Genomic DNA, 127,922 nt, shown 5'->3' with positions numbered 1-127,922 from the left:
TGTTTTATTGTTTCAATATTGCGGAACCCCCCCCCCCCTTCCCACTGTTACAAGACAATATCATCAAAAGAAAGCCATGTTTATCCTTAAGACCCCGATTGTGACTTGCAAATTGCATGCCAAGTCTCACCCTAATGTCCACAATTACAGCGATCATATCGATACGGTTCCGACTTGGCAGGAGTCGCACTGATTTCTAAAGTAGTGCATGCAATACATTTGGTGCAATTTGCATAGGCATCTGTGTCAGATACCTTGCAAATCGCACCTCAAATCGCAGTGACATCCCGACTTTGAAATTGTGCAGCATACAGTGAAGTCGCGATTTCAAAGTCAGGATCGATGTGACCGGGGTGTAAAAAAACTATACATGTATTACTTTGTTATCTTTTGTAATGACAAAGTTATTACCGAATAAACAGGTCCATAGCAACAAATTAATAATTGCTCTGGGCCATAGGGAGTGAACAGGAATGTGAGGTGAAGTGACTGATTATGTAAGGACTTTATCCCAAAAGGAAAAAAAACTGTTTGCTGTAATGGGTTATAGAGTGTGAGCTGGAGTTTGGCATCAATTTGTTAGTGTATGTAAATCTGCTAGTACATTCAACACTCTCCCCAGACTGACAATGCTGCTGTTCAAAGATACCCTTGTGCTCCTTCATCCAGACTGAGGGCACTCTAACACAGAAGGTGTGCTAGTTGCTGAACACCAGGTGAAAATGGAGGGGGGAAAAGCCTAAAAGAAGAAAACTAATGCAGACACCTCATCTAATGATGCTGTTAAACTCTAATTTTAAAGTCTTGCCTGCAGGTAAGCTTATAATAGGTGTTACCTGTAGATATCTTGGAAACAGCCTAAACTTGCACCATTTATTAAATATTCACATTGGCTCCAGTCGATGACAGCACTGGTGCATGCATAGTATGCTCTGCATTCACAGCACAATGAGTGGAAGGAAAGAAGACCGGACGAAGGTGGGAGCACCGGAAGCAATGACAGCTCAGTGCTGGAGGGCTTTATTTGAAAGTTACATCTGTCATTATGTACTAGTATACATCATATTGGCACATTATGGCATAAACCTATAGGGGGGCACAGAAAAAGGATTGTAAAGTTAATTATCGCTTTAATAGTAGGAGACAAATCATTCATATAACCCTAGGTTCGAGGAAGGAAAAACGAAAAGTAAATACATTATGAAAGCAGAATAATAACAGGTGGTTGGCTACATTTTTACTGAGGAAGAACACTATCAAGACATTCAAGCATTTGATGTTTGTCCTGTTTGGGGAAGACTGGAACACAAATGAGGAAGATATAAAGAAATAGATGAACCTTGGAAAAGTAATACCATTGTAAGTGCAGAGATGGCGGTACTTACTTTTATGCAGCATGAAAGTAAGCAGAGATTCATTGATCACTACACATACACTATATTGCCAAAAGTATTGGGACACCCCTCCAAATCATTGGATTCAGGTGTTCCAATCACCTCCATGGCCACAGATGTATAAAATCAAGCACCTAGGGTTGAAGACTGCTTCTACAAACATTTGTGAAAGAATATGTCTCTTTTAGAAGCTCAGTGAATTCAAGCGTGGTACCGTGATAGGTTGCCACCTGTGCAATAAGTCCATTCTTAAAATGTCCTTGTTCTTAAATATTCCACGGTCAATTGTTAGTGGTATTATAACAAAGTGAACTAAAAGCCAAACAGACAGTGCATCAATATAATCATGTGCATAAATATACAGCATAAAATGCCATTAATAAAAAAGTCCCAAATTAGTGAAACAAGTGCATGTGCTTGTGCTCGACTTAATTGCAGTGTCTTGATTCATCAATCATCTCAAAGTGCTCCACTGTGCTTGACAAAGTGCCCCTCATGGACTAGAACTCACCCTTAGCCAATGACCATCTTTCTCTAGAGTGGTCTGTAACGCTTTAGGCACAGTCCCCAATGAACCAGTTGTCTCCAGATCTCCGCAAGTTTGTGATAAACATGTCAGCTTAAAAAAAGCAAAGAAAGAGGATCTTCCATAGTGTAAAACTGATTGGTAATTTTATTGGGGGTAAACGTATAAAAATCTTGCTCACAAGTAAAGTGCCTATGCCCGGCACTTGGTGTACTCAGCCTTGTTACTCCTACTACATGGAAGCCACTCTACTAGATGCTCCTTGGAGCTACGTGCATTTCACAGGGCAGATGTGACGTCAGTGGAAGTTGCGTCATCAAATTTCGACGTATTTTGATCAAAGATTGACTTCAGGATGTTGGTAATGGTATGTATACCCTTCGGCCAGATGATTTGGTATATGCAAAACTGCAACATTGCTAAGTACATTCGGTGTTACACATTAATTGGCTTCATACAACTTATACTAACACTACTATGCCTTACCCATACGTTCAGACTAATATACATTAATAACAGACTACAGTTCATAAACTGTTCCATCATGTCCCGCAGGAACCGTTCCCTTAAAAGAGAAACAACTCTAAATAAAAATTAAATTAAAACTAAAAAATTTAAAAATGTAAAAAATAATTATATAGTCCTAATATTTGCTGAAAGCCGCTTAGCATATATTTTCACACATACAATGTGATCCTGATGTTGTCCCTAGAAAGCTGTGTGGGAGCTGTGCTGATGTCATACCCCATAGCCAAGGTCCCGCTGAGCCCCGTGAGCCTGATGTTGTCCCTAGGAAGCTGTGTGGGAGCTGTGCTGAGGTCAGACCCCATAGCCAAGGTCCCATTGAGTCCCCGTGAGCCCGCTTACCGTGAGTGTCCCTACAAGCCGCATGTTGCGGAGCGCGAAGAGCTGCCCCGATTGAGTGCCTCCTATAGTTCAATAAAGCTTTGTGTGTTCACCATCTTCTTTGTGTGTTCTGTCCTGCCTAGGCTTCCGTTACAAGAACATAGAGGGGAGTTTGCATTTTGTATTTTGAGGATCTAGTCAGCACAGTCACAATTTGTTGTTTTAGACTATGAAGTGAAGCTCTTATCCTGAATAGGCAAAGGCACAATTACATTTATAGCACTTTTACACCCATGTATATGTATTAACTTACATTTATAACCTACAGTGTGTTGTTTTGTGTACATCATACACTTTTGTGCATCATTTATACTTGATGTAAATGCAAATGCTGTTTTTTGTGTTTACCGATCACTTTTCCAAAATGTGTTACTGTACCAAACATGCAGTATGCAGCAATTTTTGCAAGACAACACAATTAAGTGAGCAGGTTCTAAAGAATTGAGTGAATTGTTTTTTTTACAGATTATCTATATGCAAAATATGAATTTTACAGAAATGTGTAAATGGATCCTAACAATACTTTTCCAAATGTTTGCCTCTGATCCATCATATTTTCACTAGTCTCATTCTGTAGCCCTGTTGTCATATTTTTTCTTTTTTCTCCATACTCAGCAGCTGTTTACACTTTACCTTATCCTGTGTCATGCTGTCTGCTACCTGAAGTACACTGCAAGAAGGAATGTTATCTGTCCCTGTGATGTCAACCAAGTAGGCTGTTTAATGAAAATTAGTCAGAAGAGTGACTCATCCCCTCCTCCCTTATTCTGTATATCATCGTGTTGAGTAGGAGGCCATCTATTGGGTGTTCATGGCAATTGCACCTGTTTTTATTATTCCTTTCAACAAGAATAGGGAGTTTTTTGTCAATAAAGATTTTCCCATAAACCACTGCAGAATCAGTTTAGCTAATTGAAGAACACCATTGAAGGTCTCCCCTATTCCCCCTTTGATAAACATATGCTTGAAAGTTTATCGCTTGTTAAAGTTATGGTATATCTAGATTGCATTTCAATGTATTTAATGTGATTTGTAGGTTGGTGTTTGCAAGAAATGTGTTCATTGTATGCATTTGGAAAAGATGTTTACAAGCATACTGTTACTTCAGTTTCTGTAATTGTATTGCAGGTTTACAGAACTAATTACAGAAGAAAATTTGGAATGAAACAATGCTGCTTCTGTCAATTTTGTTACAGTAGCTAGCTGTTGGCTAACCGTTAGTAGGACAGCATATCCAGGGGCGGACTGACAACTCATGGGGCCCCCGGGCAATAGGTGATCATGGGGCCCCTGTGTCCTTGCCCAAACTCAAAAAAGCCTATGAAAAAGGTACCAGGGGCATCTCATGGGGCCCCCTACTGACCCCGGGCCCTCGGGCAGTGCCCGAGTTTCCAAATGGTCAGTCCGCCCCTGAGCATATCCCTTCTGACTGTTAATACATCCCCATGCAATGTTTCATTCAGAGTATCAATAGTAATAGTGGAGAGGAATACTTACCCAGAATCAGCAGTCGCCGCTGTTCCTGCATTGTACATAATGATGATGAAGGTTGCCCACAGGGAACAAAATGACGGAAGCACCAGTTGCTATAAGACTAGGGATTAATGTAAGTATATGGCCCATGCACACTGACCTTAAAAAATGCTGCTTCTGCAGGACTTTTGTGTTTTGCCTGTAGAAGCAGCTCAATGGTATCCTGTTATGTGTCCATGCACATTTACATGCTTAAAGGCATATTTTAAGCTCAGCGCTTAGAGGCAAAAAAAGAAACTTTCTGGATTGCATTTTTGAGAGGAGTTTTCTGGCAGAAAAAGACTCTAAATGTTTTAAAACGCCCGTACAAAAAAGCTCTATATGAGCGTTTTTTTCCTGCCAAAAGAACTACCTTTTTTAAATTCAGCGTGCATGAAGTGTCACAGTATGTTACTGTATGTAACCCTAAACATTTAATATTTTTATGCAGACTGGAGTTCAGCTTTAAGATTTCCCAATAATGTTTTTTTTTGTTAATTGGAAAGCTTTCAAAGATATAATACAATAATAAGGCATTTGCATTAGTCTTTCCACATGAGAACAGGAAAACAAAAGATCAGGTAATCTGCAATCTGAAAAAAATGATTCACCATAGATAAAGGTCAAAAGTAACAGGTCTAACAATGGGTAAGAAAAAGAATGAAAAACCTCTGCCAGGTAACTGGTCAACAATTTTTCTGGAGCAATAATCTTCAAGATCACCTGTAATAGACGCCTATAGCTACAAGGTAATGAATGACCTACTGGGCAAAAGCCCCTGTAATTTTCCTAAACGTCTAGCAGGTTTACATTAAAGGAAAACATTTAAATTTAGATACCAAACACCATCTAAATTATGGAAACGAACCTTTCCATTTAAGTTTGCAGCCAGCAATGATTATAGCCTGGCAAAAAAAAGGAAATTACATACCATATGGCACAATTACACGTTTGCCAGTCCAATGCCACTTAGGGAACTAGAAGCATATTCTTGAAGTTGGTTTAGATGTTGCACATCTAAAGGAATGCCTGGGATGCTGTTTTTTTTACAGTGATGACTCTGGTCAAGGGATGTAGCAACCAATGTTTTGTGGAATTCTAGGGTTCCTCCAGGGGTGGCTAGGGGCTCCTTGAGCTGCGGTTGATTGACCTCCCATTTGATGGTGCCAGCATAGTTCCAGAACCAATGCCACTTAGCAAGGCCAGTAGCATGACACCTATTATCCCTTTAGCTGTCTGTAAGGATTGCTTTCTTGCTATTAACAAGTGATGAGCTGAACACCCCCATGTTCAGTTTGCGGTCGAATGTTCGAATCTAATGAAAGTTCGACCGCGAACATCAAACTCAATGCAAGTCTATGGGACTCGAATTCGTAAATTCAAAAGTGCCCATTTTGCAAATTATAGGCCATAAAAGGGGAATGGAGACTCGGGTACTGCCCTGAGGGACATGAGACAGGGACATTTTTTTTCAAAAAGTACCGTTTTTAAAGGGGCAGTCATTTTTCATTTAAATATCATGCCTGGGGGTCCCCATAAACTACCTGCTACAGCAGGACTGACATTTTTTTTATTACATTTTTATAGAAAAAACAAAAACAGCATGGGGTCCCCCCTAATCCATACCAGACCCTTTAGGTCTTTTAGGAAGGTTAGGAGGGACCCCACAGTAAAAAATTCAAACCACACTATATAAGGTTGCTTACACTACAGCTTTATCACTGTGTTTCTGGACACTGCCAAAGACAGAGGAGAGAATACCCCCCCCCCAAAAAAAAAAACCAAACAAACGTACAAATAAATAATAATAATAATAAAATTAAAAAAACAAAAATACAACAAAAAAGAAAAAAAGAAACAGCATGGGCTCCCCTCCCTCAGATATACCAGGCCCTTTAGGTCTAGCAGGAAGGTTAGGAGGGACCCCACAGCAGAAAATAAAAAAAAAGGCCTTTAGGCCTGGTAGAACTTTTAAGGGGAACCCCACCCCCCAAAAATGGGGGGAAGCGTGAGGTCCCCTCTGTATTCCTACCAGACCCTTGATCCGAGCACAGGCCTGGCAGGGCAGGAAGGGGGGTGGCAATTGAGCGTCTCTCCCCCCTGTGGCTTACCAGACCATGTTTCCTTGGCATGCGGATGGTGTCCCCATTCTGATGGGGACAAGGGCCTCTTCCCCACAACCCTGGCACAGTTGCTGTGGAGGTCTGCGGCCAGGGCTGGCTGATTAGCATCAGGGTACTCCTTTAAATAAGGGAGCAGCCTGATGCTGCCCCCCCCCCCTTGTGATTGAGTAAGGGGTACTTGTATCCCTACCCATTCACTAAAGGGTTAAATTTAGAAAAAAAATAAAGATGCCAGCCTTTTGAAAAATGCCTTTATTGAACAAAAAACAAAACAACAGCTTTTGACAAGTCCTTTATTTAAAAAAATCCCAAAAAAATGGTTCCATTGTTGTAAGCCATCATCAATCACGGCAGCCAGCATTATCATGATGATGCCAACTCGCCGAAATAAAAAAAAGCCTGATGCCCCCACCAAGCACTAGCCGTAATATGACAGGTGTGACAGTTGCCAGTCACATGTAAACAATTGGGCGGAGCTAGCGGTGATGCCACCTCTGTTGTCACCGTTAGCTCCGCCCAATTGTTTACATCAGACCTGTAATCAAAAATTGGGCAGAGCTAGCGGTGATGTCACTGCTAGTTCCACCCAATTGTTTACATCTGACCGGCAAATGCCAGATTGTGGCGAGTGCTCAGCGGGTGCGGACAGGTCAGCGGGCATTGATTTTTTTTGTAATTTCCTCTGTGCCCCCAACCTATTTTGAGGAGATAATAACATTTCTATCCGAAATGTTTGTATACCAGCTACTATTTAGAGGTAAAATTTATTTTTAAATAAATTCCTCCTCCTTCTGCTGCTAATGTCTCTCTTCAGGTAATAGGTGTATAGAACTAAGAAAATCTTTTGTTGTATTTTGGATCCCCTTTGGCCCATAAAACTAGTATATTATACATAGTTATACTGCTGTATTTGAAGTATTGTTTTCCTCCCTTGCCCATGGTGTGCTTGTGATATGTAATTTTATGATGTTATACTGGGATGAAGAATAACTAATGATTATGTGTTTTTGTTTAGATTAGTAGTTAAGAAAACATATATGGTGATGGCTCCTGAAGAAGTGGATCAAGTCCATGAAATGTGTTGAGCCAAGTGTGTTGGATCACCTGTGAAGCAATGTGTTTTTCTATGATGCTGTAACCTTTTAATCTTTATATGATACAGTATTTTGGATGTCAATATGAGTATTACATATGTTGGATTTTGATGTGAAATAAATAGTGATTTTATATAGATGCTGTGCATCAAAAGTCCCCATTTCCCCATTCTCCCTCTTCATTCCCCTTTCTTTTGGTTTATGAGTACAAGTAATTAGGGATGTGGCACTATCATAATTTTTTTTTCTCTGTTGGTTGCACTGGATGTGTCTTTTTCAACCAGATGAACTATGTAACTTGCCAGTAATGGTGGGACTCACCTGCCTTGTGGGCTGCAGTACCAGGGCTGGCCAGCGGGTGCTCCCAGCAATCAGAGACTCAACCCTGCAGCCAGCCAAACACCTGAAACTGCTTAGGCAGGTGTATTTAAGTGATGGCCAGACCTGCAGTCTTTGCCTTGGTGTGTGTTTTTCCTGGGCCCTGTATCTTGTTCCTGCATCCCTGTTCCTGTCTCTGTCTGATTCGTTGCTGACCCTGCCTGATCCGGACCTCTGCTGACTTCTCTTGCTTTATCCCTGGCCTGTGACCCCGACCACTCTCTGCCTGACCCCCCTGTACCTACCTGCCCGATTGTTATTGACCCGGCCTGCCTGACGACGCTTGCATTGTATGTATTATCTGTGGGTGGTTTGGTTTGGTTCGTTTGCACTGTGTTATGTTTTAGTATTGTACTGCGTTTATGTTTGTATTGTTAGTCTTTAATAAATTATATTGTTTATAACTTATCTGAAGCCTGCGTTTCCCTGCGTCAGTCACATACCTCTGGTCATACCCTGGAGCCCTGACATTACACCAAGGCCAATCCTGACCAGAAGTGGCTGCACAGGGAAGCCATCTTGGCTTGTTGATGGGAAGGATGGATCTTGATGAGGTTGTGTATTTATATCTGCTAGTGTTTGATGACAGAGAATATGCTTATCAGACTCTGAAGGAGTATCCCCGGGATGAACTGCTAGAATGTATACGGCTCGCTCATGTTCTAGTAGATCAGGGCACAGAATTCTCTGAGGTGCAGCCATTGATTCAGGTTTGTGCGGAGTTGGTTTCATCTGGTACCCCCGAATGCAGGGATGAATTTTTGCCGCCATTTAGTGCCGACCAGGTAGAGTCCCTGGTGTGGTTATTAGAGGATGATGTGGATTACTTTCTGGAGCGTTATTCTGCATGTTCACCACAGATACTAAGAGATTGTATAAACGCAGTGCAGTCATTGACCAGACAGGCTTTGTGTAAACTGAGCTTCGTTCAACCCATACTGCAGACATGGTCAGACTTGTTGCACCCAGCCTCAGTCAGCTTACAACATCATTCCTCCACTCAAGGCACTCTTCCTGCATCCCCGACAGCACCCCCAGTGACTGCCCAGTATACTCTAACTACCACATACCAGTCCTCTGCTCCCACTCGCTGCACCTATCCTTTCTTTAACCCTGTAAAGAAGTCCTCTGTAGGTGAGCCTGCCGTCTGAGAACCTGCTTCCGTGGTTCAGCCTGGTGCCTCGGCACCCGCACTTCAGCCTGATGTCTGTACCCAGCCTGATGTCTGTACCCAGCCTGATGAACTGATCCAGCCTGATGATCCTATCACGCCTGATGACCCAGTGCCCGCTGTCGAGCCAGACGATCCGGTACCTGATGACCCGGTGCCCACTGTCATGCCTGGTGACCCGATGCCTGCTGTCGAGCCAGACGATCCAATGCCTGATGACCCAGTGCCCGCGGTCATACCTGGTGACCCGATGCCTGCTGTCGAGCCAGATGATCCAATGCCTGATGACCCAGTGCCCGCTGTCATACCTGGCGACCCGATGCCCGCTGTCGAGCCAGACGATCCAATGCCTGATGACCCAGTGCCCGCTATCATGCCTGGTGACCCGATGCCCGCTGTCAAGCCAGACGATCCAGCGCCAGATGACCCGGTGCCCGCTGTCGATCCAGACGATCCGGTACCTGATGACCCAGTGCCTGCTGTCATGCCTGGTGACCCGATGCCCGCTGTCGAGCCAGACGATCCAATGCCAGATGACCCAGTGCCCGCTGTCGATCCAGACGATTCGGTACCTAAGGACCCGATGCCCGCTGTCGAGCCAGACGATCCAATGCCTGATGACCCGCTGTCATGCCTGGTGACCCAATGCCCGCTGTCGAGCCAGACGATCCAGCGCCACATTGCCCTGGTGCCTGCTGTCGAGCCAGACGATCCGGTACCTGATGACACCGGTGCCCGCTGTCGTGCCAATTGACTCAGAGCCCACTGTCGTGCCTGGTGACTCGGTGCCCACTGCCTTGCCAGATGACGCGGTGCCTGCTGGCGACCCAAATGACCTGATGCCTGGTGACCCAGTGACCGCTGTCATACCTGGTGACCCGATGCCCGCTGTCGAGCCAGACAATCCAATGCCTGATGACCCAGTGCCCGCGGTCATGCCTGGTGATCCGATGCCCGCTGTCGAGCCAGACGATCCAATGCCTGATGACCCAGTGCCCGCGGTCATACCTGGTGACCCGATGCCTGCTGTCGAGCCAGATGATCCAATGCCTGATGACCCAGTGCCCGCTGTCATACCTGGTGACCCGATGCCCGCTGTCGAGCCAGACAATCCAATGCCTGATGACCCAGTGCCCGCGGTCATGCCTGGTGATCCGATGCCCGCTGTCGAGCCAGACGATCCAGCGCCAGATGACCCGGTGCCTGCTGTCGAGTCAGACGATCCGGTACCTGATGACCCGGTGCCCGCTGTCGTGCCAATTGACTCAGAGCCCACTGTCGTGCCTGGTGACTTGGTGCCCACTGCCTTGCCAGATGACGCGGTGCCCGCTGTCGAGCCAAATGACCTGATGCCTGCTGACCCGATGCCCGCTGTCCAGCCAGACGATCCAATGTCTGACCCAGTGCCAGCGGTCATGCCAGTTGACTCGGAGCCCACTGTCGTGCCTGGTGACTCGGTACCTGTCGCCCTGCCTGGGGGTCCGGCGCCCGCCGCTCCGCCTGGGGGCCCGAGACCTGTCGCTCCGCCTGGGGGTCCGGCGCCCGCCGCTCCGCCTGGGGGCCCGAGACCTGTCACTCCGCCTGGGGGTCCGGCGCCCGCCGCTCCTCCTGGGGGCCCGAGACCTGTCGCTCCGCCTGGGGGCCCGAGACCTGTCGCTCCGCCTGGGGGCCCAAGACCTGTCGCTCCGCCTGGGCGTCCGGCGCCCGCCGCTCCGCCTGGGGGCCCGAGACCTGTCTCTCCGCCTGGGGGTCCGGCGCCCGCCGCACCGCCTGGGGGCCCGAGACCTGTCGCCCCGCCTGGGGGTCCGGCGCCCACTGCTCCGCCTGGGGGCCCGAGACCTGTCGCTCCGCCTGGGGGCCCGAGACCTGACGCTCCGCCTGGGCGTCCGGCGCCCGCCGCTCCGCCTGGGGGCCCGAGACCTGTCGCTCCGCCTGGGGGTCCGGCGCCCGCCGCTCCGCCTGGGGGCCCGAGACCTGTCGCTCCGCCTGGGGGTCCGGCGCCCGCCGCTCCGCCTGGGGGCCCGAGACCTGTCGCTCCGCCTGGGGGTCCGGCGCCCGCCGCTCCGCCTGGGGGCCCGAGACCTGTCGCTCCGCCTGGGGGTCCGGCGCCCGCCGCTCCGCCTGGGGGCCCGAGACCTGTCGCTCCGCCTGGGGGCCCGAGAACTGTCGCTCCGCCTGGGGGTCTGGCGCCCGCCGCTCCGCCTGGGGGCCCGAGACCTGTCGCTCCGCCTGGGGGTCCGGCGCCCACCGCTCCGCCTGGGGGCCCGAGACCTGTCGCTCCGCCTGGGGGTCCGGCGCCCGCCGCTCCGCCTGGGGGCCCGAGACCTGTCGCTCCGCCTGGGGGTCCGGCGCCCGCCGCTCCGCCTGGGGGCCCGAGACCTGTCGCTCCGCCTGGGGGTCCGGCGCCCGCCGCTCCGCCTGGGGGCCCGAGACCTGTCGCTCCACCTGGGGGTCCGGCGCCCGCCGCTCCGCCTGGGGGCCCGAGACCTGTCGCTCCGCCTGGGGGCCCGAGACCTGTCACTCCGCCTGGGCGTCCGGCACCCGCCGCTCCGCCTGGGGGCCCGAGACCTGGTGCCTGCTGTCGAGCCAGACGATCCGGTACCTGATGACCCGGTGCCCGCTGTCGTGCCAATTGACTCAGAGCCCACTGTCGTGCCTGGTGACTCGGTGCCCACTGCCTTGCCAGATGACGCGGTGCCCGCTGGCGAGCCAAATGACCTGATGCCTGGTGACCCAGTGACCGCTGTCATACCTGGTGACCCGATGCCCGCTGTCGAGCCAGACAATCCAATGCCTGATGACCCAGTGCCCGCGGTCATGCCTGGTGATCCGATGCCCGCTGTCGAGCCAGACGATCCAATGCCTGATGACCCAGTGCCCGCGGTCATACCTGGTGACCCGATGCCTGCTGTCGAGCCAGATGATCCAATGCCTGATGACCGAGTGCCCGCTGTCATACCTGGTGACCCGATGCCCGCTGTCGAGCCAGACAATCCAATGCCTGATGACCCAGTGCCCGCGGTCATGCCTGGTGATCCGATGCCCGCTGTCGAGCCAGATGATCCAGCGCCAGATGACCCGGTGCCTGCTGTCGAGTCAGACGATCCGGTATCTGATGACCCGGTGCCTGCTGTCGTGCCAATTGACTCAGAGCCCACTGTCGTGCCTGGTGACTTGGTGCCCACTGCCTTGCCAGATGACGCGGTGCCCGCTGTCGAGCCAAATGACCTGATGCCTGGTGACCCGATGCCCGCTGTCCAGCCAGACGATCCAATGTCTGACCCAGTGCCAGTGGTCATGCCAGTTGACTCGGAGCCCACTGTCGTGCCTGGTGACTCGGTACCTGTCGCTCCGCCTGGGGGTCCGGCGCCCGCCGCTCCGCCTGGGGGCCCGAGACCTGTCGCTCCGCCTGGGGGTCCGGCGCCCACCGCTCCGCCTGGGGGCCCGAGACCTGTCACTCCGCCTGGGGGTCCGGCGCCCACAGCTCCGCCTGGGGGCCCGAGACCTGTCGCTCCGCCTGGGGGTCCGGCGCCCGCCGCTCCGCCTGGGGGCCCGAGACCTGTCGCTCTGCCTGGGGGTCCGGCGCCCGTTGCTCCGCCTGGGGGCCCGAGACCTGTCGCTCCGCCTGGGGGTCCGGCGCCCGCCGCTCCGCCTGGGGGCCCGAGACCTGTCGCTCCGCCTGGGGGCCCGAGACCTGTCGCTCCGCCGGGGGGTCTGGCGCCCGCCGGTCCGCCTGGAGGCCCGAGACCTGTTGCTCCGCCTGGGGGTCCGGCACCTGTCGCTCCGCCTGGGGGTCCGGCGCCCGCCGCTCCGCCTGGGGGCCCGAGACCTGTCGCTCCGCCTGGGGGTGCGGCGCCCGCCGCTCCGCCTGGGTGCCCGAGACCTGTCGCTCCGCCTGGGGGCCCGAGACCTGTCGCTCCGCCTGGGCGTCCGGCGCCCGCCGCTCCGCCTGGGGGCCCGAGATCTGTCACTCCGCCTGGGGGTCCGGCGCCCGCTGCTCCGCCTGGGGGCCCGAGACCTGTCGCTTCGCCTGGGGGTCCGGCGCCCGCCGCTCCGCCTGGGGGCCCGAGACCTGTCGCTCCGCCTGGGGGTCCGGCGCCCGCCGCTCCTCCTGGGGGCCCGAGACCTGTCGCTCCGCCTGGGGGCCCGAGACCTGTCGCTCCGCCTGGGCGTCCGGCGCCCGCCGCTCCGCCTGGGGGAGCGAGACCTGTCGCTCCGCCTGGGGGTCCGGCGCCCGCCGCTCCGCCTGGGGGCCCGAGACCTGTCGCTCCGCCTGGGGGTCCGGCGCCCGCTGCTCCGCCTGGGGGCCCGAGACCTGTCGCTCTGCCTGGGGGCCCGAGACCTGTCGCTCCGCCTGGGCGTCCGGCGCCCGCCGCTCCGCCTGGGCGTCCGGCGCCCGCCGCTCCGCCTGGGGGCCCGAGACCTGTCGCTCCACCTGGGGGTCCGGCGCCCGCCGCTCCGCCTGGGGGCCTGAGACCTGTCGCTCCGCCTGGGGGTCCGGCGCCCGCCGCTCCGCCTGGGGGCCCGAGACCTGTCGCTCCGCCTGGGGGTCCGGCGCCCGCCGCTCCGCCTGGGGGCCCGAGACCTGTCGCTCCGCCTGGGGGCCCGAGACCTGTCGCTCCGCCTGGGCGTCCGGTGCCCGCCGCTCCGCCTGGGGGCCCGAGACCTGTCGCTCCGCCTGGGGGTCCGGCGCCCGCCGCTCCGCCTGGGGGCCCGAGACCTGTCGCTCCGCCTGGGCGTCCGGTGCCCGCCGCTCCGCCTGGGGGCCCGAGACCTGTCGCTCCGCCTGGGGGTCCGGCGCCCGCCGCTCCGCCTGGGGGCCCGAGACCTGCCGCTCCGCCTGGGGGCCCGAGACCTGTCGCTCCGCCTGGGGGTCCGGCGCCCGCCGCTCCGCCTGGGGGCCCGAGACCTGTCGCTCCGCCTGGGGGCCCGAGACCTGTCGCTCCGCCTGGGGGTTCGGCGCCCGCCGCTCCGCCTGGGGGCCCGAGACCTGTCGCTCCGCCTGGGGGTCCGGCGCCCGCCGCTCTGCCTGGGGGCCTGAGGCCTCTCGCCCCGCCTGGGGGCCCGGTGCCTGTCGCCCCGCCTGGGGGCCCGGTGCCTGTCGCCCCGCCTGGGGGCCCGAAGCCTGTCGCTCCGCCTGGGGGTCCGGCGCCCGCCGCTCCGCCTGGGGGCCTGAGGCCTGTCGTCCCGCCTGGGGGCCCGGTGCCTGTCGCCCCGCCTGGGGGCCCGGTGCCTGTCGCCCCGCCGGGGGGCCCGATGCCTGTCGCTCCGCCTGGTGGCCCGGTGCCTGTCGCTCCGCCTGGTGGCCCGGTGCCTGTCGCCCCGCCTGGGGGCCCGGTGCCTGTCGCCCCGCCTGGTGGCCCGATGCATGCCGCTCCGCCTGGGGACCCGATGCCTGCCGCTCCGCCTGGGGGCCCGGTGCCTGTCGCCCCGCCTGGTGGCCCGATGCCTGTCGCCCCGCCTGGGGGCCCGGTGCCTGTCGCCCCGCCTGGGGGCCCGAGACCTGTCGCTCCGCCTGGGGGCCCGAGACCTGTCGCTCCGCCTGGGGGTCCGAGGCCTGTCGCTCCGCCTGGGGGCCCGAGACCTGTCGCTCCGCCTGGGGGTCCGGCGCCCGCCGCTCCGCCTGGGGGCCTGAGGCCTGTCGCCCCGCCTGGGGGCCCGATGCCTGTCGCCCCGCCTGGGGGCCCGATGCCTGTCGCTCCGCCTGGTGGCCCGGTGCCTGTCGCCCCGCCTGGGGGCCCGATGCCTGTCGCCCCGCCTGGGGGCCCGGTGCCTGTCGCCCCGCTTGGTGGCCCGATGCCTGTCGCCCCGCCTGGGGGCCCGGTGCCTGCCGCTCCGCCTGGTGGCCTGGTGCCTGTCGCCCCGCCTGGGGGCCCGGTGCCTGTCGCCCCGCCTGGGGGCCCGGTGCCTGTCGCCCTGCCTGGTGGCCCGATGCCTGTCGCCCCGCCTGTGGGCCCGGTGCCTGTCGCCCCGCCTGGGGGCCCGAGACCTGTCGCTCCGCCTGGGGGTCCAGCGCCCGCCGCTCCGCCTGGGGGCCCGAGGCCTGTCGCTCCGCCTGGGGGCCCGAGACCTGTCGCTCCGCCTGGGGGCCCGAGACCTGTCGCTCCACCTGGGGGTCCGGCGCCCGCCGCTCCGCCTGGGGGCCCGAGACCTGTCGCTCCGCCTGGGGGCCCGAGACCTGTCACTCCGCCTGGGCGTCCGGCACCCGCCGCTCCGCCTGGGGGCCCGAGACCTGGTGCCTGCTGTCGAGCCAGACGATCCGGTACCTGATGACCCGGTGCCCGCTGTCGTGCCAATTGACTCAGAGCCCACTGTCGTGCCTGGTGACTCGGTGCCCACTGCCTTGCCAGATGACGCGGTGCCCGCTGGCGAGCCAAATGACCTGATGCCTGGTGACCCAGTGACCGCTGTCATACCTGGTGACCCGATGCCCGCTGTCGAGCCAGACAATCCAATGCCTGATGACCCAGTGCCCGCGGTCATGCCTGGTGATCCGATGCCCGCTGTCGAGCCAGACGATCCAATGCCTGATGACCCAGTGCCCGCGGTCATACCTGGTGACCCGATGCCTGCTGTCGAGCCAGATGATCCAATGCCTGATGACCGAGTGCCCGCTGTCATACCTGGTGACCCGATGCCCGCTGTCGAGCCAGACAATCCAATGCCTGATGACCCAGTGCCCGCGGTCATGCCTGGTGATCCGATGCCCGCTGTCGAGCCAGATGATCCAGCGCCAGATGACCCGGTGCCTGCTGTCGAGTCAGACGATCCGGTATCTGATGACCCGGTGCCTGCTGTCGTGCCAATTGACTCAGAGCCCACTGTCGTGCCTGGTGACTTGGTGCCCACTGCCTTGCCAGATGACGCGGTGCCCGCTGTCGAGCCAAATGACCTGATGCCTGGTGACCCGATGCCCGCTGTCCAGCCAGACGATCCAATGTCTGACCCAGTGCCAGTGGTCATGCCAGTTGACTCGGAGCCCACTGTCGTGCCTGGTGACTCGGTACCTGTCGCTCCGCCTGGGGGTCCGGCGCCCGCCGCTCCGCCTGGGGGCCCGAGACCTGTCGCTCCGCCTGGGGGTCCGGCGCCCACCGCTCCGCCTGGGGGCCCGAGACCTGTCACTCCGCCTGGGGGTCCGGCGCCCACAGCTCCGCCTGGGGGCCCGAGACCTGTCGCTCCGCCTGGGGGTCCGGCGCCCGCCGCTCCGCCTGGGGGCCCGAGACCTGTCGCTCTGCCTGGGGGTCCGGCGCCCGTTGCTCCGCCTGGGGGCCCGAGACCTGTCGCTCCGCCTGGGGGTCCGGCGCCCGCCGCTCCGCCTGGGGGCCCGAGACCTGTCGCTCCGCCTGGGGGCCCGAGACCTGTCGCTCCGCCGGGGGGTCTGGCGCCCGCCGGTCCGCCTGGAGGCCCGAGACCTGTTGCTCCGCCTGGGGGTCCGGCACCTGTCGCTCCGCCTGGGGGTCCGGCGCCTGCCGCTCCGCCTGGGTGCCCGAGACCTGTCGCTCCGCCTGGGGGTGCGGCGCCCGCCGCTCCGCCTGGGTGCCCGAGACCTGTCGCTCCGCCTGGGGGCCCGAGACCTGTCGCTCCGCCTGGGCGTCCGGCGCCCGCCGCTCCGCCTGGGGGCCCGAGATCTGTCACTCCGCCTGGGGGTCCGGCGCCCGCTGCTCCGCCTGGGGGCCCGAGACCTGTCGCTTCGCCTGGGGGTCCGGCGCCCGCCGCTCCGCCTGGGGGCCCGAGACCTGTCGCTCCGCCTGGGGGTCCGGCGCCCGCCGCTCCTCCTGGGGGCCCGAGACCTGTTGCTCCGCCTGGGGGCCCGAGACCTGTCGCTCCGCCTGGGCGTCCGGCGCCCGCCGCTCCGCCTGGGGGAGCGAGACCTGTCGCTCCGCCTGGGGGTCCGGCGCCCGCCGCTCCGCCTGGGGGCCCGAGACCTGTCGCTCCGCCTGGGGGTCCGGCGCCCGCTGCTCCGCCTGGGGGCCCGAGACCTGTCGCTCTGCCTGGGGGCCCGAGACCTGTCGCTCCGCCTGGGCGTCCGGCGCCCGCCGCTCCGCCTGGGCGTCCGGCGCCCGCCGCTCCGCCTGGGGGCCCGAGACCTGTCGCTCCACCTGGGGGTCCGGCGCCCGCCGCTCCGCCTGGGGGCCTGAGACCTGTCGCTCCGCCTGGGGGTCCGGCGCCCGCCGCTCCGCCTGGGGGCCCGAGACCTGTCGCTCCGCCTGGGGGTCCGGCGCCCGCCGCTCCGCCTGGGGGCCCGAGACCTGTCGCTCCGCCTGGGGGCCCGAGACCTGTCGCTCCGCCTGGGCGTCCGGTGCCCGCCGCTCCGCCTGGGGGCCCGAGACCTGTCGCTCCGCCTGGGGGTCCGGCGCCCGCCGCTCCGCCTGGGGGCCCGAGACCTGTCGCTCCGCCTGGGCGTCCGGTGCCCGCCGCTCCGCCTGGGGGCCCGAGACCTGTCGCTCCGCCTGGGGGTCCGGCGCCCGCCGCTCTGCCTGGGGGCCCGAGACCTGCCGCTCCGCCTGGGGGCCCGAGACCTGTCGCTCCGCCTGGGGGTCCGGCGCCCGCCGCTCCGCCTGGGGGCCCGAGACCTGTCGCTCCGCCTGGGGGCCCGAGACCTGTCGCTCCGCCTGGGGGTTCGGCGCCCGCCGCTCCGCCTGGGGGCCCGAGACCTGTCGCTCCGCCTGGGGGTCCGGCGCCCGCCGCTCTGCCTGGGGGCCTGAGGCCTGTCGCCCCGCCTGGGGGCCCGGTGCCTGTCGCCCCGCCTGGGGGCCCGGTGCCTGTCGCCCCGCCTGGGGGCCCGAAGCCTGTCGCTCCGCCTGGGGGTCCGGCGCCCGCCGCTCCGCCTGGGGGCCTGAGGCCTGTCGTCCCGCCTGGGGGCCCGGTGCCTGTCGCCCCGCCTGGGGGCCCGGTGCCTGTCGCCCCGCCGGGGGGCCCGATGCCTGTCGCTCCGCCTGGTGGCCCGGTGCCTGTCGCTCCGCCTGGTGGCCCGGTGCCTGTCGCCCCGCCTGGGGGCCCGGTGCCTGTCGCCCCGCCTGGTGGCCCGATCCATGCCGCTCCGCCTGGGGACCCGATGCCTGCCGCTCCGCCTGGGGGCCCGGTGCCTGTCGCCCCGCCTGGTGGCCCGATGCCTGTCGCCCCGCCTGGGGGCCCGGTGCCTGTCGCCCCGCCTGGGGGCCCGAGACCTGTCGCTCCGCCTGGGGGCCCGAGACCTGTCGCTCCGCCTGGGGGTCCGAGGCCTGTCGCTCCGCCTGGGGGCCCGAGACCTGTCGCTCCGCCTGGGGGTCCGGCGCCCGCCGCTCCGCCTGGGGGCCTGAGGCCTGTCGCCCCGCCTGGGGGCCCGATGCCTGTCGCCCCGCCTGGGGGCCCGATGCCTGTCGCTCCGCCTGGTGGCCCGGTGCCTGTCGCCCCGCCTGGGGGCCCGATGCCTGTCGCCCCGCCTGGGGGCCCGGTGCCTGTCGCCCCGCTTGGTGGCCCGATGCCTGTCGCCCCGCCTGGGGGCCCGGTGCCTGCCGCTCCGCCTGGTGGCCTGGTGCCTGTCGCCCCGCCTGGGGGCCCGGTGCCTGTCGCCCCGCCTGGGGGCCCGGTGCCTGTCGCCCCGCCTGGTGGCCCGATGCCTGTCGCCCCGCCTGTGGGCCCGGTGCCTGTCGCCCCGCCTGGGGGCCCGAGACCTGTCGCTCCGCCTGGGGGTCCAGCGCCCGCCGCTCCGCCTGGGGGCCCGAGGCCTGTCGCTCCGCCTGGGGGTCCGGCTCCCGCCGCTCCACCTGGGGGCCTGAGACCTGTCTCTCCGCCTGGGGGTCCGGCGCCCGCCGCTCCGCCTGGGGGCCCGAGACCTGACGCTCTGCCTGGGGGTCCGGCGCCCGCCGCTCCGCCTGGGGGCCTGAGACCTGTCGCTCCGCCTGGGGGTCCGGCGCCCGCCGCTCCGCCTGGGGGCCTGAGGCCTGTCGCCCCGCCTGGGGGCCCGATGCCTGTCGCCCCGCCTGGGGGCCCGGTGCCTGTCGCCCCGCCTGGTGGCCCGATGCCTGTCGCCCCGCCTGTGGGCCCGGTGCCTGTCGCCCCGCCTGGGGGCCCGAGACCTGTCGCTCCGCCTGGGGGTCCAGCGCCCGCCGCTCCGCCTGGGGGCCCAAGGCCTGTCGCTCCGCCTGGGGGTCCGGCTCCCGCCGCTCCACCTGGGGGCCTGAGACCTGTCTCTCCGCCTGGGGGTCCGGCGCCCGCCGCTCCGCCTGGGGGCCCGAGACCTGACGCTCTGCCTGGGGGTCCGGCGCCCGCCGCTCCGCTTGGGGGCCCGAGACCTGTCGCTCCGCCTGGGGGTCCGGCGCCCGCCGCTCCGCCTGGGGGCCTGAGGCCTGTCGCCCCGCCTGGGGGCCCGATGCCTGTCGCCCCGCCTGGGGGCCCGATGCCTGTCGCTCCGCCTGGTGGCCCAGTGCCTGTCGCCCCACCTGGGGGCCCGATGCCTGTCGCCCCGCCTGGGGGCCCGATGCCTGTCGCCCCGCCTGGTGGCCCGGTGCCTGTCGCCCCACCTGGGGGCCCGATGCCTGTCGCCCCGCCTGGGGGCCCGGTGCCTTCCAATCATATATCATAGGTACCACCCACTTTAATTTAGACACTTATATTCTAATTGGTAATCTACATGTAGCACCCTCCTAGATAGGTGCTAGGTTTAGATTAGATAGATTTAGTATGTGTTTTGTGGCAAATACAGTTGTCACACTGTAGTTGGTGTGGGTGCAATTGTTAGGTAAAACCATAGTTTGCACACTGTAACCAGTGTTGCTGTGTTCTGCTAGATATGTCTGCTCAGCGTGCTGCCACCCTGATAGCTCCCTCTGCCTCCAGGAAGCTTGAGATAGTTCTGGATGGTAGTTGTGGAGCTATGCAGATGGCAGCATGAATACTGATACAACTCTGGCCTATCCCAGAGAGGCAGTGTCTGATGACATTCTAGGATACTATATATATTCAGTGAGCACATGGAGCTCTGAGTCTTTTCCTGTATAGGATTGGTCAAGCCTGCAGGGAGCATGCTGACCTCCTAGGCAGTGCTGCTGCATCTGCTGTCGTAGGCCTCAGGTGGGCGACCTGAGGACCTGAACACTGTGACCTGGGTACTGCCAATAGCTGACTGAGGCACCGTCAACTGAAGATCTGGTCTGGCATAATGGAGGAAGGCAACCAGCTGTCCTTGGACCTTGTGAGTACAGACACCTCTGAAAGGATCTTGGAGACTTTGTGCTGCTAAAACCCCTCTGGTGCTAAGGAGTCAGCTGTGGGTCCTTTTAAAGGGGATTTCAGCTGGTGTACCGAAGATCTTTGTACATTCAAATGCCTGTTAAAAAAAGGGACTCTGAAGAACTCTGAAGTTCTCAAGTGTACATAGTTCTTGTTTTTGGAGTATCCCACCTGTGACAGACCACCTGGCACCCCGCCTGGGAACTGTTTCCTCACCACTGGGACACAGGACCATGGTATTATAGCTGGGCATTGCACCTAAGGACTAGATAACTCTAGCTTAGATGCAACTGGAACTGTTTATAGAATGGAAATAGAGGTTTTTATACACTTCAGAAATAGGGGCAACCCCCACATGAACAAAAAAAAAAAAACATTACACATAAGGAAAAACATCCCACACTGATAAAGGAAGGATGTCAGATTGACACAAGACTAATCCCATCAAGTAGGAGCCTCCAGGAGGACTAGCCAATGGACAACGGTGATCTAATTACCAGGAAGCTAATCAACAGCCAGGTACACAGACCAGCCATAAGCCAAGCCTTGCTCTCAGTGTTCATCAGGTTATTATCCATCATCACAGACTGATCCGTCCTCTCCATGTAATCAGAGGCTGAACTGAGCTCTTTTCCTTGCTCTTATCGGAAGAAGCAGATAAAATCCCCGGTCTCCTCCATGGGCCATAATCAGTGGGTAGAAGGCTAGCCCCGTAGACCCCTCCAAAAGCCCCTGCCCTGGTTGGGTCTGTCACACCAGCTAATTCCCTCAATCCTATACAAGTTCTCCAAAAATAAAAAATAAAAACTCCCCTAGACTGGTTGAAGAAATGTGTGAATGAGCCTATGTACCTGGCTGTGGAGCAAAGCTTTTGGGAAAGACCTGGACAGTATTCCTGTGGCTCCTAAGGGAGAAATGCTACATACATACAAATCTATATATAAATGTATTAATTCTTGTTATGAGACTTGTCATTTGCCATTGATAGATACAGTATTTAGGCAATTTATTAGTTGCAAATTGTTGCAGCAATCTGGCCAATGTGCCGAAGCTAAAACAACTCAAATATTTCTGTAATATATTTATTTCTAAGCCATAAGGCTAGGTTCACATCTGTGCGGGTGCAGCTGCACCACCCGCACAGAGAAATGCGGACCCGCCGGTGGGTGCCATTAGTTCTAATGGCACGCCGTCTGCACTGGAAAATGCCACCATACTGGGAACCGAGGTTCTCGTGTGGGCTGAGTTTTCGGAAGAAGTTCAGGGACTTCTTCCCTGCATGTCACGGGCACTGGAGTCCATTCAAATGAATGTGCTCTTGTGCCCGTGCAAAACGTGGCCCGCATGGCCGCATATATGTGAACCGGGGCTAAAGGACAAGAGGAAGTCTCATTGGATTGTACATTCTAATGAACAAGGATTTCCCTGGTTAGATTAGTCCTAGGGAAAATAATTGTGTACTGGAATACCCATGCTATGTTAAATCTGTGTAGACATAATTCCTTTGCTTGAGGTGTGATGGTCGCTCATGGTCCGTCAAGTATACGTGTTTTTTATTATAAATACATCTGAAGAAAATAAAAAAATCTATTTTGTCAATAACAAATCAGATAATGGTTTTAATTGTTTAATCTGTAATCCAGTTGCTAGCTATGGATAATACCTATGCCGCCATTCGCTCCAGTTTTGTATAGGCTTGTATAGGTGGATAAATGAAGCATGATTTCAAATGGATTCAGCTGACATTTAAGACTTTTTGGAGCTTTTCAAAGGTGCCTCCAACTATGTGGCCCAAAATTTTATAAAGAGTAAGTAGTGGGGGCTTTAATTTCCACTTGTCAGTGTACTTTTTGCCTCTTAGTGCCAAGCATCCCACTCACGGGACCCCCGGCCACATCATTCTTATCAATGATCAGTTAGTGCATAGCAAATTGATTAAAGTGTTACTAAACCCAGGATCCTGCATTCACTATATCCAGTCTTCCACAGTACACAATACATGGAAATGAAATTATTTTAGTTAATATCAACTGCTAAATACTGTACCTTTTCTCGTCAACAGTACATAGCAGTTTTGTGACTTCTATCAGTGTCCAGCTGAGCACTGGTTAATCGTGTAGGAGGAGTTCATTCTCTTGTCCTATGAGGCTGTATAACCCCTGACTCTCTGTCTGGACAGTGCTGATTGGCCCTATGCCGATCACATGCACCTTCCCCCTGAAAAAACTCTCTAGCAATACACACCAAATAAAGCATATGCAGACTTGCTACTTCTACTCTAACTATGACAGATGGATTGGGGACAGCAAAAGAAGAGGAGGAATAGAGGAGACAAGATCAAACAGCCTTTTTACACATTGCAGAGGATTAACCCCTTTGGTTCCACAGTAAGTATAACAAGCATGATTTACTGCATATACAGACTGATTTTACTGTTTTGAGTTTAGTAACACTTTAAGTGTTACATCACGAATATCAGATGACAGCTGCAAACCACCTCCTGGGGCACAGTAAGAATAACATTTATTTGGAGGTAATTTTTTTTCAAATTTATTTGGGTGGCTAATATCTTTATTGAGAAAACCAAAAAAGCCAAAAGTAATCTAATACCGTATTTTTCGCCGTATAAGACGCACTTTTTCTTTCCCAAAACTGGGGGGGAAATGTCAGTGCGTCTTATGGAGCGAATATGGAGCGGCCGGTCCGGTATTTGCACTGCGGCCGTGTCAGAATACCGGGCCGGCCGCTCAGCTCTGCAGCGGGACCTTACCTGTTCCTCTATCCAGCGGCGTGCTGTCTTCCCGGCTTCTGTAGTGTGGGCACTGGGCATGACAGCCGGGTGCCAAGTGCGCATGCGCAAGAAGCGGTGCTTTTTGTGAATGGTAAGGCGGTACCTGGGACACATGACAGATCCCAGAAGCCGCTGGACCAATCACAAAGCGCAAGTGCTTCTCGCTCATGCGCACTGGGCACCCGGCTGTCATGCCGAGCGCCATTACAGAAGCCGGGAAGACAGCGCGCGGCTGGATTGAGGAACAGGTAAGATCAAACAAAAACTCTGCGGAAGTAAGAGCGGGTACCTGTCAAATTCAGGTACCTGCTCCCCACCTCCCCAAAGGTCAGCAGTCATCTGTACTGTCCGCAGTCTCTGGTCATCCCTGTGCTGTCCGCAGTCTCTGGTCATCCCTGTGCTGTCCGCAGTCTCTGGTCATCCCTGTGCTGTCCGCAGTCTCTGGTCATCTCCTGTACTGTGTCTGCAGTCCATTAGTTCAGAATTTTTTTTTCCTGTTTTCTGCTTCTAAAACCTAGGTGCGTCTTATAGTCAGGTGCGTCTTATACGGCGAAAAATACGGTAATTAACGGACTAATGATTAAACAAACACATCCAGTGTCATGATAAAAATGGTATAATTTATTTTGGGGTCACTCACTGCTGGCATAGGTATTTGTGGGATGCAATAATATACTCACAAAAAATGAACTGTTTGGACAGTCCGATAACTGGATCATTAATTTGGGGGTCATTGACTTGCACTTCATAGAAAGTTCTAGATAGTTTAGCAAAGATTAACTGAGAGCTCCACCTGCTGGCTGAATATGTAATTTACAATTCACAGGCAGAAATGGAATCTTCTATAGCAGTGGTTCTCAAACACCAGAAAGTGGCCTTATAGCAGGGCACAGTCTTCTTCCTGACAGCTAGACTATACCTGTTGGAGCATATAGGGACCTGTTTCAGCTGCTGCAATGAGAGCCATACAGGGGATCGGATCCAGTAATTGCCCCCCAGCCTTGCCAATCATCCTCCCTGCCCACATCCGATTCACCCAGCTGCCTGGGCCCAACTGCTGGCTTGGGCCCCATACGAGGAGGACTGGTGGTACCCCGTTATCCACTGCCCTGTGTGCGGCTCTGGGGGGTGGCCAGCTTGGGGTATGCACTCACTTTCACATTTTAAACTATGCTCCTTTTATTTATTGCTGGCCACCTTTGTTATCAAGTTTGAAATTGCTTGTTGCAAGTTTTTATTCATTCGATTGGTGTGTGCATTCATTTGAGAAGTCACTGTGCAAAAATATCTACTCCAGATTTAACTGTACATTTAAAATGAAAGTACGCAGGAAATTGAGTTGTAGCTAATAGGAACCAATCTGAGTTCACTGTTTATTTTTAGGGAAACATAAAACGAACTTTTGGTTGCTGTGGGATACAACTGTACTTGTGAGTTATTCTCTTCAGTTTTAATGGATCAGCCCTATAGCTTCTTATTATAAGAAGTTATGGATTTAAAGTACATTTATAGCCCAAACATTTTTTGCCTGTTGTGGATAGAATATAGAAGGTTTATTATTATTATTATTATACAGTATTTATATAGCGCTAAAAGGTTTGCTCAGCGCTTTACATTATAGTGGGGGACAGAACATGAGACAATACAGTAACAAAACAAAACACGAGGGGGTCAAGGGCCCTGCTCTTTCGAGCTTACAATCTAGGTGGGAGGGGATAGTGGTACAGGAGGAAGTGGCTGTGGGGGATGGAGTGGTAGGAGGAGTGGAGAAGATAGGCTGTTAGGTGAGGGCGGGGTATGCTTCCCTGAAGAGATGGGTTTTCAGGGTGCACCTAAAGGTGAGGAGGGTAGGTGACAGTCTAATGGATTGGGATAGTGAGTTCAAGAGGATGGGGGAAGTCCTGAAGAAGTCCTGCAGTCGGGCGTGGGAGGTGGAGACCAGGGAGCTAGAAATTAGGAGGTATTGTGAGGAGCGAAGAGTACGGGTTGGGTGGTATTTGGGTATCATTTCGGTGAGGTAGTTTGGGGCAGCGTTATGAATGGCTTTGTATGTCTGTGTTAGTAGTTTGAATTTAATGCGTTGGGCAATCGGGAGCCAGTGGAGGGAATGAAAGAGGGGGGTGGCAGAAGCGGAGTGGTTGGTAAGGTGGATGAGTCTGGCCGCTGAGTTCAGGATAGACTGAAGCGGGGATAATCTGTGATGAGGTAGGCCAGTGAGAAGGGAGTTGCAGTAGTCCAGACATGAGATAATAAGGGAGTGAACGAGTTGTTTAGTAGTGTCTGGGGTTAGGAACGTACGTGTTTTGGAGATGTTGCGGAGGTGGAGCCTGCATGAGTTTGCCAGCGATTGGACATGGGGTTGGAAGGACAAGTTTGAGTCTAGAGTGACACCTAGGACTGTGTCTTGCGGGGTGAAACTGATGGTGGCGTTGTTGGTCGTGATGGAGGGGGGGGGGGTGCGGGCTGGGGGGAAAATCAGGAGCTCGGTTTTGGAAAGGTTCAATTTGAGGAAATGGAGCGACATCCAGTCTGTTATGTCGTTCAGTAGGTGGGTAATACGGGCGGAGACTGAAGGGGTGAGGCGAGGGGTGGAGAGGTAAATTTGCGTGTCATCAGCGTAGAGGTGATAGTTGAAGCCGTGGGAGTGTACCAGTTTGCCAAAAGAAGGAGGTGTAGATGGAGAAGAGAAGGGGCCCGATGACAGAGCCTTGGGGGACCCCATCAGAGAGGGGGAGAGAGGGGGAGGTGGTAGCGTTATAGGTAACGCTGAAGGAGCGTTGGGATAGATAGGAGGAGAACCAGGAGAGAGCGGAGTCTCTGATGCCAAGGGAGTGTAGTTTATTAAGGAGGAGGGGTGGTCAACTGTGTCGAAGGCCGCCGAAAGATCGAGGAGTAGGAGGACTGAGTAATGGCCATTAGCTTTGGCGTTTAGCAGGTCATTAGTGATTTTGAGTAGGGCGGTTTCGGTGGAGTGTAGGGGACAGAAGCCAGACTGTAGTGGACCGAGGAGGTTGTTGTCAGTGAGGTGGGCGCTTAGGCGATTGTAGACTAAGCGCTCAAGGAGCTTGGAAGTAAATGGCAGCAGGGAGATGGGTCTAAGGTTGTTCAGGTCGGTGAAGTCCAGGGAGGGTTTTTTGAGTATGGGGGTGATGTGCGCGTGCTTTAGGGGGGAGGGGAATGTGCCAGTAGAGAGGGAGAGATTGAAGATGTGGGTGAGGGAGCGTAGGATGGAGGAGGAGAGTGACCGGATATCAGTGCCTGACCTCACAAATGAGCTTTTGGAAGAATGGTCAAACATTCCCGTTGACACACTCCTAAACCTTGTGGACAGCCTTCCCAGAAGAGTTGAAGCTGTTAAAGCTGCAAAGGGTGGGCCAACTTAATATTGAATCCTACAGACTAATGCAGGCCATAGACGGGTCGAAAATCGGCCGATTTTTCTTTAAAAAAATGAAAAATCGGTCATTCAAGTGGCCGACTTTACCAGCAACGGTAAAATAAATCGGCCGATTTTCATCCCGTCTACAGCCGGCAAAAAGTGTCCCTGCAGAGAGCTCCGCTATTTCTTTGACAGTTCCTTGACATTTATAGTGGTTGCAACAATGTATCTATTTGTATCCATTTAGGATACAGATGTTTTTATTTGGAAACAAATAGATACATTGTTGCAACCGCTATAAATGTCAAGAAACTGTCAAAGAAATAGCGGAGCTCTCTGCAGGGACACTTTTTGCCGGACTGGAATTCCTCTTCTTCTTCATCCTCTTCTTGTTCTTCATCCTCTTCTCTTCTTCATCCTCTTCTTCATCTTCCTCTTCTTCATCCTCTTCTTCTTCATCCTCTTCTTCATCATCCTCTTCTTCTTCTTTTTCATCCTCTTCTTCTTCATCCTCTTCTTCTTCATCCTCTTCTTCATCTTCCTCTTCTTCATCCTCTTCTTCTTCATCCTCTTCTTCTTCCTCTTCTTCTGCTTCCTCTTCTTCATCTTCTTCATCCTCTTCTCCTTCTTCCTCTTCTTCTTCTTCCTCTTCTTTTTCATCCTCTTCTTCATCCTCTTCCTCTCCTTCTTCATCCTCTTCTTCTTAATCCTCTTCTTCTGCTTCTTCATCCTCATCTTCTTCTTCATCCTCTTCTTCTTCATCCTCTTCTTCTTCTTCTTCATCCTCTTCTTTTTCATCCTCTTCTTCTTCTTCCTCTTCTTCTTCTTCATCCTCTTCTTCTCCAGCCTCTTCTTCTTCTGCATCCTCTACCCCTTCTCCTTCTTCCTCTTCTTCTTCATCCTCTTCTTCATCCTCTTCTTCTTCATCCTCTTCTTCTTTTTCCTCTTCTTTTTGTCTTCCTCTTGCAGGTACCTGCTCATGCGCAGATTTTTTTTATCGGTAAAAGATCGGCCGATTTGCCCATCATTGCCGCGAAAATCGGCCGATCGGCAAAATCGGCCGATTTTTTCCAACTTTACCAATAAAAAAAATCTGCCAAAATACCGAAAAACGGCCGAACATTTAGCCCACTAACGATCCGAAAATCGACCGATTTTCGACCCATCTATGGCCTGCATAAGACTGGGATGCCATTAAAGTTCAAGGCGTGTAAAGGCAGGCGTCCCAATACTTTTGGCAATATAGTGTATGTATTATTAAACCATCTTCTATACTAAGAGAGATTGTGCTCCAAGCTTTCTGGTCTTTCTGTGTGGATTCATCTGAAGGGTGTAGAGCTTGACTTCATTTATACATTTCCATGTACCTTCTCTTATTAGCATTATTTTCATCTTGAATTTCCAAGACTGGCAGTTCTGGTTTGTCAGGTTTGCAAGTGAAAGATTTGTTGCAGCTGTGATACTGGCCACTTTTCCTCTATCCTTTTGCAGTGTTCTTTCTATTGCTGTATCTTGCAGTTCTTTTGCTGTAGCTGGCTATGCCTGGGTGATCTATTTTGCATGGTGGTCTACTGTTGCTGGGAATGTCTGTTGTTGCTGGTGGGGGATCTATTGTTGCTGGAAGGGATCTACTGTTGAGGGAGGGGTCTGTTGTTGTTGGCTGCTGGAGAGTCTACTGATGCTGGCTGCTGGTGGATCTTTTGTTGCTGCTGGGGGTCTATTGTTGCTGGGGTAGTATTTTGTTGCCAGGGTCAATTGTTGCTAGTTATCTAGGAGGGTGCTACAGTTGCATGTAAGAGGCTCAGTACAGAGAGCATATGGGTCAGTATGGTAAGATTGAGAGAGCATATGGATCAGTAGTGTGGACAGGGGAGAGCATAGAGGACAGTATGGTGAGGGTGAGAGAGCAAGTGAGTCAGTACTGTGAGAATGGGAAAACATTTGAGACAAAACTGTGAGAGAACATCTGGGGCAGTATGGTATGAGTGAGAGAACATATGGGTCAATATTGTGAGATTAGGGGGGCATAAAATATGGGTCAGTATAGTGATATTGAGCGAACATATGGGCCAGTTATGTGGGAGTGAGAAAACATACGGGTCAGTACTGTGAGAGAGAGGGAGCATATGGGTCAGTATTCTGAAACTGAGAGAACCTATGGGTCAGTATAGTGACAATGAGAGAGTAAACGGGTCAGTAACCTTAAGAATGAGAGAAAATATGGGGAAGTACTGTAATAGTGAGAGAACATATTTGGCAGTACTGTTAGACTGGGAAAACATATGGGACAGTACTGTGAGAGTGAGAAATCATATGGGTCAGTGTGGTGAGGCTGAGAGAACATATGGCTCAGTATAGTGAAATTGAGAGATCATATGGGGCAGCACTGTGAATGTGAGAAAACCCATGAGTCAGTACCATGAAAGTGAGAAAACATATGGGTCAGAACTGTGAAAGAAGAACATATGGAACAGTATTGTGAGATTGAAAGAGCATATGGGTCAGTATGGTGAGAGTGAGAGAGCAAACGGGTCAGTATCTTGAGAGTGGGAGAAAATAAGAGGCATTACTTTAATAGTGAGAGAACATACTGGGCTGTACTGAGAGAACATATGGGTCAGTAATATGAGAAAGAAAGCACTAATAGTCATTATTTTAGTGAAAGATGCTCTTAAAAATTACCTTTGAAATTATATGTTCATGTTTAAGTTTACATGAGATTTTAGAGATTGCTGTATTTAACTGCTTCCCGCCTGGCCTATAGTCAAATGACAGCTGAGGAGGAGTGCTGCCATCCTGGGTGGACGTCGTATGATGCCTTCCCAGGATCGCGTCTTGTGTGTACCCCAAAGCATTTGCTGTGGTGCAATCTGTCACCCGCTGTGTCCCTGCAAATGACAGATCAGGCCGCTACTGGTACCATGTGATCGCTGTGACCAATCACAGCAGGTCACATGACAATTGTACACAATGAATGGCTTTCATTCATAGCTGTTCATTGTGTACTATTGTGTTGCTTGCTGTGATTAGTACAGGCAAGGCCTATCACAGCCCATCTGTACCATGTGATTAGCTGTGGACAATCACAGGTAATCACAACAATACACATGTATTGAAAAGATTAATTCACACCAAATGGTTGCTTTATATCACTGATTATCACTGTTATAAGCAATCATAGTGTGTAAAAAAAAAATCCTGATCACCTCCCCAGAGTAGTACAGTGTTACTATGGTAACACAGTACTGCCCTGGTCATAGTATGTAAAACAGATCATTAAAAATTGTAAATAATAATAAAAAAAAAGTAAAAAAGAAATTGAAAAACAAATTTTGAAAAGGGATTTTTCTTTTTACATACAGTACTGTCACCAATGTCCCTGATCACTTACACACCAGGTACATGATGACGCTTTACTGCATTGGTGATGGTATGTAAAATAATGTGTGAAAACATTTTTTTTTTTTTAATTTCTTGATTTTCCCAAAAAATTGTGAAAAAAAAAATTACAACTTCAAAAACTTGCCTTTTACTAAATACAAGGGACTTTCCAAAAAGCAGTCATTTGTGTGGGTATTTGTAATGTCCTGGCACTTTTGGGCCTAAGAAAATGTAACCTCTTCACGCCGACGTCACACAAATATGCGACCTTACAGAACTGCTTTTTTTCTGTGGGGCCGCATATTTGCGTACCTGTCTTTGTGCTCGGAGCACGCCGCACAGCGCACTCCCAGCACAAAGACCAGGGTGTCATGGAGAGCCCCGGGTCCCGTTCTAACGATCCGGGTCACATGATTGCTGTGATAGCCTCTGATTCATCTTCCCAGTGTTCTCAGGAGCCATGCCGACGCGGCGTTTTGTCTTCCTGACGTTCTCAAGAGGCATGCCTCTTAAGAACGTCAGGAAGACGAAATGCCGCGTTGGGTTGTAGCAGGGACATCATCCCACACAGCGATACCGAAAGTGGTTAATACAGGAGAAGGTGGCGGTGAGAGAGCCTAGAGCCAGATCTGTGCTATCCTTATGCTTTGATGTAATATGCGGTTTTATCCTGGTGCAAGGGTATGCAAATAACAATGTGAGTGGGCATTGTCGAAGTGCAAGTACTCAAGAAATGAGAATACATCAGGATTGATCGATTTTCCAATATATAGTTTGTAGACTCTATAACTTTCTCACAGACTAACTAATATACGCTGATTTGAGTTTTTTTTTACCAAAGAAAGGTAGCAAAATACATTTTGGCCCACGTTTATGAAGGAAGATTATGTATTAACATTTGCCAATTAATACAAAGAAGCAAAGAAAAATGCATTTTTTTCCCAAAATGTATAGTCTTTTTAATTTATTTAGCAAGAAATAAAAGACCCAGTGGTGATCAGGTACCACCAAAAGAAAATGTGTAAACAACATTTAAAAAATTTAATTTGGGTACAGTTTTGCATGACTGAGTAATTGTCATTCAGAGTGTGACAGCGCTGAAAGCTGAAAATCAGCCTGGGCAGTGAAAGTGTCAGTATTGAAGTGGTTAAATAGTCAATCACTATCTACAAAAAACAAGAAATTAGAAAGGACTCCAATTACTTTCTAGACTGTGAATTTCTATCTAGCCATGCAATACTTCAAGAGATATGAAAGTCCTGTTTTCTTTTTTTTTTTTCTTAAATAACCAACAAGTTATACCTGCTCTGTGCAGTGGTTTTGCCCAAATTCTCCTCTTCTTGGGCCCCTCGCTGGGGTTCCTGGCCCCTCCCTCCTGCTGAGTGCCCCCGGAGCAAGCAGCTTGCTCCGGGGGCACCCAAGCAGGCGTGCTCCCGAACAGTGGCTCTGTGTGTCCATTCACACACAGAGCCACGGCTCGGCCCTGCCCCCTCCCTTTCCTGATTGGCTCACTGGCTTTGATTGCCAGCAGTGGGAGCCAATGGCTCCTGCTGCTGCCTCAGTCAATCAGGAGTGGGAGTTTCCTGAGAGTCGAAGCTCTCGCGGACATCGCTGGATCGAAAGGGGGCTCAGGTAAATATTAGGGGGGGGGGGGGCTGGGGGGCATTTCTGCACACAGAAGGTTTTATACCTTCATGCATAGAATACATGAAGGCAAGGCTGCTGTTATAAACCCCATACAGCCAATCTGACAGGGCCCCCGCCAAAAAAGCCACAGTTTACTATGCTTCAGTTATGAATGAACACAGTGGGGAAGATTTACTAAAGCTGCTGCAGTCAGAATTTGGTACAGCTGTGTATTGGTAGCCAATCAGCTTCTAACCTTAGCTTGTTCAAATCAAGTTTTGGCAATAAAACCTCGAAGCTGTTGGATTCTTTGCAGAAGTGCACCTGATTTTTCACTCTCCAGCTTTAGTAAATAAACCCCAGTGAGTGTTTGGCACTGATCACTCATTGTGTTCATTCAGGAAAGGAAGGGGCTGGTAAATGTGGCATATTTACCGGACCCTTCCACCACTCTCCATCCTGAAGGATCCTATTGTGTGCTTGCAGCTGCTGGTTGGAAGGAGAGGATGGAACCGGCAGCGCTGTGTGGGCACAGAGGGAGAAGCATATGGTGCACAGGAAGGTTGATGGGTGCTGCGAGGGGGGGGGGGGGGGCAAATACTGGAACCGATCCCCTTTATGGCTCTGTCTGAAACAGCTGAAAGCCAGCAGGAGGGAGAAGAGAAGACAGCTTTCAGCTGCTGCCGAGAGAGCCATACAAGGGATGGGTTCCAGTAATCACTCCTCCCCCCGTTGTGCCAATCACCCTCCCTGCCCACATCCAATTCACCCAGCTGCCTGGGTCCCCCTGCTGGCCTGGGCCCCATACAGGAGGAATGGTGGTACCCCCTTATCCACAGCCCTGCATGAAGGGAAAAGACCTTGAGCCTTTAGAACCACTTTCAGTCGATCTTGTGTTCAGGTGTGTACTCTTGTCTCTTGTTGTTTCTCGTTAAGTCATTCAGCACTTAGTTGCTTCTCAGAATTAGTTAAATAATATATTGATAGTAAATACTGGGCTCCATTCACAAAGCGGTATTTTCCTCTTTAACCACTAGCCTACAGGGCACTTATACCCCCTGCCCAGGCCAATTTCCAGCTTTTAGCGCTGTTGCACTTTCAATGACAATTGCGCGGTCATGCAACACTGTACCCATATGAAATCATTTTTATAATTTTTTTTTGTAACAGATAGAGCTTTATTTTGGTGGTATTTAATCACCTCTGGGTTTTTTACACAGTACAGCCATCCCGAGCAGTGTACTTACAGTGAAGAACACACCCCTCGCCTCCTAGTAAAACACTCCCAGCACACAGTTAACCCTTTGATCGCCCACACATGAACCCCTTCCTGCCCAGTGCGCAGGAAGGAAAAAAAAATCAAATTTCGTCATAAATTTAAGCCATAATGTATTCTTCTACATGTCTTTGGTTAAAAAAAATCCCAATGCGTGTAAATTAATTGGTTTATGTGAAAGTTAGTTCCCCCCCAGCGTCAGAATGTCCACCGCAGTCCTGCTAAAAGTTGCTGATTGCCGCCATTACTAGTAGAAAAACAAAATCCCATTATCTATACCACCATTTGTAAATGCTATAATTTTCACGTAAACCAATTAATTTACACGTATTGGGATTTTGTTTAGCAAAGACATGTAAAAGAATACATTATGGCTTAAATTTATGACGAAATTTGATTTTTTCCTTTTTTTACTGGACATGTTTAATAGCAAAAAGTCCAAAAAGTTGTTTTTTTCTCAAAATTGTTGGTCTTTTTTTGCTTATAGCACAAAAAATGAAAACCACACAGGCGATCAAATACCTCTGAAAGAAAGCTCAATTTGTGGGAAAAAAGGACGCAAATTTAATTTGGGTGCAGCATTGCATGACTGCCCAATTGCTGATTAAAGTAACGCAGCGCCGTAACACAAAAAATGGCTTGTTCATGAAGGGGGGTAAATCCTCAGGAGGGCAAGTGGTTAAAGAGAAAGGTTTCAGGGATCGTCTAAAGGTGGACGGATTAGGAGATAGTCTGACAGATTGAGGTAGGGAGTTCCATAGAATGGGAGAAGCTTGGAAGAAGTCCTGGAGATGGGCATCGGAGGAGGTTACAAGGGAACTAGAGAGCAGAAGGTCTTTGGAGGATTGAAGAGAGCGGTTTAATTGATATTTTGAGACCAGGTTGGTGATGTAGCTGGGGGCATAGTTGTGGATGGCTTTGTAAGTTGTTAGTATTTTGAATTTTATTTGTTGGGCAAGTGGAAGCCAGTGGAGGGATTGACAGAGAGAGTTAGCAGACACTAAACGGTTGGTAAGGTAGATAAGTCTGGCAGCAGCATTCATGATGGACTGAAGGGGGGATAGCCTATGTAAAGGTAAGCCAATGAAGAGGGAGTTGCAGTAGTCAAGCCGACAGATAAACAGGGAGTGAATTAGAAGCTTTGTGATATCATTGGTTAAAAAGGAGCATATTCTGGAGATGTTGCAGCGGTTGAGGCAGCATGATTTGGACAGGGATTGAATGTGGGCCTCAAAGGATAGTTCAGAATCCAAGGCTACCCCTAGCACCCTCGCATGCGGGGATGGGTTGAGAGTTGTGCTATTGATCTTGATGGAGAAATCAGGGGAAGAGGCACATGGGGGAGGAAATATTATGAGCTCAGTTTTGAATGGATTGAGTTTTAGGAAGTGGTGTGACATCCAGTCTGATATGTCTGTTAGTAAATCGCTGATATGGGAGGAAACTGATGGGGCGAACTGAGGAGTAGAGATAGGTTTGTGTGTCATCAGTATAGAAATGGTATTGAAAACCATGGGAAGCTATCAGCTGACCCAAGGAAGAAGTGAAGACTGAGAATAGGAGAGGTCCAAGGACAAAACCTTGGGGGATCCCGATAGTAAAAGGAGTAGGAAAGGAGGAAGTAGAGTTGTAAGCGACACTGAAGGTGCAGTGAGATAGGCAAGACTCGAACCAACGGAGAGTACAGTCATGGAGGCCAAGTAAATAGAGTTTTTTCAGGAGGATGGGGTAGTAAACTGTGTCAAAGGCAGTGGAGAGGTCCAAGAGTAAGAGTACGGAATAATGACCGTTGGTTTTAGCTGTTAGCAAGTAGTTTGTGAGTTTTAGGAGAGAATTTTCTGTGGAGTGATGTGGACAAAATCCAGACTGAAGGGGATCGAGAAGGTTATTCTCAATGAGGTGGCAGCTCAGCTGGTTGTAGACTAGACGTTCAAGGAGTTTGAAGGCAAAAGGGAGTAAGGAGATGGGTCTTAGGTTGCTAAGATTGGTGGGGTCCAGTGAGGCCTTTTTAAGTATGGGGGTGACTAGCGCATGTTTCAGTGAGTTGGGGAAGATGCTAGTAGAAAGAGAGAGATTGAAGATATGAGTTAAAGAGTGAAGGATAGAGCCAGAGGGTGACCGTAGTATTTGCACGGGAACAGGGTCCAGGGGACAGGTGGGCTTTAGAAAACATTTTACTAACTTTCTCTATAGTAGCTGGGTTAAACACGGAAAGTATTGATTGTAACATAGTTAGTCTGGGTGAAAAAGACGAAAGTCCATCCAGTTCAACCATTAAAAAAAAAATTATAATCATATACCCACAGTTGATCCAGAGGAAGTCAAAAAACCCCAGCAAAGCATGATCCCAAAATTCCTTCCTATCCCCCAAGAGGCAATCGAATATTCTCTGGATCAACTTTACCTATAAATGTTAGTATCCAGTTATTCTGTGTATCTAGGAAAGAATCCAGGCCTTTTTTAAAGCAATCGACTGAGTTGGCCAGAACCAACTCTTGAGGGAGTCTATTCCACATCTCTTACTCTGAAGAAACCTTTCCGTGTTTGGAGAATAAATTTCTTTTCCTCCAGACGTAAAGAGTGCCCCCTTGTCCTCTGTGATGACCTCAGGGTGAATAGCTCTACACCGAGTTCACTATATGAACCACTGATGTATTTATACATGTTGATCATATCCCCCCTTGATATCCTCTTCTCAAGACAAAATAAATTCAGTTCCTCTAATCTTTCCTCGTAGCTGATCTCCTCCATGCCTCGTACCAGTTTAGTTGCCCTTCTCTGCACTTTCTCCAGTTCCCCAATGTTCTTTTTGTGAATTGGTGCCCAAAATTGAACTGCATATTCCAGATGTGGTCTTACTAATGATTTGTACAGGGGTAATATGATATCTCTCTCTGGAGTCTATACCTATTTTAATACAAGAGAGGATTTTGCTCGCTTTAGAAACCACAGCTTGGCATTGCATGCCATTATTAAGCCTGTGATCTACCAGAACTCCCAGATCCTTCTCCACCATTGACTCCCCCAGTTGTACTCCCCCTAGTATGTATAATGTATGCATATTCTTAGCCCCCCAAGTGCATAACCTTACATTTATGAACATTAAACTTCATTTTCCACATAGTTGCCCAATTAAACAGTACACTGAGGTCGGCTTGTAAATTGGAGACATCCTGTAAGGACGTTATTCTACTGCATACATCAACATGTATAAATACATCAGTGGTTCATATAATGAACTCGGTGAGTTATTCACCCTGAGGTCATCACAGAGGACAAGGGGGCACTCTTTACGTCTGGAGGAAAAGAAATGTAATCTCCAAACACGGAAAGGTTTCTTCAGAGTAAGAGCTGTGAAAATGTGGAATAGACTCCCTCAAGAGTTGGTTCTGGCCAGCTCAGTGGATTGCTTTAAAAAAGGCCTGGATTCTTTCTTGGATACACAGAATATAACTGGATACTAACATTTATAGGTAAAGACAAGATCAAGGATATTACCGTCGGAGTGGGTGGTGGATTGTATGCACTGTGCAAGTGCAAAGGAGGAGGTTAAGTGGAGGAGATGGGATGTGGCCGGGTTGTCGAGGTTGACAGGGATGTTGAAATCCCCAAGGATGATGGTGGGTAGCTCAGAGGAGAGGAAGAAGGGTAGCCAGGAGGAAAGTCATCCAGGAAGCAGGGTATGGATCCAGGAGGCCGGTATATCACAGCAATTGATCCAGGGAATATCCAGTTGCCTCTCAGGGGATCAGGAAGGAATTTTTTCCCCTGCAGGAGCAAATTGAATCATGCTTTGTTGGGGTTTTTGCCTTCCTGTGGATCAACTGTGGGTGTAGAATTATAGCTTTTTTTTTTTTTAATGGTTGAACTGGATGGACTTTTTGTCTTTTTTCAGCCAGACTACGTAACTATGAGACGCTGCAGAAATGCATGTAGTGCGTTTTGATGTTTTAATCTGCCCGGCAACAAGTTGAACCCCCCCCCCACAAAACGCATCAAAAACGCACGTTCAAAAACACAATACGCTCTGCAAAAACAGATCACACGCAAATTGCATGGTGTGAACCTAGCCTAAATGGAGGCCACATACTAATTTACATTATTTGGTTTTAGCTCCTCTTCGGATACTTTTATATCTTAATAAAATTGTGCATTTTATGAAAAGTTGTATGATGGCACCTCAAAAGTCCAACTTGTTTCTTTCCCAGTTTTTACTCCTAGCTATCCAACTAATATATATCCTAGAAATCAGAAGGTCAAAGTTTGGAGCTGCATCATCTTCATTAATCATAACTTTAAAATGGCTGCGAGGATAACAATCCTACCTGCAGGGAACGTGTTAACTAGGACAAAACAAACTTTTGTATTTTTCGGTTTCGCTGACATGTGTTATTTGTGTGCCATCCCTAAAGGCCTCTCCAGCCGCTCACCAGTTGCTTTGAGCAGCCACAGGAGACAATGTTACAATGTAGCCAGCGATTGGCTAAGACACTTGTGCACTGACAAACTTGGAGAGTGCGCATGCGTAGTGGGTAGGGCGTTCCGCTGCTGATGTCATTTGGGTATTTCCGCAGTGCTTGTAAGGGATTGTCTGTCAATGTTTGTAAGGGGGCGTGGGCACAAGGAAGGAAGGAAGAGTGCATTTGGGAAAACTAAACAGCGAACGGGAAGGCTGGCTCGGGAGCTATTACCGGGAGAAGGAGAGTGCGCGGCCTTCGGCTGGTCTAGTCAGGGGGAGTGACTGACTCCGGGAGCCGAAATGGACGGTGAGTGGCGGAGGAAGTATAAGTGTGGGAAAGCTGGGGACGGGCCCGGGACTCTGAAGTTGTCATGTGCGGGGCTCCGGAGGTGTCAGCGGGCAGGTGTTGTGTGTAGTCCCGGGTGTGTCATCTATAATAGGGCTTCAACGTGAATGTCAACACCGTCATAGTGTGTACGGAGGGAGCGGAGCACACTGACCGGGATGGACATCCTCCACATAGGCGGACAAGGCTCCTCTTCCTGGGAGATGTCCTTCCTGTGATGGCTGGCAGTACCAGGCCTGAGGAGGAGCATGCACTCCCAAAGGGAACAGGTGTCATGCTGTATATAAACAGACACGCCTCTGTCTGCCCACCTGATACTGAGCAGGTCCCCATTCCACCAACAGCCCTGACCTGTCAAGGTATGCTGTGGTGTCTGGTACCCAGCCGTCAGTAGCAGGACCTTCATGGGGTCCTTCATGGATTGGACTCGTTTATCCGGGACATCCCACAGACACGATTGGACTGAGATCTGGGGAATTTGGAGGCCAAGTCAACACGTCATACTCGTGTTCCTCTCTTTTTTTCAGTGTGGCAGGGCTCATTATTCTGCTGAAAGAGGCCACTGTCATCAGGGAATACAGTTTCCATGAAGGGGTGTACTTTATTATTTATTATTATTTTCAGGTACTTGTATAGCGCTGCCAGTTTACGCAGCGCTACACACACACACACACACACACACACATATATTGAACATTCACATCAGTCCCTAACCCTCAAGGGGTGTACAATCTAAGGTCCCTAACTCACATTCATACATATACATATTAGGGCCAATTTAGACAGGAGCCAATTAACCTACCAGCATGTCTTTGGTCAGCAGTAATGTTTAGGTAGGTAGCACTTGTCAAAGTATCATCCACATCAGTGGCAGGACACAAGGTTTCCCAGCAGGACATTGCCCAAAGCATCGCATTGCCTCTGCTGACTTGCCTTCTTCCTATACTCCATCCTGGTGTCCTCTCTTCCCAGGAAGCCTCGCACACACTCCCAGCCATCCACAGGATGTAAACGAAAACATGATCCATCAGACCAGGCCACCTTCTTCCATTGTTCCTTGATCCAGTTCTGATGCTCCTGTGTCCATTATAGACGCTTTTGGCTGGGGGCATCCTGACCATAGCCCTGTATATAACAAACTGTGATGCCTGTTTTTCCTGCTTTCAACATGCAAAAATGAACAATATGGTAAAATGGCCCACCATTTGGACTGTGTTTGCCAACATATAAAGACTAAGAAAAATAGTACTAATCCCCTGGGACTTTATATGGCAAAAACCACAATGAGTATACAAAGATATAAAACAGTAATGTTTATTATAATAGTGAGATAAAGCGAATCAAAAGATTCAGTATAATTAATTACAATACAATGAGTCATAGTTCACCTACCGAGCATACACTGTGTGCATAAAACCTGACAGTCTGTGATCAACTGGCTAAGGGTTAGCAGCCCAAAAAACTTATACAGCAATGTTGTCCAGACAAATCCAATGCCTTTCGGAACTCATGTTTCCTTCTTCAGGGACTAAATATGTCAGGTCTAGAACATAATGTATCAAATAAGGGTTTATGTACACGGGGCGTTTGGAAAACTCTTCTGAACGTTGGAAACTGAGTGCTGGAAAACGTAGGTTAAATACATCAGTTTAGCCGCGTATGCCTAACTTAAAAGATAACCTCAGGAGACCTTCCCAAATGCCCAGAATGCACTGAAAAATAGTAAATTCACTAAAAAAGGCTACTAAAATACTGCACGAGTTATTTTATCAAGTCATGCGGTATTTTAGTAGTGAAAAGCATGCATTAATGTTTCAGCTGTCAGCAGGATTCCCACTGACAGCTGAATGTAAAAGAACGAAGTGCTGGCAATTAAAAAAAATAATGAAAAAAACGACCTGGGGTTCCCCCCCTCCCATCCATACCAAGCCCTTTGGGTCTGGTATGGATTTTGAGAGGAAGCTCCACGGCAAAATTAAAAAAAAAAAAAAAAAAAAAAAGCCGTGGGGTTCCCCCCAAAATCCATACTAGACCCTTATACGAGCATGCAGCCTGGCAGGTCCGTAGGGGGAAGCTCCCCCCCCCTTCAAAGCACCTTGTCCCCAAGGGCCTTTTCCTCATAACCCTGGGCTGTGGTTGTGTGGGTCTGAGGGTGGGGGGGGGGGCTTATCGGAATCTGGAAACCCCCCGTGAATGAGTATGGGGTACATGGTACTGCTACCCATTCACTAAAAAAAAGCTGTAGTGTGGAAAAATACAGGAGTCATTCTTTGACAAGTCCTTTTAATGAAAGAATGTCCCCTGAAGTAAATCCAATGTCAATCATGATGTCCACCGCCGCCTTTCCGAAGAAAGGAAAAAAAAAAAAAAAGGCTCTGCTACTGACGCTGGCCCCAGGCGTCTGCTCAGAAGCTGGCTTGGCAGTTCTTAAATATGTAAAGGGTGGGACCACCGGTGACATCACCAGTGTGACCCTGCCCATGTGACATCATCGACCGGGGCATGCTGGTCACTGGAGTCACATACATGATGGCCCTGCCCCTTACATATTTAAGAACTGTCAAAGCACCTTCTGAGCAGAGGGCCAGAGACCAGCATCAGTAGTGGAGCGTTTTTTTTTCTTCCTTTGGGATGGTGGCGGACATTGTGATTGACGTTGGATCTACTTCGATGGGCATTCTTTTATTAAAGGACTTGTCAAAAAATGACTCCTGTCATTTTTACTCTACAGCTTTTTCTCTTTTTTTTTTTTTTTAACTTGTGAAATGGTAGTGCTATCATGTACCCCATACTCATTCACGTGGGGGGGTGGGATCTGGGGGCTTCCAGATTCCGATAAGCCCCCACCCCGCCCGCAGACCCCCACAACCACCGGACAGGGTTGTGGGGAAGAGGTCCTTGTCCCTATCAACATGGAGACAAGGTGCTTTGAGGGGGGGAGGAGCTCCCCCTACCCCAAAGTGCCCCCCCATGTTGAGGGCATGTGGCCTGGTATGGTTCGGGGGGGGGGGTGCTCGTTCGGTTCAGGGACTGGTATGGATTTTGGGGGAACCCCACACCTATATATCTTTTTTTTTTTTTTTTTTTTTGGTGTGGGGGTTCCCCTCAAAATCCATACTAGACCCGAAGGGCTTGGTATGGATGGGAGGGGGAACCCCATGCCATTTTTAAAATTATTTTTTAATTGCAATTCTTTCTTTTACATTCAGCTGTTAGTGGGAACCCCGCTGACAGCTGAAACATTAATGCATGCTTTTCACTACTAAAATTCTGCATGACTTGATAAAATCATGCGGTATTTTAGTAGCCTTTTTTAGTGGATTCAAATGGGCTTTTTTTTTTTTTTTTAAATGCTATACGGTATCCTACCGCATACTCTGAAGCGGTAGGATACCGCTTAGTGAATTGTACCCTGGATAGGGACCAGTCAAAAAACGCTTCTAAACGCAAACGCTTTTAAACATGGTTAGCCGTATTTACAAGTGTTTAGCATTTGAAACGCTGATAAAATCTACTCCTGAACGCAAGTTTGGTGCGTTAAAAAAAACGACTGTAAACTCAACTGCCTGTAAATGACATAGTATACATGAACACATAGGAAAACATTAGGGAAAGTTCAGGGGCTGCTGAAAAAAATGCAGAAAAGCTCCTGAGCGTGAGTTTATCACCTGCAGTGTACATGAACCCTAAGTGTAAACAGCATAATCACTTTAAAAGTACAGTGAGGAAAATAATTATTCCCCTGCAGATTTTGTAAGTTTTCCCACTTCCAAAGAAATGAAGGATCTATAAATTGTTTTTATCATAGGTGTATTTTAAATGATAGAGACAGAATGTCAACCATAAAATCTAGAAAAAACACATGATACAAATGTTATACATTGTGTTGCAGTTCAGTGAGTAAAAAAAGTATTTGATTCCCAAGCAAAACATGACTTGGTACTTGGTGGAGAAACCCTTGTTGGCAAGCACAGAGGTAAGACGTTTCTTGTAGTTGGTTACCAGGTTTGCACACATCTCAGGAGGGATTTTGGTCCACTCTTTACAGATTTTCTCTAAATCCTTAAGGTTTCTTAGCTTGGCAACTCGAAGTTTCAGCTCCGTCCATATCTTTTCTATAAGATTACGTTCTGGAGATTGGCAAGGCCACTCCATGACCCTAATGTACTTCATCTTTAGCCACTCCTTAGTTGCCTTGGCAGTATGTTTTGGGTCATTGTCATGCTGGAAGACCCATCTCCAGTGTTCTGGCTGAGGAAATAAGCCTCTTATCCAAGATATTACAATACGTTCATTGGCCTCTCAATGCAGCAAAAATCGGCCTATACTTTTAGCAGAGAAAAAAGCCCCAAAGTATAATGTTTCCACCTCCGTGCTTGACTCTAGGGATGGTTTTGTTAGACCTAGTCAGCATTTTTCTTCCTCCAAACACAGCGAGTCGAGTTAATGCTAAAGAGCTCAATTTTGGTCTCATCTGATTACAACACTTTCTCCTAATCCTTCTCTGACTTATTTAGATCATTGTCAAACTTCAGATGGGCTTGTACATGTGCCTTCTTGAGAAGGGGGACCTTGCAGGCACTACAGGATTTCAATTCATGAGGGCGTATTGTGTTACCAATGTTTGCTGACTATGGTCCCAACTGCCTTGAGATCATTCACAATTACCTCCTGTGTAGTTCTGGGCTGATCCCTCACTTTTCTCTTGATCGCTTTTACCTCATGAGGCGAAATCTTGCATGGAGCTCCAGACTGAAGGCGATTGATGGTTATTTTGTATTTCTTCCATTTGTGAATAATTGCACCAACTTTTGTATCATGTGTTTTTCTGGATTTTTGGTTGATATTCTGTCTCTATCATTTTAAAATACACCTGTGATAAAAATTATAGGCCGTTCATTTCTTTGTAAATGGGCAAACATACAAAATCTGAAGGGGATCAAATAATTAATTATTTTCCCCTCTAAATATGAGAGAGAGCTGATTGCTCAAACACTTACAGGTTACACCACATTGGATAGCAAGTAACAGATATTCATTAAAAAAAATGAAATGATGATGCTCTCCAAATGACACATCAGGGATAGATGACAGGCAGGGACGCCTCGATGAACCGTCCACTGGCAAGACCACATTAGAGCAGCCAATAAGGGGATCTATCAAGTGTAATAGAAACCATAAATGAAGATCTCATTTATTATTTAACATTTATGACAAAAAAATTGCTTGATTTCCTCCCTAAGCCTATTCTCTATTTCGGGGTCTTGTAAAAGTGCCTCATTTAATCTCCACGTAGCCCTCCTTTTCTGCTCCCCACCTACCCAAAGTTTCGCCGTGACAGGAGCATGTTCTGAGATGGACATCACCTCAATCTCAGATTTTATATCAGATTCCAATTGTCTGTGCTGTATTAAAATATATAGTCCAGTCGTGAATGCGACCTGTGCACTGGAGAGAAGGTACAATCTTTCTCTAGGATGTTTCACCCTCCACGTATCTACTAATATTTAGGCATCCCAATTGGGGTCTCATGGGGGAAAAGTCAAGGCTGGCAGCGGGGCAGGTGGAGGACCAAGGAGAGTGAGAGAAGGGAAAAAAACAAACAAACTGGGGGGAACCCCAAACCACCCCCACAGGGGATCTCTATTACCATGCAATTACCGGATATTGAGTCCCTCACTCACATTTCCTCTCTAACACCACCTTCCACCCCCCCCCCTACATTTTTCCCTCTCTCCACCTTCCCCCCTGCCATCTCCCCCTTTTATTCACTTGCTGCCAACTTATTTCCAGTCTCTCATTAAACCCCACCATGTCCACCACCTGTAGATCTAATTTATCACAGAAGTCTCTTAATTCTTCTGGATATCTTAGCCTGGCCGATTTCCCATCTTTCTACTCAATCAGACAAGCCGGAACCCCCAAGTTATATCGGACTCTCTTCTTTCTCATCTGATCTAATAATGGTTTCAAAGTTGTTCTTCTGATCAGTCTCAGCAGCTATATCCACAAAAACTTGCAACTTCACCTCCCTGAATGTAATTTCGGGAATGTCTCTCAACCTTTTCGATTATTTCTCTTTATCTTCGTGGTAATGGAAGTGGACAGTTACATCTCTTGGAAAGTCTGACGTAGTTCTTCGTATACGTCCAATTCTGTGTACTCTATCATTAGGGATTCAGAGTCTGGTCTTCCAATTAAAGGTTTAAATACACTCCATATTTTTTCCCTTAGTCCTCGTATCCTCACATTTGTTTCTTCTCTCTCTATTCTCCTGATCCTCTAGTTATATGATAGGTTCCTCTGTTCCCTTCTCATCTCTTCCACCTGCATTTCCAATTTAGTGATCTGGGCCTGGGTTTCCATCTTTCCTTCATCTTCCTCCACCCTAGTGTTAACATTTGACCCAGATCACTATGAATTGCTGCCAATTCATATTTCATGGATAGTTCCAATTTTGCGATCATTTCTGCCATCTCTAATTTTGTGGGAATTTGTGATATTGCTCCTTGTTGATCTGCCAGATTTTGCTCTATTGTATTATCTATTCTTAGATTGGTTCATCAAATTTCCCTCTCACATGCCAAATGACAATATGGTTTGCTCACCTTTAAAAATTAGTGAAGCGCTAAATTGATCAAATATCATAAATAAATAAATCTATGCCAAATCGTATAAAAGTGCTCAGTGATATCACACACAATCCATATCAATAACACCTCCCTACATGGGAGATTAAATTAGTGAAATCCCAATATATAATAATGAATCGTGAACTGACACACAGTGAACAAACTGATGATAATATAACTGAACTCAAAATTAAGATCCACAAAAATAGGATATCAAGTGGAAAAACATACCAGTGACTTCCTCCCCAATGTATACAGTTGCAAGAAAAAGTATGTGAACCCCTTGGGATTACGTGGAGTTTTGCATGAATTGGGCATAAAATGTGCTCTGAACGTCATCTAAGTCACAACAATAGAAGAGCACAGTCTGCTGAACATAATACTACACAAACATTAGATGTTGCCATGGTTTAATTGCACATAACATGTAAACATTCACAGTGCAGGGAGGAAAAAGTATGTGAGGCCCTAGCTTAATGACTTCTCCCAGAGCTAATTGGAGCCAGGAGTGAGCCAACCTTGACTCCAATCAGTGTGATGATATTGGATGTATTGCTGACAGCTGTCCTGCCCTTTAAACACACACCTCTTTTGGGTTTACTGGTTTCAAGAAGCACTGTCTGATGTGAACCATGTCTCGCAGAAAAGAGCTCTCTGAAGACCTACGATCAAGAATTGTTGACTTGCATGAAGCTGGAAAGGGTTACAAAAGTATCTCCAAAAGCCTTGATGTTCATGTGTCCACGGTAAGACAGACTGTCTACAAATGGAGAAAGTTTAGCACTGTTGCTACTCTCCCTAGGCGTGGTCGTCCTGTAAAAATGAATGCAAGATCACAGCGCAGAATGCTGCATGAGATCAAGACGAATCCCAGAGTGTCAGCTAAAGACCTACAGAAATCTCTGGCACATGCTAACATTTTTGTTGACCCATCTACAATAAGGAAAACATTAAACAAGAATGGAGTACATGGGAGGACACCACGGAGGAAGCCATTGCTGTCCAAAGAATATTTCAGCACACTTGAAGTTTGCAAAAGAGCACCTGGATGTTCCACAGCACTACTGGCAAAATATACTGTGGACAGATGAAACCAAGATTGAGTTGTTTGGGAAGAACACACAACACTATGTGTGGAGAGAAAAAAAGGCAAAGCACGCCAACATAAAAACCTCATCCCCACTGTAAAACATGGCAAAGGGAGCATCATGGTTTGGGGCTGCTTTGCTGCCTCAGGGCCTGGACGGATTGTTGTCATTGATGGGAAAATGAATTCCAGAGTTTATCAAGACATTTTGCAGGAAAACGTACGACCATCTGTCCGCCAACTGAAGCTCCGCAGAGGATGGGTGATGCAACAGGACAATGACCCAAAGCATACAAGTAATTCAACAAAACAATGGCTGCAACAGCACAGAATACGCCTTCTGGAGTGGCCCAGTCAGAGTCCTGACCTCAACCCGATTGAAATGCTGTGGCATGATCTTAAGAGAGCGATTCACACCAGACATACCAAGAATATTGCTATACTGAAACAGTTTTGTGAAGAGGAGTGGTCCAAAATTACTCCAGATCATTGTGCAGGTCTGATCTGCAACTACAGGAAACATTTGGTTGAGGTTATTGCTGCCAAAGGAGGGTCAACCAGTTAAGTCCAAAGATTCACATACTTTTTCCTCCCTGCACTGTGAATGTTTACATGTTATGTGCAATTAAACCATGGCAACATCTAATGTTTGTGTAGCATTATGTTCAGCAGGCTGTGTTCTTCTATTGTTGTGACTTTAGATGACGTTCAGAGCACATTTTATGCCCAATTCATGCAAAACTCCACGAAATCCCAAGGGGTTCACATACTTTTTCTTGCAACTGTAAATAAACTAATTAACATTCATTAGTGCCATAAACAGATAAACAATGCATAAATTAGTGACAAAAGCCCATGCATGTGATTCTGTGTTTCAAACAAACGTGTTCTCCACTCTAGTGTGAAAAGTGAATCCTCCAAACGGCAGCAATGCCTGCTCACCTCCTCACGCTGACCCACACAGGGCCACAAAGCAGTTATCACCTTAATGCTATATCCTCCTCCAGGTGCACTTAGATGGCTCCTCCTTAATATATCTCCTCACTTGCATCTCCACTCCAGGGCACATAAGTGAATACAAAAAACCTGGTTTAGGCTTTGTTTTTTACATTTCTTCAGTTGCTTCCTGGTTTCTGGCCTAGACCAAAAATGATGCCATACATCCCAGGAGTCTTCTTGGGAGGAGAGCAAGGAAAGCACACTCTTCTGTCTGCATGCCTATATATTTACCGCTGTGCAAGGTAGAGAGGCACCCAATCTCCAAGCACAACTCCTCCTGTAGGTGATAGCCCAGCTCGTGTGCTAATTCAAATGGGAATGGCAGTAGTCCATGTAGCAGGCTCTAATGGCACTTGCAGATAGGCAGCAGCCTCCAACTGAACTGACACACACCTGGTGTGTGTCAGTTCAGTTGGCGGCTGCTGCCCATCTGCAACCTTGATTATGCTTCTTACGGAGCCATTCCTTGGTTATCTTGACTGTGCTTTGGGTCGTTGTCATGTTGGAAGACCCAGCCACAACCCATCTTCAATGCTCTGACTGAGAGAAGGAGGTTGTTGCTCAAAATCTCACAATAAATGGCCCCATTTCATCCTCTCCTTAATACAGTGCAGTCGTCCTGTCCCCTTCGCAGAAAAGCACCCCCAAAGCATGATGTTACCACCCCCATGCTTCACAGTAGGGATGGTGTTCTTGGGATGCAACTCATCCTTCTTTTTCCTCCAAACACGACAAGTGAAGTTCAGACCAAAAAGTTCTACTTTGGTCTCATCTGACCACATGACTTTCTCCCATGCCTCCTCTGGATCATCCAGATGGTCATTGGCAAACTTCAGACGGGCCTGGACATGTGATGACTTGAGCAGGGGAACCTTCCGTGCAATGCATGATTTGAAACCATGGCGGTGTAGTGTTCTACCAACAGTGACCTTTGAAACTGTGGTCCCAGCTCTCTTCATGTCATTGACCAGCTCCTCCCTTGTAGTTCTGGGCTGATTCCTCACCTTTCTTATCAGTGATACCCCACGAGGTGAGATCTTGCATGGAGCCCCAGTCCGAGGGAGACTGACAGTCGTCTTTAGCCTCTTCCATTTTCTAACAATTGCTCCAACAGTTGATCTATTTTCACCAAGCTGCTTGGCAATTGCCATGTAGCCCTCTTCAGCCTTGTGGAGGTCCACAATTTTGTCTCTGGTGTCTTTTGACCACTCTTTGGTCTTGCCCATGGTAGTAGTTGGCGTCTAACTGACTTTGGGGTGGACAGGTGTCTTTTTAAAGAGCTCAGACAGGTGCTACTAAGTTAGATTGAGTGGAGTAGAGGTGGACTTTTTGAAGGCACAGTAACTAACAGGTCTTTGAGAGCCAGAATTCTTGCTGTTTCTTAGGTGTTCAAATACATATGTTCAGCAGTACAAGACAAATTCTTTAAAAATCATACAATGTGATTTCCTGAATTTTTTTTTTTTTTTTTTTTAATTCTGTCTCTCAGAGTGGGAATGCACCTACAATGTGAATTTCAGACCCCTCCATGATTTCTAAGTGGGAGAACTTGCAGAATCGCAGGGCGTTCAAATACTTCTGTTCCTCACTGTATTTCCTGATTTGTACTTGGATTTGATTGCGGGGTTTTAACTCTCATTGCTTTAAATGGAGCTGCCTTCTTCAGTTAATTGTGGGAACCCTTGCTGGGGTTCTCACATCTAATCAAAGCAGGCGCATTCTCATGTGTGAATGCACCCTAAAGCTCAACTCCAGGAAATTATAAAATTCTCCCTTGTAGTGGAGTTGTGCCTGCACTGCAAGAGTTGATTGCTTGTTTTGCCTAAGGCAGGGGGCTCCAAACTTTCTAAGCAAAGGGCCAGTTTACTTTTCTTCACATTTTAAGGGGCCAGAATGTGCCCACTGGGAGTAAACCCTCTTTAGTATTAGGGGTAGAAATCGTTGGTGTCAGTGGGAGGAATAGTGCCCCATCGTTGGTGTCTGTGGCAGAAATAATGTCTCAAGGGCCGGATAAAGGCAAGCAGAGGGCCACATCCGGCCCCTGGGCTGCAGTTTGGAGACCACTGGTCTAGGGGATACAGAAAACAAGATTTGCTTACCCACCCCTCCATGCTTCTAGACTGGACCCTGCAGCGTCTTCTTCCCCATGCTCCAGCAGTTAGTCCTGAAGTCAAAACAGATGCAAAGCCCATAGCTGTACATTGAACCTGAGGAGGGACAACCCAACACGGTAAAGAAAACTGTACAGTACATCATACACCAGTAATTAAGACATTTAAAATTATGTCTCTGATGTTCCTGCTATTGTTATCACAGCCTATGAGCAATATGTCCATAACTTTTTTTTTTTTTTTTTTTTTTAATTATAATTTTGTTTATTATCTTTACAGATCTAATACATACTTTGATGACAAAAGACTGGATTGTATCAAGTAAGAGGATATCAACACCTATAACTATTTTGTGTATATTTTTGCTTAAAGCATATCTAAACCCAGATGCAAATATGTAATACATTGCTGCTTATCAGTCCTTAGATGTGGTAGCTTCATTAGATTTTTTTTTTTTTTTTTTTTTGTTTCAGCATTTTTTTTTTTTCCTTTTTATTACTTGCTGATTCTGCCTATATTACACTTCCTGCCCTAGAGTGATAACATTTACTATACTATTTCTGTGGGGGAGCTGCACTTTCACCAAAAAAAAAAAAAAAAAAAAATCTGGTATTGCAGAAGATTCCAAATTTCACGAAGAGACCTGCACAGTGCTGTGGTGTCTTCTCAGGAGACTTTAGGTCCTCAGCATTTCCAAGATATCTCTCCAGTAGGTCCATCAGGTTACTCAAGCATAAGCCAAAATACAAAGTAAAATATGGCACAGGAAGTTGTTAGGTTGCACTGCCTACAGGTGGCTTGGACGCTTGCAAACAACAAAAAATGTAGAGCAGCCCAGAATAACCCCTCATGATACCAGCCTGCCTCAATTTTCTTGCTTGAGTCCTAAGACTTTTTTTTTTTCTTCAGCTCTGCTGGGAAAAGTATTATGTTTTTTACCAGCTTAATTATACAAGCTGAAGTTAGAGCTGGCTACCATGCACAGCTGCACCAGATTTTGCACTATCTAGTTTTAGTAAATCAACCTCAACATGTCTCTCTAGACAAGATGGGGTCAGACTCTGTAATGGGTGATCCCAGCTCACATTCCCCTTACAGTTTTGAGGATGTTTGCTTTCTGAGGGCCCTGGCATCTGCAGTCTGGAATTGTTTAATCTTTTTTTTGAACCTATGGTTATAGGGTCTAATTTATTCTCCCCCCCCCCCCCCCCCTTAGCATTGCTGGGTGAGGCTGGGTCTACTGCCTTTTGGTGATGGGCCTCTACTTCAGTTACACAGGACTCTGGCCAGTTTCACCCATTTTTCATTGGTGCTGAGTCTCTAGGCAAGCTCTCGTACCTGACCCTGCAGAGCTGATTTCTGATCTGCCCATTGCCTTAAAAGGGGCTGGACCACTGGTGGCAGACATCATTCCAGATTTAGATTCAAGATTCCTTCAGTCTCTCTGGTGAGATTGATTTCAAGACACTGTTTTGGCCCTTTTTGTGTTAGTACGTATCGCAGCATCTGAAATATCAGCCTTATGTCTCTGATCGTGAGTCTTTCAAAGCTCCTGCAGCTGCAATTTCCTTCCCATTGAACCCACTCTTAGATACTTCAATGATCGTAGTTCCCTACCTCAGTCCCCAAGTAACCCTAACAGGTCATGTTTACAATATTTCCTTCACAGTTGCTTTAAATCAATCTCAGTGGTTTGGTATATAACCGCTATTTTATCCCAAAACATGGCCTGTTGGGAGTACAGAGGACTGAGGTTGTGAACCACTGCTCTGAGGATTGGAAGCATCCCAGTGGGGGAGTCCCAGACCTCCCCTGAGCACTTACTGGAGATCTATTCCCATTTTGAAAAGAAATTGTTAAAAAGTGATTACCAAATTCGGATCCTGCCATTGGCACACATTAACAAAGAATCCATTAGGTCAGTAGAGGGCATACCTACTTTCAAGGATTCTACTGACCAACAGCTAGAATCCCTCTTTAAAACCTTGTTCTCGCTGACAGGCCCTGCCCTTTGCCCTGTTCTTTCTATGACCTTAATCCATTAAGCTATGTCAGAATTAGTTAAATTTCTTAAAGAGTTTTCTTCCCTTCAGCAGTGGAACCTAGAGCATGTGGAACAGATTTCTGAACCTTGTGGTTGAGCTGTGACGGTCTGCTAAAAGCATATTGGATTGTCTCTTAGATGGGTCTGTTGTCCATACAAATGTGCAGGGTACTCTAGTTAAGGTGCTAGGAGGCAGATGCAGTATCTGAAGAGTTCTTCACTTGTTTGATCTTGGGCAGATTACGGCTCTTCGGACCTTCCCTTTTTGAGCAGATCATCCTAGGTCACACTGTTCACTTCACTACATAAAAAGTCCAAGAAAAGTTGGCTGATTTCACATCCCTTACCTACTCCAGAATTGGGCCAGACCCTCTACGCCTGGTTCTCTGGCTAACAAATGTTTCGCCTCCAGCTGCCTCTACAGCTGCTTGCCCTCTATTGTCTTTGTGCCACTGCTCAGATATCAGACCTGCACCTGCTTTCTTGGGGTCTCATCAAACCAGAGATCCTTGCTCCAGAGCAATCTATTGTCTCCCTCCGGGACCACCTGCGTGGTCAGCTGTGACCTGAACTTGCTGATCCCTGTCCCACTGGGCATTTGGCTTATCAGTTCCACCCCTTTACATGTTTTTCAAGTTGCTGGCTCCAGTGTCTGCTCTAGTGTCGTCTCATGGCATACCCATTCTGGGACACAGGTAATCCCCGATGGAGAGCCCAGTTGCCATGGGCTTTAGTGGATAATACCTTCCTGATGGACCTATTGCTTCCAAAATTCAGCTCCATCTTGCTTAATAAGTTCTGGAAAATGCTGTTTGCCCACAGATATTTTTAACCAGTATGGCTCTTTTAGTTGAGGGTCGCCACCTGTCTATAGCAGGTAGGTGATGGGTAGATTGTTCCTTTTTTGCTGATCTGCAGAACCAGCTTCCCCTCCTCTCTTCTCCCACCGGCTGCTGCAGGGATCTTTTCAGGATGGAGAGCAGGAGTGGGGCCAGTAAATTTTTAAAAATGAAACTGTAAAAAAAAAAAAAAAAAAAAAAATGACAGCAACCTCCACTGCTCTGACTGAAGCTGTCAACTTTTTTAAGTTGGTCTTGGTTTATATTTTTACACTGACATTTTGTTATAATTTTTCTAAGTTTTCCTTTTAGTTAGGACTTGCTGGTTAATTGCTAAAATAAAAGCGCCAAAGCCCAGTGATATTTAATTTTTACGTGTTGCTCAGGTAGATCTCAACCTCTCAGAGGTTGCCTACCCCTGTTCTAAAGCATGTTTGCCTTTATGCCCCCTCTCTATCATGGAGTTACTCATCTCTCAGTTGTTGCAGGTGAGTCTGGTGTATTTCTTCTTTGCCTACTTCAGTTTTCCCCACTGTGGTTCAATTGGCTCCTGAGAAGACTAACTTGTCTGCCTCTGAGGATCAAATAGTCTTTAACTTGATAAACCAGTCCACCAGTTTTGGGACTAGTAAGAACTCCTCTTCCTACTTTTGGGAAGATCCTGTCATTGTAGAATATGGGAATAGATTCTGGATTCCAAGAACAAATGGTTTCTTCTAGAAAGTGGGATCATTCCCTTGTTGGTTCTCCTGAGATGGAGGCACTATTGGACAACAATGTATTCTTGTTATGATAGGTGGTTTGGACACTTATGCTCTAGTCCTGTCTCTGTTCTAGTCCTGTCCGTCCTGCTGCTCAGAAGGAAATGGTTTTCAAAAAACATACTTGACTAACTGGTTAATTATGGTCATGGGGGGTCCACTCATCTCAGTGTGTTTTGGATTCAGCACTGCAGGTAAAGGATGTGGAAGAAGGGCCCACTGAAATCCTGGTCTTGTATGCTTGCTGAACAAGCTAGTTTCCAAATTGGGAAACCTCTCACAGTAAAAGGATGGCTTAAAGCCTAAATTTTATCAAAACATTTAAAAAATATATCCACAAAAGCGGTGGTACTTACAATCAATGTGAAAGGTCTCTTGTGCTGATGACTTAAAGCGGAGTTCCACCCAAAAGTGGAAGCTCTGCTTGTTTGACTGCTCCCCCCTCCACTGCCATATTTGGCACCATATGGATTTGAGCGGGTACCTGATTTTGACAAGTACCTGCTCCCACTTCCGGCTCAGTTCGCCGCAGCGAAGTGAGCTGGAAGTTCAGCCCCCTTTTTCATCCCGCAGTATCCTGGGAACTTTCACAGATCCCAGAGGACTGCCGGACCAGTCAAGATGCACAGCACGACTCACGCATGCACAATGGGCACCGAGTCACAGCCTGGTGTCTACAGTTGAGATGCTGGCGACATGGAGAGAAGAGGCAGAGAAGGGATGGCGTGGGTGAGCACATCGCTGGACCCTGGGACAGGTAAGTGTGTTTTATTAAACACCGTTTTTATAGCTGCTGACTTTTAATGAACACACACGTCTGGAACTCCACTTTCAGTTGAAATCTTCCATCCTCTGATTTCTCTCCCACCAACAGGTGAGCTCAGACTTCATTAGCCTAGGGATACTCTGTTTTTCCTTTGCCAGGACATCTTCTTGGCTCCTCTGTTTGATTTCAGTCCTTGGAGAGGTGTCCCTTCTTAGTGTTGCCTGCACTTATGCTGTGCGCCTTTCCTGCTAATAACTTTATTTTCTGTTCAGTCTCATGGTTGGATCAGATAGATCAGTTCCATGTTACTGTTTGTTTAGAGTTTCCCCCATACATTTTTATCTGCACCAGTATGAACACTCCTGCTTCCCAGTTTTTGTTAGTGGATGTACAGTCAGGTCCATAAATATTGGGACATTGACACAATTCTAACATTTTTGGCTCTATACACCACCACAATGGATTTGAAATGAAACGAACAAGATGTGCTTTAACTGCAGACTGTCAGCTTTAATTTGAGGGTATTTACATCCAAATCAGGTGAACAGTGTAGGAATTACAACAGTTTGCATATGTGCCTCCCACTTGTTAACCACTTGCCGCCCAGCCACTGTAGATATACGGCAGCAGGGCGGCACTCGCAGGCAAAACCACGTTTTAAAACAGTTTGCATATTTGCCTCCCACTTGTTAAGGGACCAAAAGTAATGGGACAGAATAATAATCCTAAATCAAACTTTCACTTTTTAATACTTGGTTGCAAATCCTTTGCAGTCAATTACAGCCTGAAGTCTGGAACGCATAGACATCACCAGACGCTGGGTTTCATCCTGGTGATGCTCTGCCAGGCCTCTACTGCAACTGTCTTCAGTTCCTGCTTGTTCTTGGGGCATTTTCCCTTCAGTTTTTTGTCTTCAGCAAGTGAAATGCATGCTCAATCGGATTCAGGTCAGGTGATTGACTTGGCCATTGCATAACATTCCACTTCTTTCCCTTAAACTCTTTGGTTGCTTTTGAAGTATGCTTTGGGTCATTGTCCATCTGCACTGTGAAGCGGCGTCCAATGAGTTCTGAAGCATTTGGCTGAATTTGAACAGATAATATTGCCCGAAACCCTTCAGAATTCATCCTGCTGCTTTTGTCAGCAGTCACATAATCAATAAATACAAGAGAACCAGTTCCATTGGCAGCCATACATGCCCACGCCATGACACTACCACCACCATGCTTCACTGATGAGGTGGTATGCTTCAGATCATGAGCAGTTCCTTTCCTTCTCCATACTCTTCTCTTCCCATCACTCTGGTACAAGTTGATCTTGGTCTCATCTGTCCATAGGATGTTGTTCCAGAACTGTGAAGGCTTTTTTAGATGTCTTTTGGCAAACTCTAATCTGGCCTTCCTGTTTTTGAGGCTCAACAATGGTTTACATCTTGTGGTGAACCCTCTGTATTCACTCTGAAGTCTTCTCTTGATTGTTCACTTTGACACACATACACCTACCTCCTGGAGAGTGTTCTTGATCTGGCCAACTGTTGTGAAGGGTGTTTTCTTAACCAGGGAAGAAATTCTTCGGTCATCCACCACAGTTGTTTTCCGTGGTCTTCCGGGTCTTTTGGTATTGCTGAGCTCACCGGTGCGTTCCTTCTTTTTAAGAATGTTCCAAACAGTTGTTTTGACCACGCCTAATGTTTTTGCTATCTCTGATGGGTTTGTTTTTTGTTTTTTCAACCTAATGATGGCTTGCTTCACTGATAGTGACAGCTCTTTGGATCTCATCTTGAGAGTTGACCGCAACAGATTCCAAATGCAAATGGCACACTTGAAATGAACTCTGGACCTTTTATCTGCTCATTGTAATTGGGATAATGAGGGAATAACACACACCTGGCCATGGAACAGCTGAGAAGCCAATTGTCCCATTACTTTTGGTCCCTTAACCACTTGAGCTCCAGAGGATTTACCCCCCCCCCCCCTTAATAACCAGGCCTCTTTTTGCTACTCAGCGCTGCACTAATTCAACTGATAATTGCGCGGTCATGCAATGCTGCACCCAAACAAAAATTGCGTCTCTTTTTTCACACAAATAGAGCTTTCTTTCGATGTAATTTGATCACCTGTGCGCTTTTTATTTTTCACGCTATAAACAAAAAAAAGACCAAAAATTTTGAAGAAAAACAATATTTTTTTACTTTCAGCTATAAAAAATATATAGTAAACTCAAAGTTAGTTATAAATTTAGGCCAAAATGTATTCTGCTACATGTTTTTGGTAAAAAAAATCCCAATAAGTGTATATTGATTGCTTTGTGTGAAAGTTATAGCGTCTACAAACTATGGTATAGATACTGCAATTTACGCCCTTTTTTTGCTATACAGCGCTGCGCTAGTTTAACGGACAATTGCGCGGTCATGCAATACGGTACATAAATGAAATTTACATCCTTTTTTTTTTTTTTTTTTTTTTTTTTCCCCACATTGAGCTTTACCCAATATGTGTAAATTAATTGGTTTTCGTGAAAGTTATAGCGTTTACAAATGGCGGGAAAGATACTGGGATTTTTAGGGTTTTTTTATACTAATAATGGCGGCGATCAGCAAATTATGGCGGCGATCAGGGACTTATGGCGGGACTGCGGCAGACATTGACATTGGGGGGTACTGACTTGGGGTCACTGACATCCCCAAAAACACTAATACAGTGATCAGTGCAAAAAAAAAACCACACTTTACTAATGGCAATGGGGAGGAAGGGGTTAACTTTATTTTGCAGGGAAGGGTTATAGGAGTGAGGGGAGTGTTTTACTAGGGGACGGGGGTGTGTACTGGACGGGACAAGGCTGATCGAGAAAGAGAAACTGTTCTTTCTCGATCAGCCCATCCTCGAGCTGACAGGGAAGTGACAGACAGCACAGCTACTGCAGCTGTGCTGTCTGTCACTGTTTGCCGCCGATCGCTGGGAAACAGCCGCTAAGGACCGCCTGTGACCCGGCGACTCACATCTGCGGCGGTGATCGGCGGGACAGATAGGTCGGCCGCGCGCCCCCTATTTGTTTACAAAACACACGTTTTAAAACGTGGTTTTGCCTGCGAGTGCCGCCCTGCCGCCGTATATCTACAGTGGCTGGGCGGCAAGTGGTTAACAAGTGGGAGGCACATATGCAAACTGTTGTAATTCCTACACTGTTCACCTGATTTGGATGTAAATACCTTCAAATTGAAGCTGACAGTCTGCAGTTAAAGCACATCTTGTTTGTTTCATTTCAAATCCATTGTGGTGGTGTATAGAGCCAAAAATGTTAGAATTGTGTCGATGTCCCAATATTTATGGACCTGACTGTATCTGATTTTCAGATGACCTGAAAGTATGGTGCCCCTCGATGGACAAATAAAAGAAATTGGCTTTTACAGTGAGCACAAAAAACAATTTTTTTTAAGTGGCGAAGGGGGATGGCTACAAGATAAGGACATTTGCTATTTGTTGCATGAGCCTCTTAATTTGCAGTTGGGTGAAATCTTTTTAAAACTTGAGCCAGCATATGCAGTTGTTGCGTTCACGTGTATGTGCATATGTATTGTTTTTGATTAAAAGAAAAGTATGGCTTTTGTTTTTTTGGGTTTTTTTTACCCCCATTTATACTTACCTAGGTGGATGCAGCATCGATCCGATGCTTCATCTGTCCCCCACCGGCTCTAAGGGTGAGAACTCCGCAATCACATGACATGAGTTCTCACAGCCGCTCTGAGCAGAGAGCGGGGACTGTCAGGCACCTCTTTTTGCTCTGCCTCCCCACCGCTCACTGGAGTGCTGGGCTGTGGAGGGAGAGGGAGTGACTGGTCAGGTGCCACTTCAGACTTGGGGGTGGATCCCGACTTTAATGTGGGCTGAATATAACAGAGTTAATTTATCACAGCTCTCCCTTTACCCAGTCCTACTTGTTGGATATTCAGTCATTACACATAGCTGTGTAGTAGGATTTTTGTGACAGGAAGTTGACTATAACTCGCCTGAGACAGGACAGGAAATGCCAAGCTCTGCTTTCCAGCAGTGCATATCATTGTCCATCTGCAAGCCAGGTCTCGGTAGGCTACCTGATGGTCAGGTCTCAGGTCCTGGTTTCCTAGGGACATATTGCCAGCTGCTGTGGGGATCTGGTGACTGGGATTTGTTTTTTTTTGTTTTTTTTTTGGTGGATTGATCTGTTTTGTTTACTCTTCCTATTCTCTTATTTTTTCAAACAGGTCCAACTATGCCGCCTTCTGTGCCTTATGTGGAGATAATTGAGCAGCCAAAGCAGCGAGGCATGCGGTTTCGCTATAAGTGCGAGGGGCGTTCTGCTGGAAGCATTCCAGGAGAGCGGAGTACGGATACTACTAAGACTCATCCCACTATAAAGGTCTGTATAAATATCTGCTTTAAGTGTTTTTATATAAGTGGTTGATTAAAGCCGAATATATTATCTAGAATTTGTAACCTTTTAATACTGCTTGAGCTTGGGGCTAATTCATGCTATGTGCAGTGACCAGCGTTTTTTACTGCACTGTCAAATGCCGGTCGCTGCTAGGACAGTCCGAAAACAATTGTTTTTGCAGCGCACCGTACATGATCACGTCACTGTGCAGCAGTGCAGTGAATTGTTCTGCTGTACAGTGACATGCATGAAGTGTTACATTTGTGCACTTACAGTTGCTACAAAAAAAAAAAGGGCACTATGATGCATGGAATTGGGCAGCACACTTACCTCCTAATACAGTCAGAATGGACAGCTGCTGGAGAGAAAACTGCTTCAGTTCAGCTCTCCGGCAGCTGTGCAGTCAGTGTGATTTCAGCTTTAAAAAGCTTTAAAAAGCACCAGAATTGTCTTTGCAATCCAGGCCAATTGCTTCCAAACAGTTCAGCCTCTCAGCACCCCCACCGTGAGGTCACCCAGGCACCGCTTGGCCATCTGCGGGCCCGGCTCGCCGTTGGCCAGTGGGGAGGGAGAAGAGCAGACAAGTCCCCTCTTCTTGTGCTGACCCGGAAGTGACGTTATGATGTCACTGCTGGGTCCCCGTTGAGAGATTGTAATGCAATCCCCGGGAAAAAAAGAATGTAATGCTGTGCAATGCATTATGTTCATTGGAACAGAGGGGAGACATCCAGGGTCTTTTAGACCTTGGATGTCTCAAAGAGAACCTGTCGCCAAAAATCATCACATAGGGGACTTTGTCCCCTATGTGATGGAGAGAAAAAAAAACAAGTTTTTTTTTTTTCTTTTTTTTGTTTTGTTTTTTTAATTGTAAAAAGTGATAGTTACACCCAAGCATATACCATCCCCCTCCCAAAAAAATATTGAGGCCCCCACATACGCATGTATAAACATAAAAGCACAGGCTGGGGCGCCTACACATGAAACCTTTGATTGCGACACACATGTCGCATATCACTGCGCATGCCAGAATGAGAGCAATAATTCTAGCACCAGACCTCCTCTGTAACGCTAATCTGGTGACCTATAAGGAGCTTTAAAAGTGTTGACCTATAGAACATATAGGATACTGAAGTTCGTTGCCATTTCACGAGCGCGCACAAATTTAAGGTTTGACAAGTTGGATATCTATTTACTCTATTCAACCTCATCTTTTATATTTAACAAAAAAATAGGGTAATTTATTGCTTTTTTTGTGCCCTAAAATTAACTTAGTAAAAAAATAACGTTTTGTGGTAAAATCATGCGACATAAAAAATTTAAACTAGCACTATTTTATTCTCTAGGGTCTCTGCTTTCAGAAAATATATAATGTTTTGAGGTTTTATGTAATCTTCAGGCCTAAAATGATTTTTTAAATGTGTGCAAAAAAAAGCACAAACGGCTCTAGCAGCGAAAGGGATAAAGTATAAAGCCTGACCCACCCTTTCATGATGAGCAGCCAATCGTTCATCACACTGCAAGGTCTCTCTCCTCCCTGCTAGTCCCCAGGTGTGGTGCTGGAGGCAGGCATGGAGGGGAGGAGGAGATAAACAGCGCAATGTTAACAATATTACACATTTAAGTCACCATAAAGCCTCTTGTTTTTAAAAGCCCCAGACATTCCTAAAATCACCTACGATTTAAATACGGTTTTGGTTAAATTATTTATTTACTTTTTTTTTTTCAGTCTGGACAAGCAGATTGTCATGAGGGACAAGTAGATTGGGGTCCCAATTTAGTCCCTGGACAAGTAGCTTTTTTTTTTTTTTTTTTTTTTTTTTTTTTTTTTTTTTTTTTTGTTTTGTTTTTTTTAATTTCCACACCCCTGACTGACAAAGTGAAAACTGAATTTAGATCAGTTTTTTTTTTATTTTTAATAGATTGGCAAACATAATTATCACATTGGACAAAGTATTCAGACCCTTTGCAACAACACTTGAATTTTTAGCTCAGGTGGCTCCCATTTCTCTTGATCATAGCTGAGATGTTTCTACACCTTGATTTCAGTCTACCTGCAGTAAAAGCCAAAACTCAGAGCAAAAGCCATGAGGTCAAAAGGAAGTTCCTGCAGAGCTCAGAGACCATATTATTGCAAGGCACAGATATGGGGAAGGCTACAAAAAAATATATTGTTGGCTGTGAAGCCTTTTATAGAGAGGTGTGTGTGTGTCTTTCCAAATTATGTCCAATCATAATTAATTTACTACAGGTGGACTCCAATCAAGGTGTAGAAACATCTCAAACGATCAAGAGAAATGGGAGTCACCTGAGCTAAAATTTCTTAATGCAGGCCATAGATGGGGAGAAAACCGGCCGATTTTTCTTTAAAAAAACGAAAAATCGGTCGTTAAATCGGCCGACGTTACCAGGAACGGTAAAAAAAAATCTGCTGATTTTCATCCCGTTTACAGCCGGCAAAAAGTGTCTCTGCAGAGAGCTCTGCTATTTCTTTGACGGTTCTTTGACATTTATATCGGCTGCAACATTGTATCTATTTGTATCCATTTCGGATACAGATGTTTTTATTTGGAAACATAGATACATTGTTGCAGCCGCTATAAATGTCAAAGAAATAGCGGAGCTCTCTGCAGGGACACTTTTTGTCGGACTAGAATTCTTCCTCCTCGTCCTCCGCAGATTTTTTATCGGTAAAAAGATCGGCCGATTTTTGCCCATCAGTGCCGCGAAAATCAGCCAATTTTTTTTCAACCTTTACCGATAAAAATCCGCCAGAAAAACGGCCGACCTATTAACCCACTAACGATCCACAAATCGGCCGATTTTATTTTTGCCCGAAAAATCAGCCGATTTTCGCCCCATCTATGGCCTGCATAAGTCTAGGTTCAGACCTATGCGTTTTCCGTTGTTCTGCAGAAACGCACGGTAGTCCAGTTAATATGATTTCCTATGGGACAGGTTCACATCTCCGCGTTTTTTTTTTCACCCGGTTCGTTTTTAAATAGCGTCAGGGACTTTTTTAAACGCAAAACGTTGCATTTTTGATTCAGTAGACTTCAATGAAGACGCTGCAGAAATGCATGTAGTGCGATTTTGATACGTTTTAATCTGCCCAGCAACAAATTGGGGGGGGAATGCAAAACGCATCAAACGCATGTGCAAAAAGATCAAAAAGCACTGCAGAAACGGAACAAACGCAAACTGCATAGGTGCGAACTTAGCCTTCGTGTTATTGCAAAGAGTCTAAATACTTTGTCCAATGTGATATTTCAGCTTTTTATTTTTAATCTGCAAACTTATCTAAAATCTGTTTTCACTTTGTCTTTATGGGCTACTGAATGTAGATTAATGAGAGAAAAAAAATGAAATCAAATAACTGTACTATCAGGCTCCAACATAACAAAATTGGGAAAAAAAGTGAAGGGAGTCTGAATGCACTGTACATCAGGGAATCTACTCTAATCCAAAGCCTCCACTATATGTGTAATGGTCCCCTCCTGTCCACAGCCGTGGAAACATAGAGGACATTACCCAGGGACGTATTATGGAAATTCAGAGAGGGGGTCCATTTAAAATCAGTTTATTTTACAAATGTTTGGTGTCCTGTAAATAGTCGGCCAGTTGTCACCAAAGGATGTAGCTGGTAGTCTAGCTATTGACTGAATTTCTCTTTTAAAGTGACATTAAACTCTCTTGTTTTAAACCGAAAATAAATCTATTCAAATATGTATTCTTAACTCAAAGTACCTATGCTCTTCGCCTCCTTCCAAATTCCATTTTTTTTTGTTTGTTTTTGCTGATGGTCCCACTCCTATGTAGCCACCCTCTCTTGCTTGCGCCTGAGATGGACTAGGGGGTATGGTCTATGGAATTTGTAGTCTAAGAATAGTGCACAAGACCTCTGTGGATGTGTCTGGATTATTTTTGAAGAATATATTTTTTTTAGTTTCAATCTAAAATCTGTTTTCAAGGAGTCCCTCTCTGATTAACTGCCTGTGTGTATAAAATGCCTAAGATTTGGTGTCCTAGTGTACCGTTTATGGAGTTAAAGTTGTTACTAAACCCACAACAGTAAAATCAGTCTGTATATGCAGTAAAGCATGCTTGTTATACTTGCTGTGGGACCTAAGGGGTTAATCCTTTTGTATTGTGTCAAAAGGCCATTTGACCTTGTCTTCTCTGCTCCTCCTCTTGTCCAGATGTCCACATCTTATCTCCTGATAAGACAGACTGAACCTAGCAATTCTGCACATGCTCAGTTTAGTGTGCATTGCTAGAGAGGTTTTTTTTTTCTTGGGATAGTGCAAGTGAACAGCACAGGGCCAGTCAGCACTGTCCAGACAGAGGTCAGGGATTTTGCATCCTACTAGAGCAGAAAGAAAACTCCTACAAGCTTCAACCTGTGCTCTGCTGAACACTGATAGAAGTCACAAGACTGCTCTAACTGCTGATAAGAAAAGGTATTTTGCAATTTATTTACTATAATAATGGCACTTCCATGTTCTGTGTACTGTGGGAGACTAGCTATAGTCTATAGCTTTAATATCCTTTATTAAAGGAGTTGCATCAATGTGCTGATCTGACGTGTGTCCATTACTCTGCAATACAACAGTCAATGGCAAACTGAGTGTGTACCTGACTTTCTTGGGCGAGCATGGACCAATGTGGGGCAGAATTCTTATCACTATATATTGTGGATGGCCATCTTAAGCCTGGAAGGCTTCAACATCAGTTTCAAGATTATAACGGTTGGTAGATCCTTGAAATACAAGCTGCTTGCACTCCATTACTATTGCAAACTGAAGAAAAAAAAAAGTTTATATTTGCCAAAGTGAGCAAAATCATTTCTTGTATTAACCGGTTCACGCTGGTCATACGTAAATATGTGGCCTCTTGGCGGCTGGGCCTTGATGCCGAGCTGCCGCATATTTGCGTACTAAAAGTAAACTTGCTTAGAGCGCACCCCCTGTGCGCTCCTGGCACCGCTGTGACTTCCAATCATGGCAGTCACATGACCCTAAACCCTGCCTCGCTTCAGTGTCACAAACCACTTAAAGGGCCAGGAGATTCTGGAATCAAGGAGATAATATAGGTATAGGCTCCTGAGAGAGATCATTTTACCCCTGTACAGATCATTATTAACACCTCATCTGGAATATGCAGTTCAGTTTTGAGCAACGATTCACAAAAAGGAACTGGAGAAAGTGCAGAGAAGGGCAACTAAACTGATGAGGGGCATGGAGGAGCTCGGCTATTAGGAAAGATTAGAGGAACTGAATTTATTCTCTCTTGAGAAGAGGAGCTTAAGGGGGGATATGATCACCATGTATAATTATATAGGTGATCCATATAGTGAACGTGGTGCAGAGTTATTCACTTTAAGGTGTTTAAGGTTAAAGATCAGGAGGGAATTTTTACCCGCTGGAGCAATATGACCCATGCTTTGCTGGGTTTTTTTTTTTTTTTTTTGCCTTCCTCTGGATCAACTGTGGGTATAGGATTGTGTATATGGGCTTGTATCCTCTTCTTTTTTTTTTTTTTTTTTTTTTTTTTTTTCCCCTTTTATTATTGGTTGAACTAGATGGACTTGTGGCTTTTTTCAACTAATTATGTTAGTATTTCAGACTATGTAACTAAGCAAAAAAAAAATTTGTCAGATTTTTTGCCTTGAAGTAAGACTTTGACAGAACTAAGTAGTTCTAAGTAGGCAGAAGTAAGTGTGAAATAAAGAATTGTATTTGTGACCATATACAAGATATAGTTAGTGAAAATATGAAAATACAGCTTGGTGGTCAAACTGTATTTTCCTACACAGTTGGTTGGACTTGAAGTGACAGGAATTTTTATTTTGTGGCTCTTCATTTCGGAGCAATTTTAGCAGTGTATTTTCAGACCTTTTAGCACTTCAAAGGTTAATTAGCCTGGTCTAAAATATTTGACAATATTTATGTGTGATTGCTAAACCACCAGAGAGCTGATATGAAGTTTTATATGCCGTGACAGCAAACGTTCTCTCCTAAAGGAAACCGTACTGAGGCAAATATATAGCTACCACTGCTGAGCCCCTGTTAATACTACATCCCCAATTCCAGAAAAGTTGGAACACTGTGTAAAATCTACATAAGAATAGGATGCAATGATTTGCATCTCATTAACCATATTTTATTCACAATATAAAATAGAAAACATATCAAATGAGCTATGAGGAAAGAAGAGGAGATTAAGGGGGGATATGATCAACGTGTATAAATACATCAGTGGTTCATATAGTAAACTGTGTAGAGTTATTCACCCTGAGGTCATCATAGAGGACAAGGGGGCACCCTTTTCATCTGGAGGAAAATAAATTTAATCTCCAAACACGGAAAGGATTCTTCACAGTAAGAGCTGTGAAAATGTGGAATAGACTCCCTCAAGAGTTGGTTCTGGCCAGCTCAGTATATTGCTTTAAAAAAGGCCTGGATACTTTCTTCGATACACAGAATATAACTAGATACTAACATTTATAGGTAAAGTTGATCCAGGGAATATCCGATTTGCCTTTCGGGGGATCAGGAAGGATTTCTTTCCCTGCAGGAGCAAATTTAATCAGGCTTTGCTGGGGTTTTTTTTTTTGCCTTCCTCTGTATCAACTGTGGGTATAGGATTATAAATTTATTTATTTATTTTTTTGTTCAGCCAGACTATGTAACCGAGAAAATGTACCTTTTTTTTTTTTTTTAAGAAAAAAATAAGAACTTTGAGTTGATGGCAGCCACAATCTCAAAAAAGTTGGGACGGGGCTATGTTTACCATCTCCTCTTTTAACTACACTCTGTAAATGTCTGGGAACTGAGGAGACCAGTTGCTGGATTTTTAGTAGAATCTTGTCTCATCCTTGCCTGATATAGGATTCTAGCTGCTCAGCAGTTCTGAGTTGTCTGTCATATTTTTCTTTTCAAGATTGACTTTTATACAACTGGCCTGCTGAATCAGTTGTATTTCAGTCCGTGTGTGGTTGCCTTGAATTTGTTTCCACTGTCTGCTTCTTTTTAGAAGCTTTTATCCCTTCTGTAACCTAAGGGGGTGACCAGAAGCAAGCACTCCTCTACCCCTTCCCCTTTCCTGACTATGCTCATGGGATAAAACTGGAATTCCTTGGCTCAGGTATGTCAGTTTGGGAGCAGTGGCTGTGTTTGTGCAGCCGCTTCATCCCTATAGATGTTAATTGGGACTGCCTGCATGGGAATATACAGAAAACCTGTGCATCCCCGTGAGGTTAAACACGACCATTTCACTGGGTATGCAATGATACACCTCATGTGAATGAGGCCTTGGAGACATCCATGAGCACAATCTAAAGATGCACCATACCACTTGCTCAAGCAGCCTCTGGTGGAAATCGCCACATCTGTCAAACCGAGAAACAGAAGGACAGGAAAAAAGGCCAACGGTCCATCGAGTCTTCCCCACGTGTTTTGGGGGTTTTCTTTTGTTTTGTTTTTGGTTTTTTTTTAAATATGGGTTTTTTGTTGTTTTTTGTCTGAGCACATTTTGAAACCACATACTGTTGACTGTCTCACTACCAGTGCTGAAAGTCTATAACATGCATCAACTACTTTTGGTAAAATTTAAGGTGGTGGGGTTACTAAAACAGGTGCACACACAATTTTGGTGCAGTTGTGCATAGTAACCTATCGGCTTCTAGGTTTTATTGCCAAAGCCTATGGTCATTTCCCTGCATTCTTGATCTTGGTTTCCTCCTCCATCTCATTCATCCCTTTTGATGTGTTTAAAGGTTTCAATCCTGTTTCCCCTTTCCTTTCTTTCACCAGACTGTACACATTACAGAAAGAAGGAAAACACTCTCTACACTGAAAAAAAGGAAGTAAAGTCCTATGTATTTTTTTTTTCCATTAATTTTTATAAAGGGTTTAGAGACTTTAGACAACGTCTCTGCTTTACTATTCATCCCAACGCAAAAAAAGAAGTGATAGGAATATGTTCGGGAGAACTATTTAGGTAATGAGTATAAAGCTCTCAAAGTAGTAATTAATGTTTGTTTAGTAGGAGGAAGTTAAGTTAAGGGGATAGGTTGTAGTATATCGACCAGTAAACAAGAATATAAATCGTTTGTAGGAACTATGCTCTGTTCATTTTTTGCTCCATAAGATTTCGGTGGACCGTTTGAGACATACTGCTGTATATTTGTCTTTTTAAGAGTAATAGTCCAGATCTCCTACCTTTCTTTGTTTAATCAACTGGGTGTATGCATATCTTGCTGTTCCCTTATGCCAGATAAGCTTCTTTGTTAAATGCGTGGATTTAAAATTGGTGGGACGAACAGGTATAAGGAGCGTTCTGAAGAGGTAAAGAATTTGTCATAAAAGTAGCATAGGTCATTATTACCCAAATGTAGGATTTTTTTTTATATAATATATCTAAGAATTCATTTGGAAAAAAATCTGTTCAGTCAAAAAAATATTGGATGTTAGAGTAATACCCAAGTATGATATTCCTGTATTGCTCCATGGATAAGGGAAGTTCTTTTTGAAGATGGATTTTAGTGGCCAGATCAATACACAGATTTAAAATATGATGAGCTGCAGCCAGGGAAGTAGATGGGTTTGTAATTTATTAAAATTTACTCATCTGCAAAAAGTTTGTGTTGTCTGTCTTTGAATGTAAAGGCAGTAATTTCAGGGTAAGATCAAATGGCTTCTGCCAAGGGTTCGAGTAATCGAGCCGAAGAGAGTGGAATCCCTGTCGAGGTGTGTATGTATTTTTTTTTTTTTTTTGTTAAAGGAGAAGTTGGATGTATGAACCTGGACCATTGGAAAAGAATATAAAGTCAAGATGGCTGTAAATATAGGGCCAAAAAATTAAACTTTGTGGAGTACTTGAGTTGGGTGGGCTCATTTGTATCCTATAAAAATGCCTTCTCTACATCAAATGGTGTGCAATGATTTTAGTGTAAGTCTTCTTTTCTATGATTGACCACTTGCCTTCCAGAGGAATTTTGGCCCCAATCCCCCCCCCCCCCCGGCCATTTTTTGCGATACGGTGCTACGTTACTTTAACTGACAATTGCTCGGCCGTGCAATGCTGTACATAAATGAAATTAATGTCCTCCCCACCCCCCCACAAAGAGAGCTTTCTTTAAGTGGGCTTTTTTTTTTTTATTGCGTTTTTCTGGTACAAAGAAGAACATCTGATGCATAAAAAAGACAGAAATCAAATCACAAGTACATTGCCAATACATACGTTTTTTTTTTGTTTTTTTTTTTTATCCTCCCTCACGATTCTCTATCCATATCTATACCCCTTCATCCTACATCCTTTTTTTTTCTCTCGTGATCTCCATTAGACTTCCTCTAATATATTTCACATAGACTACAACTAATTACAGATATCTTTGTCAGTGAGCTAATATGCACATCTAATGTACGAAAATTATGTGGTATCCACACCATCTTCCCTAACTGTGCCCTACTCAAAATCCTTTCCATATTCACCCAACCTTTCCCTTGTGCATAAAATGTCTAGTCTATTATACGTGACGTGATAGTTTCACCGCTAAGTAGTAGTATTCCTTCGTATTAGGCAAACTCAGGCCCCCATTCCCTTTTGCCCTACACAATACCTCCATAAGTCTTGAGTATTTTTTTTTTTCCCCATATAAATTTGAGTATCAACTTCTTAATTATTCCAAAAAATGATCCCGGAAGGTGTACTGGTAGCATATGAAACTTATACAGAATTTTTGGCACTATCGGCATCTTTACCAGATTTATACGACCTATCCACGAGGCTCCACCTTTTGACAGTCTCCTTAGCTCATCCTTTATTTCATTCATTAATGGAATATAATTCGCCTAATATAGGCCTTTAATTGAAGGCGTTAATTTTATTCCCAAATAGCTTATTTCCTTTCCCCTCCAAGTGAATGGAAACTTTTTAAAGACTCTGCTCCTCTGATTTTGATAAATGGATGTTTAAAATCTCCGATTTTACAGAATTTCTTTTCAAATTTTGACAGCTGACCGTACTGATTTAACAATCTTATTAAATTGGGCAACGGTATTCTAGGATGTGCGATGTAAAACAACATGACATCTGCATATACTGCCACCTTATGTTCTACTTCCCCTATTTTTATTCCTGCTAGATCTATACACTTTCTTATCCTCACCAGAACAGGTTCCAGGGATAGTACAAATAACAAAGGAGAGAGGGGACATACTTGTCTGGTGCAATTTAAACATTTTAAAAAACTGAGAGGGATCCATTAACATTGATCGCCGCTGATGGACTATTGCAAAGCCCTTTTATCCACCTTAACATTTTGGGCCCTATGCCTAAGACATCTAATGTATCAAACGTGAATCCCCAATTAACCCTGTTGAAAGCCTTTTCAGCATCTATCGACAGGAATATTGTCGGCAATTTCTCTCTTTTTACCCTTTTGTAGGAGGAGCAATGATCTCAGACCATTGTCCCTACTTTCTCTTCCTGGAATGAATCCTACCTGATCTACAGTTGTGGCCAAAATTATTCAACCCCCACTGAAATTGAGTGTTTTGGCCAGTTTGACATTGCTTTTGATCATTCAGTCATCTTGCTTACATTTACATTAAAGAGGCACTTGTAGGTCAGACAAATATAACATAACAGTTATAATGAAATAACCACAAATGTCTTTTCTGTGCTCACAGCATTATCAGTTTTATTCAACCCCCAAGTGACATTCAATCTTAGTACTTAGTACAGCATCCTTTTACAGTTATAACAGCTTTTAAACGTGAAGCATAGCTTGACACAAGTGTCTTGCAGCGATCTACGGGTATCTTCGCCCATTCTTCATGGGCAAAGGCCTCCAGTTCAGTCACATTCTTAGGCTTGCGCACTGCAACTGCTTTCTTTAAGTCCCACCAGAGGTTCTCAATCGGATTTAAGTCTGGTGACTGCGATGGCCACTCCAAAATGTTCCAGCCTTTCCTCTGCAACCATGCTCTAGTGGACTTGGAGGTATGCTTGGGATCATTGTCCTGTTGAAAGGTCCAACGTCTCCCAAGCCTCAGGTGTGTGACGGACTGCATCACGTTTCCATCCAATATCTCCTGGTACTGAAGAGAATTCATGGTACCTTGCACACGCTGAAGCTTCCCTGTACCTGCAGAAGCAAAACAGCCCCAAAGCATGATTGACCCTCCACCATGCTTCACAGTAGGCAAGGTGTTCTTTTCATCATAGGCCTTGTTCTTCCTCCTCCAAACATAGCGTTGATCCATGGGCCCAAACAGTTCTAATTTTGTTTCATCAGTCCACAGAACACTATCCCACAACTTTTGTGGTTTGTCCACATGGCTTTTGGCATACTGCAGTCGACTCTTCTTATTCTTTGGAGACAGCAAGGGGGTACGCCTGGGAGTTCTGGCACGGAGGCCTTCATTACGCAGTGTGCGTCTTATTGTCTGGGCTGAAACTTCTGTACCCACATCTGACAAATCTTTTCTCAGTTCCTCAGCAGTCACACGGGGACTTCTCTCCACTCTACGCTTCAGGTAGCGCACAGCAGTCGAAGTCAGCATCTTCTTTCTGCCACGACCAGGTAGCGTTTCAACAGTGCCCTTTGCCTTGAATTTGCGAATGATGCTTCCTAAGGTGTCTCTTGGTATGTTTAACATCTTTGCAATCTTCTTATAGCCATTGCCCTTCCTGTGAAGAGAAATCACCTCTTCTCTTGTCTTCCTGGACCATTCTCTTGCCTTCACCATGTTTGTAACCACACCAGTAAATGTCTAGAAGGAGCTGAGTATCACAGTCATTTTAAAGCTGCCTAATTGGTGCTTATTATGCTTGATTGCTGCTCGGTGACATCCACAGGTGTTTTCAATACCTGATGGAAAGCACCTGTATGAACCTCTGTTCTTCAGAGTGGTAGTCTTTAAGGGGTTGAATAATTGTGGCAATGAAGAAACCACATAAGAACCATTTACTACTGTATTACATAAACAATTGATGTCATTTTAGTTGCATTTGGGTAGTTACAACGTCCTTGTAGGATTTGATTCTGAATACAATTCCAAATGTACACTATAGTCCCTAAACCCCTTTACAGCATTGGGGGTTGAATAATTTTGGCCACAACTGTAGGTGTATCCAGTCCGACATCTGCTCCTTCATTCTGGTTGCCAGCACCTTAGCGTACAATTTTGGTGTCAATGTTTAGTAAGGATATGGGCCTATAACTGTTAGACTTTAAGTATAATGGTTGTGTGCCTGCAAAGACTCCTCCCTCATTTCCAGTCCCTCCCCTATTGCGTTCATATAACCACACATTTTTGGACCAAGAAGATCTTTAAACGTTTTTAAAATATCCCAGAGTGTATCAATCTGGGCTCGGGCTCTTTCCTGCGGCCGTATTTTTTTTAGGGCCAGGGTAATTTCCTCCGGGTTGATTTGTCTCTCTAGTGCCTCTAATTTTTCATGTGCTAATCTTGGCAATTCCACTTCATTTAAATATTTCTGCCTTTTTTTTCTTTCTTTTTTTCTCTTCATACTGTTTTTTTTTTTTTTTTTTATTTCTGGCGCTCACGTCGTACAACCTACTATAGTATTTATGGAACCTATTAGCGATATCAGTGGTGGTGTACACCATTACTCCTTTACCATCTTTAATTCTTGCTATAAAATTTTTAGATTTCTTTTCCTTGAGTTTCCTCATTAAATATTTTCTAGGTCTATTCCCCCACTGCTATCTTTCTTTTGAGACCCTGTTGAATATCCTTCTTGACTCATGTTCCATAAGCTTTTTTAGTTCTCTTGTAACGGTCATCCTCTTGTTAAACGTCTGTACCTATCTTCTTGTAACTGTAATTTATAAAGCTCCTCCATCACTCTTTATTTTTTTCTCTCATTCTTTCTTTTTTCTGCACCTATCAACATCAGCATACCCCTGATATATGCTTTATTGTGACCACCAAGATCTTATTCTCATTGCACTCAAAAAATTGCTCAATTTCCTGCCTAAGCCTTTTCTGTATTTCTGGGTCCTGTAAAAGCATCTCATTTAGTTTCCACATATTTATTTTGTCTTGATTCCTTCCTACCCATAGTCTCATTGGGACAGGAGCATGATCAGAGATGGACATAACCTCTGTGTTGGAACTCACCAACGACTCCAGTTGTCTATGCTCGATCATTATATAATCCAGTCTTGAGTACGAACCGTGGACCGCAGAGAAGGTATAATCCCTTTCACCTGGATTTATCGAATTGTTCACATGAGGTTCGTAATTCATACCCAAGTTCAATTAAAGTAGTATTAAACCCAAAACCAAAATTATATTATATTGCAGCAAATGTGGTGGCTGCACCAGTTTTCTCTTCTATGGCTTTTCATATCAGAATCTACCAGGGGGCTGGATGTTCCACTGTTTTGGAGCCTGCATGCTTTGACTGTGGTCTGTCTGAGCTTCATGCAAGACCTATGGGGAAATGCAGGCTTTTCATGTCTCCTGTTACAAGCCTTTTAGAATCCCCTGACTATTAGTCCCCATAGACACACTTACCACTGTCCTTGAAGGGTTTATACTTTGCATACAACAACTCTTACATGCAAATTGGGAAAGAATCTCCCTTCCCCATTGTCCTAGTCATTTAAGGTTTTTAGGGGAGGAGGATGGTGATCCCACGCCATCTGTCAACCCTGAGGGTACAGAATCTAACCATTCTTGGCAGTAAGGATGAGGCTCCTTCCTCAACCCACTTGCAAAAGAAGTAATTGGTCTCTGCCCTAATAGATCCATGTGTGAAAATAGGTTTTCTAGGTACTTAAAGTGTTTCTAAACCCAGGACCCTGCATTCGCTATATCTGGTCTCCCACAGTACACAGAACATGGAAATGAAATTATTTTAGTAAATATAAACTGCTAAATACCTTTTCTCATCAGCAGTTAAAACAGTCTTGTGACTTCTATCAGTGTCCAGCTGAGCACTGGTTAAAGCTTGTAGGAGGAGTTTTCCTTTTGCTCTAGGAAGATGCAGAACCCCTGAGCTTTGTCTGGACAGTGCTGATTGGCCATGTGCTGATCACATGCATTGTCCCAAGAAAAAAAAACCTCTCTAGCAATACACACCAAACTGAGCATGTGGAGAGTGACTCCACATGATTTCAGAGGATCAGAGAAGTCAGGATCAAACAGCCTTTTTACACAATGCACAGGATCAACCCCTTAGGTTCCACAGTGAGTATAACAAGCATGCTTTACTGCATATACAGACTGATTTTACTGTAAAGTAAAACTTTAAAGTGGTTCTAAAGTCTTTTAGTATCACTTTAGTCAGAGGCTCTGGTGTGCACAAGCCACAATGGTTTGCTATGATTTTTCCTTATCCCTTCTTTGACCATTTACAACAAATGACAGCACCCAGCCTGGACCTGGATTTGTGTTTAAAAATTGACACCGTTCCTGGTCATGGACTCCATGTCCAGTCTGAATAAAGACCGGGGGTACAGAAAGGTGAAATGCATTGCGAGGTCCATGTAGACTGTGGCTAGATTGCATCTTTGTTCCTGTTAACCACAGCCCTAGTATCAACAGATGCTCATGGGGTTGGCAAAACTTTTGCATCGGAGTTGAAGAATTAATAAATGTCTCCTGGTTATTGAGCTGACCATCCATTTAGTTTGTGTGTGTGTGTGTGTATGTGACTTCTCACTAAATGGGGGGCACTTTTCTGACACCTCATACATTTTACATGATGCCAAAGAAGGATGGGGTTTTATGGATTCTGAAATGCAAAAAAACGTACTCCACTCCTTTTTGTCAAAATCTGCAAATTTAAAATGGAATCAGTCTGTTCAGTGGTAGTGAATCAGGGGGATTTTCTGCTGTCCATCGACATCAGGGATTCCAGTGTGTCCATCCCATCAGTGTTTTCTCCATTCTATTCAGCTTTGTGTTAGCCCCTTGTGTCTTCTGAAAAAGACTTCCTTTGTTCCTAACCTTACTGAGGCAGTGTGGAATTTCCATAGTGGGATGCTTGTATGAATTCCCGGCATCACAACTGTGGGCACCACACTGTGACAGCTTGCGGCTTCACAGCCGGATGCCCACTGCGCATGCTTAAGTTGTCGCATTCTGATTGGTCCGGCAGTCTTTTGGGACCTCTGAAGGTTCCCAGGAGACTGCTGGAGTCAGGAGGGGGCCGAACTTCCAGCTCACTTCGCCGCAGCGAACTGAGGTGGGAGTGGGTACCTGTCAAAAATAGGTAACCACTAACCCCCCCGAAAAAAAAAAAAGTGCCAAATAAGGCAGTGGAGGGGGAGGAGGCAAACAAGTGGAGCTTCCACTTTTGAGTGGAGCTACGCTTTAAGGTATGAAAAGTCTACCTATTAGAAAATATACCTATGTACATTTTGTGCTGTGAGTCCCTGCATGTACACATTTGCTGTAGCATGGATCCTGTTTTTTCCACATTGGGTTATGGAATCACTTAGCCTTAAGTACTATTAAAGTTCAGTGTCCGCCTTCGTTGTCTTTGAGCATCCTCTGGCCTCCCTTTCTTGTGTGTGTGTGTGTGTGTGTGTGTGTCAGGGAGAGACGATACAAAATCTATAATATAATTTAGTCCGTGTGTGTACAGCGGCGAGTATGAACACCTTGCAATTAACATTTTTGCCTTTAAAATGTGATCTGATTCTCATCTTAAGCCCCGAACTCTAGAAATAGAAACAGACAGGCCCATGTGTACACCCGCCTGTCCAACAGAAGCCGGCTGAACAGCCTGCTTTTGTCGTATAGGTATGCTGGAAAACCAGCATCCGGTCGGTGCTGGCTGCCTGCGCTGACCAGTGTTTTCTGGCAGGGGCAGTCCTAGTTCCCTTTCAGAACACGAGTTCAGCGGGGAGATCGCTGTACTAACATCGGGTAATTAGTACAGTAAGCTCCTCCCAAGTGCTTCAGGTCTCTGTTGGTTTTTTTTTTTTCTTTTTTTTCGTTGCTGGGTTGAACGAAATTAAAACTGATGGTGTGTACCCAACATAAGTCACAATGGGCAAGCGCAATGTGCTTAAGCTGATAGCACACAAACCATTCTAATTTCTTATGTCTTTATTGCACACATCCATTAAACATTCATAGTGCTGGAGGAAAAAAGTGAACCCATAGGCTAATTACTTGAACGAAAGCTAATTGGAGTCAGTAGTTTGCACATATGGAGTCCAGTTAATGAAGTTAGTTTGGAGGTGAGGTATGAAGCTACTTTGACAAGACACTCAAACATTTCAAGATTGCTGTTCCTAAGAATCCTCAGCTGATGTGAACCATGCTTTGTAAAAAGGCGCTTTCTGAAGACATACGATCAAGAGTAGTTGATCTGCGTAAGGGTGGAAAGAGATACAAAGCAATCCCAACGTGTTTAGGCATCCATTAGTCAACAGTTAGACAAATTGTCTAAAGGCTTAAGTACATCACTGGAACTGGCAAACATCCCTGTTCATGAGTCTACCATATGTATGTAGGTCTTTGAGCATGCAAGGTGTCCAAGGTGTAACAACACAGAGGAAGCCACTGCTCTCCCAAAACAACATTGCTGCTTGCCTGAAGTTTGCCAAAGAGCACCTTGGCAAACCACAACACTACTAGGAAAATCTTTTGTTGACTCATGAAACAAACGTTTGTTCGGGAGGAGTGCTCAGCGCTATGTAAGGCACAAGAGGGACACAGCTTACCAACATCAGAATATCATTCCAACAGTGACATATGGTGGAGAGAATTTGGGCTTGCTTCGCTGCCTCAGGGCCTGGACCACTTGCCATCATTGAGGGGAAAAGAAATTGCTAAGTTTACCAAAATATCCAACTGGATAATGTCAGGGTGGCTATCTGCCAGCTGAAGTTTAGTAGAAGTTGGGTGATGTGCCAAGACAGTGACCCTAAACATCAAAGTAAACCCTCCAGACTGGCTTCAATAAAAGTCAGATCCCAGACCTTAACCCCCCAAGAGATGCTGTGGAATGACCTCCAGAGAGCCGTTCACACTGGACATCTGCAAATGTGTCTCAGTTGAAGCAGTTTTGTAAAGAAAAATGGTCAAAAATTCCTCTTAAAGTTTGTGCAGGTCTGATTCAGAGCTACCAAAAGTGCTTGTTTGAAGTCATTGCTGCCAAAAGAGGATGGATCAGCTCTTAGTGTTACTAAACCCACAACCGTAAAATCAGTCTGTATATACAGTAAAGCATGCTTGTTATACTTGCTGTGGAACCTAAGGGGTTAATCCTCTGCATTGTGTAAAAAGGCTGTTTGATCCTGTCTTCTGATCTTCCCCTTCTTCCAGTGTCCCCCTCTTATTGCCTGATAAGACATATTGTGTGGAGTCACACTGGACATGTTCAGTTTGGTGTGTATTACTAGGTTTTTTTTTTTTTCCTCTTGGGAGAGTGCATGTATATGCAGTAAAGCATGCTTGTTATACTTGCTGTGGAACCTAAGAGTTAATCCTCTGTAATGTGTCAAAAGGCCATTTCTTGTTGTCTTCAAGCCTTGTCTTCTCTGTCCCCATCTTATCTCCTGATAAGACAGACTGAACCTAGCAATTCTGCACATGCTCAGTTTAGTGTGCATGGGAGAGTGCATGTGATCAACACAGGGCTAATCAGCACTGTCCAGACAGGTCAGGGGTTCTGCATCCTCCTACATCAAAATTAAAGCACCTCCTACAAGCTTTAATGTGCTCTGCTTTACACTGATAGAAGTCACAAGACTGCTCTAACTGCTGATGAGAAAGGTATTTAGCAGTTTTATATTTACTAAAATAATTTTATTTCCATGTTCTGTGTACTGTGGGAGACCAGATATAGTGAATGCAGGGTCCTGGGTTTAGTAACACTTTAACTCCAACAGTTCACTTATATTTTCCTCCAGCACTGTGAATGTTTAATGGGTGTATTCAATAAAGACATGAAATTAGACTTGTTTATCAGCTTAAGCACATTCCCTAAAATTCCTAAAGACTGGGGAAGGCAGTTTTTGTGAAGTGTCTTGTGGTGAATGTGCCAAATTTATGTACCCTTTGAGAATTTTTGTACTTGAGTCTGGCTGACGCTGCACAATTTTTGCAAAATCTGTCCAAGAGCCGGTTCACACTATAGAAATGCAGTCCAGATGCGTTCCGGATGAGTTTTTGCATTTGCTTTTTTGGCACGTTCCAGTGCTTTGCTTTTTTTTTTTTTTTTTTTTTGTTCTGACACTGCAAGCACTGATGTGAACTATGACTGACAACCATATAACCTACTTTCTGTGCATTTTGGATGCAGAAACAAAGCAACTGAAGCGTATATAGTGTGAGCTAGCCCTGAGCTAGTTTTTTTTTCTCTGTAAAGAAAGTTGGTCTTAATTAGCTCCACTTTTACATTGTGTCGCATTGAATGCACCAAATGTAAAAGTGGTCCATCAATGCGGCACAATGTAAAAGTGGGGCATTTTATCACTTTATCTGCATTTGTGCATCAGTACGAGTCGTTGTCAGAATCAAAAATATTGTAAAATGCTTCATGAATTTGATACAATACATTAACAAGGAATTAATGCCAGGAAAGTGGTGCAGCAGCTTTATTGAATTCCCCCAACTGTTTGTCTATAATGAATTAGATGATCAGATCACATTTTATGGCAAATTACTGCAGAAAACCAGCTAATTCCAAGGGGCTAACAGTGTTTGTTTCTCAACATTTTTCCCAGTCGGCATCCTTGCAAATTATTTTCAATCTCGAGGTACCCTAGTTAAGGCTTGGATCACACTACTGCACGTTGGAGTGCACACAAAATCGCATGCATCCCCAACATACACACAAATGCGCACACAAAGAGCGCGATTAATTCCTGTTACTCCCATGCGTTAGCAAATGCAGTACGTTTTTGGTGTGGCGCAATTTGAAAAAAAAAAAAACTGTTTGGGAAGTATGGCCAGATCACACCAGGGCGTCTCAAAAACAGATTGCAAATGCAGTGTGTTTAAAGGCACCAGATTGCATGGTACCGCAGTACCATGTGGTTTGGTGCAGAGAGTTTTTGAAAAGTATGCATGGGCTGCAAAATCAACTGCACGTTCCCTTCTCTGCTAACTGCAACCTGCAATCCCACTCTGCCCCCCTTTGGACCTCAATCCCCCTGCTAATCTTTACCCCAGAACCCTTCTGCTCACCTCTACACTGCAATCCCCACCCCCTCTCCTCACTTAGATACCCTGAATCCCCCTCTCTGGTCACCTCCATATTCCAAAATCCCCATCTCTACTCACCTCTGTACCCTAAACCCCCCTCCCATTCACCTCCTCATCCCCTCTATTCACCTCTGTACCCCAAAACCCATCTGCTCACCTCCACACCCCAAACCCCTCTTTGCTCACCTCCACACCCAGTCTCTGCTCACCTCCACACCCAGTCTCTGCTCACCTCCACACCCATGTTTCTGCTCACCTCTACACCCCAAATACCCCTGTTAGCACTCCTATGTACACCACTCTCCCTGCTAAGCGCTGCAAGCTAATCTCCACCCTCCCTTTTGATCTCCTTTGTGCCCTGCTTTCCACTCACCAGAGCCTCAGGGCAGATTGATCTTCTATTACAATCCACACAGCTGTGGATGGTGCTGGCTGGGTACTGTCCTGTAGGGGAGGGCAGAGAGCTCAGGGTTCAGAAAGCTGCCTCCCCCTGCCACTGCTTTGTACTATATTGTACCGACCCAGCTCTTGCTTGTGATATTCGGCAGAGCAGGCGTTCAGTCAGATCTGACAGTGTTTTTTGTTTTTCAAGCACGATGCCACAGCACCCCTGAGGACCTCAGCCAGCACCCCGATTGAGAAACTCTGGGCTAACATACTGTGTTTTTGTGTATATACATAAAATCTATCAGAGACAACAAGCCTGTGCTCGGAGACTTGCTGGGTATCAAGGTGAAAGAACTTTAACTGTATGACCTAGTCATTCTAGCAGGTTGTGACATTTAGTCAACAAGACAGTAAATTGTATTTTGGTAGATTGCTTTTGTGGCTTTACTCCATATGTATTCATATTTTAGGTACACAATTATCAAGGACCAGCCCGTATAAGGATATCCTTGGTAACTAAGGATGCCCCTCATAAACCACATCCCCATGAACTGGTTGGAAAGGATTGCAAAGATGGATATTATGAGGCTGACTTGTCATTAGATCGCAATATTCACAGGTAACTATCTACGTCTGACTTTATTTTTTACCAATCTTTTATATTTGAAAACTTTTTTTATTTTTTTTGTTTGCTTTTAATATGGAAAACACGGTGGGTGTATTTTCGCACAGCTTTCACCCTGGATTCTAGTGTTTTTGGGTATGAGACAAAGGCCTCCTCACAATTTAGAGCTTTGATGTGCTAAACAAGAAATAGTTGGTGTATATAATTTGCAAATACACATCATCCACAAAATATCTTAAAGTGGAACTTCACTCTCTCAATCAACATAGACAATTTTTAGATCCTATGCTGCTAGCATTCGTAAATGGATAGAGAAGTATATTATATTTTTATGCTCCCTTTCATTTTTTTTTTTACATTTCTTCAGTTGCTACCATGTTTCCAGGCCTATGATTTCATACATCCCAGCAGTCTTCAGGAGGGGAGGGTTCTCAGCTCAGTCAATGACTGAGCAAAGGGCAGATGGATGCCAGGGTGTAAATGCTAAATGAATCATCTGCCTTTACTCAAGATGGCCACTGCCAGAAATGCCAAGGGTTATTTTTCAGCTAAATAAAGCATGGAGACACAAATGGATGAGTGAGTTTGCTTTGAATATTAACAATTAAATAGCAATTTTGGTTTGTGGTGCTCAGATTCAGTGCAGTTATACTTTAAACCAAAAGAGAAAACAAAACTGGGGCATGGCAGATTTTTAGGGTGCATCCCAAACAAATTTCCGCATTCTTTTAGTAAAAAAAAGTCACTTTATTAACATAATAAATGCATAGTTAAAAACAAATTAATGGATTTAGATGTCCCTAAGAGAAACTCCTCCTATCCCCCACTACTGAGGTACAGCCAACTTATTTTATAATGAATTACATTCCACAAGTAATTTCCAATATCTATTAGGGGGAAGGAGGACCTCCAATTTTCAGTGCAGTTTGCAGAAGCTTCAGCTTCTTAAGGAGAGGGAACAGGGGAGGCAGTAGGTTTGATGTCTCTGAAAGGTGATTCCCCAAACCTTGTTTTTTCACATGTATCTATGTGAATTTTCTCTACAATTTAAATGACAAAATCATATTGAAAATCTATGAGGGTCATAGAAAGTCTCATACTTTTGGGTTATATTGCCCCCTACAGGAGTATTGGACACTGGCGAACTAAAAAAAAAATGTGGGTCAACCCAGAGTAACCCTAGGGCAGGCCATTGAAATGAATGTTAGGAGTAAAAAAGTTAGGAGTAAAAAAGTTAGGAGTAAAAATGTTAGGAGTAAAACATACAGCAATAATATAAAAAAATGAAGGAGATAATCCACAAAATGATGGAAGTTTCTTGAAAACAATCTGTGATAAACACAGCAAAAATGTTCAGAGAAAGTACTTGAATTTCACCAAAGATAAGAAATAGTAAATATGCAGAGTTTTTCTAGAATGTGATTACTTTAGTGCTCCACCACCACTGGGGTCTTTCTAACAATGTAAGACCTCTTGCACATGGATGTCTAAGCCCATGCAACTTAAATTCTGGCATATTTATCATCCTACCTGGAAAGTCCAGGAGCTGTGTAAAGCCGTCCATAGACATGAGTGGCTGTACTCTGGTGCACTCAACTGCATATTAAAAGATTTTACGTGAGCAGCAAAGTGCACAAGCGGAAAATATACACCTAACCATCAAGCCAAGGGGGGTAAGTAGGCCTGCTGTCCTAGAGGATTCCCAGAAACAGTTACTGGTAAGTGTAACTGGAATTTTCTCCCATCATCTTCCAGGACAGCAAACCTGAGAGGAAAAGCAAGTAATCCAGGCCTACCATAGGGTGGGACCACTGCCTGTACGACCTTCCTGCCAAATGCCAGGTCCTGCTGCAAGAGAACCTCCACTCTAGAATGCCTGATGAAGGTATCTTGGCTGGACAATGTGGCTGCTCTGCAGATCTGGTTCACTGATGCCCCTGTCTTCTCCACTCAGGATGCAACTAAGGATCTTAGTGGAGTGGACTCATAAAGATGGAATCAAAGATCTCTAAATCTTGTAGGTTGGAGAGATCGACCCCCTAGCGACACTACTTTGGTTAAGTAAAGGAAAGGCTCCTTTACAGACATAACTTGCAGATCCCCTAATCTCCTCACCGAATTCTAATCAATATGGTTGCGTGTATTGTGCTATAGCATGAAGACCATACTGTAGTAAGAATATCTCATAAATACCATACCATAATGATTACTCCATGGGGTATATGTTTTACAATGAAAGGTGATTGTATAACATTCATCAATGGTAGCTGATTGGAACCATGTCCTATAACCCTAACCAGCTTCAAGTACAGGAAGTATATATAGTATGCCTGAATGTGAGGGATTGGGTTTTCTGCTGCCCGAAGTCTCAGCAGCCAGAACCCAGGAGCCATCCATGTATATATAAAAAGGAAAAATAAAAAGCGTAGTTTAAATTACTGGTAACGGTATTTTTTAGAAGTCTTTCAGGACAGCACCTGGAGAGAGCATAGCTCCACCCCAATTCCCAGGAACACTTCGGCAGGATATTTAAAAGTCGCACACTTCCATGACCTCAGTTTGCAGAAGAGTACCTCTAGCCATGCTGGAAGACCAAACACAATACAACATACCCAAAAACATAAGAGCATGTAGTAGCTGGTGTCTTGAGACTTCTAGAAATACCGTCATTGATAAGTTTAACTATGGTTTTCCCTCATTGTCTTCAGGACAGCACCTGGAGATCAGTACTTACCCTTAGTGTGGGACAACTGCTTGTAGGAAATTTCTGCTAAATGCCATCTCCTCTGCTGACAAAAGATCCATCCGGTAATGTCCGATGAATGTGGAAAAATTTGACCGCCTTGCATATTTGCTCAGGAGAAGCACTAGCCCTCTTGGTGCAGGATGCTGCCACCGCTCTGGCAGAATGAGCTGAAATACCATCTGGGATTTCTAGACCCAATGCTACATAGGCTTGCTAATTTTAGCCACCTCCCCAGAGTGGCTTTTGTGTCCTTCAGACCCATGCGGCCAACATAAAAGACAAATCACTTACCCTTCTGAATTGTTTTGAAATTTTCTAGGTACTAAATCACACACACCTTTTCATATCCAGGGTATGAAGGGCTTCTCCAGCACAGGCTGGAGCCAGACAAAAGGGAAGAATAATATCCTATGTCTGATGAAAGGCCATATGTACTTTAGGCAGAATACCTGGCTCTGTCATGGGCAAAAAGGGCTTGCAAATTGACAAATCCTGAAGTTTATAATCTCTGCAAGCCAACGTAAGGCTACTGTCACACTGATCTGCCACAAGAGCGCATAGGTGTTTTTACCGCACTTTTGCCGTGCTTTCTGAGTGTTTTTAAAGGACTCGTGACTTAAAAACTGCACTAACAATGCTTCTAAGTGGCGTTTTGGAGGCGCTCTTCAGGCATTTTCCATTGATTTCAATGGAAAGAGGTGTTTCGGGTGTTTTTTTTTTTTTAATCCCCAAAGATGCTTCAAGCAGGAGTTTTCACACCGCAAGCGCAACGCCTCAGTGTGAAAACATATATAGATATACATTCACATACATAGGGAAGCGTTTTTCTTGAGCTTTTCAGGCGATTTTTTTTTTTTTTTTTTTTTTTTTTTTTTTTTTTTTTTTTCTTAATGCAAAAACACTTAAAAAAAACTCCTCAGTGTGAAAGTAACCTAACTGCTACTAGATGTGCCATCCAAGTCATCTTTAAAGATACCTCTTCCAAAAGTTCAAAAGGACACTTAGTGAGTTCTTTGAGGTTTTATTTCTCCAAATAGGATTTGTCAATTGTTTTCAGAGGCACTAGCCAGGATCTGGCCAGAGCCTTAAAGAACCTTGTACTTAGAGGGTCCTGTGACAACGTACTTTAAAGAAAGAAAGGGTGCTTCGGGATAATCCCATCACCATGGAGAAATTCAAACACTCAAACCATATCTCAAGGGGCGAACCGTTAGCCCACACCACAAACTGATACACTTGAAAATTTTGAACCATATAGCTCTCATGACGTCTTACCTGCTGGTTAACATGGTGGCAATGAGGTTGTCTGATACACCTCTTCTCAGTAGCTCCTCTTCAGAAACCAGGCTGCTAATTTGAGATGACTGATTTTTGGATGGCAAAGTGGCCCAAGCATCATCAGAGCCTTCTTGACTGGTAGAACCCAAGGAGACTCCGTTGACAGACTTAGGAAAGTCAAAAACCACAGCCTTTTGGTTGAGAATGGAGTTTTCAGAATCAAAGCCTTGGACTCCTGAAACATTTTTAGGACCAGAGGAATCAACTGAAAAGGCAGAGAACAGCATAGCACAGTTAGTAAGTCCATGGATGGGCTAGAGTATCTATTCCCACTGCCTGACCAATTCTGCAGAGGGAAAAGAATTTCTGCACCTTTGTGTTTGACTAATTTAAGAATAAATCTACCTGGGGAGGACCCAAAGCATCTGAAATCTGAAAGATCTCCTTATTTAAGATCAGTTCAGCCACTAGAATCAGCTCTCTGTTTAGGAAATCCATTTTGTATTCCCCTTCAGGTGTACTGCTGTTAAGGAGGCTAGATTCCTCTCTTCCTGTGTCAGGATCTGTTCTGCCAGGATTAAAGAGTACTGCTTCCGGTGTAAGCAGTTTTATTATTGCAGTTTTGGTTGAAAGCAGTATACAATGTTATATTAGTAGATATATCAGACAGATGACAAGCACAGTGAAGTATTCCATAAGATTTTTTGACCGTTAGTCAGCTGTGTATTATACGGTCAGGTCCATAAATATTGGAACATTGACACAATTCTAACATTTTTGGCTCTATACACCACCACAATGGATTTGAAATGAAACGAACAAGATGTGCTTTAACTGCAGACTCTCAGCTTTAATTTGAGGGTGTTTACATCCAAATCAGGTGAACGGTGTAGGAATAACAACAGTTTGCATATGTGCCTCCCACTTGTTAAGGGACCAAAAGTAATGGGATAATTGGCTTCTCCGCTGTTCCATGGCCAGGTGTGTGTTCCCTCATTATCCCAATTACAATGAGCAGATAAAAGGTCCAGAGTTCATATCAAGTGTGCTATTTGCATTTGGAATCTGTTGCTGTCAACTCTCAAGATGAGATCCAAAGAGCTGTCACTATCAGTGAAGCAAGCCATCATTAGGCTGAAAAAACAAAACAAACCCATCAGAGAGATAGCAAAAACATTTAGGCGTGGCCAAAACAACTGTTTGGAACATTTTTACAAAGAAGGAACGCACCGGTGAACTTAGCAACACCAAAAGACCTGGAAGACCACGGAAAACAACTGTGGTGGATGACCGACAAATTCTTTCCCTGGTGAAAAAAACACCCTTCACAACAGTTGGCCAGATCAAGAACACTCTCCAGGAGGTAGGTGTATGTGTGTCAAAGTCAACAATCAAGAGAAGACTTCAGAGTGAATACAGAGGGTTCACCACAAGATGTAAACCATTGGTGAGCCTCAAAAACAGGAAGGCCAGATTAGAGTTTGCCAAACGACATCTAAAAAAGCCTTCACAGTTCTGGAACAACATCCTATGGACAGATGAGACCAAGATCAACTTGTACCAGAGTGATGAGAAGAGTATGGAGAAGGACAGGAACTGCTCATGATCCTAAGCATACCACCTCATCAATGAAGCATGGTGGTGGTAGTGTCATGGCGTGGGCATGTATGGCTGCCAATGGAACTGGTTCTCTTGTATTTATTGATGATGTGACTGCTGACAAAAGCAGCAGGATGAATTCTGAAGTGTTTCGGGCAATATTATCTGCTCATATTCAGCCAAATGCTTCAGACCTCATTGGACGCCACTTCACAGTGCAGATGGACAATGACCCAAAGCATACTGCAAAAGCAACCAAAGAGTTTTTTTAGGGAAAGAAGTGGAATGTTATGCAATGGCCAAGTCAATTACCTGACCTGTATCCGATTGAGCATGCATTTCACTTGCTGAAGACAAAACTGAAGGGAAAATGCCCCAAGAACAAGCAGGAACCGAAGACAGTTGCAGTAGAGGCCTGGCAGAGCATCACCAGGGATGAAACCCAGCATCTGGTGATGTCTATGCGTTCCAGACTTCAGGCTGTAATTGACTGCAAAGGATTTGCAACCAAGTATTAAAAAGTGAAAGTTTGCTTTATGATTATTCTGTCCCATTACTTTTGGTCCCTTAAGAAGTGGGAGGCACATATGCAAACTGTTGTAATTCTTACACCGTTCACCTGATTTGGATGTAAATACCCTCAAATTAAAGCTGACAGTCTGCAGTTAAAGCACATCTTGTTTGTTTCATTTCAAATCCATTGTGGTGGCGTATAGAGCCCAAAATTTTAGAATTGTCGATGTCCCAATATTTATGGACCTGACTGTAAATGTAGACAAACTAACACCAGCATAAACTCCAATGTTCTAAATTTATGATGTGCAGCAAGAGAAAACAATACAACATAGACAAAACTCCACAAACATCAACTTCAGTGTTGTGTATTTCTGATCGTCAGCAAGATAAACCAATATCACATAAATATAAACCATGTAACACAAGTATAAGCTCCCATGATGTGCATTTCTGATCTGCAGCAAGAGAAACCAATACAGCACAACTGCAGAGGCATAGTCAGTAATGTTGTATTTATCTTAGGTGTTGCTGATTGTTGGGTATTTCTAACAACATGGGTATGACCTGGCTATCAATCCCCTATACATTTGTCCAGTGGAGAAACTCTGAGAGCTCCAGGTGATAGAAATTTAGGATTAAGCACATGAACTGGCATGCGTAGTAGATATTCATAACCCATAACAGATACAGCATCCCACTTCCTAGACCTGAGCATAGGTTTTGGTTGAAATAGAGACAACTATGTCACCCTACTTTTGCATATATAGTCTGAATATACAGTGATTCCTCCAGTATTCTGAAGTATGAGTAGGTTTATCTAGCCCATACTCAGGTGGGAGATAGCCCTGCATAGAATGCATGAGGTGAAAAACCTTGAGCTTTTAGAAATACTTTAAACACAGGTTTGTAAAAGTAGCCCATGCAAAGAGGGTTGCTCTGGGGGTGTATCAATTAAATGTTTCAGGATCACATTTTATATATCTAGTTCAGCCTAATGCAGGCCATACGTGGGTTGAATTCTGAACTAATTTTCTTTAGAAAATCGGAAATTTTGTGCGTTTTGTAATCCAATGGTGCCACCATTGATTTCGGAATTCAACCAACCAAGCCCTCAATTTCACCTCTTGCCACAGAAAAGAGTTTTCATGCCCAAGAATTTTCTTTTCTTTCCAGGTTACAGCTCATGTTCACTTCTTTTTCATTTATGTTTCCCACACGATTCTCCCATCACTGATTTTGAAATTTGTTTGGTTTTCAAAAAATTTCCAATATGTCCGATCACTCAAATTCGATGGTCACATGAAAATCGTCCGTTTCTGTGACCCACTAATAGTGCAAAATTTGAATGAAAATTCTTTCGGAATTTGATCCATGTATGGCCAGCTTAAGGGTGAGCTGTAGCCCCAAAACCAAATCTAAAATGTCCTGATTAACTCACTAGGCTGCCACCTTTCCTTGCTGCAAAAAGGAGGTTGAAATTGATGGTAAAATGGAGTAGGCAGACCCCAGTACTCCAGCATTTATAATAGCATATTGATAAGGATTTAATATGTTGAAGCTTTTTGCACCCACATTTAGGTAGGTGGTCGTATCTAAGTGCATAAGAACCACCTGGCTCCGTTAGGGACTCTGTTCGCAAATCCCTAGGCACAGTACTCGTGACTTTTGGTCTTTTCCTTTGTCACAGCCACTGACTTGCCTTTCCATCCGTGGAGTCGATAGAGGAGGGTACTGGCTAAAATCACTCTCAAACCCTCTCCTGGAGAGCTGCAAAGTTTCAGTGTGTACCGGTTTGTACTCTTCCACCACAGCCAAAAGCGAGGCCAGGAGCACAATACACCACCAACATGCACCCCTCTCCAGAGATGCAAACATTCCAAAATGAAGGAAAGAACAGGGCTATGAAAGTCAGAGTGCTTCAGGAGTCAAATCCCTATCCAGACCGGGTTCGAGATCCTGAAACACTAGGGGAAAACTCCTGAGTCACCATGGAAAAGTTTACTGCTGCTCAGCTTTACAGATGCTCTCAAAGGGAGTTCTTCTGACCCAACTTGCCATCTGGTTAGGAGAAAAACAACAAACATTGTGCTGCCTGCTGGTAGGAAACGGTCTAAACTGGGTGACAAGGTGGGTGGGAGGGGGATTTTCACGGCTTGTTTTTATTTCCTGTTAGGGAGGAGCCAGCCAGGTTTGCTGTCCTGGAAGATGATAGGAGAAAACTATGTTTATGTACGGTTATGCCCATCTTAGACAGGATATGGTCTGTTAATCACTATGCAAGTTGGGCTGTTTGCAAGCTTTAATTATGCTGGCCTGTAGGAAAGTTAAATAGTCTCATAATCTCAGTAAAGAGAGAGTGACACAGACATATGGTTTTTATATTTGTGTGTGTGTGTGTGTGTGTGTGTGTGTGTGTGTGTGTGTGTGTGTGTGTGTGTATATATATATACTATTTATTTTTTTCCCTTTTTTTTTTTTTTTTTTTTTTTTCTTAGTTTCCAGAATTTGGGCATTCAGTGTGTTAAAAAGAGAGAAGTTGAGGAAGCCATTGCCCAACGAGTACGGACGAATAATAATCCCTTCAATGGTAAATCATGTTGATATTTTTGACTATATAAATATTCTGTGTATATGTCACTAAACTTGAAGCTGATATATTGGTTTTGCATGTTAGTCTGTTTTAACCACTTGCTCTCCAGAGGATTTACCCCCCTTCCTGACTAGGCCATTTTTTGCGATGCGGCATTGCGTTATTTTAACCGACAATTGCGCAGTCATGCAACATTGTACATAAATGAAATGTATGTCCTTTTTTTCCAACAAATAGCGATTTCTTTTGGTGGTATTTGATCACCTGTGCGTTTTTTGTTTTTTTTTTTTTTGTTTTTTTTTTTTTTTACATTTTTTATTGTTTTTGTGCCATCAACAAAAAGACCGACAATTTTGGAAACAAACTATTTGAAAATCCCAAAACGTGTAAATTGGTTTACGTGGAAGCTATAGCGTCTACAAATGGCAGTATATATACTGGAATTTTAATTTTATTTTACTAGTAATGGCGATCGGTGACTTAAAGCGGGACTGTGGCGGGCATTCTGACACTGGGTGGCAACTGACTAACTGCCACTGACATCCCCAGTGACACTAATACAGTGATCTATGCTAATAAAAAGCACTGACACTGGACTAATGACACAGGGCAGGAAGGGGCATCTGGGGCGATCAAAGGGTTAACTGTGTGCTGTTTTACAGTGTGCTGTGTCTGTTTTACTGTGTAGTCAAGCTGCTTTGTATTGCTCTGCTGTTTGTTCTGACAGGGGGAAAATCTGTATTGTTTGCGTACAGATCTCTCCCCTGTCAGCTCCGCCAACGATCACCGAGTCCCAGCCAAGAATTGGCAGTCGGGACCTGGTGATTGACATGCCGAGGAGCCAATAGCGGTGCGAATAGGGAGCATGTATTTTTTGGTTTTTTTTAATTGAGAACTTAAATGATGGGATATCTTTACTGGAATTGCCACTTGCATTGATTTGCCATGACCCTAACAAAGCCAGGTAGTGCTGTCACAAAATACGGATATGTTGAAAAGTAGACCCATTAGATATACACTGCATCCTCCGCAGGCCTCTGACATTTCTCTCTGACCATGCTGAAGGTAACCATGCTGGTCCAATCTAACTTTAAAAGAAAAAATTATATTTGACTGCTTGTTGCATAGGTCTATTGCTCAGGATTTTCTTTTCTTCCACCACTGGTAGAAAATCGTTCGATACCCCCATCAACAGTCGTTGCTGATGGTGCAATCCTTCTCGCAGCTCTATTGTGTTCTGCCAGCTGGGAGCCTTCCCTGCCAGCAGAACACAATGATTACTGCTAGCGGCTAGAGCTGCCAGCAGTATTCACATGTAGACAATCCAGCGGGTTGGTTGTACCCAAGTCGATCAGTGGATTGACTTGGGTACAACCAGCCTGCTCATAGATGGGTTGAATCTCGGTCAGTCCCTACTGAACCAGCTGAGATTCGATCCATCGATGGCCAGCTTTAGAAACTTTAGTTTCCAGAGGCCTAACAGCTGTACTGCCTCTCTCTCCCTGACCATGAATTAGATGGAACTTCGTAACCTGTTCGAGGATGAAATAAAGCAGCGGTCTGCAGACTTTCTAAGCAAAGAGCCAGTTTACTGTCTTTCAGACTTCACGGGGGCTGGACTGTGGCCAGTGGGAGTAGAAAATGCCCCGGCATCAGTGCCTTATAATTGGTTTTACTGGGAGTGATATTTGCAGTGAGAAGAATAGTGCCCCATTGATGGTGTCAGTAGGGGGAATAGGTCTCCATCATTGGTGTCAGTTGGTGGCATAGTGCCCCAAGGGCCAGATACAGGCAAGCAAAGGGCCACCGTGTGAAGACCACTGAAATTTAGGAAAGCAAAGTAGACGCAGATATTTTTGTGGTATCTACAGAGGAATATGCAACCCTTACATTTCATGAGCCACAAGCTATGGCCTCTTGACATTTGCTTTCCTCTGTGGGCACACTGATTGAAATGGTGTAAACTAGTCTTTACATAACAGCAACTTAATTATTCACATCTGAAACAAGCCCTTATGGGCACTAAAAGGCTAGAAAAATAATCCCAAGTCACCTCATTTCAGCATTTTTATGTTTTTGGAGAAACTGATCACTCTCTGGCATGGTGCAATTCCAACTTGACTCTGGTGTCGGGAAAATAATCCTTCCCATGCCCTAGAAAGTGGTAACAATGCCTGCCAGCTTTATGGGCTGAAGGGGAGTTTACAGCTTCCTAACTGTCCAGGGGATCAGGTCCCCGGAGGAGTCGACACTTCAACATTCTGAAAACGCTACATCACTAAAAACTGTCTTTTACAAGGTCACCCAGACAGGGTGAAAGCAAACAGTGCCACAGCAATGACCTATGTAAACTATTAGGAGGGCACCAGAGGTTGTTGCCCTAAAAAAAAAAATTAAACTTAACACTCTCTTGGAAGAAAATTCATATTCCGTTTCTCTCTGCCATCCACATTCCTGGCATTGACAGTTGACAGGCGAATTTCATAAGCTGAAAATGCCTAGACCTGGGGGAGTGATCTTTTCACCCCAAGATCTTCCAGAATCTCTGTCAATGTAGGGGAACACCAGATGTGGACATCCTTGCCTCCAGGCTTAACAAGCTAGACGGGTTCATAGACAGGACCATGGACCCTGTGGCCTTTGTAGTAAATGAGCTGGTGGTTTCTTGAACTCCATTCAGACTGATCTATGCCTTCCCTCCAGTACAGATTCTTCCTTAATTGCTGCACAATATAGTTGAAGAAAAGGTTCCTGTGAAGCTCATGACACCAAATTTACCCAGTAGGACATGGTACAGAGACATACCGATACTTTTGGCTGAAGAGCCTTGGCCTCTTCCAACCAGACCTAGCAATGCAGGGCTTCCTACTGCAAACTGCTTTAAAATTGCTGGCTAACTGCATATCTGTTAAAACACAGGTCCAGTATAGGGGTATCTCTGACTCTTATTCCCTTTTTACTCAGAGTGGGAAAATCGACCTCCTGCAAGATCTACCATTGTACATGGAAGGCGTACTTTGCCTGGTGCAAGGATGGAGAACTGAGCTTTAGAGAATACTTATATGTTGGCCATTCTTCAGTCTAGTCTTGACCAGCGTTTGGCCTCATGTACCCTTAAGGGACAGGTCTTAGACATTCTATTCCCAAAACTTCTTTGCAGTGTTTAAGACCTTTCTTCAGGGAGTTGCGCATAACAATTTCCCAATTTATTCCCCCTTTCCAATGATGTTTTGGGATCACAAACTGGTACTCTGTGCTTCAGAAACCCTTCTTTGAACTGATTAGATGTCCCCTTGGGAGATATCACATGTAAGTTGCTTTCCTTGTTGGACGTGTTTCTGAGCTTGAGGCCCTTTCTTGTATAAAGCCTTTCCTCATATTGCACAGATGCAAGGTTGTCTTGAGATTAATACCTTCTTTTCTACCAAAGATGGTCTCTCCCTGCCACCTTAATGAGGATATTGTTCTTTTCCTCTGTCCTTCTCCAAAACATGCCAAGAAAGTTTCCCTACACCGCCAAGCTGTCTTGAGTCTTCCTGGCAATCTCAGTTTGTTTGTTTTTTGCAAAACAGTCCCATTTTTGTCCTGCCTGCAGACTCCCGCAGGGGTGTGGAAATTTAAAAACAAAAGTACTTGTCTAAGGGACTAAATTGGGGTCCCAATCTACTTGTCCCTCATGACAATCTACTTGTCTTGATAAAAAAATAAAATTTTCACAGAATGGAAAATATGAAGGGTTGATCTTTATTAGGCAGAGGTGCTTTTAGTAATAACTGGGGCTTTTAAAAACGAAAAGGGACATTATGTTGACTTAAACTTTTAATCTTTAGTTTTTTTGCAGAGTATTTCTTAGAACCCCCAAGTGTGTGTGTGTGTGTATATGTATGTATGTATGTATGTATATATATATATATATATATATATATATATATATATATATATATATATATATATATATATATATAATATTATTATTGTTTTTTTTATTTATTTATTTTTTTTAACACCTCCCTTCTGACAGCAATAGGCAGTAACAGGTACTCCTTATGGAGAGATCTGGGGTCAATAAGACCCCAGATCCTTCCTCTGCCCTTAAAAGCATTTGATCACACCAAAATCGGGTGATCAAATGCTTTCTATTTTTAAAAATGGTGCTGAAGAAACCGGTGCTGATGTATGCTCATTTCTTCCAGTGTCCTATATCATAGAGGTGGACAGAGTGGCTTTGGTTCTGAGGCGGCTGGTTGATTGTACAGGACAGCCTGCCAGGGCTTTTTTTTTTCCTTTAGAGAATAGGTGCAGGAACTCAACCACACCCTCACTACACTGCTACCTAACAGTGGGAGGATCCTAATGGAGCATTGTTAAATACCAGTAGTTCATACTGCACAGGGCAGGGTTCAGGAATGGTCAAATACAAAAAATTGCAGCGCTTGAGTGTATAATACAGGGAATTAACATGAATAGCAGATTTAAACATTCATATTACAACATGCACCAGATCTCACACTCTTAAATTGTTGTAAACAGTAATCAGATAAGTAATGAAGATCTATCCGACTAATCAAGGTGCCTATAGTGATGGAGATGTTAAAGTCATAAGTTCTGTGATGTATCCAAACAGATCCGTGATTTCCGTGATAGGGGAATAACTGTATAATGCACTAACCAGGTAGCGCAAGTAAATGCGCATTGGAGTATAATGACCTACTCCTGGTCACAGCCAGATGGTCCTCAGCGTGAAGCCCTCAGGAACACCAGTGCACCACTCTTGCCGTCTCCTACCACCAGGGGGAGTGCGCCTCTTTACAATAACACGAAATCACTTTATATCCTCTATCGCCAGGATTGGTGTGCTTTCATATCAGGAGATCATCTCAGGGGCTCAGCAATAAGACCCAAAAGAAAGAAATCTTGATAGTGTAGTATTTTTATTCAAAGGTAAAAAGTAAGTAAGAGAATAGGTGCAGGAACTCAACCACACCCTCACTACACTGCTACCTAACAGTGGGAGGATCCTAATGGAGCATTGTTAAATACCAGTAGTTCATACTGCACAGGGCAGGGTTCAGGAATGCACTGCAAACAGGGTGCAAGGTTCAGGAGTGCACTACATACAGAGTGAAAAGCTCCAGGAGGGCTTGTTCAGGCCTCAGATGCAACCTTAGAACGCAAGGTGCTTCAAGTTTATTGCTTTAGACGTCCCATGTTCTCGTCCCTATGAATACAAGTCCTGTACTGTACTCCAAGATAAGGAAGTTACAGGAAAGTCAAATTCCATTTTTCTGGGAATGGCGCATTAAATCAAAACTATTAGTAAACTGAAAGGTCCGCTTATTGGGCCTGGGCCTCTTCCCCATATACTGTAAAAAGTCACTATATGATAGTACTTAAGAAATGTAACTGAGATAGCCCTGCTGCTCTCACGCTGTATCCTACTAGTAATGCTACACTTTTCTTTCTTTTTTTTTTTTTTAAATCATTGGCGGAAGAGGGTTTGCATAGAAGTTACTTTTATTAAACTCTCCATTTTTTTCCCCAACAATGCACTTTATTAAATTCTAAAACAATACTTTTTAGTATGTATGTTTGTTAGTGATCACAGTTAGGCATTTATTTCTACCTCTTGTCACATTAAGGCAAAGGTCATCTTGCAATAATAAGTGGCAGCTTACTGTGTCAGTGAAGAAGGGACAAAAAGTGCAGAAAGTTAAGAGGTCTAAACTACATTGACCATTGTTGAAATGATTATTGATAAGTGTATGCATCTGTGTGATCAATATTTTTATAATAAATTGTTTGTTGTGGTTTTCTTTGCAGTACCTATAGAAGATCTTAAATCTGACTTTGACCTGAATACAGTGTGCCTTTGCTTCCAAGTGTACATTCGTGACCCAAATGGAGGCCTGCTTCCTTTGCAGTTTGTGGTTTCTCATCCTATATATGACAACCGTAAGCTTGATCTTTATAAAAATCTACAACATATTAATGGCATATTTGATATCGTGTCCCTATTGCAGAATGTGAGCATTGTAAAGGCTAGGTTCACCTTTCATTAAATAAAAAATAAATGCACATGATTAATGTGCATTTATTTATTTTTTTTACCATGAAGTCTGCAAAGCATTGCATCTGCGATTAGTAGTTTGGGGGTACAATGTCAGGCTTCTGCAGACACTCCTGACAGCTGTCTGCCCGTACCTCTATATGGGCAGACTGCAGGAAGTGTCCATGATCTACCAGAGCGCTCTTCAGTGTTCATTGAAAACTACAAGCTGTCTACAACGGTGCAAGATGGGACTTGTAGTTCATTCATTCATAGATTGCTGTGAAATAATGGTGCAGCTGTGTGGGCAGAGCCCGCACAGCTCCTTTGGTTTTTAAAATAACAGCGGGGAGAGGTTCCCCCGCCTGCTGTCAGTGTGGGATCAGGGCTGCTGCATTAGTAATATGTCACATATTACACGCTAAAGTGTAGGTGTAACGTTACCAAAGATGAACTTATCCTTTTAAGTACAGAAAAAAATCTTTTTATATGAACACATGCTCTGGGCTCTTTTGATGATGCAATTTACCCCACTATTGAAAATGTAGGCTGGTAGCTAGTATGGTCGGACCATGCACAGAATAATATGTATACAATAAGCGGTTTTTGAAATTCAAAAAGGTTTATTGCCCTAGTGCAGGGATTTTGCAACATATGCATGGCAACAACCTTTTGCGTGGTATATGCACTGAAATGCTGATTAGACTCCAAAACTTAGATAGGTTCCACAGCTATGACCATGGCTGCCTGAGAGATCTGTTTGTCTATTGTTACTACATAGTGTGAGCAACTAATTAGGGTTTTTATATTGATAATTTCCAGAAATAGCTGTATCTTAATCATACAATACAGGACACAGGTCTTGCATTCCCAGACCATGGGTTATATGCAGACTACCTTCAGGTGAATGAGCACTGGCAAAAACATGTTAGGACCTCTCATGCTCATATCTGTTTCCACTCTGTGCTATATAGGTTCAGGTCCATGGCTCATCTTTATGGTTCCCATACCCTTGAGTTCCCCTCAGAGATGTGCTCACCATGACAGGTGAAGCTTTGCCCCCCTAATAGGTTCGGTGACGTGGAGAAGGTAAGGCAGGGTTTCCCTGTATTTTGTGATCAGCTCCTGGTTAATAGACAAACCACAGAGCTTAGCACGCTATGCGGTTACATAAGCACTGGAATAAGGAGTTATTCACTTGCTGTGTTACTTGCTGTTAGAAGTGTCTGTTTTTTGGTGCAGTAAGTAATATTTACCTAATTTAAAATTTTGACTTTTTTTGCATTATTTTGTTTTTCCTCTCATTTGGACTTAGGCTCAGAATTAGGACATAGTTTTGACACGCCTCCCAGCTGACTTCCTCCTGCATATCTTGACCCTATCCCCTCACAACTCCTACAACCTCCCTCCCCCTCCATCCTACGCTCCCTCACCCACATCTTCAATCTCTCCCTCCGGCACTTTCCCTTCCCCTCTGAAACATGCACACATCACCCCCATACTTAAAAAGCCCTCCCTGGACCCCAATGACCCGAACAACCTCAGACCCATCTCCCTGCTCCCATTTACATCTAAACTCCTTGAGCGCCTAGTCTACGCCCGCCTATGCTCTCACCTCAACGACAACAACCTCCTCGATCCCCTACAGTCCGGCTTCCGTCCCCTACACTCCACCGAAACTGCCTTACTCAAACTCTCCAACGACCTGCTAACCGCCAAAGCTAATGGCCACTATTCAGTGCTCCTACCCCTTGACCTCTCTGCGGCCTTTGACACAGTCGACCACCCCCTCCTCCTCAAAAAACTACACTCCCTCGGCCTCAGAGATTCTGCTCTCTCCTGGCTCTCATCCTACCTGTCACAACGCTCTTTCAGCGTTACCTATAATGCCACCACCTCCCTCTCACTCCCCCTCTCTGTTGGGGTCCCTCAAGGCTCTGTCCTCGGGCCCCTTCTCTTCTCCATCTACACCTCCTCCCTTGGCCAACTCATACACTCTCACGGCTTCAACTACCACCTGTATGCCGACGACACACAAATCTATCTCTCAACCCCCCACCTCACCCCCTCGGTCTCCGCCCGAATCACACACCTGTTGAGCGACATATCAGACTGGATGTCGCTCCACTTCCTTAAACTGAACCTCTCCAAAACCGAGCTTCTTGTCTTCCCTCCAGCCCGGACACCACCCCCCATTGACTTCTCCATCATGTCCAACAACGCCACCATCAAACCCGCCCCGCAGGCCAGAGTACTTGGTGTCATTTTGGACTCCAACCTATCCTTCCAGCCCCAAGTCCACTCTTTAACAAACTCGTGCAGACTCCACCTCCGCAACATCGCCAAAATCCGCACGTTCCTAACCCCAGAAACCACTAAACAGCTCATCCACTCCCTCATCATATCACGACTCGACTACTGCAACTCCCTCCTCACTGGCCTGCCTCGCCGCTGGCTATCCCCGCTTCAGTCGATACTGAATACGGCTGCCAGACTCATTCACCTTTCCAACCGCTCCATCTCCGCCACCCCCCTCTGCCAATCCCTCCACTGGCTTCCGATTGCGCCACGGATCAAATTCAAAATCCTAACGCTGACGTACAAAGCTGTCCACCATACTGCCCCGAACTACATCACTGACCTAATATCCAAGTACCGCCCAGCACGCACACTCCGCTCCTCACAAGACCTCCTTCTCTCTAGTTCCCTGGTTTCCTCCTCCCATGCCCGCCTCCAGGACTTCTCCAGGGTGTCACCCATCCTCTGGAACTCCCTGCCCCAACCCATCAGATTATCACCTACTCTCCTCTCCTTTAGGCGCACCCTGAAAACCCATCTCTTCAGGGAAGCCTATTCCGCCCCCTGCTAACTTGCCGACCTCCTCCACTCTTCCTACCACTCCATCCCCCACAGCTATCTCCTCCTGTGCCACCATCCCCTCCCTCCTAGATTGTAATCTTGAAAGAGCAGGGCCCTCGATCCCCTCATGTTTTGCATTGTATTGGTATTGTTCTGTCCCATGTTCTGTCCCCCTTTGTAATGTACAGCGCTGAGCGAACTATTGGCGCTTTATAAATACTGTATAATAATAATAATAATAATATCCATGGAAAATGTACATTGCATAATTTGCTGCATCTTCTGCTACAGCAGTGTTTCTCAATTCCAGTCCTCATGGACCCCCAACAGGTCATGTTTTCAGGATTTCCATTAGTTTGCACAGGTAATTTGATCAGTTTCACTGCCTTAGTAATTACCACAGCTGTTTCATCTGAGGAAATTTTGAAAACATGACCTGTTGGGGGTCCATGAGGACTGGAGTTGAGAAACACTGCTACAGAGACACAGACACAGGGAAAGATTATCTCTTGATTTATGACTCCTCATTCCTTTCATATCCATTTCACGAGTACTCCCCAATGTTCAGAAGTTGATCACTTTTTCTAGAGCAATATCCTATTACGATACTGCTCCCCTCCTCTGATTCAAGCTCCTTCAAGTGCACACCACACAGCCTGTCTCACAAAGGCAAAATTCTTCTGCTATGTCTGAGTTCTTCAGAATACTTGCAGCACAGAGCCCAAAAACGTAGACTGCTTCTCTCCCCTATGACTTTATTTATGAATCCGAGATGGAACTTCCTAACATGTTTTGAAGATGAAATGGAGGAACATGAAGTAGACACATAAAATGCAGGGGTTGAAAATCCTCTAGAGATTTCGCTACAATATCTGAGGCACAGTCTGGCTTCTTGATATTTGCTCTCCACTGTGGACACGCTGATTGATGTGCTGTAAACTAGTCTGTGCCTTGCAGCATCTGATTATCCATAGCTAAAACTGGCCCCTGTAAGCACTTGCAAAATCAAAAAATACTTTACCTATCCATGCACAAACTGTGCATTATGAGGATTGGTACTGAAAGGATTTTGACTCCTCTTAAAGTGATTCTAAAGGTTAATTTTTTTTTTTTTTGTAACATAACAAACATGTCTATGCAAAACCACTGAACACAGTAGGTAAAGGTGTAGAGCAGCCTGGATCCTCCTCTTTTCGGGTCACCCGCAGGCTCTCCTGGCTCCTCCCATCTGTCGGGTGCCCCCACAGGAAGCAGCTTGCTATGGGGGCACCCGCTGCTCCGGGTGTCTATTCACACATGGAGCCGTGGCTTGGCCCCACCCCCTCTCTCCTCATTGGCTGACAGGCTGTGATTGACAGCAGCGGGAGCCAATGGCTCCCACTTGCTGTCTCAGCCAATGAAGAGGCAGAAAATCGGGACAGCCGAGGTTGTCATTCATATTGCTGGATCACAATGAGGCTCAGGTAAGTATTGAGAGGGCTGGGATAGCTGCTGCACACAGTTTTTTTTACCTTCATGTATTGAAGGCATCAAGGTAAAAAAATCTTGAGCCTTTACAACCACTTTAAGCTTTTTGCTGAAATTTATTTCTTTGGACAAGGAATTTTAGGAAAAAAATGGTCTCTTCTGGTAGTAGATCCTGCCATTTCAGAATTCCATCTTACAGTTCCTACTTAGGATGTTACCTCTTTTTAAGGAGTCTGTTGGTATGCACTTTGAAGCCCTCCTAAAGGCCTCTTGCCACTGCAGGCCCAACCCGTGTATGTGTGTGTATGTATGTGTATATATATATATATATATATATATCATGTGTATGTGTGTACACACACACACACACACACGAAACCCTAAAAATTAGAGTATCGTGCAAAAGTTCATTTATTTCAGTAATGCAACTTAAAAGATTAAACGAATATATGAGACTCGTTACATGCAAAGCAAGATAGTTCAAGCCGTGATTTGTCATAATTGTGATGATTATGGCTCACAGCTCATGAAAACCCCAAATCCACAATCTCAGCAAATGAGAATATTACATGCAATCAATAAAACAAGGATTGTACATAAAACAATATCAGACCTCTGAAAAGTATAAGCATGCATATGTACTCAGTACTTGGTTTGGGCCCCTTTTGCAGCAATTACTGTCTCAATGCGGCGTGGAGTGGAAGCTATCGGCCTGTGGCACTGCTGAGGTGTTATGGAAGACCAGAATGCTTCAATAGTGGCCTTCAGCTCTTCTGCATTGTTCGGTCTCATGTCTCTCATCTTTCTCTTGGCAATGCCCCATAGATTTTCTATGGGGTTCAGGTCAGGCGAGTTTGCTGGCCAATCAAGCACAGTAATCCCACGGTCATTGAACCAGATTTTGGTGCTTTTGGCAGTGTGGGCAGGTGCCAGGTCCGGCTGGAAAATGAAGTCCGCATCCCCATAAAGCTCGTCTGCGGAAGGAAGCATGAAGTGCTCCAAAATCTGGTAGATGGCTGCGTTGACTGTGGACTTAATGAAGCACAGTGGACCAACACCAGCAGATGACATGGCTTCCCAAATCAACACAGACTGTGGAAACTTCACACTGGACTTCAAGCATCTTGCAGTGTGTGCCTCTCCATTCTTCCTCCATACTCTGGGTCCTTGGTTTCCAAATGAGATGCAAAAGTTGCTCTCATCAGAAAAGAGGACTTTGGACCACTGAGCAACAGACCAGGTCTGTTTTTCTTTAGCCCAGGTGAGACGCTTCTGACGTTTTGTTGTTCAGGAGCGGCTTGACAAGAGGAATACGACATTTGAAGCCCATGTCCAGGATCCGTCTGTGGTGGCTATTGAAGCACTGACTCCAGCCTCAGTCCACTCCTTGTGAAAGTCCCCAACACTTTTGAATGGCCTTTTCCTGACAATCCTCTCCAGGCTGTGGTCATCCCTGCTGCTTGTGCACCTTTTTCTTCCACACTTTTCCATTCTACATAACTTTCTATTAATGTGCTTTGATACAGCACTTTGGGAACATCCAACTTCTTTTGCAATTACCTTTTTGAGGCTTTCCCTCCTTATGGAGGGTGTCAATGATGGTTTTCTGCACAACTGTCAGGTCAGCAGTCTTTCCCATATTTGTGATTCCTTCTGAACCAGACTGAGAGACCATTGAAAGGCTCAGGAACCCTTTGCAGGTGTTATGGCTTAATTAGCTGACTAGAGTGGGACACTTTGAGCCTAGAATATTGCACCTTTTCACAATATTCTAATTTTCTGAGATTGTGGATTTTGGGTTTTCATGAGCTGTAAGCCATAATCATCACAATTATGAGAAATCACAGCTTGACCTATCTTGCTTTGCATGTAATGAGTCTCTCTCATATATTAGTTTCACCATTTAAGTTGCATTACTGAAATAAATGAACTTTTGCACGATATTCACATTTTTTTAGTTTCACCTGTGTGTGTATATGTATGTGTGTACACACGCCCTACCCCCTTTCAGTCATCGAGCCCCGGCCATTGATTACTCGCATGCGCCCAGTGATTGCCGAGCATCTCCAATGTGGATAACTGTTTGTAAATTGCCAGTTCTTCTTTTTTTTTTTTTTTTAAATCGCACAAAAAATAAACTCCCAGGTGAAACTACCACCGAAAGCAAGCTCAATTTGTGGGGGGGGGGGAAAAGCATGTAAATTTAATTTGGGTGCAGTGTTGCATGACTGTGCAATTGTCAGTTAAAGTAACACCAAAAATGGGCTGGTCAGAAAGGGGGGTAAATCCTCAGGAGGGTAAGTGGTTAAAGTGAGAATAATAATAAAAAAAAACTAAATTTGCAAAGATTTCTGACATTTCAAATTATAACAACAAACCAAAAAAAAAAACCACGACCAATCTAGCCTCTTTCGAATAACAGTCACAAGCCTTCCATTCAGGGTGTTTCTTGATCTGTTGACTATCAACTTTTTGTGCAGCAGCCACAGCCTCCCAGACTCTGTTCAGAGAGGTACTGTTTTCCTTCACCAGAAATCTCCTGTTTAAGAAGGGCTCACAAGTTCTCAATAGGGTTTAGGTCAGGTGAGGAGGGGGGCAATGTCATTTTTCTTTCATCTTTAAGGCCTTTAGTGGCTAGCCATGCAGTACTTTGATGCATGCAATGGAGCATTGTCCTGCAAAACTATGGTCTTCTTGAAAGAAACTTTTTTTTTTCCTGTACCACTGCTTAAAGAAAGTGTCTTCTAAAAACTGCCAATATGTTTGGGAGTTGATTTTGAGCCCATCTTCAAGCAGAAAAGGTCCAGCTAGCTTATCTTTAATAATACCAACCCATATCAGTACCCCACCTCCACCTTGCTGGCGTCTTGAGTCGAAGTGGAGCTCTGTGCCCGTTACTGATCCAGCCACGGGCCCATCCATCTGGTCTGTCAAGTCATTCTCTCACCAGTCCATACAACCTTTGAAAAATCTGTCTTCAGATATTTCTTGGTCCAGTCTTGATGTTTCAACCTATGTGTCTTGTTCAGTGGTGGTCAGGTTTCAACTTTCCTTACCTTTTGTCATGTCTCTGAGCACTGAACACCTTGTACTTCTGGGCAATCCAGGTAGGTTGCAATTCTTGAATATGACAGCACTGGAGGATAATGAGTTCCTGGTAGCTTCACGTTTGATTTTTTTATTTCAAACGCATCTATTTTTTTCTTTTTTTCTCCATGCGTTTCTTGTGAACCTGTTGACTATTTGCAACAAAATGTTTGGTTCTGTGATCACCCCCCAAAATTTTAGCAATTGTGCTGCGTCCCTCTCAAAGACTTATTTTTTTTTTTTTTTTTTTTTTTTACAATTTTTGACTTCTGAGAGTCAGTTAAATCTCCTAAGGCCAAACTAGGGTTGCCACTTCATCCCATTAAAACCAAACACGTATTACACAGGTTCTGTGGCTGATTAAGGTGGTAATTAAACTCACTTTAGTGCGTTATCTGCATTAAATTAGCCTCAGAACCTGTGTAATTAATCTTTGGTTTTAAAGAGATGAGGCGGCAACCCTAGGCCACATCCTCCCTCATTACACAAATGCACATCACCTGATATGCTTAAATCCAATACACATTCAAGTTTATACAGCTTGGAGTTGGACAATATGCCTAAAAATGATGATTTGGTCAAAATACTCACTTTCTTATAGTTTTGCACACAGTGTACTATGTGTTTTTTTGTTTTTTATTTTTTTCCTTGCAGGAAAGTACAAATTTTAATAGGCCCTAAATATTTTTACAGTCCTGCATGCATTCAGTACAAGTATTAAAGGCTGATTGAAAGCAAACCTTTGAGACATTTTAAACATTTCAATGTAAGAGGCCTGACAAAAATCGTGAGACATACTGTATGTTGCCTACTGTCACCTTTATTGGAAACCCCTCCTCTAACATTTTTTGTTTTTGTTTCCTCTTGTTACTAGGGGTTTGTCTTCAGAGGCAAATATCTTCATTTGACATGCATAACAAAATCAATTATGACACAATAAGCTGTATTGACACAATGATTAGGCAGTATTGACGTGTGTGAGAAAAGATTTAAAATCAAGGACTCTGGAAACCAGAAATAGGGCTTGTATAAAGGGCATTTAATTGCATCAAAGTTCCTTTTCTCCCAATACAAATCAAAAGACAAAACAGGTCCAGTAAGCAAATCCAACTCAGTGCAGCTCAGGAGTACCTGTGAAGCACTTGACTTATTGCAAACTGATCTCTAAAGCAGGCTGAATGCCCCTGAAAGCATTCAGCACATCAATACAAGCCCTTAAAGCTAGGTTCTCATATGTACGGGTAGTTCGGCTGTGGATCCTCATGAAAATCCATGCACAGATGAATGCGGACCTGTGGGCGGGTGCTATTAGTTCTAATGGCACGCCGCCCGCACTGGAAAATGCACCCGTACTAGGAACCGAGGTTTTCAGAAGAAGTGCAGGGACTTCTTCCCGGCATGGCACGGGAGTCCATTCAAATGAATGGGCTCTCATGCCCACGCAAAACGCTGCCCGCCCATCCGCATATACAGTCATGGCCGAAATTGTTGGCACCCTTGATATTTCTCCAGGAAATCATGTATTTCTCACGAAACGTATTGCATTAACACATGTTTTGCTATACACATGTTTATTCCCTTTGTGTGTATTGGGACAAAACAAAAAAAGGGAGGAAAGAAAGCAAATTCGACATAATGTCACACAAACCTCCAAAAATGGGCTGGACAAAAGTATTGGCACCCTTTCACAACTGCGGATAAATAAGAATGTTACAAGCATGTGATGCTCCTGTAAACTCACCTGGGGCAAGTAACAGGTGTGGGCAATATAGAAATCACACCTGAAAGCAGATAAAAAGGAGAGACGTTCACTTAACCTTTGCATTGTGTGTCTGTCTGTGCCACACTAAGCATGGACAACAGAAAGAGGAGACGAGAACTGTCTGAGGACCTGAGAACCAAAATTGTGGCAAAATATCAACAATCTCAAGGTTACAAGTCCATCTCCAGAGAACTAGATTTGCCTTTGTCCACAGTGCGCAACATTATCAAGAAGTTTGCAACCCATGGCACTGTAGCTAATCTCCCTGGTCGTGGACGGATGAGGAAAATTGATGAAAGATTGCAACGCAGAATAGTCCGGATGGTGGATAAGCAGCCCCAAACATGTTCCAAAGACATTCAAGCTGTCCTGCAGGCTCAGGGAGCATCAGTGTCAGCGCGAACTATCCGTCGACATTTAAATGAAATGAAACGCTATGGCAGGAGACCCAGGAGGACCCCACTGCTGACACAGAGACATAAAAAAGCAAGACTACAGTTTGCCAAAATGTACTTGAGTAAGCCAAAAGCCTTCTGGGAAAACGTCTTGTGGACAGATGAGACCAAGATAGAGCTTTTCGGTAAAGCACATCATTCTACTGTTTACCGAAAACGGAATGAGGCCTACAAAGAACAAAACACAGTACCTACGGTAAAATATGGTGGAGGTTCAATGATGTTTTGGGGTTGTTTTGCTGCCTCTGGCACTGGGTGCCTTGACTGTGTGCAAGGCATCATGAAATCTGAGGATTACCAAAGGATTTTGGGTCGCACTGTAGGGCCCAGTGTCAGAAAGCTGGGTTTGCGTCCAAGATCCTGGGTCTTCCAGCAGGACAATGACCCCAAACATACGTCAAAAAGCACTCAGAAATGGATGGCAAAGAAGCGCTGGAGAGTTCTGAAGTGGCCAGCAATGAGCCCAGATCTAAATCCCATTGAACACCTGTGGAGAGATCTTAAAATTGCTGTTGGGAAAAGGTGTCCTTCCAATAAGAGAGACCTGGAGCTGTTTGCAAAGGAAGAGTGGTCCAAAATTCCGGGTGAGAGGTGTCAGAAGCTTATTGATGGTTATAGGAAGCGACTGATTTCAGTTATGTTTTCCAAAGGGTGTGCAACCAAATATTAAGTTAAGGGTGCCAATACTTTTGTCCAGCCCATTTTTGGGGTTTTGTGTGACATTATGTCATATTTGCTTTTCTGCCTCTGTTTTATATTTGTTCCAATACATACAAAGGGAATAAACATGTGTATAGCAAAACATGTGTTAATGCAATACCTTTTTTGTGTGAAATACTTGATTTTCAGGAAAAATATCAAGGGTGCCAACAATTTCGGCCATGACTGTATGTGAACCCAGGGGTAAGGGTATATAGGATCATTTTACTGCTTGGGACAGTACCTCTCACCTGTGAAAAAATTGAGTTGATGTAATAAACAGAAGCACTTGTCTAGTCCTATCCCTCTTTGACACTGTTCTTTGTGTTTGTTTATTGTGTTATTTAGGAGCTCCGAACACTGCTGAGTTGAAGATTTGCCGTGTTAACAAGAATTCTGGTTCCTGTTTAGGAGGAGATGAAATATTTTTACTCTGTGATAAAGTGCAAAAAGGTAAACGCTATTAGACTAATTATTGTAAGCCTGGGTTTACACTGATGTGGTCTGGAATTTGCAGCATTTTCTGTGCGTATTCCGCACCGCATCAGAATCGCACCCCACTGCGGGTGTGTATGTTAACACCTCGAAATCTGTCCGCAAAACGCAATGCGATGTGTAGAATCTGATCGCATAGGTGTGAATACCCATGCAATCCGATTCTAGTGCGGACCAAAGAAAGGGTCCTGCACCTATTTGGTGTGGTGCGATTAGAGCCATGCAAAATGTATGGCTCGAATCGCATCGCGCACAAATCACATGTGATTTGCACAGGAATGCGTTACTGTTCCTGTGCGAATCACATGCAGTGTACCGCACCGCATATATGTGAATCCTCAATAAAAATCCATTTTGACTACAATTATTATTATTTTTTTTTTCTTTACAATTAAGTTAACAGGAAATGTAACCTTTATTGCTCCTACTTGTTGGAGAATGGAATCCAGAGGAGCACCACCTGGATACTACATGGTTCCTGGAACTGTATATACTACAAGGCCATGTAAATATGGTGCATCCAGAAAGTATTCACAGCGCTTACCATTTGCCACATTTTTTTATGTTGCAGCCTTATTCCAAAATGGATTAAATTCATTTATTTTCCTCAACATTCTGCAAACAATACCCCATAATGACAACACGAAAGAAGTTGGTTTTGAAATCTTTGCAATTTATTAAAAATAAAAAAACACATGTACATATGTATTCAAAGCCTTTACTCAATACTTTGTTGAAGCACCTTTAGCACCTATTACAGCCTCAAGTCATTTTGAGTTTTTTGCTACAAGCTTGGCACATCTATTTTTGGGCAATTTCTCTCATTCTTCTTTGCACTACCTCTCAAGCTCCATCAGGTTGGATGGAGAGCGTCGGTGCACAGCCGTTTTCAGATCTCTCCAGAGATGTTCAATCAGGTTCAAGTCTGGGCCACTCCAGGGCATTCAAAGAGTTAGCTCATAGCCACTCTAATAATAAACTATTAAACTATTTATTTTACAAGGAGGCACTAGTTTTATTTGTTTTACTTTGGTGACTGGATCACTTTTAATGCTCTTAAATTTATAAAAATACATTAATCTGCTTATTTTTTGGTGTACACGTCTTGCGGTATGCATGGTGCAGTGTGCGCTCCCAGCATCTGTAAAATGCTGGGAATGAAGCCAGGTGCGGGCAAGGATGTAACTTGAGCACACCTGCAGGAGAAAAATGCCAGCAGATAGCACTGCATGAGGACACAGTAAGGGAGAAGTCTACCATAATGTGCATGTATGCAGCTCCAGGTGTGTATAAAGCACCTGGACCATTTGGCATACACCCACGGGTCCTTAAAGAATTGAGCTCTGTCATTTCAAAGCCATCATTTCTAATTTGTAGGTACTCTTTAATGACTGGCATAGTACCACTGGATTGGCGTAAGGCCAATGTGTGGTGCCTATATTTAACCATTTGACGCCCGGCCTATGGCCAAATGGCGTCCGCAAAAGTGTATTACCTTTCCGGGAGGCCGCCATATGGCGTCCACATGCGCAATTTGCACGCTTGCAGAGCGATCTGTCACCGGCCGTGTACCTCGGACACGGCCGATGACAGATCTGAGTACCGGCCCCCCCGTTGCCGGTACCATGTGACCTGCTGTGACCAATCACAGCAGGTCACATGAAAGGTGTATACAATGGATGGCTTCATTCATGCCATCCATTGTATACTACTGCCTAGCTGTGAATGGTCAAAGCTAATCACATGCCCATGTCATGTGATTAGCTGTGGCCAAATCACAGCTAAGCACAAAAAAAAAAAAAAAAAACCCTGAATGAATCTGTCATTCAGGTAAATGCTTGCTTATAGCAAAGTAATTCTTTGCTATAAGCAAATTGTGTGTAAAAAAAAAAAAAAAAAAAAATACTGATCACTTCCCCAAAGTAGTACAATGTTACTATGGTAACATTGTACTACTTTGGACATAGTGAAATATGAAAAAAAAAATCTTAAAAAAAATAAATTTAAAATAAAAAAAAATATATTTTTTTTTTTCACACTGTCACCAGTCAGTGTCCCTGATCACCGCCATGCCAGTTATATGATGACGCTGTACTGCACTGGTGACGGTATGTAAAAAAAAAATGGTGAAAATAATTTTTTTGATTTTTTTTTTTTTCATTTTCCGAAAAATTATGACAAAAAAAATACGACTTCAAAAAACTCGCCATTCCTCTTATGAAGTATGTTGGACTGTCTACTTTGCAAAAAGGGGTCATTTGGGGGATATCTGTACTATTCTGACATTCTTGGACCTCAAGAAATTAGATTGGCTGTCAGTACTTCAGGATTGATCAATATTCAGATCTATACCATAGTTTGTGAACTCTATAACTTTCCTACAAACTAAAAAATACATAATAATTTGGGTTATTTTCACCAAAGACATGTAGTAGAATACATCTCGGCCTAAATTTATGAAGAACAATTATTTATTTGCAAACTTTTATAACAGAAACAAAGAAAAACGTGTTTTTGTTTTTTTTTTGTTTTTTGTTTTTTTTTTTCAAAATGTTCGGTCTTTTTGTTAGCAAAAAATAAAAACCCCAGCAATGATTAAATACCACCAAAAGAAAGCTCTAGTTGTGTGAAGAAAATGATAAAATTTTAGTTTGGGTACAATGTTGTATGACCGCGCAATTGTCATTCAAATTGTGAGAGCGCTGAAACCTGAAAAATGGCCTGGGCAGGAAGGTGTAAAATTGCACGGTATTGAATTGGTTAAAAAGGGATCAAAGTTATTATTCTTATACAGGATTTATATAGCGCCAACGGTTTGCTCAGCACTTTACATTATAGTGGGAGAGAATACAGTTCAATACAAGAGGGATTTGAGGGCCCTGCTCCTTGGAGCTTACAATCTAGGAGGGAGGGGTGAATGGTACAGTAGGTAGTCACTGTGGGGGATGGAGTGGTTGGAAGAGTGGAGGATTCCAGAATTAGCAGAGGGCGGGATAGGCTTCCCTGAATAGAGAGATTTTCAGTGATCGCCGAAAGGCAAGTAGAGTAGGTGATAGTCTGATTGGGGTAGGGAGTTCCAGAGGATGGGTGACGCCCTGGAGAAGTGTTGGAGACGAGCATGGGAGGAGGACATAAGGGAGCTAGAGAGTAACCGGTCTTGCGAGGAGCGGAGAGTACGGTTTGGGTGATATTTAGAGATAAGATCGGTTATGTAAATTGGGGCAGTGTTGTGGATGGCTTTATATGTCATTGTTAGAGTTTTGAATTTTATTCGTTGGGCAACTGGGAGCCAGTGGAGGGAATGGCAGAGAGAGGTGGCGGATACAGAACGTTTAGTGAGGTGGATGAGTCTGGCAGCAGCGTTCATGATAGACTGGATGGGGGATAGCCTGTGATGAGGTAGGCCAATGAGGAGGGAGTTACAGTAGTCAAGGCGCAAAAAGTTTATACCAAGTAATTGTATACCTGTTAGTCTAACATCTATAGTTGGGAAGATACTGGAGAGTTTAATAAAAGACCACATAGATGAGTTTTTGCTGGAAAAAAAATATTTTTTGCAACAGACATCATAGATTCATAAAAGACAGAAGTTGTCAAACGAATCAGATTTTTTTAATATATTTTTTATTAAATTTCTCATTACAAAAACCCAGCAATATCATTTTTATCCAAAAAAAGAACAATTTCACCTAAATCCCCCCTCCCCTCCACCATATCCCAGAAGTGACATGTTTTGGAGCCATACTAGAACCTAGTATCTTTTCAAATGGGCGCAAGTCCTCCTCCATCCTCAGTGGTTGTGGCAACTTCCTAACACAATGTCTTAACTGATAATATCTCCGTTCAAAATCTGATTTCTTTTTATGAGGAGGTGAGCAAACCTTGGACAGAGGGGTGGATGTGGTATACTTGGATTTTGCAAAAGCTTTTGACACAGTTCTCCACACGTGGCTAATGTGTAAGGTAAAGTCTACAGGCTTGGAAAAATCTGTATGTAAATGTAGAGAAAACTGGCTAAAAGATCATATTCAGAGAGTAGTGGTTAATGATTCATACTCTGAATGGTCTAGGGTTTTTAGTTCAGTGTTGGGATCCTTTTTAATATATGTATAAACGATATCTGGTCTGGGGTTAAAAATATTGTTTCAGTCTTTGCAGATGACACCAAGCTGTGCAGTGGAATAACGTCCTTACATAATATCTCCAACTTACAAGCTGACCTCAATGCACTGTTTAAATAGGCAACTGTGGCAAATGAGATTTATTGATATAAATGTAAGGTGATGCACTTGGGGACTAAGAATATGCATGCATCATACATACCAGGGGTAGTACAATTGGGGGAATCAATGGTGAAGGATCTGGGAGTTCTGGTAGATCACAAGCTTAATAATGGCATGCAATGCCAAGCTGTGATTTCTAAAGCGAGCACAATCCTCTTTTGTATTAAGAGGTATAGACTCCAGAGACAGAGATATAATTTTACCCCTGTACAAATCATTAGTAAGACCTCATCTGGAATATGCAATTCAGTTTTGGGCACCAATTCACAAAAAGAACATTGGGGAACTGGAGAAATTGCAGAGAAGGGCAACCAAACTGATAAGAGGCATGGAGTGGAGGAGCTCCGCTATGAGGAAAGATTAAAGGAACTGAATTTATTTTCTCTTGAGAAGAGGAGATTAGGGGGTATTTTTTTTTTTTTATTATTATTATAAAGATTTAATTTTCATCCGAATACAAATCACAAACACCTATTTCTATAAAAAAAAAGACATCAAATCAATATATTCTTATTGACATAATTTATCTATATCCCACTTCCACTTCCCCTACACTCCTCCCCCCCCCCCCCCCCCTCTGCATTTCTCTTCTCTAAAAATCATTTCTAAAATCCATTTTTATTTCAAGGGGTATAAATCATCATCATATATTTCACTTTTTCTCTATATTCTTCCCATTTTTTCCACTTTATATTATACTTCTCCATCATATCCATATGCATATAATACTATCTTTCTGTCGCACAAGTCTGATTCATTCTGACCATCCAATCTTCCTCTGTCGGCACCTCCCTTTTTTTTCCAGAACCTAGGTATAAGACTCTTAGCTGCGCTCAAGAAATACCATATTCCTGAATCCTTATATGATCTCACTGAAAGCTCTGTGACATGGAGAAGGCATAGCTCTGGTTCCAATCTAATGTCAATCTCAGTAATTTTCCTTACTAAGTAAACAATTTTCCTCCAAAACACCTGTATCTTTAAACACTCCCACCATATGTGATATAACGCACCCACTTCACCACATCCTCTCCAACACAATGGTGAAATCTCCCTGTTCAATTTGTGTTCCACATTTGGTGTGATGTGCCATCTTACTAAACACTTATAGTTCAACTCCACCTCCCGCATGCTAGTATTTTCATGAATTAATCTAAGCATTTTCCTCTGCTGCTCCTCATCTATATCCCTTCCCATATCTTTTTCCCACTTCTCTATATATATTAATTTGGTGCCCGTGTCTAATTCCGTTAATATTCTATATATTTTTGCAACTGCGTGTCTCCCATCTCCCCGTGTTTCTAATAATTTTTTAAATGGATTCCACTCCTTTCTGGTTCTCACAGGTTTTGGAAGACTCCCAAAGAAATATTTCAATTGATGATATTGTAACTCGTCTATTCTACTGAAAACTTCTCCCTTTTTCTTCTCCAACTCCCTATATGTTCCTATTTCCTCACCAACCATTATATCTCTCAATTGCGCATCCTGTTTTATGATCCATTCCCCAGTGATATCTTCCTTCCTAGGAGCAAAATATTCTGAATTCCTTAGTGGCATTAACTGTGAATTAAAAACCCATCCGTTTTGTTTTTGTAACATTTCCCAGACTTTTAAAACAAAAGTGTACACACTTGTGTTAACATCTAGTCCTCTATATTGTGCAGGTAACCATATAATCCTACTTAAATTTGTCCCACTCAGTGTATTTTCAACTTTTCCCTGGGTTATGAATCCAGTCAAAAATTCTTGCAATTATCACCGCTTTATAATATCTCTTGAAATCTGGTAGTCCTAAACCACCTCTCTTTAATTCTAGTCAGAGTATCATAACGTATTCTTGGTTTTTTATTCCTCCATATAAATCCCAACAGAATTTTTCTAAGTGTTTTAAAAAAGACCTCTGGCAGTTTAATTGGAATCATTTGGAATTTATATAGAACTTTGGGCACAATTATCATTTTAATCAGATTTATACGACCCATCCAAGACGGATTTCCACTCCCCAACCTCTTCAACTCCTTAATTTCATTTAAAAGTGAAATATAGTTAATTATATACATATTTTTAATTGAAGCAGACCGTTTTATCCCAAGGTACTTTAATTCTTTCTCTCTCCAAACAAAGGGGAATTCTTCTTGTATTATTTCTTTTTCACTATTTTTAAGATTGATATTTAAAATTTCAGTTTTTGTTGGATTAATTTTAAAATTTGATAGTTCCCCATATTCCTTCAGTATTTTCATTAAGTTTGGAAGTGATATCTGAGGATTTACAACGTAGAACATCAAATCATCCGCGTAGGCCGCTACCTTATGTTCTCTAGCTCCTATCTTTATTCCCTTTTATATTTATGTTCTTTCTTATCATAGACAGAAGTGGCTCCAACGATAGGACATACAACAGTGGAGATAGAGGGCATCCCTGTCTTGTTCCTTTTGACATCCTAAGAATCTCCGATCTTCTACCATTAACCATAATAGCGGCTGTGGGCCCTCTATATAAGTTACCAATCCACTTCCTCATTCTATCCCCCAGCCCCATCGCTTCCAGGGTGTCCATCATAAATCCCCAGCTCACTCTATCAAATGCTTTCTCAGCATCGATTGACAGTAGTACTACTGGGGTTTTCCCCTTTTTACTTTCCTGTATGAGCAACAATGATCTCAATCCGTTGTCTCTGCCCTCTCTTCCCGGGACAAACCCCACCTGATCTCCATGTATCCATTCTGGCATCAAGACCTTAAGTCTATTTGCCAAAACCTTTGCATACAGTTTAGTATCTACATTTAACAGCGCAATTGGTCTGTAACTTGCACACTGAGAGGGGTCTTTATCTTCCTTATGAATTAAAACTATATTAGCCTGTAAGGACTCTCCCCTTATCTCCCTCCATTAAGGGGGGATATGATCAACATGTATAAATACATCAGTGGTTCATATAGTGAACCCTGTAGAGTTATTCATATTAAGGTCATCACAGAGGACAAGGAGGCACTTTTTACGTCTGGAGGAAAAGAGATTTAATCTCCAAATATGGAAATGTTTCTTCACAGTAAGACATGTGTAATAGACTCCCTCAAGAGTTGGTTCTGGCCAGCTCAGTGGATTGCTTTTAAAAAAGGCCTGGATTCTTTCCTAGATATACAGAATATAACTGGATACTAACATTTTATAGGTAAAGTTGATCCAGGGAATATCCGATTGCCTCTCGGGGGATCAGGAAGGAATTTTTTCCCCTGCAGGAGCAAATTGGATCATGCTTTGCTAGGTTTTTTGCCTTCCTCTGGACCAACTGTGGGTATAGAATTATAACTTTTTTTGTTTGTTTTATGGTTGAACTGGATGGACTTTTGTCTTTTTTCACTTTGTAACTGTGTGGCCCTAACACTCCAGACTCACTTTGTGAATAGGCCATATAGGCTGAGCATTGGAGATCAAATTGTTACTAGGACTGTTGCCTCAGCTAGGCTTTCGGTCTTTGCGCCATTCAGTGTTGAGGAAGAACCTTCCCACTGCTGCTCCTAACTGAAAGTGACACAGTTGATTACAGTACTCAGTCTTCTTGGGTATGAGTCTATCAGCATGGCACATCTTGACTTGGCAATATTTGCCCACTTTTTTTCTTTCAAAAACACTCCAGATTTGTCAGATTGCAAGGGCATCTAATGTGCACCGCCCTCTTCAGATCACCTCACAGAGGTCTGGGCTCTGGCTGGTCCATTCCAAAACTTTATTCTTCTTCTGGTGAAGCCATTCCTTTGTTGATTTGGATGTATGCTTTGGGTTGCTGTCTGCTGAAATATGAAGTTCCTCTTCATGTTCAGCTTTCTGGCAGAAGCCTGAAGGTTTTGTGCCAGTATTGACTAGCATTTGGAACTGTTCATAATTCCCTTTTTGGTGATGTGCAGTGTTGTTTTTTCTCCAAACATATCTTTTGGAATTATGGCCAAAAAGTTCAACCTTGGTTTCATCAGACCATAACACATTTTCTCACATGCTTTTGGGAGACTTCAGGTGTTTTTTTGCAAAATTTAGCCGGTCTTGGATGTTTTTCTTAAGAAAAGGCTTCCGTCTTGCCACTCTACCCCATAGCCCAGACATATGAAGAATACGGGAGATTGTTGTCATGTGTGCCACACAGCCAGTACTTGCCAGATATTCCTGCAGCTCCTTTAATGTTGCTGTAGGCCTCTTGGCAGCCTCCCAGACCAGGTTTCTTCTTGTCTTTTAATCAATTTTGGAGGGACATCCAGTTCTTGGTAATGTCACTGTTGCGCCATATTTTCTCCACTTGATGACTGTCTTCACTGTGTTCCATGGTATATCTAATGCCTTGGAAATTCTTTTGTACCCTTCTCCTGACTGATACCTTTTAGCAATGAGATCCATCTGATGCTTTGGAATCTCTCTGTGGATCATGGCTTTTGCTGTAGGATGCGACTAAGAAATTGTCAGGAAAGACCTACTAGAACAGCTGAACTTTATTTGGGGTTAATTAGGGTTAATTTGGAGTCCTGGTCAATATTCACTCCATAAGATGCATAGACATTTTCCCCTCATTTTTTGGGGGGAAAAAGTGCATCTTATGGAGCAAAAAATACGGTATCTTTGTAATTTTTTTTACATCACAGAAACCTGACATTTTAATGGATTTGTAGACTTTTTACATCCACTGTATATGCAGTAAAGCATGCTTGTTATACTCACTGTGAAACTTAAGGGGTTAATCCTTTGCATTGAGTAAAAGATGTTTGATCCTGTCTTCTCTGATCCTCTCCTTCTTCCTTTTTTTTTTCCTTGAGAGAGTGCATGTGATCAGTACAGGGCCAGTCAGCACTGTCCAGATAGTCAGGGGTTATGCAATCTAATAGGTCAGTCAGAGGAGAATGAAAACTCCTCCTACAAGCTTTCACCATTGCTCAGCTGGACACTGATAGAAGTTACAAGACTGCTCTAACTGCTGTTGAGAATAGGTATTTTGCAGTTTATATTTACTAAATTAATTGCATATCCATGCAGGGTCCTGAGTTTAGTAACACTTTAACCACTTGCCCTCCTGAGGATTTATCCCCCTTCATGACCAGGCCATTTTTTGCGGTACTGTGCTGCATTATTTAACTGACAATTGCGCGGTCATGCAACGCTGTACCCAAATGAAATTTATGGCCTTTTTTTTTTTCCACAGATTGAGCTTTCTTTCGGTGGTATTTGATCGCCTGTGCGGTTTATTTTTTGCGCTAGAAGCAAAAAAAGACCAACAATTTTGAGAAAAAAACAATATTTTGGACTTTTTGCTATCCAGTAAAAAAAATCTAATTTCGTCATAAATTTACATCAAGGACCAATGCGGTAGACCATGCATGAATATTTTGCAAAACTGTATTAATTAGTTTATTGAATATATGTTCATAAGAATTTCAATCATCAATCAAGAGACAATCAAACACCAATATCCATCAGCTCACCCCAGACAACGTTGTCTGTCCCCCTTACAATAAAACATGACGTCGCGGTATGGTCATATAGTCAAGAGTATGGATAGCCAGACAGCGACTCAAATCGCCAGTCGTCTGTCATACTGCTACTCTCAAGCCTGTAGATTAGCCCCCTAATTGGTCAAAGATGGGAGTAATGGAAAATTATGAATAGTCCATTACATGGCTGCAGGAAGCTATCCAAGTATGAATGTATAGGTGCAGCTAGCACTGAGTAAATGTTGTGCTGTATAGAGTCCAGGTCCTTGGATCCTCAAGTGAAGTAAATTGAATTCTCAGTAGGATATTGTGTTGTAACAAGTCCCACAACAGAAGTCCCTTGATAGAATGTGCAGTCTTGTGATAGGAGACAGGAAACAACTATTGGTACAGGTATATCAGTGCAGATAAAGTTCTTAGCAAGGCAGTAACAGCAAAGATTGATGGGCAGAGAAGAGCACTAGCAGTTCAGCACAGGCTTCCAGCTTCATGGAGCAGTAAAGGTGAGCAGGTGCTTATAAATTAAGCGTTCTTACTCACTGGCAAGCTCTCCCAAGACCAGGTTTCCACTCTCCCCATTCAACTACCCCCCACCCCGAAAGTAGCAATTCTTAAAGAGGAGGGGAGGATACAGACAAGCAGAACTTCCCCTTTTGGGTTAAGTTCTGCTTTAAAGCGTCTACAAGGGTTCCTTGCTCTATAAACTTATTTTGTTTTTTCTTTTTCAGAAGATATCGAAGTGGTGTTTGCAGTAGGTAACTGGGAGGCACGGGGGTCATTTTCCCAAGCAGACGTACACAGACAAGTGGCTATAGTTTTTAAAACTCCACCTTACCATGATCCAGGAATACGTCAACCTGTAAAGGTCCAAATGCAGCTAAGGAGGCCATCTGATAAGGAGGTTAGCGAGCCTATGGAATTTCAATATCTGCCAGATGAAGGTATGTTGGCTTTGTTTAAAATAAGTGTGTAGTGACTTTTTTGGTTTTTCTTTTGTGTGTTTTTTTTTTTTTTTAAACATTTTCTTATATAATCTTACAGTAGATTTTCATCACATTGAAGAGAAAAGAAAGCGAACATTAGAAAGCTTCAAGCAAATTGTGAAAAGGAATCCGTTTGCAGGTGAGAGTTTCAGCCATTCCAATGTTTAATCTTGTATTTAGCCAGTGATTAGGTATTCAGACAATAGCCCAGCAGTGGGATTTGTTCATCTGCACTGTATAGCAAGGATGGAGGAGACTGTTAGAATTTTTTTTTTCCTCATTCAGCCCACCGCTAAACTAAAACATTTTGATAATTATATGGACCGCTTGAAGCCCAATTCTAGGGTTTTTTTTTTTTCACTTTTAAAGAGTTTATTTGGGCCAAGCTAGCCAAAACTTTTTCCACTGCTAAGTTATTCGGTGGCTGTGAGCTCTGTATCATACTGTAGTAGCATCAGCTACATATAGTATGCTGTGCTGTTTGAGCAGCAGTACGGACTGTTTCCCATCTGCTGCTGGAACGAAATTGAGTCAGCCATTCAGAGGGAACCTTGTATTTTTATTTATAAAAAATTGATCATTTCTTTGTGAGTGGGCATACATTCAAAATCAGCAGGGGATTAAATACTTATTTCCTTCACTATACATACATACGTGTGCGTGTGTGTGTGTGTGTATGTATGTATATGTATATATGTATGTGTGTATGTGTATATATATGTGTATGTGTATATATATATGTGTGTGTGTGTATATATATGTGTGTATGTGTATATATATGTGTGTATGTGTGTGTGTATGTATATATATGTATACAGTTGCAAGAAAAAGTATGTGAACCCCTTGGGATTACAAGGAGTTTTGCATGAATTGGGCATAAAATGTGCTCTGAACATCATCTAAGTCACAACAATAGAAGAACACAGTCTGCTGAACATAATAGTACACAAACATTAGATGTTGCCATGGTTTAATTGCACATAACATGTAAACATTCACAGTGCATGGAGGAAAAAGTATGTGAGGCCCTAGCTTAATGACTTCTCCCAGAGCTAATTGGAGCCAGGAGTGAGCCAACCTTGACTCCAATCAGTGTGATGATATTGGATGTGTTGCTGACAGCTGTCCTGCTCTTAAAAAACACACACCTGTTTTGGATTTACTGGTTTCAAGAAGCACTGTCTGATGTAAACCATGCCTCGCAGAAAAGAGCTCTCAGAAGACCTACGATCAAGAATTGTTGACTTGCATGAAGCTGGAAAGGGTTACAAAAGTATCTCCAAAAGCCTTGATGTTCATGTGTCCACGGTAAGACAGACTGTCTACAAATGGAGAAAGTTTAGCACTGTTGCTACTCTCCCTAGGCGTGGTCGTCCTGTAAAAATGACTGCAAGAGCACAGCGCAGAATGCTGTATGAGGTAAAGAAGAATCCCAGAGTGTCCGCTAAAGGCCTACAGAAATCTCTGGCACATGCTAACATTTTTGTTGACACATCTACAATAAGGAAAACATTAAACAAGAATGGAGTACATGGGAGGACACCACGGAGGAAGCCATTGCTGTCCAAAAAGAATATTGCAGCACATTTGAAGTTTGCAAAAGAGCACCTGGATGTTCCACAGCACTACTGGCAAAATATACTGTGGACAGATGAAAGCAAGATTGAGTTGTTTGGGAAGAACACACAACACTATGTGTGGAGAAAAAAAGGCACAACACACCAACATCAAAACCTCATCCCCACTGTAAAACATGGCGGAGGGAGCATCATGGTTTGGGGCTGCTTTGCTGCCTCAGGGCCTGGACGGATAGTTGTCATTGATGGGAAAATGAATTCCAGAGTTTATCAAGACATTTTGCAGGAAAACGTACTACCATCTGTCCGCCAACTGAAGATCCGCAGAGGATGGGTGATGCAAAAGGACAATGACCCAAAGCATACAAGTAATTCAACAAAACAATGGCTGCAACAGCACAGAATACGCCTTCTGGAGTGGCCCAGTCAGAGTCCTGACCTCAACCCGATTGAAATGCTGTGGCATGACCTTAAGAGAGCGATTCACACCAGACATCCCAAGAATATTGCTACACTGAAACAGTTTTGTGAAGAGGAGTGGTCCAAAATGACTCCAGATCGTTGTGCAGGTCTGATCTGCAACTACAGGAAACGTTTGGTTGAGGTTATTGCTGCCAAAGGAGGGTCAACCAGTTATTAAGTCCAAAGGTTCACATACTTTTTCCTCCCTGCACTGTGAATGTTTACATGTTATGTGCAATTAAACCATGACAACATCTAATGTTTGTGTAGTATTATGTTCAGCAGACTGTGTTCTATTGTTGTGACTTAGATGACATTCAGAGCACATTTTATGCCCAATTCATGCAAAACTCCACGTAATCCCAAGGGGTTCACATACTTTTTCTTGCAACTGTATATATGTATGTGTGTGTGTGTGTGTATGTGTGTGTGTGTGTGTGTGTGTGTATATATATATATGTATGTATGTATGTATGTGTGTGTGTGTATATATATATATATATATATATATATATATATATATATATATATATATATATATATATATATATATACATATACATATACATACCCCTGCCTCAACTGATAGCCTTGGGTGGATTGAAACCTCAGCTGTCTCATCACATGGCCTTAACATTTTTTTTGTCTCTCTCGAAGTCCGATTTTGACTTTTTTGTTATTGGACATCGATCATTCAGATTTATCCAACAGTGTATAGGCACCATTAGACACTAAATCTAATTTTCTTTATTTTACTTACTCCATTTTACCTTTATAGCCATCATCCACCCCTAAGAATACCTTTTTAGAGTGATTTTTTTTTTTTTTTTTTCTTTCACATGGAACAAAAAGCATTCGCTTTAATTTTACCATCAAGACATTTGATTTCAACAGACATTTATGTTACCTTTACTACTTGTTTTATTTTTAGTGTCCTCACATTAGATCAATTAATCTTGCCCTCAAGTCTGTGTAGTTGTCAATGGTGTTTGTGTCCTGAGAGCAGAATATTAAATGTGCTGACACAAATATATTTTTAGGAAATGAAACAAAACACCAGCGCAGGATTGCTATACCGACCCGCAGCATTCCGAAACCAGGTTTGTCATTTTGTTTTTGTCCTTCCTCTTGCCCATTCCTCTATCCTCTTAATTGTTCTTGATAATAGAACCATTTACTATCATTTTGTTTGTTTTGATTTAGAACCTGCACCAACTCCTATTCTTCAAAGTTCTCAGATGTCGGTACCAATCCTTTCTTCTGTCACGTCATATGTGGTAAAACCTGATGTTGGAGATTCAATGTCCACACTTCTCTCTACTGTGAATATTAATGACTTTGCCAGTATTGGATTTTCCCCTATGCCTCTGGTGCAACAGCCTCCACCACCACCAACTGAAGAGCGTATAGATTTGGACTATCCTTCTTTTACAGATGATGCAAACCTTGATTTAGTAAACATGCTGCAAAATGACCCTGACAGCCATTGTGGCAGCCTAAGTTCTATTGACAATAGTGATTTTGGCCAGCTTCTCAGTCAATCCCAGTCTTCAGGTTCTCTTTCACAGGCCCTGCATGAACCTGGGCCTAATTCGAGTACCCTCATGGCTTATCCGGAATCAATTGCTCGGCTCATGGCTTCTGGATCTACTGAGGGGGCTGGTGGAGAGGAAAGCTCTGAAAGACTTGACAGCACCTTAATGAATGGGATTTTTGACATGCAACAAGGAGAAAGTTTAACCTCAATTATAGATATTGACTTTTCATCTTTCTTGGGTATGAAATGAAAGCTTACAGAGTGAAGATGCTTACAGAGCTCAGATACAGCTAAGTTGTATGCCTTCACTAGTGAAACAGTATAATTTTTCAGGACACAGTTGGCCTTCAACTCCTTCAGGGTGCTTTGCTGTGTAGGTGATATTGGGCCTACAACGTTGAGGATTGTGCTGGCCCTGTTGGATTCATCCTGATTCACTTTAACCAGAGAACTTGAAGTAGCCATGTTGCATCTTTAATGGCCTTGATGCATGCTAGTCTTGTATGAATAATCTTATTGCTATGTATTTTAAAGTAAAGTCACCTATCACTTTCTAATAATCAACAACAAATGCATCCATGTTCAATAAGGCAGACAATTCATGCTTAGCTGGCTATAGAAAAGATAACATTTATTTTTTTATATGTGCTCTGTTGGCACTGTATTACCCCCAGATGTAATTGTTCTATGCAGCACACATTTTCCTCTTTACCATTTGTTTGTAAAGGAGTTAAGAAGCTTAATTTGGTTACTCTGACATTTAAGCAGTGGTGACTCTTAGAATTTGGATTGGTATCTCCCATTTAAATAAAATATACACAGATCGTTAACCCATAAATTTAGATTGTGTTTGGGCTAATTAACTTTACTACACTCGTTTACAAATGTAACAATTTTAAAGGTTTTGTTGAGATATATATTTTACAATGAAGTTGTAAGGTTTCTATTTCTACCATTTAAAACGAGGGAATGTGAATGGATCTTTGTTCTCAGACTATGCTTTGGTAATTTAATTTACAGTTATCCAATTAACAAAGTGCCTTTTTAGTGCATCCTGACCAGCTATCACTTTTAGTTCCAGTTTTGTAATGAGTATAGTTTAAAATCCCAGAAATAGCGACTTCCAATATCTGTAGACAAGATATTTTTTATTGATACAATAAATAGCGCTTGCTTTTTTTCTAGTACACTTCAAATCTATCTTTTTGTTTAGAACACAAGCTTACCATTGCAGTCTATCAGTAAAAATTATAACATGAGAGGCTGTTGGATTGACTATATTCTCTTTTCACATTTGCCTACGCAGCTTGCAATGGGGGGAGGAAACCGAAATTTACAGTTGAAAGAATTAGTTTGTGAACGGTTTGCTTTTCTGTATTCCTGACTTGGATTCAGTGTGATCTGCATTTGACTATCCTGATGCAGATTGGAATTAATTTGTCTTTTACAAATTTGCAAAATTTATGTCCGGTCCTAGTAAATCAGCCCTTGGGTGCCACCCTGGGGTGTGTTTGTCACTTTGTCTCTGGTTTTGCCCATAGAGAGGGTGTCAAGAATTTCTAAAACGTGCATACTGTTGGACTATGGACTTAGAAATACCTTTGAAACCCCTTAGCCTTAAATACCTGAACACACCTTCCAGGATATTCTAGTCTGTTGATGGCCCTTATTGCACTGCAACAGGATTTCTGTATATCTCTTCTGTCATCAAACATCTTTCCTGCTATTTGTTTCTTAAAAATAGCACACTGACTGCGATGTACCTGAAAAAGCCAGGAGTAGGTAATTCTGCTGCTCATGCATGGTAGGAACGCCGTCCCAGGCTAGCCATTAGAGAAGGCTGCAGACTTGTGGATGGCAGCGGCGGTGATGGACCATCGAGGGAGAGCACAAATCTCACATGCTGAAGGAGGCAAGTCTACCACAATGGTGCAGGTATCCTGTGCGTGTTCAAACACAAAAGAAGCCACACTCTGTTAAAAACTTTGTGTACAATTATTAAAGTATTCCAAACTCAAGCTGTCCACCTGTCTCACAGGCCCTGACTTTGCTGTATATCATGTGCATGCATGTTATGGCAAGAACCATGGGGACCAGCATAGCACGGTTCTACTGGAATTGAAGCATCTGACATCAGTTGCCTTTTTATAAGGTGTACTATTCCAGACATTAAAGTGTGTCTAAACCTGAAAAATGTTATATTTTGCAACTTGCCAGTTCTTGGATGTGGTGGCTGCATTGTTTTTTTTATTCAGGCATTTTCCTTTATTTTCACTTGTTGATCCAACCAGTAACACATTTTCTGTCCTAGAAAAATTACACCTCACTGTATTAGGACTCTCCATAACAAAGATAGTTGGGTTGTGTAGTCCTCAGAGAGGTAAGAGCAACAGTAATGGATTACCTTCTGTGCTTTCTACCTCACTTTTACCCCCATCCTGCCCAGGCCAATTTTCAGCTTTCAGCGCTGTCGCATTTTGAATGACAATTGCATGGTCCTGCAATGCTGTACCCATATGAAATTATCATGTTTTTTTCACACAATTAGAGCTTCCTTTTGGTGGTATTTAAAGGATAAGTTCAACTTTTGGACAAAAATGAGCCTGGAAAGCATTGCACCAGCGATCAGTAGATTGCTGATGCCATGCAGGTCTCCTGCAGACCTGTCAGAATATCTGCTTGCCGTACAGGATGTACAAGCAAGCAGATATTCTGACAGGAAGCTTCAATGAACTACCAGAGCCATGGTAGTTCATTGAAAACTACAAGCCGACAGCCGCTAAGTTTGTTCATTCACGAAAGTCCGTGAATGAAGGATGTGTCCGCACTGTTTTCTATTTTGACAGATAGTACTGGCAGAAGTCACAAAGTTGAGCTGATTGATCTCATTCTACTAAACCTGATCTGCCAGAGAGAGCATTTTATAATGAAAGCAAATTTCCTAATTGCTGTGACACACTAGAAAGAGAATTTGTACTAGAATGTTCACATATTTTCTTAGAGACATTGGATAAACATTTTCATTTGAATTCTTTATCATTTAAAATGTGGTGTTTTGTATTTATTGTAGAACAAACACCTTATAGTTAATACACAGATCTTTTCCTAAATGTAAACAATTTTACTAGAATGAATAAATAGTAATTTAGATATTTTTCTTGGAGAGATTTTTGGTCAGAACCAAAAGGCCACATATTTGCTCACGTTATCTCCATTAACGGGGAAAATTTAATTCAGGATTGTGGAACTTGCTCCTTCATGTGTTTTTTTTTTTTTTTTTTTTTTTCTCTCCACAAATATGGTGTATGCTATTGCTGACTATGCTAGTTGCTTGCCCAATAGGCCGGCTTCAATACTTTGAATGAATTACCTAGAATAAGTATGAACATCTGTAAAGTCAGAGAAGTTCCTATCTTCATACATGATCTGACAGAGGACAACCAGAAAGCTAGCCGCCTCAGAATGAGCAGTCAGCAATGCCAATATGAATAAGATTTCTTTTAGGCACCGAGTATATGGCTAAATGTCTGGGCTTTATCATGTGACAAGAACAGAAGGGAGCCCGGAGCAGCTTTCTCCTTTTCAAATTGGTATTTCGGATATTATTTTACAATTTACCTGTTGTAGCTTAGAATGTTAACATGGCTCTAGGTTACATAAAATTTATGCCAAATGTTTATTGTGCAATTACACAATGTTTGTGGTTAAAGAATGCCAATCAAAGTAGAACATATAATAGCTCTGGATTGGATTGAAAAGGAGGAGATTTCATAATATGTGGGACTGTTAAATCCTACGTTCCTGTTTGTCATTAATAAAATGGTAATATCGGTTTCTTATAACAGAGCAGCTAATGTGTTGTCCTAGGACCATTCACACATGTTGATTGACATTATGGCCATACAGGACACGCACATTACAATCTGACTGTACAAGCTACTGTTTACAAAAAGGACTGTGTGAGCGGTTATTAAATTAAAAGGTTAACTAGCTATTGCACTACATAGTCGATGGTAAACCTAAAGGGCATTGACTAGAGAATAAGATAGTCACTGTGTGGTCATTTTGTAGATTAAGTACTGGGGAAATTGTTTTTGGAGCTTAGCTCTGCCCCACTTCTGACATGTTAAAGGAGTTTACAGCCTCTTGTTCATATCAAGAGGTTTAAAAGGAGAGTGGTCAGTAGATAAACAGGTACAGCTTATGTAGAAAGATTTGTTTCATCTCTGTGCATCACCTGAGGATAGTCATTTCAGTGGGTATATGTAAGGATTTGCAACCACTTTAACAGCTTAAGGACCGCCCTTTAGTAGATATACTGCTACAGGGCGGCACCTGTGCGCAAAATCGTGTAAATATATATATCCCCAAAAATAAGACACTGTCTTATATATTTTTTTTTTTTTGGCTCAAAAAAACACTCTAGGTCTTATTTTTGGGGTAGGTCTTATTTTTTAAATGTCCAGGTGTGAACAGGGGGTGCAGAGGTGAGCTGCAGATAGTTGTGGATGAGGGTTACTATGGAGAGGGCCGGTTGATGAGTTGTGAGCTGCAGTCAGGTGTTGCAGGGGTGACTTGACAGGTGAATTTCAGACAGGGGAAATATGAGTTGCAGACAGGGAATGCTGAGCTGTGGCCAGGGGGTGCAGAGCTGAGCTGTGGCTGGGGGGTGCAAAGGTGGGTTGCAACGCAGCTCACCTCTGCAGCCCCCCAGCCACAGCTCACCTATGCACCCTATCTGCAACTCACCTAACTCATTTTACCTCTGCAACACCTGACTGCAGCTCACCTTTGCACATCCCCCCTTCCCCCTCCACTAGCTAGCTATGCAAAACACAGCTGTCAGCAGCCGGCCCCTCTCTATAATAGCTCCCGTTTCGGGTCCTATCTTCCCACAGTGCACCAAGGGGCACTTACCGCTCTGCCTCTTCCCCACTGGCTGGTGATCACCCCTGGGGCATCGGCTTCCATGCACTAGGCTTCAGGAGGAGATGCCTCGCCCCTAAACGCACTGCATACTGCACCTGCAGGTATCTGTTCCTTCCCTGTCCTGAGTACAGAGGTAGGGAGGTTCTGTTGGAGCGGATGGTGCTGTCACTTCAGACGCGCTTCTGTGTTTATAAGAGACGGTAGATATGGGTGTGCGCAAGGCCAGTGGCAGAATGGCGTTCCGGCTGAAAAAAAGCCCTGATCACAACTAGGTCTTATTTTGGGGTAGGTCTTATACTTTAGCAATTTCCAAAAATAGCACTAGGTCTTATTTTCGGGGTAGGTCTTATTTTATGGGAAACAGGGTATATACATGATTTTGCATTTCTGGGTAGGGGGCGTGCGTGAGCCCTACCCCCGCCGCCTTTAGTGGCTTCGGATTTCAATCACTGGGTCTCAGTCGGTAATCACCGAGCATCTCCGATGGGGGGAAAGATTATTTTGTTTACATACAATCTTCCTCCCTGTCAGCTCGAGCACACGGCTCGGTGTGCTTACAGTGAAGAACACAAACCCCGCCCCCTAGTAAAACACTCCCAGCACACAGTTAACCCTTTGATCGCCCCTCACATTAACCCCTTCCTCACCAGTGTCAGTAGTGTGTCTGTGATTTGGCGTCACCAAGTTAGTTCCCCGCTCAGTGCCAGAATGTCCGCTGCAGTCCCGCTAAAAGCTGCTGATCGCCGCCATTACTAGTAGAAAAAAAAATCCCATTATATATACCACCATTTGTAAACACTATAACTTTTACGTAAACCAATTAATTTACACGTATTGGGATTTTTTTTTTTTTTAGCAAAGACATGTCACAATACATTTTGGTCTAAATTTATGACTAAATTTGATTTTTTTTTTTTTTGTTTTTTTTTTGGACATGATTAACCACTTCCATACGGGCACTTTTTCCCCCTTCCTGCCCAGGCCATTTTTCAAGTTTCAGTGCTCTCACACTTTGAATGACAATTACGCGGTCATACAACATTGTACCCAAACTAAAATTTTATCATTTTCTTCGCACAACTAGAGCTTTCTTTTGGTGGTATTTAATCACCGCCGGGGTTTTTATTTTTTGCTAAATTAACAAAAAAAGGCTGAAAATTTTGGGAAAAAAACACATTTTTCTTTGTTTCTGTTATAAAAGTTTACAAATAAATAATTGTTCTTCATAAATTTAGGCCAAGATGTATTCTACTACATGTCTTTGGTGAAAATAACCCAAATTAGGATGTATTATTTAGTTTGTAGGAAAGTTATAGAGTTCACAAACTATGGTATAGATTTTTCTATAAGTTTTTCTTTGTTTCTGTTATAAAAGTTTGCAAATAATTGTTCTTCATAAATTTTTTTATTACTTCTTTTTTTTTTTTTTTTTCATTTTTTTTAAGATTTTTTTTTTTTTTACACAATTTGCTTATAGCAAAGAATTACTTTGCTATAAGCAAGCATTTACCTGAATGACATCGATTCATTCAGGTTTTTTTTTTTTTGTTTTTTATTTTGTGCTTAGCTGTGATTTGGCCACAGCTAATCACATGACATGCATGTGATCGCTGTGACCATTCACAGCTAGACACTAGTATACAATGGATGGCATGAATGAAGCCATCCATTGTATACAACTGTCATGTGACCTGCTGTGATTGGTCACAGCAGGTCACATGGTACCAGCAACGAGGGCCGCTACTCAGATCTGTCATCGGCCGCATCCGAGGTACACGGCGCCGGTGACAGATCGCGCCGCTGTGCGGCTCTGCAAGTGCGCAAACTCCGCATGGCCAGGAGTACACCATATGGTGTCCACCCGGAAATCTAAAGCATTTTTCCGGCCGCCAAACAGCTATTGGCCGGGCGGCTAATGGTTAATAGCAAAAAGTCCAAAATATTTTTTTTTTTTTCAAAATTCTTTAATTTTTTGCACTATATGCAAAAAAAGACTAACGCACAGGCTATCAAATACCACTGAAAAAAAAAGCTAAATTTATGGGAAAAAGGACATAAATTTAATTTGGGTGCAGCGTTGTATGACTGCGCAATTGTCAGTTAAAGTAACGCAGCGCCATAGCGCAAAAAATGGCCTGGTCAGGAAAGGGGGGTAAATCCTCAGGAGGGCAAGTGGTTAATGAGAATAGAGTCCACACTAAGCACATTTCATGTCCCTCATGATAGGGTTGCAGTTAGGAAATTTCAATTCATATGTACACATTTTGTTGCCTTTCAGCCTGAAATGAAGTCGGTTTTTGTTTTATCCAGCTGTATTTACTTATCCAAGTGAAAGAACACCAACATGTCAAGAAAAAAAATAAAAAAATTTGAAAACAGAATAATTGAGTTGCAAAAGGGATCACCCCCTTGTGTCAGTATTTTGTTGATTCAACGTTTGCTTTAATTGCAGCTTTTAGTCTGCTGGGATATGTCTACTAACTTTGCACATCTAGACTTATCAATATTTGCCCACTCTTCTTTGCAGAACTGCTCAAGTTTAGTTACATTTTATGGTGACCATTTGTGGACTTCAATCTTCAGGTCATTCCACAGATTTTCAATGGGGTTGAGGTCTGGAATCTGACTAGGCCATGCAAGGACATTCACCTTTTTTCTCCTTCAACCACTTTGTGGTCATTTTTGCTGTGTGCTTTGGGTCATTGTGATGTTGGAAGGTAAACCTTCTTTCCATTGACAACTTTCTGGCAGAGGGTAGCAGATTTTCCTCAAGAATTTGACAGTATTTGCCCCATCCATTTTTCTTTCTACCTTGACAAGTGCTCCAGTCCCTGCTGCAGAGAAATCCCCCCCCCCCCCCCCCCCATAGGATGTTACCACCTCCATGCTTTTACATGCTGTTATTTGAATGGTGAGCTGTATTGGTTTTCAGCCAGATATATCCTTTAGAGTTGAGGTAAATAATTCAAATTTTAGTCTTATCTGACCACAACACATTTTTCCATGTGGCCTCAGAATCTTCAAGGTGTGTGTTGGCAAAACTCAGTCATGACTGCATGTGTACTTTCTCGAGGAGTGGCTTTTTTTCTGGCAACCCTCACATACATGCCACATTTGTGGAGAATTTGTGACACAATGACCACTGTCATAAGTTCCTGTAACTGCTTCAGAGTTGCTGTAGGCCTCTCGGTAGCCTCTCTGACCAGTTTCTTCTTGCTCTTCCATCCAGTTTGGAGCAACCTCCTGATCCAGGGAGTGTCTGTGTTGTACCAAATACCTTCCACATCTTAATGATAGACTTCATTGTGCTTCTAGGCATTGATAAAGCCTTTGAATTTTTTTGTATTCATCTCCTGACTTGTGCCTGTTCACAACTTTTATCTGAGATCTTTTGACAGTGCATTGCGACCCATAGTTGCTTGCTTCAGTTGCACTGCCGGGGACTGAAATGTTCCAGGAAAGCTCTTTTCCTGCTGAACTAATCAAAATGGCCACAGCTGATCACAGTTGAAAGTCAAATGATTTTGTGTGCCATTGAGAAAGTGATTAGCTACACCTGATTGAGTTTACAAGTAATTTTTTATAGGAAGGGGATGATCCTTTTTCCAACTCAGTGATTCAGTTTTTGTTTTGTTTTTTTCTCCCCTGACATATTGGTGTTTATATCTATCACTTGGATATTATAAGTTGCAGAGCGTAAATACAACTGGATGAAACAAAAACGGTCTGTCTATATTTCAGGTTGCAAAGCAACAAAATGTGATTATTTTAAGAGAGGGGTTATTTTCTATACATACTGTACATGCATACAGATAACTACAGTGCATTCAAAAAGTATTCAGACCTATTCACTTTCTTCAATTTTGTTATGTTGCAGCCTGAGTTGTTTAAATTAATTTTTTTCATTAATCTACACTTGGTACCCCATAATGACACAGTGAAAACAGAATTTTAGAAATGTCTGAATTTATTTCAGTATTTTTTACTTTAAATATATCGGCATAAGTATTCAGACCCTTTGAAACAACAGTTGAAATTTGGCTCAGGTGTTTCCCAATTCTTTTGATCATTGCTTGATTGGAGTCCACCTGTGATAAATTGATTGGATATGATTTGGAAAGGTGCACATACCTCTTTTTATAAAAGGCCTCACAGCTGACAAAAAATCCATGTGGTCTGCAGAGCTTAGAGACAGAATTATTGTAAGGCACAGATCTGGGGAAGGCTACAAAATAAGTGCAAAATGCATGACAGGTCCTCCCTTTTTTTTTTTTTTTTTTAATTCTGTACTCCAAACTGTTGTATATGATCACCTCCTATACACTTGCAGTGCACATAGGTGCTGTTTTTGGAACCTGGGCCTGTGGCAAAAGCTTGTGGCGCTTGTCTCGCGCTGAGCAAGCTGGGTAGTATGAGCTATGAATGTATTGTACTGGGGAGGAGCTGCTATGACTCTTCAAGATGCACTTTTTTAATGTACATCTGTCATGAGAGATGCATAATGGGCTCTCATTCCTGACCTTGTTAAAAAAAAAAAAAAAAAAAAATTAATTGCTTTGCTGGCCATTATAAATGTAGGAATTCATACTTTTATGACTTTTTTTTTTTTTTTTTTCTTCATTATAGGTCTGCAACCGAAGCCACTTAGAGCTAGCCAACCACCATTTTCAGAAGGATTGCAGCCCATAAAATTTTCTCATGACAGGTGTACTTGACCCCTTAACGCTGATGCCTCCCGGCCCTTCAAAGAGCTTCCAATGCTGGGAGGCAGGGTTTATGATCATGTGACTGCCACGACGGTTGCATAATCAGAAAGCTCCTGATCGCAAGGCACTTTCCATTAGGTGTCGCCAACTTTGCTGGGAGCATGCTTTCGGCACAACTTTGTTTACATTATGCTATGCATATATGCAGCCTCTTGGTGTTAAGGCCCACCTAGAGGCTGCATATGCGTAATCTCAGTGCCAAGGAGTTAAAGTACACCCATGGCCAGAATGTGGACATTAAAGTTTTGACTTATTTTTGAGCAGTAGCAGATCTTTTAAATAAGCACTATTGACCCTCTCTAGCTGCATGTACTGGGAAAAAAACACTGTCAAATCACAACGGAGACTCTAGTCAGGTTTCAGTTGGTTTTCCACCATCTTGTTGCTGCATGTTAATTGCATTGATGTAATGCAGTGGATGTGCTTTGCAGTGTGGTGTGCTTCCCGAAAATGTGCATTTCAACGCCATGGTGTGCTGCCAAAAAATGGAGAATGCACCATCTGTGGGCAGGTTCATTGGCATGCCATTTAAAATGAATGGAAGTGCATTAACACATTTTATGTGTATTGACACAATGAGATTCTTTGAGTGGGCCCAAACTGCTTAAAAGCACCAGCTGTTTTTTACGTTAGCAGACTGGTGGGGAGCCAAGTTTCTGCTTGAAAAAGGGAAATCATCAGTTTTTAGTGTCTTTGTTGTGAATATTTGAAGATGAACTTCTTCACAATGCCTGTAGCTACAGAGGTAAATGAGAGCTTGTTTACATTTTCTGAAGAACCATTAAAAGCAATTTAAATGCTTTGTCGTGTAACTGAAATCAACTTTTTTTTTTTAATTAAAATAATAAACCTGTTATACTCACCTGCTATGTG

At 44.7% G+C, this 127,922-nt stretch overlaps 1 protein-coding gene across 4 annotated transcripts; it reads left to right on the top strand.

Annotated features, from left to right (window-relative positions):
• The first annotated feature begins 37,309 nt into the window (after nucleotides 1-37,309).
• Nucleotides 37,310-118,192, top strand: RELA (RELA proto-oncogene, NF-kB subunit). 4 transcript variants are annotated; one of them, XM_089658062.1, is made up of 11 exons: nucleotides 37,310-37,534; nucleotides 48,682-48,723; nucleotides 57,053-57,207; nucleotides 77,282-77,430; nucleotides 86,071-86,162; nucleotides 91,986-92,117; nucleotides 102,889-102,993; nucleotides 113,527-113,736; nucleotides 113,837-113,917; nucleotides 116,858-116,917; nucleotides 117,021-118,192. In XM_089658062.1, exons 1-11 carry the CDS (start codon nucleotides 37,528-37,530, stop codon nucleotides 117,602-117,604), a joined length of 1,617 nt encoding a protein of 538 aa, XP_089514188.1. In that variant the 5' UTR covers nucleotides 37,310-37,527; the 3' UTR covers nucleotides 117,605-118,192. The 4 variants fall into 4 exon arrangements, with proteins under 4 accessions (XP_089514188.1, XP_089514189.1, XP_089514187.1 ...); XM_089658063.1 differs by having other exon boundaries at nucleotides 113,524-113,736; nucleotides 113,840-113,917; XM_089658061.1 differs by having other exon boundaries at nucleotides 113,524-113,736.
• The last annotated feature ends 9,730 nt before the right edge of the window (nucleotides 118,193-127,922 follow it).

Source organism: Staurois parvus, unplaced genomic scaffold (assembly GCF_062004578.1).
Source record: "Staurois parvus isolate SC_StPar_1 unplaced genomic scaffold, SC_StPar_1.0 ptg001051l, whole genome shotgun sequence".
Lineage (NCBI taxonomy): Eukaryota > Metazoa > Chordata > Amphibia > Anura > Ranidae > Staurois > Staurois parvus.
Note: the sequence above shows the minus strand (reverse complement) of the source record. Positions and strands in the feature narration are given on the sequence as shown.

Bases quoted from the DNA above. Each gene is read 5' to 3' on its own strand.
- RELA (XM_089658061.1), top strand. The intron at 48,724-57,052 runs GTAAGAGGATAT...TTTTTCAAACAG, and splicing joins AAAAGACTGGATTGTATCAA to GTCCAACTATGCCGCCTTCT. The intron at 113,918-116,857 runs GTGAGAGTTTCA...ATATATTTTTAG, and splicing joins GAAAAGGAATCCGTTTGCAG to GAAATGAAACAAAACACCAG.